The 144,179-nt window shown below is 36.9% G+C and overlaps 3 protein-coding genes and 1 long non-coding RNA gene across 4 annotated transcripts; 3 read left to right on the forward strand and 1 right to left on the reverse strand.

The window, feature by feature from the left end:
• Positions 1–13,286: 13,286 nt before the first annotated feature.
• On the forward strand, positions 13,287–13,899 carry LOC114278357 (uncharacterized). The gene is made up of 3 exons (XR_014345890.1): positions 13,287–13,452; positions 13,536–13,586; positions 13,841–13,899. It is a non-coding gene; the product is annotated as an uncharacterized LOC114278357 (long non-coding RNA).
• Positions 13,900–27,452: 13,553 nt separating this feature from the next.
• On the forward strand, positions 27,453–82,395 carry LOC114297921 (mannosyl-oligosaccharide glucosidase GCS1; the record flags this gene model as incomplete). Its single annotated transcript, XM_082897209.1, is given in 14 exon segments — positions 27,453–27,702; positions 27,705–27,730; positions 27,859–27,932; positions 28,622–28,873; positions 30,108–30,267; positions 30,414–30,500; positions 30,713–30,781; positions 30,889–30,985; positions 78,542–78,605; positions 78,703–78,816; positions 80,056–80,280; positions 80,401–80,491; positions 81,301–81,424; positions 82,080–82,395. Coding segments are annotated over 9 exon segments (1,065 nt in total), but the record flags the coding sequence as incomplete, so codon positions are not given.
• On the forward strand, positions 80,378–82,262 carry LOC114297923 (UNC93-like protein 3). The gene is made up of 4 exons (XM_082897210.1): positions 80,378–80,491; positions 81,048–81,202; positions 81,301–81,424; positions 82,080–82,262. Exons 1-4 carry the CDS (start codon positions 80,378–80,380, stop codon positions 82,260–82,262), a joined length of 576 nt encoding a protein of 191 aa, XP_082753336.1.
• A 48,720-nt stretch (positions 82,396–131,115) lies between the features above and the next one.
• LOC145803840 (increased DNA methylation 1-like) lies at positions 131,116–133,269 on the reverse strand. Its single transcript, XM_082897211.1, has 7 exons — positions 133,249–133,269; positions 133,021–133,077; positions 132,694–132,942; positions 132,249–132,310; positions 131,452–131,542; positions 131,195–131,335; positions 131,116–131,124 (listed from the first exon to the last, which is right to left on the reverse strand). Exons 1-7 carry the CDS (start codon positions 133,267–133,269, stop codon positions 131,116–131,118), a joined length of 630 nt encoding a protein of 209 aa, XP_082753337.1.
• Positions 133,270–144,179: the final 10,910 nt, after the last annotated feature.

The following is a 144,179-nucleotide window of genomic DNA, read 5'->3' on the forward strand; positions in this document are numbered from 1 at the left end:
GAACTAAGAAAGCTGCCCCTAGAAGCTCAACCGGGCTAACAAATCCTTGTGCAAACCAAGATAACAAATGCCTTTGAACATACCGAACTATTGAGTACCTTGCCTAAACCGGGATAACAAAGCACTTCGCACAAACCGAGCTAAGACACGTAGCGTTTCACATAGCCGGGCTAGGACTTGATGTATCTTGCCTTTATTTCTCTTTAGCACGGTCCAACGGTCTGTGCTTAACACTTTTGTTCTCTTTTTTTTTTTCACTTTTGCAGACTTAGGTTGCCCAGGAACTCCTTTGAGCGCTCAACCGAGCTACTCAGCACAAATCTTCGACCGATCTAACACTCGGCTTTAATTTATTTATAACTTAAGACATAAATGGGGAAGTATAGATTCTTAGTAGAGACATCTGGTGGTTTGGCCGAATTTCGAAGGGAGTACAACATCCCTGACGATGTCCACCTCACCTTAGCCAAGCAAGATATTACTCCATGGGGGAACCAAGGTTTTGTACCCTTCACTCTTCTGTCCATAGTCGAAACCGGACTAAGATTTCCTGTTCAACCCTTGCTTTGTGAATTCCTTAAGCAAACCAGAATTTGCCCAACCCAGCTTTCCACAAACTCATACCGTATAATAAATGGTATAGCCAAACTAAATCGACGTGCTGGCATTAACCTCGGTCTAGCCGAGATCTTCCATCAATACTCCATAGGCTTGAAAGAAGATGGCTGGGTTTATTATCTTAGAATACGTCACCGCCGAGAGAAAATAATAAGGGACACACCGGATAAAGACTTGAATGACGATGACTTCTTCTAGGTATCTGGGAATTTTGAAGATCACCAAGCCCAGATCCCTGGCCGTAGTATAAATTGGAAGAAAGGAACCCTCAGTATAATTACTTCGGTTTCTTTGACTGTTTCTCTTTTATTCCGGTTTCTTTGACTGCTTCTCTTTTATTTCGGTTTCCTATTTCTGAACCGAACTAACAGTTGTCTTCTTTATGCAGATTCAGCCCACCTTAAGTCATTATACAGTTACCCCAACCTAGACACACTTCGCGCCGCACTTCGATGCCCTGAGAGAAGTTGGGCCAAGCTTCTGGATTTTGAGCCGACATACCGATATAACAGCTGACGCAAAGCCAAAGTAATAGATTTTTTGCTAGAGGACGCCCCTGAACCGGACCCCACTTTGCCCCAGATCAATCTTGTCCGTTTGACTGCCGAACAAGGGATGGCCTAAAAGAACAGAGTAAAGGCCCTTCTTACAGAAACAAACCGAGCTGAGGTACCACCACTGAACCAAATTCAGGAAACCGTGGTGGCCCTCCCATCTCAACAACCCTTTTTATCACGCCCAAGCAAGGGCGCCCGGACTACCCAAACTGAGCAACGCCTTGCTGATGAAAATAAAGTCAGTCTTCCACTAAGCCCTCCACCAAGTCCGCAATCGGAGTGTGCCGACCGAGCTAGCTCCTCCAAATGGTCTCCAAGAATGACTTTCCAAAACCGTGCTATTTGTGATACTGACTCTGTGGTGGCTGACAAAGACCATATACTGGCTATCAACCTGGCTAAGAGCGCATGTCTGCCCCCTGACATGGAGCATCACAAGTAGTTGACCGAGCTCAAGGCCATCCGGTCGGCAACAAAATCAATGATCCTGGTCAGTAGCTCCTCTTGTCTCTCTAATTTTTCCAACTTCCTGTTCGGTTTTGTCATTAGTTTCTTTGTATTCTTTTTCAGGCCATGCAAAAGAGTCAAATTGCGCACAAGCGTGTGTTGGAGCTTCGTAAAACAGCAAGGCAAGCCATGGCCGAAGTTGAAGCAAAAACCACTGAACTAAAAGAATCTAAACAGAAGACAGCCGAGCTAGAGGCCGAGGTAGCTCGTCTGACCGGACTAGTTACCTTGGCTAATGCTGACAAACAGAAGGCACTGACCGTGATAAAGGACAAGTACCTTCGCGAGCTAATCAAGCTCGAAGGAAAGAAAAATGCAGAGATTGCCGAGCTAACTAAGAAGGTGAATGATGCAAATGCTGAAGGCTTCAAGGAGGGGGAGGCCCTCTACATGCAACAATGTGAGGCCGCTAAAGATCTTTTCTTTAAATGCAATTGGAGGGTAGCCGTGGTGCAGCTCGGTTGTGAACCTGAGACCGAGGTCTACAATCCTCCTCAGTACTTCATACCGAGCTCACTAGCAGAGTACGCTGCATCCGTTCAACAACAGTTTCTACAAGGTTCAGATGATGATGAAGACACCGAGACCAATAATACCCCGGTCGTCAATGATCAAGCCAACGATCAATCAGCTCGATTGGAGCCAACGGTTGAAGACCTGACGACTGAAACCGTGCTTCCAATAGACACCAAACTCCCAACCAAGACCGATCTACCGTCTGAAACCGGTCTTCGTGTTGACATTGATGCTGATCTTGATGATCTGTTCAACTGATTCTGTACTTTCTTTTCTTGTTGCTTTTTTTTTCTTCTTCTCTTTTGGTCTTGTAATCGGGCTGAGGCCCCTCCTTTGTATTTGCTTTGAATTTGATCAATGAAAATCATCTTTTGTATTCAACACTTATTCCGGTTTGATCTGTATGCTTGCACTTGTAATGAGTTTTTCAATGAATTCTTTTGCTCCAACTGTTATCTCGGTTTACTTTCCTGTTTGTGCTTGCTTTCTAACTGCAACTTGAATGAAACACAATATTTTTCGGCCGAGATATTTTATTCCGGTCTTAGCTAAGCAATCTGACTGAGCTTACTAGCCAACCACTCTTTAGCCGATATACTTACTTCGGCTGAAGAGTACCAAGAGTTGGTTTAATCCAGTCAACCACTCTTCTGCCTATACCCTTACTTCGACTGAAGAGTAATAAGGGTTTAATCCAGCCAACCTCTAAGTTGGTTTTTTCCAGCCAATCACTCTTTAGCCGATGTCCTTACTTTGGCTAAAGAGTACTAAGAGTTGGTTTAATCCAGCCAACCACTCTTTAGCCGATGTCCTTACTTTGGCTAAAGAGTATTAAGAGTTGGTTTAATCCAGCCAACCACTCTTTAGCCGATGTCCTTACTTTGGCTAAAGAGTATTAAGAGTTAGTTTAATCTAGCCAACCACTCTTTAGCCGATGTCCTTACTTTGGCTAAAGAGTATTAAGAGTTGGTTTAATCCAACCAACCACTCTTTAGCCGATGTCCTTACTTCGGCTAAAGAGTACTAAGAGTTGGTTTAATCCAGCCAACCACTCTTTAGCCGATGTCCTTACTTCGGCTAAAGAGTATTAAGAGTTGGTTTAATCCAGCCAACCACTCTTTAACCGATGTCCTTACTTCGGCTAAAGAGTACTAAGAGTTCGTTTAATCCAGCCAACCACTCTTTAGCCGATGTCCTTACTTTGGCTAAAGAGTATTAAAAGTTGGTTTAATCCAGCCAACCACTCTTTAGCCGATGTCCTTACTTTGGCTAAAGAGTATTAAGAGTTGGTTTAATCCAGCCAACCACTCTTTAGCTGATGTCCTTACTTCGGCTGAAGAGTACTAAGAGTTGGTTTAATCCAGCCAACCACTCTTTAGCCGATGTCCTTACTTCGGCTAAAGAGTATTAAGAGTTGGTTTAATTCAGCCAACCACTCTTTAGCAGATGTCCTTACTTTGGCTAAAGAGTATTAAGAGTTGGTTTAATCCAGCCAACCACTCTTTAGCCGATGTCCTTACTTCGGCTAAAGAGTACTAAGAGTTGGTTTAATCCAGCCAACCTCTAAATTGGTTATTCCTGCCAAGTTAGAATAAAATGTTTGGTTATTCCGACCAAACGTCCTATAGCCTGGATCCTTATCTTGGGCTTAGGAGGGGTGTTGGTTTTTCCAGCCAACCTATAGATTGGTTTTTCCAGCCAACCTAGAGTAAAATATTGGGTTATTCCGACCAAACGTCCTGCAGCCTGGATCCTTATCCTGGGCTTAGGAGGGGTGTTGGTTTTTTCCAGCCAACCTAGAGTAAAGTGTTTGGTTGTTCTGACCAAACGTCCTGCAGCCTAGATCCTTATCCTGGGCTTAGGAGGGGTGTTGGTTATTCCGGCCAACCTTACTTTTGATGTCCCTAACTTACTAATACAATCTCTTACAAAAAATAATTATGCTGAAAAGAATCGACTTTGTTTTATTGAGAAAAAGGAAAATTACACATACTCGTAAAAAAAAAAGCTAAAAATAAAATAGTTTGAGATTGGCAATATTCCATGGCCTAGGAATGACTTTGCCGTCCTCATCTTCCAGGTGGTATGCCCCTTTGCCAGCTAATCCGACCACTTTGTAAGGTCCTTCCCAATTAGGTCCTAACTTGCCATCTCCTGATACCAAGGTGTTTCCCATCACTTTGCGCAGCACCCAATCTCCGATCTTGAATTGGCTTGGATGCACTGTTTTGTTGTATTTCCTGGATAACTCTTGTTGGTATGAGGCAATGTGAACCAGTGCTCTTTCTCTTCTTTCTTCTGTGAGGTCGAGCTCCAATGCTATGGCTTCTCCATTCAAGTCTGGATCAAAATTTTCGCTTCTAATTGTGAGGAGGCCAACTTCCAGTGGGATTACTGCTTCTATGCCGTAGGCTAAGGAGAATGGTGTTTTTCTTGTTGATCGTCGATGTGTGGTGCTGTAAGCCCATAAAACATGAGGAAGTTCCTCCGCCCACTTGCCTTTTGCCTTCTCTAACCTTTTCTTTAGTCTATCCAAGATGACCTTGTTTGATGTTTCTGCCTGGCCGTTGGCTTGGGGATATGCCGGTGTAGAATTATAGAACTCTATTTTGTATTCTTCACAAAAGCCTCTAAAGATTCTGCCATCAAACTGGGTGTCGTTGTCTGATATTAGGGCTTTAGGTATGCCGAATCGAGTAATGATATTCTCCCAGACGAACTTCTTCACATCTTTTTCCTTGATTGATGCCAATGCTTCTGCTTCCACCCACTTTGTGAAGTAGTCTGTTGCTGCGAGAAAGAACTTCCTGTTTCTGGGCGCTGTTGGAAGTGGTCTTACTATGTCCAAGCCCCACATTGCAAAAGGCCATGGGCTAGACAATGGTAGGAGTTCTCTGGCCGGCTGATGTATTTGGTGTGCGAACTTCTGACATTTTTCGCACTTCTTCACATACTTCTCCGAGTCTGCCTGCATGTATGGCCACCAGTATCCTTGTGAAATGGCTCTGTCAGCTAACGATCTTCCTCTTTGGTGGCCTCCGCACACCCTTTCGTGTATTTCGAACAAGAATGCTTCTACTTTGATGGGGTGGGCACACTTTAGATAAGGTCCTAAGAATGACTTTTTATACAATGCCATAGATGGAGAGAGCCAAAATCGCTGCGACTTTGCTCTAATTTTGTTGGCTTCTTTCTTGTCTTCCGGTAGGACGCCGTCTTTTAAGAACAGTATGATGGGATCCATCCATAAGGGGCCTAATTCGGTGTAACACACCTCTTCTACATCGGGGTCCTCAATGCTTGGTCTCGGTAGGTAGTCAATTAGTAGTGGGTGAGGGATGGATGTATCTGCCAGTGATGCAAAGCCTGCTAGTTCGTCTGCTCTGCTGTTTTTCTCCCTGTCAATCTGTTCTATCCTTACTACTTCAAATTTCTTGATCTCTGTTCTGACCAATTCTTGGTATTTGGCCATCCTGTCATCCTTTGCTTCATAGTCGCCAGAAATTTGGTTTACCACCAGCTGTGAGTCGTTGTAGACTATTAATTCGGTGGCCTTCATGTAGAATGCTGATTTAAGTCCCGCAAGAAGTGCTTCATACTCTGCTTCGTTGTTTGATGCTGGGAAGCCAAGGTTGATTGCTTGCTCCACAACCAGGCCGTCTGGTGAGATGAGGACTATGCCAAGTCCTGCACCATGTCGGTTGGACGCTCCGTCCACGAAGAGCTTCCACATCTCTCTAACAAACAACTTCCAGCAAGTGGAGGGGTCAGATGATGTCGTGGGGTCAAGAATGTTGCTGGTGTTCTCTTCAAGGTCCATACTGGCTGTCTGTCCCTCGTTATCTGATTGAACCGAGTCTTTATTTGTTGGTGAGCCTTGGCTTGGTGTAGCATGGTTTACTTCTGCCTTACTCTCTTTATTCTGGTCTGCCTTGGGGTCTGACTGAATATCCTGCACCAGGGGTTGTGCTATTCCGGCGTCAACTCCCACTCCTAGTTTGGTTGTGTTAGTCAGGTCAATTGGGCAGATATGATGACTTCCCGGGGTAAATTCTGCGACAAAGTCTGCCAAAGCTTGGGCCTTCATCGCGGTTCTGGATTGGAACTTGATGTCGAATTGTCCCAACTCTACTGCACACTTCAAGATTCGCCTAGAAAAGTTCACCCTCTCAAACAAAGCTTTTAATGGGAAAGCTGTGAGGACGACTATGGTGTGGGCGTGAAAGTAGTGCGACAACTTCCTTGAGGCTATCATTAAGGCCAAGGCCAGTTTTTCCAGTGGCAAGTACCTTGTTTCGACGCCCAGCAATGTCTTGCTGACATAATAGATGGGCAAATGTTGGATTCCTTCCGCACGGACCAATACTGCGCTAATTGCGTGCTGAGAGACTGCCAGGTACAAGAAGAGTTCTTCTCAAGGTATTGGGGTGACAAGCAGTGGTGAAGAAGACATGTATTCTTTCAAGTTTTCCAGTGCACGGTCGCATTCTTCGTCCCACTCGAACTTGACTTTTAATGCTTGAAAAAATGGTCGTAGTCTGTCTGACGACCGGCTAATGAATCTGTTGAGTGCAGCTGCCATACCGGTGAGATGTTGTACCTCTTTTACTGAGTTAGGCCTCTTCAGATCCTGAATAGCTTTGATCTGGGAGAGGTCTGCCTCTATACCCTGGTTGGTTACCAGGAAGCCCAGAAATTTGCCAGATCCTACACCGAACGCGCACTTAGATGCATTAAGGCGCAACTTATGTTTCTTCAGAATCTGAAACATCTCACCTAGGTCCCTTAGATGGTCATTCTTGTCCTTGCTCTTGACCACCATGTCGTCGATGTAAGCTTCCATTGTTTTGCCTAACAATGGTTCAAACATCTTGGTGACCATCCGTTGGAATGTTGCCCCTGTATTCTTTAGGCCAAAAGGCATGACCTTGTAGCAACACAGTCCTCTTGGAGTTGTAAAGGATGTGACCTCCTTGTCTGGTTCGTACATGGCGATCTGATGGTAGCCTCTATATGCATCCAGAAAGCTAAGCCGGTTGTGCCCCGCCGTTAGGTCTACCAATTGATCTATCCATGGTAGGGGGAAGTTGTCCTTTGGGTATGCTTTGTTAACTGTCTTGTAGTCGACGCAGACGCGCCATTTGCCATTCTTTTTTGGTACCAGGACTGTGTTGGAAATCCATCTGGGGTAATGTACCTCTCTGATTGCTCCTGCCTCCAACAGGTTTCCCACTTCATCTGTCACTATTTCGGCGTGGTGGAGTGCCGATCTGCGAGTGCGCTGAATGATTGGTCTGGCGGATGGGTGGACATTGAGTTGGTGACAGATGAAGTTTGGATCGATGCTTGGCATGTCGTATGGTGTCTAGGTGAACACTTCGATGTTAGAGGTTAGGAATTCCAAGACCTCTAATCTCTCAGTGCTGGACAACGACGAACCGAGCAAAAAGAACTTATCCGGGTTCTTATCATCTATTCCTACCTTTACCAAGTCTTCCACCGCTTTTTGATCAGCTGCTTTGCCGACATCTGCAAACAGTTCATTGCTCTCAGGTTCTTCCACCGAATGAACATATCCCTTGGCAGCGCGGCTGCCATTAACTGTGACAAAGCATTACTTGGACATAATCTGGTCTCTAAAGACTTCTTCAATTACTCCGGCTCCGTTGGGAACCGCATTACTTAATGATAGGATGACGCTACTGATTTCATGGCATGGAGCCATGTTCTTCCCAAGATTATGTTGTAAGTGGAAGGAACCTTCAACACCCAAAATTTCACTTGTTTTGTCACGCTTCCTGCCCTGACTGGCAGGATAATTTTGCCGACTGGCCATTCTGGCATTGAGTTGAATCCGATCAGGGGGGATACAGCCGGTGCCAGGTCTTTGTCCTCAAATTTTAGTTGTTTGAAGGTGTCGTAGTACATTATCTCACACGAGCTACCTTGGTCTATCAAAATTCGCTTGACGTCGTAATCCTTGACGCGGAGGGTGACGACCAGTGCATCGTTGTGAGGGCAATATATTATTTCCAAGTCCTTGTCTGAAAAGGACATGACGTTCGTAGGGTCTGTTCTCTCCTTTTTGATGGTAGGTTGAGCGCTTAGTATTTCTCTTAAGTGCTTAGCCTTCTTGATCAATCCTCTGAGCTCGCATACACACTCAGGTTCGAATACTCCATGTATCACATTGATCACACCTTGAGGTGGGGCGTCAATTGGCATTCCATTGGGGTTATTGTGGTCCTGGGGGGCTGGTTGCGTCCCTCCTTCAATGTATTTATCCAGGTGACCGGCAGCCACCAACTCCTCCAGATACTATCTCAATGGCATGTAATTTTCAGTGCGGTGCCCCTTTTCTTTGTGGAAGGTGCATCGCGATCTTTCGTCGTAGTCTTTTTGTTCTTCTCCTAGCTTAGCTGGCCATCTGACGAAAGGTTCATCGCGTATTTCGTTCAGAATCTGGTAGATCGGTTTCTTGAATACCGTGGTTATGGCAGTGCGGACTCTCAACCATCTTTTGTCCTGGTCCTCTCCGTTGTCTCGCCTGCCTTGTCCGTTTTTGTTTGGACATTCTACCGCGTTGATCTTTGTTGTGGTCTTTTTATCTGGTACTGCAGTCGTGCCAGATGTTGTTTTGGCACGGGCGCCAATCTCTTCCATCTTGATGTGCTGATGCACTCTTTCCATCAAGGCCTCCATGGTGAGGGGCGGTGTCATGGTGATCGAGTCGCTTAGTCAGTTTCCGACTGGAAGGCCTCTTTTGTATTGTGCAATGGCGAGATTGGTGGGGCAGTCCCCAATCTGGTTGAATGTCTCCCAGTAGCAATTATTGTAGGATCTTAGTGACTCTTTTTCGCCCATGTCGATGGAGAGTAACAGGTCATTCTCTACCGGGGTTTTGGTGTTCGTTCTGAACCTCGTGACGAAGGCCTTCGCCAATTGTGCCCAGGAGGCTATGCTGCCTTCTGGAAGTTTTTCGAACCAAGTCAAGCCTAGGTCACCAAGGCTTGATGGGAAGAGGATGTATATCAAAGCCTCGTTTCGCCGATATACCGCCATAACCTGGCGAAAGTGGCTTAGATGTATGTAGGGGTCCGTCTTCCCCTTGTACGTGGTGAATTTGGGTTGAAGGAAACCTGAAGGAAGGGGCACGTTTTCAATTGCCGGAACGAACGGTGAGGTCTGCAGCCTTGCTAATGATTTGTCCGTTGGTTCGTAAGTAGGGCGTGGTAACGGCATTCTGACCTCGACGCTTCCATGCGTCCGAAGAGCCAATCGCTGAAGGGCAGATACCCTGTGAGGGTTGCGCGCCCTAGTATCCTCCTTCCATCGTGCCTTTTCTTCCAGCATGATCCGCAAATCGGATGATCTTGGCAACTCAGTCTGCTTGGATGATGTTTGGTGTGAGTGCGAGGGTCGATAGGTACTTCCTTCAGTGTAAGACCTCAATGATCTCGTTCTCTCAGACCTGGAGTAACGAGTTCTGGAGGTTCTGGACTGAGTATCGCCTGTCCTGAGGCTTTTACTCTCTGCTTGCGATGTCGTGGTATGCCTACTACGATCTTCTGAATGGCGAGGAGGCGCATTGCCTTTGCGCCCCTCTCCCGTCGCCACCCCTTTTCCCTTGATCTGGCGCTTCATAATCTCCATGTCCGCCGCCATCTTCCTTATTAATTCATCTTGCTCCTTCACACGGTCCTCCAGAACTTGAGGATCAATCCTCCGTCTTTGTCTGTCAGGACTTTGTGAACGAGAGTGATGGGGGCTGTTAGTCCGCCTCCTCCCCCTTGCATCCCTCCTGGGATTTTGTCGTTGTGGCTCCAAGTCTGCCGTGGGAGGGATAGAAGGTAGGCCTTTGCACCTTGCACCCCCCTCTGGTGTTTGTCCGTCGATGGTGGACTGCGGCAAATCTTCGTTGTGCGCCATTGCTTTTAAAGAAGAAAAGCTTGATCAGGAGGTTTGGTTCTAGTTTGACTTTTCCACAGACGGCGCCAATTGTACGGGAAAGAGATAAACTTTCTCGTATAATCCTGTTGATCAAGTCCGCGTTCCTCCAAACGTCGTCGCTTTACTCCCTGAAAACACAACCGTGAGCTAGCCGGCGGGTGTGTGCCGGAAACCCCTCCGATGCCTAAGTCGGCAAAATAGACAAGTAGACAAAAGCTCTGTGTATTCAGGAATCAAAGTTGTGTTACCTCTCCATAGGTGATGTTTGTGAGCTTTTATAGGTTCCGTGTGGCACAATCCAAGTAGGCCTCTTACTCCTCCATGTAGAGTCCTCCTAGGATTCATACTCCTGAAAGATAATGCCTATCCTCCAACACCTCCCTCACTGTTTAAACCAAATGAGATGGTTTTACCATGGTTGGACTCCAATGTAGCTGAGGTGCGCATGGCTGTGCTTAGCCGTAGAACAGACCAAACTATCCTTGGTTCGGTTCGTCCTTTTACTGCCCTTACCTCAGTTCCTCCTGTACAAACCGTGGTAAGTCTAAACCGAGCTAACTTTTAGCAAGGTTTAGATCGAGCTAACCATACTGCGCCATAACCGGTATAAGTTTTAGTATGGTGACCGAGCTAACCTCCTTGGGACCGGAGTAACTTTACACCTCACTTGGGCCGGAGTAACTTTACACCTCTCTTGGGCCGGAGTAACTTCATGGCCTTTTTACTCAGCCCTTCGCACTGTGGCCCATAACGGCCCATTACCCAGCTCAGCCCAATTTTCATATAAATTACCCTCTCAATTCAAATATGAAGTTGTAGGGTTCTAGTGACAACTTGATTGTGAGGGGCAGGAAAACATGTTACATATCAGAAACTATGTTTCATCATTTGGTCACAACTTAAGAGAGTGTTTCAATTATTCACTGTATGTGCTGCAACAATACTTTGTAACATAAATAAATAAAGAAGAGGGGAGGGGGCTTATGACTTGTGATCTTGAAGAATTTTCTCTCAAGTAAAAGGGTTATTTTCATTGTAATCATGTTGAAGATGATATATCCACATAAAACCAATAATTAACTATGCTTACATCTTCTCTGTACCTGGTCAGCGACATCTAACCCAATTGTAATTATGCATTATTTTGAGTATTGAAGTTTTGTAATATTTCATTCTTTCTCATTTAAGTTGAGCTATAGTCTATCTGTGTGTATTCTTGGTATGTTCATATATTTGCTAAGAATAATATGATATCATGATGTTCTTTAGCATCATCTTGGTGTTTTTTTCTAATAAAAAAATTCCTTATTCATCACAAAATATATATATATATATATATATATCATGATGTAGACATTTTTTAATCATGCTCAAAACTTCACTTTTTTCAGATTTAGTTTGTGGCATGAAAAGAAACAAGTTTACAGCCACCGAGAGGGATCGGATTTCTTTTGTCTTAGACCGGGCATTTGTTCACCTTGAAGCATGGTTTCAATGGTTTAATACTACGCAATCAGGTAAATCTAGAGTTTTATTTTTATTTTTATTTCTCTCTCATTGGGTGATTAATTTTTTAGAAATGTTAGGGATACTAACAGTGTTACCAACACACATGCAAGTTTATGCAGGTCCCACACCAAGTGATGGTAGATCCATTAAAGCTTATGAGTTGTGTTAGTAATAAGATTGTTAGTTGAATATCCCTAGCATTGTTAATTTTTTCCATTTGAAGATATCACTGGAAAACTCTACCACCACTCCTAGATTGGGCATTCCAATGGATGTTGCCCGTCTCCTCTAGACTTCTTGATGATAGGATAAACTTTTCACATTCCACATCATATTGATCTGTCAACAATGTGTCTGATGGACCCTGTTACCCCTTTAGTCAGACATTTTAAACCATGAATAGCAAAGAAGTGAGCAAAAGGACGAATGGTTATTCATGTAGCCAAGCAAAGTAAGATCCTTGCGGCTTTGTTGAGTCTGACTATATAGAGAACGCATTCACAATTTATTTTTTCTTTCATTTTGAACATTTTCTTTTTTTCTATTATTAATAGAATTTTGTTCTTTGTTGCTGATCAAAAAAACAAAAACAAAAAAAGGACATTCACAATTCCTGCAAAATATGTTTCAACTTGGATCATTGTTTCTGAGAAAGATAAGATATATGTTGATATGTTTCTTACTTCTGTGAGTATTTTCTTTTCTAAGTCAGTGCTTTGATTAATAGGCAAGGATATGAGTAGCTATTTTGGGCATGGAAGAGACAACGCAACCATGCGCGAATTAAATCCGAAGGTTCTACTTCACATGATTTAATGAAATTTCCTGAATAATTATATACAGCCCTACTAAGGACACCAACTTTTCCCCTGCCCTCTCATTGTGAGGGGGCAGTGATAAAGGCTGTGAAAAATGTGATTTTTGTAATCTTTCCCAATTAAATATGCTCGTTATTTCCTTTTACTTATGGGCTTTTAAACAGGGAATGATATTCAATATTGGGCATGATATGGAATATGAGTTCTCAAGCAGTATTTTTTGGTTCAAATATTGGGAGTTGTGTAGTCCTGTACACTACTAGGATCTCTATTTCTTTCTCTTTTTTCCTTTTTTTGAGAAGTAAATATTATTAAAAAAAATTAAAAAAAAAACACCTAAAGGGGCACAACCTCTGCACATGATGTATACAAGTCAACTAAAGCCAATCCATAAGGCTTAGCTGAATCAGATCAAAATTGATCCTAATCAATATGCTGTAGGAATCCCTTAATCAGTGCACCTGCTCGAACCTATCAAACTTATGGGTTCACTGTATATCTACTTAAGCCATTTTTGTTCTTCTTCCAACATTCTGTTCTTTTTCACTCATCCTCTAACTTAAAAACCTTACAAAAATTGTTTCTTCTAATCCAAGAGGAAACAAGAGTATTATAATCAACTCATTGAAGAACCTTTGAAACCACTAGCTGTGTAACTAGATGAAGTACATGAATCCTGGTGATTCTGGATCTCCAATCATAGTTTATTCCATCTATTTATCTAATTGTTCCCCTTTTAGTAACATTACCAATGTTTAAAACAGATCTATTCATCAAACACACCAATGGTTGTGTTACCAAATTAACATTGTCACTGGAATGTCCAGACACTGACCTCTGGGTTGGATGATTATCCACATGCGTCGCACCCAACTAAAGATGAACGTCATTTGGATCTTAGATGTTGGATGTTTCTTTAAGCAGATTGCATGCATTCAATCTCAAAGCTTCTTCCGAAAGAACATGAACTCGGGAAGGTATGACAATAGGAATAGACATTTGCATCTCGGGGTTCATGTCTTGCCATATTAAACCTCTAAATGGAAATAATGCAGGAAAGGAATATGATTCAACAGCTAAGCTGCTCTCGAATTTTGAAATCCTAAATCAGGTTTGTGCAAAGTTCATTATGTTATCTAGCATTATTTCTTGTTCTTCTAGAGCTTCTATAATCTTTTGTAATTGGTGATGCCTTTTTTTTTTTTTTTGGTAGTTCTATAATTAGGTAGAAAGTAAAAGAAAAGTTTATAATTATTTGGAAATCTTCTTTGCTGCAATACATTTGTATTCTATGAAAAAATTATTTCCAATTCAATATGAACTAATGTTTCAAGAAGTGAAATAAGGTGCTTAATGTTTTTGCAGATGCACTTTGATGATGCACATGGAACTTACTTGGATTTTGGAAATCACACGGAAAAGGTATGCTCCTTGCCCATTTATTATTCCTTTTAGATTATGGTACCACTATCCTATATTCAACTGAAAAAGTCTAGGATCACAGAACCGGATACAACTGATCGGTTTCTGTGTACGTAGAACTCGTATTCAACTTATACACAATAACTACAATTCACGAAATTATTATATGCAATTGAACCAGAATATAAAATGTTAAGAACTGTCTACATTGCCATAGTTTAAAATGATTAATCCTTCCAGGTTCGTTTGATTTGGTGAGAAGTAATGGGAAACAACCATTATGCAAGTCGAGAGCTCGTCCGGGAAGTTTTAGAATAGCCAAGATTGAGGTTTGTTCCTTATATTGGCTATGTCAGCCTTTTCCCATTTGTGGCGAAGATTATTCCACCTGTAAGTTGCATGAAGGATCTCATCACGAAGCAATGTTTTCTCAATCTATTTGTGCTTCTATTCAGTGTTTCTTACCTCTACACTATCGTAGTATAAAGCTCTAATTCAACAAAAAAAATCCCCTTTCCTTCCTTTGGGCTGTGTTTGGATCTTGGATTTAGGTGGAGATTTGTGTAGGGAAAGGAAATGAGAAGAGAAATGTGAATGGAATACAAGCTAATGTTATTTCACATTTCCATTCCTTTTCCCTCAGCAAATCACTGACCAAATCCATGATCTAAATACAGCCTTAAAGTTATTTTCAATTGGTGATTACATATCATTCGCATTTACAAATACACATACAGGACTCAACGATCCTAGAACAACAGCTGAATCTCATTTCAAACCGGAGCATTTTATGGACTGATTATGGACTCCGCTCTCTTTCCAAAACAAGGTGATGGAAGTTTCTGAAGTAGTGCATCATTTATGAGCTCCTTTATCCATACATCTATTTTATTATATAAAACACACGATCAACTTGGTGTGAGCGCCTATGTCACATATTTTCTCATGCCCAAATTCCACCTATGTAATTGCCAAGTTTCTTATTTCAATTTTTTTTCTCCTCCATCTACATTTAAATTTCTTTTTTCATAAGACGGTGACAACTGTCTTCTATTTCTGCACACGCATTCACTTGTGTGCTTAACTTCTAGTGTATGCTGTTATTTGCATGATATCATGTTTATTCTAGAACTACTAAAGAAATTAATTTGTGAAGCTCCTCTTGTATGCCAAAGCTCAATGTACATGAAATACAACACGGAGGATGATGCACCCTATTGGAGAGGCCCAATTTAGATGAACATCAACTACATGATTCTTTCCTCGCTTCACCATTACTCTAAAGGTACACAAATACAAACATAGATTTATCTATTGTAAATTAAAAATAAAAATAAAAAAACTCTGATTTTCAATAAAATCTGAACGCGTGGCATTGACACGTGTAAAAAATGGACCGTATAGAGACAAAGCCAAGATCATCTATAATGACTTGAGGAGCAATTTGATTATGTAAGTGGTATGACATTTTTAGTTCTTAATTAATGCCTCTGATCTAAACTCTTTAGTCAATTCTGATGAGTATTGTTTATTTCTGTTATGGCAGAAATGTTGTGAAGAATTACCAGCAGACAGGGTATTTCTAGGAACAGTTTGATCTAAAGAAAGGTAAGGGAAAGGTGCACACGTATTTACTGGCTGGACATCGCTCGTGTTGCTGATCATGGCAGAAGCTTATAGTGAATGTTAGGAACTTGGGACTCAATTTGGTAATTTTCTAAGAAAATTATAAAGTCATTAGAGGATAAAGAAGACCACAAACAAATCAACCTATTAGTTCTGTATAATCTCTCCAATTCAAGATATGCACTATACTTATTGTCGCAAGTTAATTTGAAAGGTAAGGTTTGAAGTTATTGGTTATGATATGTGGATGATGTTATTGAGAGTTTGTAATATCCTTCTCTCTAATGCTAGTTTTACATTGATCATGGATAAAACCGACTGATATGCTGACCAGAATGGACCCCATTAAAAATTATTGTTTAAGAATGACCCCAAAATCAAGCCAATATTTATGGCATTTATTTTTGCTTCTGAAACAATTTTCTTTTTGGATTTAACCATTTCCTGTTAGGCTCTACTGTTTCAGGGGAAAACGTTTTTAAATTTTTTCGTAAAAAATGCTTTCTTATGTTTAGTTACAATCTTGAAACTAATACGTTAGTGGTGGTGTTAGTGATGATGGTGAGGTGGTCACAAGATGGTAGGGTGGTGGAAATAATGCATTTATGGCAATGGTGGCCGCAGCGGCAAGGTGGTGGGGTGGTCAAATAGGTGGTGATGGTGATCATGGGATGGTAATAGTGTGGCTTAAAATTTGTCTAGAAAACATTTTTCACCATTCAAAAAGTTAAATATTTTTTACTCAAATAAGCTTAATTTTTCATTTTGTCATTCCAAACAACTACAAATGCGAAAAGAATGATTTCCAAAAACAATTTTCACCAAAACAAGGCCCTAGTATTAACAGGAAGTTTGGAGAGCTGAACCTCACGCTTGGATTTTGAGGATCGATTATGGATGGTCTCAGATGAAAATCAGATCCAATCAAGATTAGTCCAGTCTTTCTAACAGATGCATCATTTGTAATGAATTTAGCCATGTCCAGCAGGATTATACATGATCTCTCCCTCAACAATTAAAATGCAAACTAATGATCTCTAATCAATTGCAATTTGTGTAACATTTTTTTAAAATACTTCACTAGCAAGTCAAATGCAAGGTGTCTTAACGCCAAAATCATCATTAGAAAATTGCAAAAACTATTTCCATCATTCAAGATATTAGTCTTTAACTCCCATTTTCTGTCATCTCCTTATCATCAACCATTATGATCTCTGTGTCCCTGATATCCGGCTTCAACACATTACCTAGCCTCGCAATGGCTTCTGTCTACTGTTGTAAAACTTGCATCAGAAAATACTATCATTTATTAGAGCATCACACATTTAATGAACACAGATTACAATCATACGTTTCATTCTAAACATATCCACACTTATTAACTAACATTGCAGAAGGAAGAACGAAAAACTCATAATGGCCAGATCTACCTCTTCCAGCCTCAAGAATAGTATTTCAAATATTGGCTCACCTCCTACATATCAGCAAGACTCTGATCATGTATTTTGGTTGATCCCAGAAGATAAATGGAACCACCACCACCACCACCACCATTTTCCTGAACACGAGCCATAGTAAGTAGGTTTTGTACCCTCCTAGAAAGCTCTGCTCCAGATCCTTTCAATTGTATAGGTATGTGCTAATTAGGATGATGTTTTTTCACAGGGCAACAAGAATAGGATGTATGAAACAAGAAAGATGAGGAAGACCAACCTGCCTAGTTATTGCAGCCAACTTCTCAGCCAATTTAGCTTCACCTTTCATTAAAGGCACTCTGCAACCTTTACCCTCCAATGCCTCTACTATTCTCATGACCTTTTGACACCCCCACATACAAACAAACATATAAGAAAAACAAGTACACTGTGCTACATGCATTGATTTTTCACATGAATGATCAAGAACGCAAAGCAGACAAAGGTATGCGTTGCCTGGCAGATCTTGTAGAAATCAAGCATAGGTAGAGACTTGAACCCTTGCACCTTGTTAGGAGTTTTAGGGTTAAAGTCTTGCCACTGGCAAGATTGCCTTCTCCAAAAAGTTATGGTCTCCAATGTACCGGAGAAAGAGAGCAAATTAGACAAAATCGTTCAAGCAGACTGCCAAAATGATTCACAACCATGTTGCTTAACCACTTGGAGTACAGAAGACAACGACAATTGACTCGGCCATGCAGGCACGCCCTTACTACTTGTACAACGAATTTTCGAACATTCATCTCCGTTCTCAAAGTAAAATAAATAATAAAGCCAAAAGAGGTCCTACCCTTAAGAGGCGCCTTTGAAGACCTTGTTCTTTCTGTCTCATTCTTTCTATCCAAGGAAAAGTATCAGCTTAAAAGTGCCTTTGAAGCTGCAATCACATATATGAAATTGAATATTATAAATCCATGATATGCACCCAAAATGCGGGCAAACTGAGGGTGCGTACACAGAAAAAAAGAGAGTACCAGTTTCACATTGCTTTGAGTCATTCGCAATCTCTCAGCATCAGAGAGTATAACTTCATCTTGAAGCTGCATTAACCAAAACACTATAATGTAAAACAATTGAAGTACAACAAAGCGGTAACAACAATACAATAGCCAAAAGAGCATCCACTTAGTGCTGAATGCATTAAACAGATAAGCATCCCCAAAACTAAAACTACATCATGATAAAAACACATATCATTATGAATATCACATCCTCACATCATCTATATCATTATTCAACTTTAAAGAAGAAACAGAATCCTGTAGTAGAACGACGATCAGTGAAGACCATTATTCACTCAGAAAATGCATGTAATTGTAGGAAAGAGTGAGAGGAGTAGTGAAGACCATGAAACATAGTGCCTTTGAGATATCGTAAAATGCAAACCAGAGCATCATAGTGCGGAGAGGGAGGAGTAGCCATGAACTGACTAACAATATGAACAGCATAAGCAATGTCTGGACGAGTAACTGTGAGATAGACAAGACTGCCAACTAGTTGACGATATAAAGTAGCATTAGACAACAGGTGACTATCAAGAAGTGTGAGACGAGTCTGAAGATCCATGGGAGTAGAGGCAGTCTTGAAATCGGTAAGACCAGCACGAGCCAAGAGATCAGAAGTATACTTGGCTTGGGAGAGAAAGTAACTAGACGGATCGTGAGAGATTTCCAAGCTGAGAAAATAGTTGAGAAGACCCAAATCCTTCATCTCAAACTGGCGACTGAGAAACTGTTTGAGACTATAGATACCCACTGTGTCATCGCCAGTGATGATCATATCATCCACATAGAGAAGAAGAAGAATAGTACCACGCTCTGTCTTACGAATAAAAATGGTAGAATCATAGACACTGGAGGAGAATCCAAAATCATGAATGGTGGAGCTAAACTTGGCGAACCTTAGCTCCACCAGGCACAAGGAGCTTGTTTATACAAAAGTGTACAGGGAAAGAAAGTTGAGTAGGTTGTACGGTTGGCCTGTTGGGGCAGCGTGTCTTACACAGCAAATTATTGCTTCCTTCGAGGCAAAGTGTTTGGACAGTGATGGTCGGTCCGTGGGGGCCACCATAGGTCCCATTTTAATAATCTGAACCATTCAATATGTACAACTCATCAAGTATTATATGCCTGTAAAAAATCACGTTGAATGGATATTAATAGCTATGTGATCGGATTAGTTATTTTTCAACAGTTAACTATCGCACCATCTGTTTTGTTTATACAAAGCTGATTTGATCATATAGTTAACGACATCCGATCAACGTGATTTTTTACAGACATATAGTACTTAATGATTTCTACATATTAACGCTTCGGATTATCAAAACGGAACCCTTAGTGGGCCCCCAAGGACCCAACATTACCATCAAACTTTGTGGCTTTATATATGTAAATTTTTTTTTTTGCCCAAAAAGTGTATGACCTGCCTTTCTGCTGGGACAATACGGCTGATAGTGTAATTCAAACTTTTGTATTACAAAAATGTATAAAATATTTTTTTAATATTTTTTATTTGTGAATAGTAATGACTTTTTTGCTTTTTGTGTAACTTTTTGCTTTTTTGATTTTTTGGGACTTGCCAAACCTGGCCGTAATTGTGACAATTAATCTTTTTATACTTGATAGTTGTGATGCCATTTTTCTATTTATCTACTGTTAATGAAGCTAACACAAATTTAAAATGGAGATATCAAAGTGAAATTTTGGTACATATGCAAGAAAATTTGATGAAAATATAAAGGTGCTAATACCTATAGCTCATATAATAAGTTTTGTCAACTTATTAAGGTCATATGTACAACGAAAATGTGACATTAATTGCAACTTGATTTAAACCATAAAAGATTAATTATTAAACTACAGAGGCAAAAGAAATTTTGGTAGAATGAGTGATAAGTGAAATTTAACTCAACACTTTTGCTTATATGGAAAAATAACAATAATATTTTTCTTTTTTCTTTCTTTCCTTATAAATTTTCAATGCCATGAAAAGTATCCTTTGGTAGAATTTTAATTACTAGTATGGCCGTTAAATAAATCAAGTTAAAAACTCATCATTTGAGATTAACTTATTATGTAAATAAGTCAAACATAAACATAATTTTAAACTTGTTAAGTTCTACTACTTGACTTTTGGGAAATAGGAAAAAAGCTAACAAAGTTATTTATTGGATTTTTTTAAAGAAAACGTACAAAAAAGTAGAGGTGATATAACCCCAATAAACAAATATGATGGCTTTTTTTCTATATTTCCACAATAAAGTTATTTAAACTCGACTTGTGTACAACTTGTTAAAAACTCATTCAAAATCAACTCATTAGATAAAAAAATCAAATTTAAATATAATTTTAAACTCGTTAAATTATCAAATCAAAATTAAACAATCTATTACTTGGTTCATTTTCGACCCTAATTACTAGTTTTAGAAATATTGATTATTGCTTGTCCTCCGGTTTTTTCCATGTTTGCCTGGGCCAGTTGGACAGCAAAGTTTGTCAAATTGGGCTTCAATTAAACAATGGGCCTCAAAGTGGGCCAATATTTGCTAATTGAGCGTCATTACTAATTGGGCTTAAACTTGGGCCAGACAAGGGTCCATACTCGCCCAGCCGAAGTCCACGGCACATTTCCATCTTCATCTTCTTCTCTCTCTCTCTCTACTCTTTCTCCTCAGTGCCATCTTTTTTTTTCTCTCTCTCTCTACTCTCTCTCCGGCCAATTTCCCTCTTTGTGCCGTTTTGAACATTTTAGTCCCATGTTAGGGTGTGTTTTTATCTTTATTCCCAAAGTAGGGTAAAACGGTTTTTCTATTGCCGTTTTTCAGAAAACGGTTTTCACAAAACCGTATTCATCGATTAAAATAATAATAAAATTTGAAAATAGAAACCGATTTTTCTAAAGCCATTTTTAATTAAGTTTTTAATTATTCTGAATTAATGAAAACCGGTTTTAGAAAAGCCGTTTTTCAACATGAATTTTTTTTAAAAATTATATTTTCAACATAAATATTTTTTGTTCAAATTTTTTTTTAATGAAAACCGGTTTTAGAAAAGCTGTTTTTCAACATTAATTTTTTTTAAAAATTATATTTTCAAGATAAATATTTTTTGTTCCAATTTTTTTTTAAATGAAAACCGGTTTTAAAAAAGCCGTTTTTCAACATTAATTTTTTTTTTATTTATATTTTCAACGTAAATATTTTTTGTTCAAAGTTTTTTTTTAATGAAAACCGGTTTTAGAAAAGCCGTTTTTCAACATTAATTTTTTTATTTATATTTTCCACATAAATATTTTTTGTTCAAAATTTTTTTTAATGAAAACCGGTTTTAGAAAAGCCGTTTTTCAACATTACTTTTTCTTTTTATTTATATTTTCAAGAGAAATATTTTTTGTTCAAAATTTTTTTTTAATAAAAACCGGTTTTAGAAAAGCCGTTTTTACATTAATTTTTTTTTAAAATATGTTATGACCAAAAATATTTTTTTATAAAAAAGGGTTTTAGAAAATTCGTTTTAGAAAAACCGGTTTCACATTAATTTTTAATTTTTTAAAATTTATATTTTCAACTTAAATATGAAAACTACCAAAATTTTTTTTAATAAAAAGTGGTTTTAAAATATAAAGTTTTTACATTAATTTTTTTAAATTTATATTTTCAACATAAATATTTTTTGACGACAATTATTTTTAATAAAAAATGGTTTTAGAAATTTTTTTTTTAATTATGTTTTTTCATGTGGAAAGGTTGGACTTGGGAATGAAAAGATGAGTAAGAGAGCAGCAATTTCAATGCATTCAAAGATGGGTTTCTTTAGAAAATTACAGCACAAATAAAAATAAAAATTAAAACGTAATGCTTGCTTTGAGTTTTCTAAAACATTTTTTAGAAAATTCTATTTTCTTATTTTTCATATTTTTTTGTTTTTGTTGAATTTTTTAATATTTTAAGTTTTTAAACATACCTAGCATAAATACACTAAATGCCAAAAATACAAACAAACAGAAAAAACGAATTTTTGTAGTTCAAATTTTTTGAAAAAAAATTCCAAAATCACTTTTAAAAATTTTTCAAAATTTCAAAGTGTTTACAAAACCCACCCTGGAGTGGGAATAAATATTTTATGTTTTAAATATTTATTTATTTTTTTAATGTGCAATATATTTCGGGGCTTTTCCCATATGAAGCCAAATTATCATCTTAATTTCCAAACTAGGCCTAGTTTGGACGGAATTTCCAAATTAGGCTAAAGCGCTATTACAAAACACGCTTTCACTGTTTGGGGCCGAAAATTTGATGAACATTGAAAGCTTAATACAAATAAAAGTGTATTTCTCCACAAATAAATTTTGTCAACATTTTTGTAATAAAACTTAATACATAATATAAGAAGTCACTAATTTACTAAATACTCATACATGCGTGAAAACAACATAACTGAAGTTGCAAATCTAACAGTTTTCAGTTACATAGGTAGTACAGACATAAGTCTCCCACAAAAATACATTCTAGACACCATGAACTGAACACACAATACATACATCCTAGACACCATGAACTAAACACACAATACATAAACATAATAGTTAGACAGACAAATATTAGGTAGACAATCTAACAAACTCATTAGGGAAACACTTAGTCTAACACAGACATTACATATTAATGCAAGTTGTTATATTGCCAAAGTGTAGACATTAACACCTAATTCGCGCTTAAATCTGCAGGTGGCTCAGAGTCTGAACAATCCGAAAGCTCAGCGTCAGAGACAAGTTCAGGATCCTCCATGATACCCTTGATAGCCGCAACATTTGGTTCTGTTCTGTTCTTCTGGGCATCCTTCTTAACTATGCGTAGCTGCATATCACGGGCTAACCTATGGCCCATTTGAGAAATCTCACGTTGTAGTCTTTCACATAGTCGATCAACATTATCAGGATCTTCCTTTTGGATCTCAACAGAACGTGCTTTTGGCACCTTCAGTCGGGAAAATTATCACATTTTAATAACAACATTTGATTTCTTTAACATCAATTTATAACCCAAGTTTGACATCACATAAGCACACCCATACAGTACCACCGAACAAAGTACTAGCCAAAATTAACAACAAACAAACAAAAAAAGAAAAAAAAAGCTTAGTGGGTTGGGCTAGGCTGTGGGCTCGATTTAGATCTGTTGTTATTGCATACGATGTAATGGGTTGGGCTAGGCTGTGGGCTCATACAAGAAAATTGTGGGCTTATTGTAGGGCTTGGTCCAAACGGGCCAGACTTCTATATCTAGAGGGTCTGAATTATAGAATTTTCCTTTCTTCAAAAAAGGTTTGATTCCCTTTGTAGACGTGGGCTTTTTCTTTTTATATGTGTTTTGAGGATCTTTCTTGTACATATTTATAATTTTCTTTTTATGTACTAACAAAAAAGTAATTAAAATACAAGGAAAAATATGTTAAGTTTGTTGTGAAGTTTTCTCAAACCTATTATACTATTATTATAAGGCATTTGTTATTCCCAAACTTGTAGAATTATGAATTTTTTTATCTTGTTTTTTCTTTTTTTTCTTGCCATTTCTATTGACAAATTTAAAATCCAAATGTAGAAATTAAAATTAAATCTTCTAAAATATGGCCCTCCATTCCTCGGTCATTTGGCATATTAATTCCATGTTGATCACTCAATAGGTAAAGTCTCAGAAAATTATGAAGTCCAAGTGTCCATCAATGGCCGTAGGGGGTTCGAGGACAACAATGTGATGTTCAATTACCAAAAACTCCAAGCAACTCATTGTTGTCCTTTGTTTTTAATCTTTCCTCAACCCACTTACAAAAAAATATATATTTTTTGATTGGTATCCGGCCGTAATGACTGACTAATATGATCTCAAAAATACATATATATATATATATATATTTGGATTGATATCCGGCCGTATTGACTAACTAATATGAGAGATCAATCCCAACGCAGGATTTATACAAAAAATTACTTAGTAGTTAACCTAACTCTGATACTATATTACAATATGTAAGAGAGAGAGAGAAAGAGAAATTTGTATCATATTAAATGTTGTAATAATGTATACAAGATTGCTTCATATAGAAGGAGATAAATCTAAGTATAGTAATGAATATAATATGGTATCTATAATAGATAAAATATATACTTACTATATTTAACAAGTAGAATATTGACGATGTTAACTTTGATAAGTAAATTACTCTATTGCCCTTCATGATGTAAAATGAATTACTTAACTACCCTTGCCCTGTCTTTCCCTTGACAGCAATACAGCCACCATAGGCCCCTTACGGTAATTGGTCTCAGAGGTATTGATGCGGGGAAGGTAATGAGATGAACATTCGAACACAAACAACAACAACAAATTTAATAAAAAGATATTCTCTTTGGTAATAATACTAATTCTCCAAAATAAATTGGTTTTTTTTTTTTTTCTAAAGTTTACAATAGTTATTTATAATAGAACGAGGTTCTAATTAAGCTAAGAGATAAATTGAAAAAACCAATATGTGCTCATCAATCTTAAATCAAAGGAATTATAAAAATTATCAAAAATGAAAATATTTGCGTTAAGCTCAAATCTAAAAATTACAATGAAAAATACATGTTATGAACAAAAAAAATCTAGTCCCAATTGGATTCGTTTAAATTGAGTTATATGTGAATCAATTATTTTCAAAACTAGCAAAATTACAAAATTGAAGACATAAACATTAAAAATTGTTCAAAATTCATCGTATGCCATGACGAAGCAATGAATATTGTTGGCCATGTCATTTTTCATATTTCGATCAAATTTCACATGATTCTAAAGACATGCCGTATTACGTCTATTAATGTTTTAACATTTATCTTGTTTTTCCTAAATTTCAAAAATTCTATAGCAAGCATGTATCCGATATGCATCAAATTCTCAAGTTAAGAATTGTATTTGCCGCGTATATCAATTGATGAGAGAGAGAGACGTGCGATATATGTAAGTTCTAGAGAAAGAGAGAGAGATTGGAGACATATTTGCATGGGGAGTGTTTCTTACCATATCCGGAAGTTGGGCAGAAACATAGAAGAAATATTTGTGTAATGATAGGGTAGGGATGCATGTGTGAATAGCTAAGAAACAAATAAAGAGTTGAATGAATCAATATAAAACGTGGCCGATAATACTCTTTTGACTATTTTGTATCTATCTATATCTCTATAGGTTTGTATGTGCACTTGTCCCTCTTTAACACCCCTACCTCTTTTCTACAAAAACCAATCTCTACCATCCATTTCTTTCTCTTCTTCTATCATCCTAATCCACCTCACTTTCCTTTCACATGGATTCTCTCTCTCTCTCTCTAATTATATGTTTGTATGTGCACTTGTCCCTCTTTGACACCCTAACATGACTTTTCAACTAGAGCAAATCATTACCAATCATTCCTTTCCATTCTATTTAAGCTAATCCACCACACTCTCATTGACAATCCCCAATTCAGCAATTCTCTCTCTCTCTCTCTCTCTCTCTCTCTCAAATTAGTTAGAAAAACTGTCATTTGTTGTTGATTATCTTGAGCTTTGTTCTAAAAGAGAGAGAGAACTGAAGAATCATCTTTGCACTTCTCTCTCCTATATTGGTTGTGAGCTTATCTTTGCTTCGCTTCTCACACCAATTTGTATCTGTGAGAGAGCTTTCTTTTTCTTTGGGTTTCTCTTTTGCAGCTCTTATTCTTGATGCATTTATATAACTACATTTGCACATGTAAGCTCTCTCTCTCTTTCTTTTCCTTGAATCTCTATTTCAATCACATTCTGTATGATAAATCTCAAGACATACTTCATTTTGAAGGTGGTTGTTAGGTCTTCAATAAGATATTGGCTTGTTATTAGGAAGAAATGGTTGGAATCATCATGCTATTCATCTAAATATAGGCATTTGATTGATTTATTCATCATTACAGCTCCTAATATTAACTAAGTTTTCGTCAATCTTACAAAATTCTTTAAAATATCATGGAAACTATTTTCATATATATGATCACAACCTATCAAATTAATTTGAAAAATTGTTCACAAACATCATTTTTATATCATGGAACTGACGAGAAAAGGGGTTTGCAACCAACACAGGATTTATACAAAAAATTCTGGCGTTGTTGAATGAAAAGTTTACAACCCTAATTTCGAAATTTAAAATCCCAAATCTGAATCCCTAATTTCAAAATTTAAAATCCCAAATCTGAATCCCTAATTTCAAAATTTAAAATCCCAAATCTAAAATGAAATCCCTCATTTATGCGATACAAACCTGAAAGTGGGTGTTTGATGAAGGTGTTCCGCCGGTGGTGTGCTTCCTCTTCGTCGTCGGTCTTCTTCGGCTGAGAGAGGGAGAAGAAGATGGGTTGGATCAAACACGGCCTCTTCGTCATCGGTCTTCTTCGGCTGAGAGAGGGAGAAGAAGATGGGTTGGATCAAACACGGCCTCTTCGTCGTCGGTCTTCTTCGGCTGAGAGAGGGAGAAGAAAATGGGTTGGATCAAACACGGCTTTCGTAAGGGAGAAGAAGGGAGCTGTTTCGTATATAATGAAATGGCTTTTCTAAAACCGGTTTTTATTAAAAATATTTTTGGTCAAAAAACGACTTTTGTAAAACCGTTTTTTAATTTTTTTTCTCTCAAAAACGACTTTTCTAAAACCGTTTTTTATTAAAAAAAAAATTTGGTCATAAAATATTTATTTAAAAAAAATTAATGCAAAAACGGCTTTTCTAAAACCGGTTTTTATAAAAAAAAAATTTTGAACAAAAAATATTTATGTTGAAAATATAAATAAAAAAAAAAATTAATGTTGAAAAACGGCTTTTCTAAAACCGGTTTTCATTAAAAAAAAATTTTGAACAAAAAATATTTATGTTGAAAATATAAATTAAAAAAAAAATTAATGAGAAAACGGTTTTAAGAAAATCGTTTTTAATTAATTCAGAATAATTAAAACTTAATTAAAAACGGCTTTAGAAAAGCTGATTTCTACTTTCAAATTTTATTATTATTTTAATCGATGAATACAGTTTTGTGAAAGTCGATTTCTAAAAAACGGCATTAGAAAAACCGTTTTACCCTAATTTGATACTTTGGGAATAAAGATAAAAATACACCCTAAACTTTGGGAATAAAGATAAAACAAAAATGATTGGTGGCCCTAAAAAATTTGCCCCTAATGCCCCTAATTTCTAATTTTGGAAACTGTTTTTTTTTTTCTTTCTTTTTTCCTTTTTTTTTTTTTTTTTTTTTTTACCTTAAACGGAATTTCGGGGCATTCGAGCCCCGAAACGTCGGGCCCTCAATCACTGCGCAAGATAAAAATACACCCCTAAAATGGGACTAAAATGTTCAAAACGGCGCAAAGAGGGAAATTGGCCCTCTCTCTCGTCAGTGCTCACTGATCTGAAATTGGCTGGAAGTGGGCGACGAAGTGCGAGAAGCAGAATCAAATATAGACGCCGACGAAGATCGAACCCCTCTCCGCAATCCCAAACTCCGAAAGCACAGAAGCAGAGACCACAGTCTCATTCGCCTCTTAAATGTTGATCTCAAAGTTCTTCTAGGGTTTGCTATCATCGCGTTCTTGATTGTCCTTTTCATGATTCATCGACTTATAATTGCCGTTGAACATCCTCAGAAACCCAGGGTCGTGACCCCATTCCCTGCCCAAAGATCATTGATCTTCCTCAGGTGAAACTTTCATCTACAATTTGAATGAACTCATATAATATATATATATATATGTGTGTGTGTGTGTGTGTGTGTGTGTGTATGATGTTGTGTGTGTTACTGAGATTTGGATGAATCAATTGTTGTAGTTTCAAGGTGATCACAAGGAGAGCTTGTATTGGGAAACTTATCGCCCTAACGTTGATCTTGGAATTCGTGCGAGGTATTCCACTGCCTTTTGTCAAATTTTATCTGCACTTTTTTTAGTTTATATATATATGTATGTATATGTATATTATAGAATCTATAAACTGTTGCTTTCATTGTTTCTAAAAAATGTAGTTTTTTCTTGTGGGAAAGTTGATTTTTTTAAGATTTTTTAGTTGCTTTTTTAGCCGAAAACAAATGGGCTTTAGCCCCCCCCCAAAAAAAACAGCTCATTTTGCCAAAGCCAAATGGGGACTAGCTAATCATCCTATCAAGTGGTGAGTTTAAGAACAAAGTTTATGATGTTTGCCTCCAGTTTAAGACTTATGTTTACTACAGCAATACAAAGAAGAGGCAGAGAGAGAGGGGAAAATAAAATTCCTTTTTTATGACTGTAAAATGATTTACGAACATAATTTTCATACAAAAATTAATTCAGAATTGTGTAGCAGGGTCGCTTTCAAAATTATGAGTCAAAATAATGGGTGTTTTGATTTGAAATAAAAGGAGCCGAGGATGACTGGTGTTATATTATATGTGATATTTATATATTGTGTTTGAGCATTGTTTCTTTGATCCCAAGAGGTTCCATAAATTCACTGTGAAGTTTGTTAACCCTTTCAATTTTATCCATTGTGGTAAAGATGGTTGTAATTAACAGTTATTTATCAAAAAATAAATAAAATTAACAGTTGTAGTTGTCAGGACTCCACAGTCTCTGGTTGCTGGATTGATGTGGCTTGGTTTAAAGGATGGAAGATATTTCATGCGACATGTCTGCCAAGATTCGGATGAATTGAAGACATACGGTTGGACGTGTCACAATGGACGGGATTATGGACGTCAAATGCTAGTTGACCAAGATATGACCTTGATGACAAGTTTTTTGAAATCCAAAGAAGATGGCAGTGGCTATGGAGGGGACTGGGCAGTTTGAATTGATGTGCAAAGTGAGAAGTAAATATCTTTCCCACCAATCTTACATTTGTCTTATCAAATACCTCTAATAAGCATGTTTTGTTTAGTGGATGTAGCCCCAAAACCGGAGATTTTCTACAATACAACCTATAAGAAAATAGCATGTGAATCTGAGGTGGAATTAATTGGTTTGCATAAAAAGAAATGTGTGTTAGCCTTGATTAACATCCATATACCCGTCATTGACCATTTTACGGCAATTGCACACATTTTTTCCTATGTTATGGTTTTTATTTGTTTGAAATTTTACACAGTGGGAATTATTGGTTTGCATTTTTAGCAGTTTAGGCATTAATTATGGGACCTTGTAAGAATACACTCATCAGTACTAACAATTGGGTTGTGTATTTGTGTTGCCAGTACATTTACCCATTGTTATAGTAGTAGTTTTATATTGTGGGTACTTTGTAACAGTACTTCTATATTGTCGAAAGCAAACTTGTACTGAATGAATACTTCTCATGGGTTAAATGTGTGTTTGGAATTTTATCAAATAAATGTATATTTTTGGGGGGAAATTTTAAAAGGTCTATATTTAGGAATTACACATCATGTCATCAGCTAACAATTGATTTTTGTAAGTTAAATAGAATTTTAGGACTAAAGACGAAAACAAAGGATCATAAAAAATGTTTAGTTCTGTTGAATTTTAATTGCAAACAATTTATTGAAACCCCCCAAAGAAATGAATGAATTAAATTTAATTAATGACAGCATTGATACAAAGAATGACAGGATGAAGATTAGAATGTGTTCTTATCTTAGAAGTCTTAATTTTGAGAAAAATATTTATTTGTTAATGAATTCAGCAATATATAAGGATGTGGCTATTCTTAAGTTCAAAACCTATGTGCTTGCCACGTGCTTCACACTTTGAAGTATAGCCTAGGAAGCTCTCTTTAGATCTGTGCCTTATGTCATGGTTTACAAATATGACTAAAGAAACTTGCTCGCTTCTTGGACTATGGCAGTGAGGTTCTCTTTTTTCTTTTTCTTTTTTTTTTTTTCAAATTCGACTTTGTATACTCTGTACGAATTGGTAAATTACATTTATGTTTTCTTACTTAGCATAATTTATAGTTTTCACGTTTTTGTTTGATATCATGAATTCTTGAATATTTTCTATTCTTAAATTGGGAGTTGCTAGAAGTAGGATGGTATTACTGCTTATGTTTCGTTCATTTGTTTTGATTTTTATCACATCCAAGCTTAGTGAGGAGATGCAAACTGTGCACCTTTTCTTCTATCTTGCGGATGAAGATGGGAACGCTTTGAGTTTGAGTAGGGAGACCCTGAACATTCGTGAGAATTCTCTCCTGGCTTTTGGATCACGAACAGATGTTGGCAGTTGAAATCTAAATATAGAATCAATGGTATGTTGTCAGATAGATGCACGGGAACCTTTATTGTGAAAGAGGAAATAATTACTCATGCATGCCTGTGCTCCTCCATGTTTATGTATTTTGTGGCCCCAACAATATTTTTAATTCAGCTTTAATCTCAAACCAATTTCTTGTAGGATGATTTGGAAGTCCATTATTCTGGCTTCAGGACATCTCACATTCACAATTTATCAGACCTTGTCCAGCAAAATCTTGGAGCCCAAGTAAGAATTAATGTTTTTCGTTGTCTGCTGTTTTTTCTGCATACATGTTGATTTCTGCTATTGGTAAAACATTCATTTGCTTCCATTTTACAGTGTTATAATCGTACTAGTGTTTCATGTTTCAGTTTTCAGCAGTGGTTCCTTCACTTATGCTGTGTGTGTGTGTGCGCGCTTGCTTGCTTGCTCAATCACACTCTTGTATGTGTTGTTAGGTGAGGAAGTTTGGTCGTTTGCAACTCTCAGACACTACTGATGATTCTTCAAACATTTTAGTATTTCAGGTAGGCAGTCAGGGAGGCAACAGATTACACGTGTCCACGGACTATGATTGACATTCTCAGGTTTCCATTTCTCTTCTACCCCATATGCTTTTCTGTTTTTTATGCAGATCTTGGGTAGGATTTCTTTCAGAACAGATGTAGCTTTTATATCTGGAACTGGCGTAAAAGATTCAAGACTTAAAGAACGTCTCAGCAGCCTTACAGGTATCTTCTGTCAAGTTCTGTGCATGTTTCCTTTATCTTGATTGTGAACATTGTGTTTATAAGATTACAAGTGTCTTATTCTTTATGAAACTTCCTTATAAGTAATACTGGTATAACTTATCAGAAGCACAAGGAAATAGGCTGCTTGTTGGTATTGCCAAACAAGAAAGACTGCAGAATTAGATTTGAGGTAAATAACCTCTTTTCAATTTGAAAAGAGGCAACAAAAAATATTTAGCAATATGCTAGGAAGTCATGAAATCTGGAGGACTGCATATAGGGTTACATGAAAACCCTCACTTACATTTTTTAATTAACTTGGTGGACAAGTTCAGTGAGGAAGGAAAAAGATCAACTTAATAGACAAAGGAGAGTAAACGGGCGGGCATGCTGATTAAGAGAGAGAGAGAGAGAGAGGGGGGGAGACAACTTTGGGAATGATTGTTGTCTAAAAGACCCAGAATAAAAACTTCAAAGAATTGTTATAGAGATGGGATTCAGGTCAATTCATAACGTTCATTAATTTGATTTAGCAAAGGAAATGAAGAGTGAAGTTGTTAACGCTGTTAAAAGAAGTGAGTGGTGTAGTGCAGTCATTCTCACGGGAGGGTGTGGAGATAAGATGGGTGCGCTGTGATCAAGATTTGAAGTCAATAGGCAATGTGATGATGTCAATGTCATTGACAAGAACTCAGCATAATGGTACCATTTTCCTGACCACGTATCCCAGTCCTCTGACGAAATTTCTCAGTCCTCCGACCAAATTTCCCTGTTTATTTTAAATTTAAATATTTTTTGAACTTTTCGCTCTTTGGGGAATTGAAATATCATCTGAATGTAGGATCATATTCCTTTTGCATAAACAAGTTGAACCCCCCCTCCCGAAATTATAGTTCTTTTTTTGGTGCGCAATATTACAATCCTTTTTGTATGGACACATTGACTTATTCCCCAATTTCTTGTAATTTTTTTGTTTACTTTCAATAGCACAAGCTATTTATTTCAGCTTTGTAAGTTGTGATAATTTTGCTTCATACTTTTGGGTACCTTACTGACTAGTCAACTAGATGAGAAGGAAAAAGAATTTGATGACAAATTCAAAAAATGCTTTAATTTGGCTGATGAGGTATCCATTCATATGAAATCCTTATATTTGTGTCATTTGTTTTTTGAAATCAGATAACTGTATGCAGAATTTTTAGGATCATGGCATGTGTTTGATAGTTTTGTTGCAAGTAACATGTCACTATAAGCCTAGTCACATTGGTGACTGCAGGAAAATTATACAATTCTTAAGATACAGTTTTTTTTATTATTATTGTTATTCTTATTATTATTATTTGGATGGTCTCATTGTGTTTAAACTTAAAATTATGAATATGTTGATAAAAGTTATTCAGCCAGTTCATAGGCTTAAGGAGACTTTTTCAGCTCTCAGTTTGAAAAGAACAATGCTTGTCTCCCTTTTTTTTCGAGGCTTAGGTAGAGCTTGACCAATTCTTAAATTTTGTGATCAAGATTAAGGAAAATTATACAATTCCTATGATCTCTTTTCTTGACCACCTCTTAAATTTTGTAGAGCTTTTTGATACACATGAAGATGTATAGGTTTTTTTTTTCTTCTCCTCTTTTGTATACGGATGGCATTCCCTTGATGCCTTTTTTAAATGAATCTTACTTAACTTATCAAAATAAGATGTCAAGCGGTTCAAATAATCCCGGTGGCCATTTCATTTTATGTTTAAGTTGTATTCAATTGTACAAAATCTATATTTTGCATAAAATGAACTGTTTTGATATTATGATATGTTGTTTTCAGCTTGATTCTGAGTCCATCTCCACTGGTAAGGCTGCAGTTGCGAGTTTGTTGGGTGGAATTGGCTACTTTTATGGCCAATCAAAAATCTCAGTCCCAAGTAACTCAAATGTAAGTTTTACAGATCTGTATGTGATCGTCTTAATCATATCAAATCAATTATCTCTTCATCAATTCCATTTGAAACACACTATCTCCATCTAATATGATTAACTGTGTTTTGAGGGAGAGAGAGGAAGAGAGGTGGTTTGAGTTTACAAAAGTTATTAGGATACATGGTCTGGGTTTACAGGTTAGCTGTAAAAGGTTTATTTGATTTAGCTTGATTGTCTGCATGATTTAATTAGGGGCCAAGTCATTGCTAATTAGAGTGGCCTGTAGGTTAAGTAACTTTAGGCCCAACAGACATCTGAATTTCTGCTGCAATAAAGTATTTGGAAGGCCTTTTTTGGAGAACAAAATTTTAGATATGATGTTGTCTTTTGACCGTTTTTTTTTATTTATTTCTAGGTCTTGTTTTATATCCCCACGGCTTACAAAGTCAAGCTTATGTTGATATAATAATAGTAATAATAATAATAATAATAATAATAATAATAATAATAATAATAATAATAATAATAATAATCTGATTTATAACAAAGATCAGATTTTACTAGATTTCAGGTTGATCCTAGTTTTTTTAGTATCCTTCTGAACCTCTAGCCACTGGATTCTTTTCCAGCCTACATCAAATCTCTATCTGGAATGTTTGTCATGTAAATAAGAAATTTGATGTAGAGCAGTTTGCAATTTGAAATTTGCAAATAATGTTATGGAAAGGGAAACATTGAAATTTTAAATAAAAAAAACGGTACTTTATTTTGAAAAAAAATAAAAGTTGAAATTTGATGACGCACTTTTGAAAATAAATTGGGACACATTTCGGGAAACAATAAGTAATGGAAGGACAATTGTTTAGATTGATCACTCTGGTAGGAATCCTTTAAATTTGTTAGAATTCCCTTGGTCGGGCAACTATCACCCAATGGGTGATGACGATGACTTCAAGATCCAATGGTAAGTGTTATACAAAATTGACTGGTTCCATTCACCTATCCTTGGGTTTGTTGCATAGTATCCCGGACACTATTCGTGGGTTATGTTATGTCAATAAGGCAAGCATGAGGCTATGCTACTAGTACTGTTTGATCATTCCCTTGTGGAAGGAGTGATATATTGATAGTAACAATAGATGTGCCCTTTTCTGACCAAACTTACCTCCTTTTGCATGGAGAGAGCATTGGCAGCTTTCAAACTAGGGCATGATACCCTCCTTTCCAGGATTGTATTATTGCCTCTTTGAATGATTTAGTGAATCCTAGGTCTAACTTCTAAATTAGGACAGGGCGACCCTAACCCCCAAATAGGCATGAATGCAAATTATGTGTTTATGTGATATTTTGGAAACGATTTGATTTGATTTGATTTGATTTGAATCCAGCGATCTAGCAACGCGAAAGACAGTGATTTCATTCCCAAACTCTGGGGAGTCTGACGTGGCAGTGATTTGATTCTGTGGCAATCCGAGTTATTTGGGGGCAATGATGCAGTCACAAAGATTTGGGGGTTCAATTTAGGCAGTGATTCATATTTTGATCATGATTTGAGTAATAAGTAGTAAATTAGGGGAGTGGTTTCCCAGTTTTAAAGAATTTGAGTTTGCATTTGGGTTCTTTCCTTAGTGATCAATGAAGAAGGGGAAAAAGAAAAGAATGATTGCCTTTTTAAAAATTAAATCCCCAAGAAAACATGTTGTTAAAGAATAACTTTAAAAAAAAAAAAGTAACTTTTCAACTTAAGTAGAGCCTCGGAGATTATGGAAGGTGTTTGATCGAATAAGAATCTTTAAGTCATTGACTTTAGGGAGAATTTCGACTTTTACGAAAAATGGTAGATAAGGAAGTGGTGGCCAAATCTTCAATTTTGAATAAAATTCGAAATCGCCTAGAAAGACATTTGACTAAGGAGACAATTGTTTGATTAGATACTTGGAATAAGATCGAGAGCTCCTTGGGAGAAAGAATTGTGAACGAAAACCCGTGTAGAATTTTAGAAATTATGGAGAGTTTTTGATCAGACAGAAATCCTTAGGTTTTTGACTTTAGAGGGAATTTGATTTTATGGAAAAGTGTTGATGAGGAGGTGATGACCGAGTCTTTCACTTTGAAGTGAAATTTTGAATTTCCTTAGAAGACATTTGACTATAAGGTGACTGTTTGATTGATTTCTTAGAATAAGATCTAAAATTCTTTGGAAATTTTTTTGAAAATAAAATTTGAACAGAGTTATGAAATTATGGAAAGTTCTTTTCATCCGGTAGAAACCTTTGGGCCGCTGACTTTGAGGGAAACTTAATTTTGTGGAGAAATGTTAGACAAGGAAGTAATGACCGAGTCTCTCATTTCGAATAAAATTTTGGTTCCTGTACAAGATATTTGGCTAAAGGACGATCGTTTGGTTGATTCCTTGGAATAAAATCCGAACTCTTTTAAACTTTCGAAAAAAAAAGCGGAAAGGAAAACATTGAAATTTTAAAGAAAAAATAAAAACGGCACTTTATTTTGAAAAAATATGTTTAAAAAAATAGAAGTTGAAATTTGATGACGCACTTTTGAAAATAAATTGGGGCACATTTCGGGAAACAATATGTAATGGAAAGACAAGTGTTTAGATTCATTACTCTGGTAGGAATCTTTTAAATTCGTCAGAATTCCGTTGGTCGGGCAAGTATCACCCACTGGGTGATTACAATGACTTCGGGATCTAATGGTAATTGTTAAACGAAATTGACTGGTTGCATTCACCTATCCTCGGGTTTGTTGCATAGTATCCCGGACACTATCCGTGGGTTTTGTTATGTCAATAAGGCAAGCAGGAGGCTATGCTACTAGTACTGTTTGATCATTCCCTTGTGGAAGGAGTGGTATATTGATTGTAACGACCGTTGTGCCCTTTCTTGACCAAACTTACCTCTCCTTCTGCATGGAGAGAGCATTAGCAGCTTCCAAACTAGGGCAGGATACCCTCATTTCCAGGATTGTATTATTGCCTCTTTGAATGATTTAGTGAATCCTAGGTCTGAGTTCTAAATTAGGACAGGGCAACCCTACCCCCCAAATAGGCATGAATGCAAATTATGTGTGATATTTTGAAAACGATTTGATTTAGTTTGACTTGATTCCAGCGATCTAACAACGAGAAAAACAGTGATTTCATTCCCAAACTCTGGGGAGTCTGACGTGGCAGTGATGTAATTCTGTGACAATCCGAGTTATTTGGGGGCAATGATGCAGTTACAAGGATGTGGGGGTTCAATTTAGGCAGTGATTCATATTTTGATCATGATTTGAGTAATCGGTAGTAATTAGGGTGGTGGTTTCTCAATTTTTAAGAATTTTAGTTTGAATTTGGGTTCTTACCTTAGTGATCAAAGAAGAAGAGGAAAAAAAAAAGAATGATTGCCTTTTTAAAATTTAAATCCCCGAGAAAACATGTTGTTAATAAATAACTTCTAAAAAAAAAAAGGAACTTTCCAATTTAAGTAGAGCCTCGGAGATTATGGAAGGTGTTTGATCGAATAAGAATCTTTAAGTCATTGGCTTTAGGGGGAATTTCGAGTTTTACGAAGAATGGTATATAAGGAAGTGGTGGCCAAATCTTCAATTTTGAATAAAATTCGAAATCCCCTTGAAAGACATTTGACTAAGGAGACAATTGTTTGATTAGATACTTGGAATAAGATCGAGAGCTCCTTGGGAGGAAAGAATTGTGAAGGAAAACCCGTGTAGAATTTTAGAAATTATGGAGAGTTTTTGATCAGACAGAAATCCTTAGGTTTTTGACTTTAGAGGGAATTTGATTTTATGGAAAAGTGTTGATGAGGAGGTGATGACCGAGTCTTTCACTTTGAAGTGAAATTTTGAATTTCCTTAGAAGACATTTGACTATAAGGTGACTGTTTGATTGATTTCTTGGAATAAGATCTAAAATTCTTTGGAAATTTTTTTGAAAATAAAATTTGAATAGAGTTATGAAATTATGTAAAGTTCTTTCATCCGGTAAAAACCTTTGGGCCGCTGACTTTGAGGGAAACTTAATTTTGTGGAGAAATGTTAGACAAGGAAGTAATGACCGAGTCTCTTATTTCGAATAAAATTTTGGTTCCTGTACAAGATATTTGGCTAAAGGACGATCGTTTGGTTGATTTCTTGGAATAAAATCCGAACTCTTTTAAACTTTCGAAAAAAAAAGAGGAAAGGAAAACATTGAAATTTTAAAGAAAAAATAAAAACGGCACTTTATTTTGAAAAAATATGTTTAAAAAAATAGAAGTTGAAATTTGATGACGCACTTTTGAAAATAAATTGGGGCACATGTCGGGAAACAATATGTAATGGAAAGACAAGTGTTTAGATTGATCACTCTGGTAGGAATCTTTTAAATTCGTCAGAATTCCGTTGGTCGGACAAGTATCACCCACTGGGTGATTACGATGACTGGGATCCAATGGTAATTGTTAAACGAAATTGGCTGGTTGCATTCACCTATTCTCGGGTTTGTTGCATAGTATCCCGGACACTATCCGTGGGTTATGTTATGTCAATAAGGCAAGCAGGAGGCTATGCTACTAGTACTGTTTGATCATTCCCTTGTAGGAGTGGTATATTGATTGTAACGACTGTTGTGCCCTTTCTTGACCAAACTTACCTCTCCTTCTGCATGGAGAGAGCATTAGCAGCTTCCAAACTAGGGCAGGATACCCTCATTTCCCGGATTGTATTATTGCCTCTTTGAATGATTTAGTGAATCCTAGGTCTGAGTTCTAAATTAGGACAGGACAACCCTACCCCCCAAATAGGCATGAATGCAAATTATGTGTGATATTTTGGAAACGATTTGATTTGATTTCATTTGATTCCAGCGATCTAACAACGAGAAAGACAGTGATTTCATTCCCAAAGTCTGGGGAGTCTGACGTGGCAGTGATTTGATTCTGTGGCAATCCAAGTTATTTGGGGGGAATGATGCAGTTACTAGGATGTGGGGGTTCAATTCAGGCAGTGATTCATATTTTGATCATGATTTGAGTAATCGGTAGTAATTAGGGTGGTGGTTTCCCAATTCTTAGGAATTTTAGTTTGAATTTGGGTTCTTACCTTAGTGATCAAAGAAGAAGAGGAAAAAGAAAAGAATGATTGCCTTTCTAAAATTTAAATCCCCGAGTAAACCTGTTGTTAAAGAATAACTTCTAAAAAGAAAATGGAACTTTCCAACTTAAGTAGAGCCTCGGAGATTATGGAAGGTGTTTGATCGAATAAGAATCTTTAAGTCATTGGCTTTAGGGCAAATTTCGAGTTTTACGAAAAATGGTAGATGAGGAAGTGTTGGCCAAATCTTCAATTTTGAATAAAATTCGAAATCCCCTAGAAAGACATTTGACTAAGGAGACAATTGTTTGATTAGATACTTGGAATAAGATCGAGAGCTCCTTGTTAGGAAAGAATTGTGAACGAAAAACCGTGTAGAATTTTAGAAATTATGGAAAGTTTTTTATCAGACAGAAATCCTTAGGTTTTTGACTTTAGAGGGAATTTGATTTTATGGAAAAGTGTTGATGAGGAGGTGATGACCGAGTCTTTCACTTTGAAGTGAAATTTTGAATTTCCTTAGAAGACATTTGACTATAAGGTGACTGTTTGATTGATTTCTTGGAATAAGATCTAAAATTCTTTGGAAATTTTTTGAAAATAAAATTTGAATAGAGTTATGAAATTATGTAAAGTTCTTTTCATCGGGTAAAAACCTTTGGGCCGCTGACTTTGGGGGAAACTTAATTTTGTGGAGAAATGTTAGACAAGGAAGTAATGACCGAGTCTCTCATTTCGAATAAAATTTTGGTTCCCGTACAAGATATTTGGCTAAAGGACGATCGTTTGGTTGATTCCTTGGAATAAAATCCGAACTCTTTTGTACTTTCGAAAAAAAGAAGAGGAAAGGAAAACATTGAAATTTTAAAGAAAAAATAAAAACGGCACTTTATTTTGAAAAAATATGTTTAAAAAAATAGAAGTTGAAATTTGATGATGCACTTTTGAAAATAAATTGGGGCACATTTCGGGAAACAAGATGTAATTGAAAGACAGGTGTTTAGATTGATCACTATGGTAGGAATCTTTTAAATTCGTCAGAATTCCGTTGGTCGGGCAAGTATCACCCACTGGGTGATTACGATGACTTCGGGGTCCAATGGTAATTGTTAAACGAAATTGACTGGTTGCATTCACCTATCCTCGGGTTTGTTGCATAGTATCCCGGACACTATCTGTGGGTTATGTTATGTCAATAAGGCAAGCAGGAGGCTATGCTACTAGTACTGTTTGATCATTCCCTTTTGGAAGCAGTGGTATATTGATTGTAATGACTGTTGTGCCCTTTCTTGGCCAAACTTACCTCTCCTTCTGCATGGATAGAGCATTAGCAGCTTCCAAACTAGGGCAGGATACCCTCATTTCCAGGATTGTATTATTGCCTCTTTGAATGATTTAGTGAATCCTAGGTCTGAGTTCTAAATTAGGACAGGGCAACCCTACCCCCCAAATAGGTATGAATGCAAATTGTGTTTATGTGATATTTTCGAAACGATTTGATTTGATTTGATTTGATTTTATTCTAGCTATCTAACAACGAGAAAGACAGTGATTTCAATACCAAAGTCTGGGGAGTCTGACGTGGCAGTGATTTGATTCCGTGGCAATCCGAGTTATTTGGGTGCAAAGATGCAGTTACAAGGATGTGGGTGTTCAATTTAGGCAGTGATTCATATTTTGATCATAATTTGAGGAATCGGTAGTAATTAGGGGGTTGGTTTCCCAATTTTTAAGAATTTTAGTTTGAATTTGGGTTCTTACCTTAGTGATCAAAGAAGAATAGGAAAAAAAGAAGAATGATTGCCTTTTTAAAATTTAAATCCCCGAGAAAACATGTTGTTAATGATCAACTTCTAAAAAAAAAAGGAACTTTCCAACTTAAGTAGAGCCTCGGAGATTATGGAAGGTGTTTAATTGAATAAGAATCTTTAAGTCATTGGCTTTAGGTGGAATTTTGAGTTTAATGGAAAATTGTAGATAAGGAAGTGGTGGCCAAATCTTCAATTTTGAATAAAATTCGAAATCCCCTAGAAAGGCATTTGACTAAGGAGACAATTGTTTGATTAGATACTTGGAATAAGATCGTGAGCTCCTTGTTAGGAAAGAATTGTGAACGAAAAACCGTGTTGAATTTTAGAAATTATGGAGAGTTTTTGATCAGACAGAAATCCTTAGGTTTTTGACTTTAGAGGGAATTTGATTTTATGAAAAAGTGTTGATGAGGAGGTGATGACCGAGTCTTTCACTTTGAAGTGAAATTTTGAATTTCCTTAGAAGACATTTGACTATAAGGTGACTGTTTGATTGATTTCTTGGAATAAGATCTAAAATTCTTTGGAAATTTTTTGAAAATAAAATTTGAATAGAGTTATGAAATTATGTAAAGTTCTTTTCATCCGGTAAAATCCTCTGCGCCACTGACTTTGAGGGAAACTTAATTTTGTGGAGAAATGTTAGACAAGGAAGTAATGACCGAGTCTCTCATTTCGAAAAAAATTTTGATTCCTGTACAAGATATTTGACTAAAGGACGATCGTTTGGTTGATTCCTTGGAATAAAATCCGAACACTTTTAAACTTTCAAAAAAGAAAGAGGAAAGGAAAACATTGAAATTTTAAAGAAAAAATAGAAACGACACTTTACTTTGAAAAAATATGTTTAAAAAAATAGAAGTTGAGATTTGATGATACACTTTTGAAAATAAATTGGGGCACATTTCGGGAAAGAATATGTGATGGATAGACAAGTGTTTAGATTGATCACTCTGGTAGGAATCTTTTAAATTCGTCAGAATTCCGTTTGTCGGGCAAGTATCCCCGCTGGGTGATTACGATGACTTCGGGATCTAATGGTAATTGTTAAACGAAATTGACTGGTTGCTTTCACCTATCCTCGGGTTTATTGCATAATATCCCGGACACTATCCGTGGGTTATGTTATGTCAATAAGGCAAGCAAGAGGCTATGCTACTAGTACTGTTTGATCATTCCCTTGTGGAAGGAGTGAGATATTGATTGTAACGACTGTTATGCCCTTTCTTGACCAAACTTACCTCTCCTTCTGCATGGAGAGAGCATTAGCAGCTTCCAAACTAGGGCAGGATACCCTCCTTTCCAGGATTGTATTATTGCCTCTTTGAATGATTTAGTGAATCCTAGGCTTGAGTTCGAAATTAGGACAGGGCAACCCTACCCCCCAAATAGGCTTGAATGCAAATTATGTGCTTGTGTGATATTTTGGAAACAATTTGATTTGATTTGATTCCACCTCTCTAACAACGAGAAAAACAGTGATTTCATTCCCATAGTCTGGGGAGTCTGACGTGGCAGTGATGTGATTTTGTGGCAATCCGAGTTATTTGGGGGCAATGATGCAGTAACAAAGATGTGGGGGTTCAATTCAGGGAGTGATTCATATTTTGATCATGATTTGAGTAATCGGTAGTAATTGGTTTCCCAATTTTTTAGAATTTTAGTTTGAATTTGGGTTCTTACTTTAGTGATCAAAGAAGAAGAGGAAAAAGAAAAGAATGATTGCCTTTTTAAAATTTAAATCCCCGAGAAAACATGTTAATGAATTACTTCTAAAAAAGAAAGGAAGTTTCCAACTTAAGTGGAGCCTCGGAGATTATGCAAGGTGTTTGATCGAATAAGAGTCTTTAAGTCATCGGCTTTAGGGGAGAATTTCGTGTTTTACGACAAATGGTAGATAAGGAACTGGTGGCCAAATCTTCAATTTTGAATAAAATTCGAAATCCCCTAGAAAGACATTTGACTAAGGAGACAATTGTTTGATTAGATACTTGGAATATGATCGAGAGCTCCTTGGGAGGAAAGAATTGTGAACGAAAACCCGTGTAGAATTTTAGAAATTATGGAGAGTTTTTGATCAGACAGAAATCCTTAGGTTTTTGACTTTTGAGGGAATTTGATTTTATGGAAAAGTGTTGATGAGGAGGTGATGACCGAGTCTTTCACTTTGAAGTGAAATTTTAAATTTCCTTAGAAGACATTTGACTATAAGGTGACTGTTTGATTGATTTCTTGGAATAAGATCTAAAATTCTTTGGAAATTTTTTGAAAATAAAATTTGAACAGATTTATGAAATTATGGAAAGTTCTTTTCATCCGGTAAAAACCTTTGGGCCGCTGACTTTGAGGGAAACTTAATTTTGTGGAGAAATGTTAGACAAGAAAGTAATGATCGAGTGTCTCATTTCGAATAAAATTTTGGTTCCTGTGCAAGATATTTGGCTAAAGGACGATCGTTTGGTTGATTCCTTGGAATAAAATCCGAACTCTTTTAAACTTTCGAAAAAAAAGCGGAAAGTAAATCATTGAAATTTTAAAGAAAAAATAAAAACGACACTTTATTTTGAAAAAATATGTTTAAAAAAATAGAAGTTGAAATTTGAAGACGCACTTTTGAAAATAAATTGGGGCACATTTTGGGAAACACTCTGTAATGGAAAGACTAAGTGTTTAGATTGATCACTCTGGTAGGAATCTTTTAAATTCGTCAGAATTCCGTTGGTCGGGCAAGTATCACCCACTGGGTGATTACGATGACTTCGGGATCCAGTGGTAATTGTTAAACGAAATTGACTGGTTGCATTCACCTATTCTCGGGTTTGTTGCATAGTATCCCGGACACTATTCGTGGTTATGTTATGTCAATAAGGGAAGCAGGAGGCTGTGCTACTAGTACTGTTTGATCATTCCATTGTGGAAGGAGTGGTATATTGATTGTAACGACTGTTGTGCCTTTTCTTGACGAAACTTACCTCTCCTTCTGCATGGAGAGAGCATTAGCAGCTTCCAAACTAGGGCAGGATACCCTCTTTTTCAGGATTGTATAATTGCCTCTTTGAATGATTTAGTGAATCCTAGGTTTGAGTTCTAAATTAGGACAAGGCAACCCTACCCCCCAAATAGGCAAGAATGCAAATTATGTGCTTATGTGATATTTTGGAAACGATTTTATATTTGATTTGATTCCTGCTATCTAACAACGGGAAAAACTGTGATTTCATTCCCAAAGTCTGGGGAGTCTGACGTGGCAGTGATTTGATTCTGTAGCAATCCGAGTTGTTTGGGGGCAATGATGCAGTTACAAGGAAGTGGGGGTTCCATTTAGGCAGTGATTCGTATTTTGATCATGATTTGAGTAATCGGTTGTAATTAGGGGGGTGGTTTCTCAATTTTTAAGAATTTGAGTTTGAATTTGGGTTCTTACCTTAGCGATCAAAGAAGAAGAGGAAAAAGAAAAAAATGATTGCCTTTTTAAAATTTAAATCCCCGAGAAAACATGTTGTTAACGAATAACTTCTAAAAAATAAAGGAACCTTCCAACTTAAGTAGAGCCTCGGTGATTATGGAAGGTGTTTGATCGAATAAGAATCTTTAAGTCATTGGCTTTAGGGGGAATTTCGAGTTTTACGAAAAATGGTAGATAAGGAAGTGGTGGCCAAATCTTCAATTTTGAATAAAATTCGATATCCCCTAGAAAGACATTTGACTAATGAGACAATTGTTTGATTAGATACTTGGAATAAGATCGAGAGCTCCTTGGGAGGAAAGAATTGTGAACGAAAAGTCGTGTCGAATTTTAGAAATTATGCAAAGTTTTTGATCAGACAGAAATCCTTAGGTTTTTGACTTTAGAGGGAATTTGATTTTTTGGAAAAGTGTTGATGAGGAGGTGATGACCGAGTCTTTCACTTTGAAGTGAAATTTTGAATTTCCTTAGAAGACATTTGACTATAAGGTGACTGTTTGATTGATTTCTTGGAATAAGATTTAAAATTCTTTGGAAATTTTTTGAAAACAATATTTGAAAAGAGTTTTGAAATTATGGAAAGTTCTTTTCATCCGGTAAAAACCTTTGGGCCGCTGACTTTGAGGGAAACTTAATTTTGTGGAGAAATGTTAGACAAGAAAGTAATGATCGAGTGTCTCATTTCGAATAAAATTTTGGTTCCTGTGCAAGATATTTGGCTAAAGGACGATCGTTTGGTTGATTCCTTGGAATAAAATCCGAACTCTTTTAAACTTTCGAAAAAAAAAGCGGAAAGTAAATCATTGAAATTTTAAAGAAAAAATAAAAACGACACTTTATTTTGAAAAAATATGTTTAAAAAAATAGAAGTCGAAATTTGAAGACGCACTTTTGAAAATAAATTGGGGCACATTTTGGGAAACAATCTGTAATGGAAAGACTAAGTGTTTAGATTGATCACTCTGGTAGGAATCTTTTAAATTCGTCAGAATTCCGTTGGTCGGGCAAGTATCACCCACTGGGTGATTACGATGACTTCGGGATCCAGTGGTAATTGTTAAACGAAATTGACTGGTTGCATTCACCTATCCTCGGGTTTGTTGCATAGTATCCCGGACACTATCCGTGGGTTATGTTATGTCAATAAGGCAAGCAGGAGGCTATGCTACTAGTACTGTTTGATCATTCCCTTGTGGAAGGAGTGGTATATTGATTGTAACGACTGTTGTGCCCTTTCTTGACCAAACTTACCTCTCCTTCTGCATGGAGAGAGCATTAGTAGCTTCCAAACTAGGGAAGGATACCCTCCTTTGCTGTCTTGTATTATTGCCTCTTTGAATGATTTAGTGAATCCTAGGTCTGAGTTCTAAATTAGGACAGGACAACCCTACCCCCCAAATAGGCATGAATGCAAATTATGTGCTTATGTGATAGTTTGAAAACGATTTTATATTTGATTTGATTCCAGCTATCTAACAACGAGAATGACAGTGATTTTATTCCCAAAGTCTGGGGAGTCTGACGTGGCAGTGATTTGATTCTGTGGCAATCCGAGTTATTTGGGGGCAATGATGCAGTTACAAGGATGTGGGGGTTCAATTCAGGGAGTGATTCATATTTTGATCATGATTTGAGTAATCGGTTGTAATTAGGGGGGTGGTTTCCCAATTTTTAAGAATTTTGGTTTGAATTTGGGTTCTTACCGTAGTGATCAAGGAAGAAGAGGAAAAAGAAAAGATTGATTGCCTTTTTTAAATTTAAATCCCCGAGAAAAGATGTTGTTAATGAATAACTTCTAAAAAAAATAGGAACTTTCCAACTTAAGTTGAGCCTCGGAGATTGTGGAAGGTGTTTGATCGAATAAGAATCTTTAAGTCATTGGCTTTAGGGGGAATTTTGAGTTTTACGAAAAATGGTAGATAAGGAAGTGGTGGCCAAATCTTCACTTTTGAATGAAACTCGAAATCCCCTAGAAAGACATTTGACTAAGGAGATAATTGTTTGATTAGATACTTGGAATAAGATCGAGAGCTCCTTGGGAGGATAGATTTGTGAATGAAAACCCGTGGAGAATTTCAGAAATTATGGAGAGTTTTTGATCAGACAGAAATCCTTAGGTTTTTTACTTTAGAGGGAATTTGATTTTATGGAAAAGTGTTGATGAGGAGGTGATGACCGAGTCTTTCAGTTTGAAGTGAAATTTTGAATTTCCTTAGAAGACATTTGAATATAATGTGACTGTTTGATTGATTTCTTGGAATAAGATCTAAAATTCTTTTGAAATTTTTTGAAAATAAAATTTGAATAGAGTTATGAAATTATGGAAAGTTTTTTTCATCCGGTAAAAACCTTTGGGCCGCTGACTTTGAGGGAAACTTAATTTTGTGGTGAAATGTTAGACAAGGAAGTAATGACCGAGTCTGTCATTTTGAATAAAATTTTGGTTCCTGTACAAGATATTTGGCTAAAGGACGATCGTTTGGTTGATTCCTTGGAATAAAATCCGAACTCTTTTAAACTTTCGAAAAAAAAGAGGAATGAAAAACATTGAAATTTTAAAGAAAAAATAAAAACGACACTTTATTTTGAAAAAACATGTTTAAAAAAATAGAAGTTGAAATTTGATGACGCACTTTTGAAAATAAATTGGAGCATATTTCGGGAAACAATATGTAATGGAAAGACAAGGTTTTAGATTGATCACTCTGGTAGGAATCTTTTAAATTCGTCAGAATTCTGTTTGTCTGGCAACTATCACCCACTGGGTGATTACGATGACTTCGGGATCCAATGGTAATTGTTAAACGAAATTGACTGGTTGCATTCACCTATCCTCGGGTTTGTTGCATAGTATCCCGGACACTATCCGTTGGTTATGTTGTGTCAATAAGGCGAGCAGGATGCTATGCTACTTGTACTGTTTGATCATTCCGTTGTGGAAGGAGTCGTATATTTATTGTAACAACTGTTGTGCCCTTTCTTGAGCAGACTTACCTCTCCTTCTGCATGGAGTGAGCATTAGCAGCTTCCAAACTAGGGCAGGATACCATCCTTTCCAGGATTGTATTATTGCCTCTTTGAATGATTTAATGAATCCTAGGTCTGACTTCTAAATTAGGACAGGGCAACCTTACCCCCCAAATAGGCATGAATGCAAATTATGTGCTTATGTGATATTTTGGAAACGATTTGATTTGATTTGATTCCAGCGATCTAACAACGAGAAAGACAGTTATTTCATTCCCAAAGTTTGGGGAGTCTGACGTGGCAGTGATTTGATTCTTTGGCAATCCGAGTTATTTGGCGGCAATGATGCAGTTACAAGGATGTGGGGGTTCAATTCAGGCAGTGATTCATATTTTGATCATGATTTGAGTAATCGGTAGTAATTAGGGGGGTGGTTTCCCAATTTTTAAGAATTTGAGTTTGAATTTGGGTTCTTGCCTTAGTGATCAAAGAAGAAGAGGATAAAGAAAAGAATGATTGCCTTTTTAAAATTTAAGTCCCCGAGAAAACATGTTAAAGAACAACTTCTAAAAAAAAAAGCAACATTCCAACTTATGTAGAGCGTCGGATATTATGGAATGTTTTTGATTGATTAAGAATCTTTAAGTCATTGACTTTAGGGGGAATTTCGACTTTTACGAAAAATGGTAGATAAGGAAGTGGTGACCAAATCTTCAATTTTGAATAAAATTCGAAATCCCCAAGAAAGACATTTGACTAAGGAGACAATTGTTTGATTAGATTTTTAAAATAGGATCGAGTGCTCCTTGGTAGGAAAGAATTGTGAAAGAAAACCCGAGTAGAATTTTAGAAATTATGGAAAGTTTTTATCGGACAGAAATCCTTAGGTTTTTGACTTTAGAGGGAATTTGATTTTATGGAAAAGTGTTGATGAGGAGGTGATGACCGAGTCTTTCACTTTGAAGTGAAATTTTGAAATTCCTTAGAAGACATTCGACTATAAGGTAACTGTTTGATTGATTTCTTGGAATAAGATCTAAAATTCTTTGGAAATTTTTTGAAAATAAAATTTGAATAGAGTTCCGAAATTATGGGAAGATCTTTTCATCAGGTACAAACCTTTGGGCCGCTGATTTTGTGCGAAAATTTTATGGAGAAATATTGGACATGGAAGTAATGACCTAGTCTCTCATTTCGAATAAAATTTTTGTTCCTGTACAAGATATTTGGCCAAGGGGCGATCGTTTGGTTGATTTCTTGGAATAAAATCCGAACTTCTCAAAACTTTCGACAAAAAAGAGGAATGGGAAACATTGAAATATTTTTTTAAAAAAAGCGCTACTTTATTTTGAAAAAGGATTTTGAAATAAGTAGAAGTTGAAATTTGATCATGCACTTTTGAAAATAACTTGGGGCACATTTCGGGAAACAATAAGTAATGGAAAAGAATATTTTAGATTGATCACTCTGGTAGGAATCCTTTAAATTCGTCAGAACTCCCTTGGTTGGGCAACTATCACCCAATGGGTGATGACGATGACTTCGAGATCCAATGGTAAGTGTTAAACAAAATTGATTGGTTCCATTCACCTATTCTCAGGTTTGTTGCATAGTATCCCGGAGACTATTCGTGGGTTATGTTATGTCAATAAGGCAAGCAGGAGGCTATGCTACTAGTACAGTTTGATCATTCCGTTGTGGAGGGAGTGGTATATTGATTGTAAAAACTGTTGTGCCCTTTCTTGACCAAACTTACCTCTCCTTTTGCATGGAGAAAGCATTAGCAGCTTCCAAACTAAGGCAGGATACCCTCCTTTCCAGCATTGTATTATTGCCTCTTTGAATGATTTAGTGAATCCTTGGTCTGACTTCTAAATTTGGACAAGGCAACCCTACACCCCAAATAGGCATGAATGGAAATTATGTGCTTATGTGATATTTTGGAAACGATTTGATTTGATTTGATTCCAGCGATCTAACAACGAGAAAGACAGTGATTTCATTTCCAAAGTCTGGGGAGTCTGACGTTGCAGTGATTTGATTCTGTGGCAATTCGAGTTATTTGGGGGCAATGATGCAGTTACAAAGATGTGGGGGTTCAATTTAGGCAGTGATTCATATTTTGATCATGATTTGAGTAATTGGTAGTAATTAGGGGAGTGGTTTCCCAATTTTTAAAAATTTTAGTTTGAATTTGAGTTCTTACCTTAGTGATCAAAGAAGAAGAGGAAAAAGAAAAGAATGATTGCCTTTTTGAAATTTAAATCCCCGTGAAAACATGTTGAATAACTTCTAAAAAAAAAAAAGAACTTTCCAACTTTAGTGCAGCCTCGGAAATTATGGATGGTGTTTGATCGAATAAGAATCTTTAAGTCATTGGCTTTAGGGGGAATTTCGCCTTTTACAAAAAATGGTAGATAAGGAAGTGCTTAGCAAATCTTCAATTTTGAATAAAATTCGAAATCCCCTAGAAAGACATTTGACTAAGGAGACAATTGTTTGATTAGATACTTGGAATAAGATCGAGAGCTCCTTGGGAGGAAAGAATTGTGAAAGAAAACTCGAGTAGAATTTTAGAAATTATGGAAAGTTTTTGATCGGACAGAAATCCTTAGGTTTTTTACTTTAGAGGGAATTTGATTTTATGGAAAAGTGTTGATGAGGAGGTGATGACCGAGCCTTTTACTTTGAAGTGATATTTTGAATTTCCTTTGAAGACATTTGACTATAAGGTGACTGTTCGGTTGATTTCTTGGAATAAGATCTAAACTTCATTGGAAATTTTTTGAAAATAAAATTTGAATAGAGTTCCAAGATTAAGGAAAGTTCATTTCATCAGGTAAAAACCTTTGGGCCACCGACTTTGAGGGAAACTTAATTTATGGAGAAATGTTAGACAAGGAAGTAATGACCGAGTCTCTCATTTCGAGTTAAATTTTTTTTCCTGTACGAGATATTTGCCTAACGGGCGATCGTTTGGTTGATTCCTTGGAATAAAATCCGAACTCCTCAAAACTTTCGAAAAAAAAAAGAGGAAAGCGAAACATTGAAATTTTAAAGGAAAAAAAAACGGCACTTTATTTTGAAAAAATATGTTTTAAAAAATAGAAGTTGAAATTTGATGACGCACTTTTGAAAATAAATTGGGGCACATTTTGGGAAACAATAAGTAATGGAAAGACAACTGTTTAGATTGATCACTCTGGTAGGAATGCTTTAAATTCCTCAGAATTCCCTTGGTCGGGCAACTGTCACCCAATGGCTGACGACGGTGACTTCGAGATCCAATGGTAATTGTCAACTAAATTGACTGGTTCCATTCACCTATCATCGGGTTTACTGCATAGTATCCTGGACACTGTTCGTGGGTTTTGTTGTGTCAATAAGGCAAGCATGAGGCTATGCTACTAGTACTGTTTGATCATTCCCTTGTTGAAGGAGTGGTATATTGATTGTAACAACTGATGTTCCCTTTTGTGACCAAACTTACCTCTCCTTCTGCATAGAGATAGCATTAGCCGCTTCCAAACTAGGGCAGGATACCCTCCTTTCCAGGAGTGTATTATTGCCTTTTTGAATGATTTAGTGAATCCTAGGTTTGACTTCTAAATTGGGACAGGGCAACCCTACCCCCCAAATATGCATGAATGCAAATTATGTGCTTATGTGATATTTTGGAAATGATTTGATTCCAGCGATCTAACGACGAGAAAGACAGTGATTTCATTCCCAAAGTCTGGGGAGTCTGATGTGGCAGTGATTTGATTCTGTGGCAATTCGAGTTATTCGGGGGCAATGATGCAGTTACAAAGATTTGGGGGGTTCAATTTAGGCAATGATTCATATTTTGATCATGATTTGAGTAATCGGTAGTAAATTAGGGGGGTGGTTTCCCAATTTTAAAGAATTTGAGTTTGAATTTTGGTTCTTACCTTAGTGATCAAAGAGGAAGAGGAAAAAGAAAAGAATGATTGCCTTTTTAAAATTTAAATCCCCGAGAAAACATGTTAAAGAATAACTTCTAAAAAAAAAGGAACTTTCCAACTTAAGTAGAGCCTCGAAGATTATGGAAGGTGTTTGATCGAATAAGAATCTTTAAGTCTTTGACTTTCTGGGCAATGTCGACTTTTACGAAAAATGGTAGATAAGGAAGTGGTGACCAAATCTTCAATTTTGAATAAAATTAAAAATCTCCTAGAAGGACATTTGACTAAGGAGATAATTGTTTGATTATATACTTGGAATAAGATCGAGAGCTCCTTGGGAGGAAATAATTGTGAAAAAAAACGCGAGTAGAATTTTAGAAATTATGAAAAGTTTTTGATCAGAAATAAATCCTTAGGTTTTTGACTTTACAGGGAATTTGATTTTATGGAAAAGTGTTGATGAGGAGGTGATTACCGAGCCTTTAACTTTGAAATGAAATTTTGAATTTCCTTAGAAGACATTTGACTATAAGGTGACTGTTTGATTGATTTCTTGGAATAAGAACTACAATTCTTTGGAAATTCTATAAAAATAAAATTTGAATAGATTTCTAAATTATGGAAAGTTCTTTTCATCAGGTAAAAACTTTTGTGCCGCTGACTTTGAGGGAAACTTAATTTTATAGAGAAATGTTAGACTAGGAAGTAATGACTGAGTCTCTTGTTTCGAATATAATTTTGGTTCCTGTACAAGATATTTGGCTAAAGGGCGATCGTTTGGTTGATTCCTTGGAATAAAATCCGAACTCCTCAAAACTTTCGACAAAAAAAAAAGAGAAACAGGAAACATTGAAATTTTAAAGAAAAAAAAAACGGCACTTTATTGTGAAAAAATATGTTTAAAAAAATAGAAGGTGAAATTTGATGACGCATTTTTGAAAATAAATTGGGGCACATTTCGGGAAACAATAAGTGATGAAAAAGAATATTTTAAATTAATCATTCTGGTAGGAATCCTTTAAATTCGTCCAAATTCCTTTGGTCGGGCAACTATCACCCAATGGGTGATGACGATAAGTTCAGGATCCAATGGTAATTGTTAAACAAAACTGACTAGTTCCATTCACCTATCCTCGGGTTTGTTGCATAGTATCCCGGACACTATTCGTGGGTTATGTTATGTCAATCAGGCAAGTCGGAGGCTATGCTACTAGTACTGTTTGATCATTCCCTTGTGGAAGGAGTGGTATATTGATTGTAACAACTGTTGTGCCCTTTCTTGACCAAACGTACCTCTCCTTCTACATGGAGAGCATTAGCAGCTTCCAAACTATAGCAGGATACCCTCCTTTTCAGGATTGTATTATTGCCTCTTTGAATGATTTAGTGCATCCTTGGTCTGACTTCTAAATTGGGACAGGGCAACCCTACCCCCTATATAGGCATGAATGAAAATTATGTGCTTATATGATATTTTGGAAATGATTTGATTTGATTTGATTTGATTTGATTCTAGCGATCTAACAACGAGAAAGATAGTGATTTCATTCCCAAAGTCTGGGGAGTCTGACCTGGCGGTGATTTGATTCTGTGGCAATTCGAGTTATTCGGGGGCAATGATGCAGTTACAAAGATTTGGGGGTTCAATTTAGGCAATGATTCATATTTTGATCATGATTTGAGTAATCGGTAGTAAATTATGGGTGTGGTTTCCCAATTTTAAAGAATTTGAGTTTGAATTTGGGTTCTTCCCTTAGTGATCAAAGAAGAAGAGGAAAAAGAAAAGAATGATTACCTTTTTAAAATTTAAATCTCCGAGAAAACATGTTAAAGAATAACTTCTAAAAAAAAAAAGAACTTTCCAACTTAAGTAGAGTCTCGAAGATTATGGAAGGTGTTTGATTGAATAAGAATCTTTAAGTCATTGACTTTTGGGGCAATTTCGACTTTTACGAAAAATGGTAGATAAGGAAGTGGTGACCAAATCTTCAATTTTGAATAAAATTCAAAATCTCCTAGAAAGACATTTGACGAAGGAGATAATTGTTTGATTATATACTTGGAATAAGATCGAGAGCTCCTTGGGAGGAAATAATTGTGAAAGAAAACGCGAGTAGAATTTTAGAAATTATGAAAAGTTTTTTATCAGAAATAAATCCTTAGGTTTTTGACTTTACAGGGAATTTGATTTTATGGAAAAGTGTTGATGAGGAGGTGATTACCGAGCCTTCAACTTTGAAGTGAAATTTTGAATTTCCTTAGAAGACATTTGACTATAAGGTGACTGTTTGATTGATTTCTTGGAATAAGAACTAAAATTCTTTGGAAATTTTTTGAAAATAAAATTTGAATTGAGTTCCGAAATTATTGAAAGTTCTTTTCATCAGGTAAAAGCCTTTGGGCCGTTGACTTTGAAGGAAACATAATTTTATGGAGAAATGTTACCATGGAAATATTGGCCGTGTATCTCATTTCGAATACAATTTTTGTTCCTGTACAAGTTATTTGGCTAAAGGGGGATCGTTTCGTTTATTCCTTGGAACAAAATCCGAACTCCTCCAAACTTTAGAAAAAAAAAGGTAAGGGAAACGTTGAAATTTTAAAGAAAAAAAAAAGGTACTTTATTTTGAAAAAGAATAGAAGTTGAAATTTGATCACGCACTTTTGAAAATAAATTGGGCCACATTTCGGGAAACAAAAAGTAAAGGAAAGACAATTGTTTAGATTGCTCACACTGGTAGCAATCCTTTAAATTCCGCAGAATTCCCTTGGTCGGGCAACTATCACCCAATGGGTGATGACGATGACTTCAAGATCCAATGCTAAGTGTTAAAAAAAATTGACTGGTTCCATTCACCTATCCTCGGATTTCTTGCATAGTATGCCGGACACTATTCGTGGGTGATGTTATGTCAATAAGGCAAGCATGAGGCTATGCTACTAGTACTGTTTGATCATTCCCTTGTGGAAGGAGTGGTATATTGATTGTAACGATTGTTGTGCCCTTTCTTGACCAAACTTACCTCTCCTTCTGCATGGAGAGAGCATTAGCAGCTTCCAAACTAGGGCAGGATACCCTCTTTTTCAGGATTGTATTATTGTCTCTTTGAATGATTTAGTGAACCTTGGTCTGACTTCTAAATTAGGACAGGGCAACCCTACCCCCAGATAGGCATGAATGCAAATGATGTGCTTATGTGATATTTTTGAAAAGATTTGATTTGATTCCAGTGATCTAACAATGAGAAAGACAGTGATTTCATTCCCAAAGTCTGGGGAGTCTAACGTGGCAGTGATTTGATTCTGAGGCAATCCGAGTTATTTGGGGGCAATGATGCTGTTACAAAGATTTGGGGGTTCAATTTATCAAGTGATTCATATTTTGATCATTATTTAAGTAATCAGTTGTAAATTACGGAGGTGGTTTCTCAATTTTAAAGAATTTGAGTTTGAATTTGGGTTCTTACCTTAGTGATCAAAGAAGAAGAGGAAAAAGAAAAGAATGATTGCCTTTTTAAAGCTTAAAAACCGAAGAAAACATGTTATTTAAGAATAACTTCTAAAAAAAAAAAGGAACTTTCCAACTTAAGTAGAGCCTCGGAGATTATGGAAGGTGTTTGATCGAATAAGAATCTATGTGTCATTGACTTTAGCGAGAGTTTCAACTTTTATGATAAATGGTAGATGAGGAAGTGGCGCCCAAATCTTCAATTTTGAATAAAATTCGAAATCCCCTAGAAAGACATTTGACTACGGAGACAATTGTTTGATTGGATACTTGGAATAAGATCGAGAGCTCCTTGGGAGGAAAGAATTGTGAAAGAAAACCTGAGTAGAATTGTAGAAATTATGGAAAGTTTTTGATCAGACAGAAATCCTTAGGTTTTTTATTTTAGAGGGAATTTAATTTTTTGGAAAAGTGTTGATGTGGTGGTGGTGATGACCGAGTCTCACTTTGAAGTGAAATTTTGAATTTCCTTGTAATACATTTGACTATAAGGTGACTGTTTGATTTATTTCTTGGAATAAGATCTAAAATTCTTTGGAAATCATTTGGAAATAAAATTTGAATAGAGTTCCGAAATTATGGAAAGTTCTTTTTATCCGGTAAAAACCTTTGGGCCGCGACTTTAAGGGAACCTTAATTTTATGGAGAAATGTTCGACAAGGAAGTAATGCCCGAGTCTCTTATTTTGAATAAAATTTTTGTTCCTGTACAAGATTTTTGACTAAAGGGCGATCATTTGGTTGATTCCTTGGAATAAAATCCGAACTCCTCAAAACTTTCGAAAAAAAAGAGTAAAGGGAAACAATGAAATTTCAAAGAAAAAAAAAAAACGGCACTTTATTTTGAAAAAGGATTTTGAAAAAAATAGAAGTTGCAAATTGATCACGGACTTTTGAAAATAAATTGCGGGCACATATCGGGAAAAATTAAGTAATGGAAAGACAATTGTTTAAGTTGATCACCCTTGTAGGAATCCTTTAAATTCCTCAGAATTCCCCTGGTCGGGTAACTATCACCCGGGTGATGACGGTGACTTCGAGATCCAATGGTGATTGTTAAACAAAATTGACTGGTTCCATTCACCTATCCCCGGGTTTCTTGCATAATATCCCGGACACTATTCATAGGTTACGTTATGTCAATAAGGCAAGCATGAGGCTATGCTACTAGTTCTGTGTGATCATTCCCTTGTAGAAGGAGTGGTATATTGATTGTAACAACTGATGTACCCTTTTGTGACCAAACTTACCTCCTTTAGCATTGAGAGAGCATTAGCAGTTTCCAAACTAGGGCAGGATAACCTCATTTCTAGGATTGTATTATTGCCTCTTTGAATGATTTAGTGAATCCTAGGTCTGACTTCTAAATTAGGACAGGGCAACCCTACCCCCCAAATAGGCATGAATGCAAATGATGTGCTTATGTGATATTTTGGAAACGATTTGATTTGATTCCAGCGATCTAACAACGAGAAATACTGTGATTTCATTCCCAAAGTGTGGGGAGTCTGACGTGGCAGTAATTTGATTCTATGGCAATCCAAGTTATTTGGTGGTTCAATTTAGGCAGTGATTCATATTTTGATCATGATTTGAGTAATCAGTAGTAAATTTGGGGGGTTATTTCCCAATTTTAAAGAATTGAGTTTGAATTTAGGTTCTTACATTAGTGATCAAAGAAGAAGAGAAAAAAGAAAAGAATGATTGCCTTTTTAAAATTTAAATCCCTAAGAAAACACGTTGTTAAAGAATAACTTCTAAAAAAAAAAGGAAGTTTCCAACTTAAGTAGAGCCTCGGAGATTATGCAAGATGCTTAATCGAATCAGAATCTTTAATTCATTGACTTTAGGGGAAATGTCGACTTTTACGAAAAATGGTAGATAAGGAAGTGGTGACCAAATCTTCAATTTTGAATAAAAGTCGAAATCCCCTAGAAAGACATTTGACTAAAGAGACAATTGTTTGATTAGATACTTGGAATAAGATCGAGAGCTCCTTTTGAGGAAAGCATTGTGAAAGAAAACCCGAGTAGAATTTTAGAAATTATGGAAGGTTTTTGATCAGACAGAAATCCTTAGGTTTTTTACTTTAGAGGGAATTTAATTTTATGGAAAAATGTTGATGAGGAGGTGATGACCGAGTCTTTCACTTTGAAGTGAAATTTTGAATTTCCTTAGAAGACATTTGACTATAAGGTGACTGTTTGTTTGATTTCTTGGAATAAGATCCAAAATTCTTTGGAAATTTTTTGAAAATAAAATTTGAATAGAGTTCTAAAATTATGGAAAGTTTTTTTCATCAGGTAAAAGCCTTTGGGCCGCTAACTTTGGGCGAAACTTAATTTTATGGAGAAATGTTAGACAAGGAAGTAATGACGGAGTCTCTCATTTCGAATAAAATTTTGGTTCCTGTACAAGATATTTGGCTAAAGGGTGATCGTTTGGTTGATTCCTTGGAATAAAATCCGAACTCCTCAAAACTTTCGAAAATAAAGAGGAAAGGGAAACATTGAAATTTTCAATAAAAATAAAACGACACTTTATTTTGAAAAATGATTTTAAAAAAAATAGAAGTTGAAATTTGATCACGAACTTTTGAAAATAAATTGGGGCACATTTCGGGAAACAATAAGTAATGGAAAGACAATTTTTTAGAATGATCACTTTGGTTGAAATCCTTTAAATTCGTCAGAATTCCCTTTTGTCGGGCAAATATCACCCAATGACGATGGCTTCGAGATCCAATGGTAAGTGTTAAACAAAATTGACTGGTTCCATAAACCTATCCGCGGGTTTGTTGCAAATTATCCCGGACACTATTCGTGGGTTATGTTATGTCAATAAGGCAAACATGGGGCTATGCTACTTGTACTGTGTGATCATTCCCTTGTGGAAGGAGTGGTATATTGATAGTAACAACTGATGTGCCCTTTTGTGACCATACTTACCTCCTTTTGCGTGGAGAGAGCATTAGCAGCTTCCAAACTAGGGCAAGATACCCTCCTTTCCAGGATTGTCTTATTGCCTCCTTGAATGATTTAGTGAATCCTAGGTCTGACTTCTAAATCAGGACAGGGCAACCCTACCCCCCAAATAAGCATGAATGAAAATTATGTGCTTATGTGATATTTTTGAAACGATTTGATTTGATTCCAGCGATCGAACAACGAGAAAGACAGTGATTTCATTCCCAAAGTCTGGGGAGTCTGACGTGCCAGAGATTTGATTCTATGCCAATCCGAGTTATTTGGGGGCAATGATGCAGTTACTAAGATTTGGGGGTTCAATTTAGGCAGTGATTCATATTTTGATCATGATTTGAGTAATCAGTAGTAAATTTGGGGGGTTATTTCCCAATTTTAAAGAATTTGAGTTTGAATTTGGGTTCTTACGTTAGTGATCAAAGAAGAAGAGGAAAAAGAAAAGAATGATTGCCTTTTTAAAATTTAAATCCCCGAGAAAACATGTTGTTAATGAATAACTTCTAAAAAAAAGGAACTTTCCAACTTAAGTAGAGCCACGGAGATTATGGAAGGTGTTTGATCGAATAAGAATCTTTAAGTCATTGGCTTTAGGGGGAATTTCGAGTTTTACAAAAAATGGTAGATAAGGAAGTGGTGGCCAAATCTTCAATTTTGAATAAAATTCGAAATCCCCTAGAAAGACATTTGACTAAGGAGACAATTGTTTGATTAGATACTTGGAATAAGATCGAGAGCTCCTTGGGAGGAAAGAATTGTGAACGAAAACCCGTGTAGAATTTTAGAAATTATGGAGAGTTTTTGATCAAACAGAAATCCTTAGGTTTTTGAATTTAGAGGGAATTTGATTTTATGGAAAAGTGTTGATGAGGAGGTGATGACCGAGTCTTTCACTTTGAAGTGAAATTTTAAATTTCCTTAGAAGACATTTGACTATAAGGTGACTGTTTGATTGATTTCTTGGAATAAGATCTAAAATTCTTTGGAAATTTTTTGAAAATAAAATTTGAATAGAGTTCTGAAAGTATGGAAAGTTCTTATCATCGGGTAAAAACCTTTGGGCCGCTGACTATGAGGGAACCTTAATTTTATGGAGAAATGTTGGACAAGGAAGTAATGACCAAGTTTCTCATTTCGAATAAAATTTTGGTTCCACTACAAGATACTTGGCTAAAGGGTGATCGTTTGGTTGATTCCTTTGAATGAATCCGAACTCAGAACTTTTAAAAAAAAAAAAGAGGAAAGGGAAGCAGTGAAATTTTAAATAAATAAAAAAAAAACGGCACTTTATTTTAGTAAAGGATTTTGAAAAAAATAGAAGGTGAAATTTGATCACGCACTTTTGAAAATAAATTGGGGCACATTTCGGGTAACAATAAGTAATGGACAGAGAATTGTTTAGATTGATCACTCTGGTAGGAATCCTTTAAATTCCTCAGAATTCCCTTGGTCGAGCAACTATCACCCAATGGGTGATCACGATGACTTCGAGATCATTTGGCAAGTGTTAAACAAAATTGACTGGGTCCATTCACCTATCCTCGGGTTTGTTGCATGGTATCTCGGACGCTATTCGTGGGTTATGTTATGTCAATAAGGCAGGCATGAGACTATGCTACTAGTACTGTCTGATCATTCCCTTGTGGAAGGAGTGGTATATTGATAGTAACAACTAATGTGGCCTTTTCTGACCAAACTTACCTCCTTTTGCATGGAGAGAGCATTAGCAGCTTCCAAACTAGGGCAGGTTACCCTCCTTTCCAGGATTGTATTATTGCCTCTTTGAATGATTTAGTGAATCCTAGGTCTGACTTCTAAATTAGGACAGGGCTACCCTACCCCCCAAATAGGCATGAATGCAAATTATGTGCTTATGTGATATTTTGGAAACAATTTGATTTGATTCTAGCGATCTAACAATGAGAAGGACAGTGATTTGGTTCCGAAAGTGTGGGGAGTCTGACGTGGCAGTGATTTGATTCTGTGGCAATCCGAGTTATTTGGGGGCAATGATGCAGTTACTAAGATTTGGGGGTTCAATTTAGGAAGTGATTCATATTTTGATCTTGATTTGAGTATTCATTAGTAAATTAGGGGTGTGGTTTCCCAATTTTAAAGAATTTGATTTTGAATTTGGGTTCTTACCTTAGTGATCAAAGAAGAAGAGGAAAAGGAAAAGAATGATTGGCTTTTTAAAATTTAAATCCCCCAGAAAACATATTATTAAAGAATAACTTCTAAAAAAATAGGAACTTTGCAACTTAAGTACAGCCTCGGAGATTATGGAAGGTGGATGATCGAATAAGTATCTTTAAGTCATTGAGTTTAGGGGGAATTTCGACTTTTATGAAAAATGGTAGATAAGGAAGTGGTGACCAAATCTTCAATTTTGAATAAAATTCGAAATGCTCCAGAAAGACAGTTGATTAAGGAGACAATTGTTTGATTGGATACTTGGAATAAGATTGAGAGTTCCTTGGAAGGAAAGATTTTTGAAAGGAAACCCGAGTAGAATTTTAGAAATTATTGAATGTTTTTAAACAGACAGAAATCCTTAGGTTTTTGACTTTAGGGGGATTTTGATTTTATGGAAAAGTGTTGATGAGGAGGTGATGACCGAGTCTTTCACTTTGAAGTGAAATTTTAAATTTCCTTGGAAGACATTTGACTATAAGGTGACTGTTTGATTGATTTCTTGGAATAAGATCCAAAATTGTTTGGAAATTTTTTGAAAATAAAATTTGAAAGAGTTCCGAAATTATGGAAAGTTCTTTTCATCAGGTAAAAACCTTTGGGCCGCTGACTTTTAGGGAACCTTAATTTTATGGAGAAATGTAGTCAAGGAAGTAATGACCGAGTCTCTCATTTCGAATAAAATTTTGGTTTCTATACAGGATACTTGGCTAAAGGGTGATCGTTTGGTTGATTCCTTTCAATGAAATCCGAACTCCTCAAAACTTTCAAAAAAAAAAAGAGGAAAGGGAAGCATTGAAATTTAAAAAAAAAAAAACGGCACTTTATTTTGAAAAAGTATTTTGATAAAAATAGAAGTTGAAATTTGATCACGCACTTTTGAAAATAAATTGGGGCACATTTCGGGAAACAATAAGTAATGGAACAACAATTGTTTTGCTTGATCACTCTTGTAGGAATTCTTTAAATTGCTCAGAATTCCCTTGGTTGGGCAACTATCACCCAATGGGTGATGACGATGACTTTGAGATCCAGTGGTAAGCGTTAAACAAAATTGAGTGGTTCCATTCACCTATCCTCGGGTTTGTCGCATAGTATCCCGGACATTATTTGTGGGTTATGTTATGTCAATAAGGCAAGCATGAGACTATGCTTCTAGTGCTGTTTGATCATTTCATCGTGGAAGGAGTGGTACTTTATAGTAACAATTGATGTGCCCTTTTGTGACCAAACTTACCTCCTTTTGCATGCAGAGAGCATTAGCAGCTTCCAAACTAGGGCAGGATACCCTCCTTTCCAGGATTGTATTATTGCCTCTTTGAATGATTTAGTGAATCGTAGGTCTGACTTCTAAATCAGGACAGGGTAACCCTACCTCCCAAATAGGCATGAATGCAAATTATGTGCTTATGTGATATTTTGGAAATGATTTGATTTGATTTGATTCTAGCGATCTAACAACAAGAAAGACCGTGATTTCATTCCAAAAGTCTAGGGAGTCTGGCGTGGCAGTGATTTGATTATGTGGCAATCCGAGTTATTTTGGGGCAATGATGCAGTTGCGAAGATTTAGGGGTTCAGTTTAGGCAGTGATTCATATTTTGATTATGATTTGAGTAATCAATAGTAAATTATGGCGGTGGTTTCCCAATTTTGAAGAATTTGAGTTTGAATTTGGGTTCTTACCTTAGTGATCAAAGAAGAAGAGGAAAAAGAAAAGAATCATTGCCTTTTTAAAATTTAAATCCCCAAGAAAACATGTTATTAAAGAATAACTTCTAAAAGAAAAAGGAACTTTCCAACTTAAGTAGAGCCTCGGAGATTATGGAAGGTGTTTGATCGAATAAGAATCTTTAAGTCATTGACTTTAGGGGGAATTTCGACTTTTATGAAAAATGGTAGATAAGGAAGTGGTGACCAAATCATCAATTTTGAATAAAATTCGAAATCCCCTCGAAAGACATTTGACTAAGGAGACAATTGTTTGATTAGATACTTGGAATAAGATCGAGAGCTCCTTGGAAGGAAAGAATTGTGAAAGAAAACCCGAGTAGAATTTTAGAAATTCTGCAAAGTTTTTGATCAGACAGAAATCCTTAATTTATTGTCTTTAGAGGGAATTTGATTTTATGGAAAAGTGTTGATGAGGAGGTGATGACCGTGTCTTTCACTTTGAAGTGATATTTTGAATTTCCATAGAAGACATTTGACTATAAGGTGACTGTTTGATTGATTTCTTGGAATAAGATCTAAAATTCTATGGAAATTTTTTGAAAGTAAAATTTGAATAGAGTTTCGAAATTGTGGAAAGTTCTTTTCATCAGGTAAAAACCTTTGGGCCGCTGACTTTGTGGGAACCTTTATTTTATGGAGAAATGTTAGACAAGGAAGTAATGATCGAGTCTCTCATTTCGAATAAAATTTTGGTTTTTGTACAAGATACTTGGCTAAAGGGTGATCGTTTGGTTGATTCCTTTGAATGAAATCCAAACTCCTCAAAACATTCGAAAAAAAAGAGGAAAGGGAAACATTGAAATTTTAAAGAAAAAAAAAACGGCACTTTATTTTGAAAAAGGATTTTGATAAAAATAGAAGTTGAAATTTGATCACGCACTTTTGAAAATAAATTGGGGCACATTTCGGGAAACAATAAGTAATGGAAAGACAATTGTTTAGATTGATCACTCTGGTAGGAATCCTTTAAATTCCTCAGAGTTCCCTTGGTCGGGCAACTATCACCCAATGGGTGATGACGATGATTTCGAGATCCAATGGCAAATGTTAAACAAAATTGACTGGTTCCATTCACCTATCGTCGGGTTGATTGTATAGTATCCCGGACACTATTCGTTGGTTATGTTTTGTCAATAAGGCAAGCATGAGGCTATGCTACTGGAATTGTTTAATCATTCCCTTGTGGAAGGAGTGGTATATTGATAGTAAGAACTGATGTGCCCTTTTGTGACCAAACTTACCTCCTTTTGCATGGAGAGAGCACTAGCAGCTTCTAAACTAGGGCAGGACACTCTCCTTTCCATGATTGTATTATTGCCTCTTCGAATGATTTAGTGAATCCTAGGTCTGACTTCTAAATTAGGACAAGGCAACCGTACCCCCAAATAGGCATGAATGCAAATTATGTGCTTATGTGATATTTCAGAAATGATTTGATTTGATTCCAGCGATCTAACAACGAGAAAGACAGTGATTTCATTCCTAAAGTGTGGGGAGTCTGACGTGGCAGTGATTTGATTCTGTTGCCGTCTGAGTTATTTGGGGGCAATGATGCAGTTACAAAGATTTGGGGGTTTAATTTAAGCAGTGATTCATATTTTGATCATGACTTGAGTAATCAGTAGTAAATTGGGGGGGTTGTTTCCCAATTTTAAAGAATTTGAGTTTGAATTTGGGTTCTTACCTTAGTGATCAAAGAAGAAGAGGAAAAAGAAAATAATGATTGCCTTTTTAAAATATAAATCCCCAAGAAAACATGTTATTAAAGAATAACTTCAAAAAAAAAAAACGGAACTTTCCAACTTAAGTAGAGCCTCGGAGATTATGGAAGGTGTTTGATCGAATAAGAATATTTAAGTCATTGACTTTAGGGGGAATTTCGACTTTTATGAAAAATGGTAGATGAGGAAGTGGTGACCAAATCTTCAATTTTGAATAAAATTTGAAATCCCCTAGAAAGACATTTGACTAAGGAGACAATTGTTTGCTTAGATTACTTGGAATAAGATCGAGAGCTCCTTGGGAGGAAAGAATTGTGAAAGAAAACCCGAGTAGAATTTTAGAAATTATGGAAAGATTTTGATCAGACAGAAATCCTTAAGTTTTTGACTTTAGAAGGAATTTGATTTTACGGAAGTGTTGATGAGGAGGTGATGACCGTCTTTCACTTGGAAGTGAAATTTTGAATTTTCTTAGATGACATTTGAATATAAGTTGACTGTTTGATTGATTTCTTTGAATAAGATCTAAAATTCTTTGGAAATTTTTGAAAATAAAATTTGAATAGAGTTTCGAAATTGTGGAAAGTTCTTTTCATCAGGTAAAAACCTTTGGGCCGTTGACTTTGATTGAACCTTAATTTTATTTAGAAATGCTAGACAAGGAAGTAATGACCGAGTCTCTCATTTCGAATAAAATTTTGGTTCCTGTACAAGATATTTGGTTAATGGGCGATCGTTTGGTTGATTTCTTGGAATAAAATCCGAACTCCTCAAAACATTCGAAAAAAAAGTGGAAAGGGAAACATTGAAATTTTAAAGAAAAAAAAACAGCACTTTATTTTGAAAAACGATTTTGAAAAAAATAGAAGGTAAAATTTGATCACGCACTTTTGAAAATAAATTGGGGCACATTTCGGGAAACAATAAGTAATGGAAAGACCATTGTTTAGATTGATCACTCTGGTAGGAATCCTTTAAATTCCTCAGAATTCCCTTGGTCGGGCAACTATCACCCAATGGGTGATGACGATGATTTCAAGATCCAATGGTAAGTGTTAAACAAAATTGACTGGTTCGATTCACCTATCCCCGGGTTTGTTGCATAGTATCCCGGACAGTATTCGTGGGTTATGTTATGTTAATCAGGCAAGCATGAGGCTATGCTACTAGTACTGTTTGATCATTCCCTTGTGGAAGGAGTGGTATATTGATAGTAACAACTGATGTGCCCTTTTGTGACCAAACTTGCCTCCTTTTGCATGGAGAGAGCATTAGTAGCTTCCAAACTAGGGCAGGATACCCTTCTTTCAAGGATTGTATTATTGCCTCTTTGAATGATTTAGTGAATCCCAGGTTTGACTTCTAAATTAGGACAGGGCAACCCTACCACCCAAATAGGCATGAATGAAAATTATGTGCTTATGTGATATTTTGGAAACGATTTGATTTGATTCCAGCGATCTAACAACGAGAAAGACAGTGATTTCATTCCCAAAGTCTGGGGAGTCTTACGTGGTAGTGATTTGATTCTGAGGCAATCCGAGTTATTTGGGGGCAATGATGCTGTTACAAAGATTTGGGGGTTCAATTTATGAAGTGATTCATATTTTGATCATTATTTAAGTAATCAGTTGTAAATTAGGGGGATGGTTTCCGAATTTTAAAACATTTGAGTTTCAATTTGGGTTCTTACGTTAGTGATCAAAGAAGAAGAGGAAAAAGAAAAGAATGATTGCCTTTTTAAAATCTAAATCCTTGAGAAAACATGCTGTTAATGAATAACTTCTTAAAAAAAATAGGAACTTTCCAACATAAGTAGAGCCTCGGAGATTATGAAAGGTGTTTGATTGAATAAGAATCTTTAAGTCATTGACTTTAGGGGGAATTTAGACTTTTACGAAAAATGGTAGATAAGGAAGTGGTGACCAAATCTTCAATTTTGAATAAAATTCGAAATCCCCTAGAAAGACATTTGACTAAGGAGACAATTGTTTGATTAGATACTTGGAATAAGACTGAGAGCTCCTTGGGAGGAAAGAATTGTGAAAGAAAACCCGAGTAGAATTTTAGAAATTATGGAAAGTTTTTGATCTGGCAGAAATCCTTAGGTTTTTGACTTTAGAAGGAATTTGATTTTATGGAAAAGTTTTGAGGAGGAGGTGATGACCGAGTCTTTCACTTTGAAGTGAAATTTTGAATTTCCTTAGAAGACATTTGACTATAAGGTAACTGTTTGATTGATTTCTTGGTATAAGATTTAAAATTCTTTGAAAATTTTTTGAAAATAAAATTTGAATACAGTTTCGAAATTGTGGAAAGTTCTTTTCATCAGGTAAAAGCCTTTGGGCCTCTAACTTTGAGGGAACTTTAATTTTATGGAGAAATGTTAGACAAGGAAGTAATGACGGAGTCTCTCATTTCGAATAAAATTTTGGTTTTTGTACAAGATACTTGGCTAATGTGTGATCGTTTGGTTGATTCCTTTGAATGAAATCCGAACTCCTCAAAACTTTTGAAAAAAAAGAGGAACGGGAAGCATTGAAATTTTAAATAAAATAAAAAAAAAACGTTACTTTATATTGAAAAAGGATTTTGAGAAAAATAGAAGTTGAAATTTGATTACGCACTTTTGAAAATAAATTGGAGCACATTTCGGGAAACAATAATTACTGGAAAGACAATTGTTTAGATTGATTTAAATTCCTCCGAATCCCCTTGGTCGGGCAACCCAATGGGTGATGACGATGACTTCGAGATCCAATGGTAAGTGTTAAACAAAATTGACTGGTTCATTCACCTATCCTCGGGTTTATTGCATAGTATCCCGGACACTATTTGTGGGTTATGTTATTTCAATAAGGCAAGCATGAGGCTATGCTACTGGTACTGTTTGATCATTCCCTTGTGGAAGGAGTGGTATATTAATAGTAACAACTGATGTGCGTTTTTGTGACCAAACTTATCTCCTTTTGCATGGAGAGAGCATTAGCAGCTTCCAAACTAGGGCAGGATACCCTCTGTTAAATTTGATGTATAGAGAAATAGAGAGAATGAATTATGTATTATTGATTGATATTATGTTATATATATTACAATGATTCATGATTCCTATATATAGAAGAGGGTGAGTGTGTAGTAGGTAAGGAGTAGGTGAAGTGGAGGCGGTAGTGGTGTAGTGGGTTAGGTTTAGTGGAGTAGGTGAGGTGGTAGTGGTGTAGTGGGTTAGGTTTAGTGGAGTAGGTTTAAGCGGGTGAAGTAGGTGATAGGTTTTAACAGCCCCCCGCAAACTCAAGGGGGATAGGAACTAGCCAACTTGAGTTTGGAGAGAGTAACAAAACAAGAAAATAGACGAATACATAAAAGAAAAGAGGATAGGAGACACTGTATGGTCGTGTCAGACCGATGGTGAAGACACTGGATGGTGGTGTCATAACGTTGTAGAGGACACTGGATGGCGGTGTCAGACCGATGTAGAAGACAGTTTATGGGGTCATGTCGGACCGTTGTAGCAGACAATGTTGTGACAGTTGTTGTGACAGTTTACAGAGTCTTGTCGGACCCATAAAGGAGCTAACCAGAATCAATGTCGGGACAGTTTACAGAGTCTTGTCGGACCCGTGTAGAAACTAACCGGAATCAATGTCGGGACAGTTTACAGAGTCTTGTCGGACCCATGAAGGAGCTAACCGGAATCAATGTCGGGACAGTTTACAGAGTCTTGTCGGACCTTTGTAGAAACTAACCGGAATCAATGTCGGGACAGTTTACAGAGTCTTGTCGGACCCTTGTAGAAACTAACCGGAATCAATGTCGGGACAGTTTACAGAGTCTTGTCGGACCCTTGTAGAAACTAACCGGAATCAATGTCGGGACAGTTTACAGAGTCTTGTCGGACCCATAAAAAGTCGCACCCTCAAAAGGTGTGCCCAATCTTTCAAAAAGGCGTGCCATCAAAAGGCGTGCCCATTCCATAAAAAGGTGTGCCGGACATGATGGCGAGACGCGTGACCACATTGGCTGGCGCGCCCGTTTTGTCGTCTGGCGTCAAGTGGCGCGCGATGCGCGTGACTGCCTTGGCTATTTAACCTAGGCTGAGGCAGAGGTTGAGACAAAAAAACCTGCTAAAATCCTCTGAAAAAAACTCTTCCTTTTCTGAGAGAGATACGCTGTAACACTCTGTTGCCCAGTCCTTCTCTGAAAGTACCAGTCGGAAATCGCTGCTTCGCTGAAACACTCAGCAACCCAAAAAACATGGCCTCTTCTTCCCGTCCAGCTACCCAGAACATGGCATCCTCTTCCCGTGGTCTGCTCACGCTCTTTCCAGACCTGAACGAGTCCACAAGAGAAATAACTGGTGCGGTGGCACTGGAAACTCAACCAAGCGCTCCCGAGTTTGCTCCGTTGAACTTTCCTATGCGGTCTGTGGAGCAAAGAATGGCAGTGCAGTCGGATGTGGAGGCCAATCAGTATACATTGAAGTCATGTGTGGAAACCATGACTGCGGTTACAAATTTGTCGAACCGGCTGCAGAGTAGGACAAATGAGGTGCAGCAGTTAAACGCCCAACTGGCTCTGCTCCAACGCATGTATAAGGATGCGCGAGCAGAGATAAGTGTGCTAAAGGCGGAAAACAAGGAGCTGAAACGGAAGGCCACCGTGATGTTCCGATTTGGAGGGCCGCCATATGCTGCAGTGGAGGAGCAGGGAGTAGTGATCATGCCCAGTGGAGTGGGAAACACGGAGGCAACACCGGCAAGGGCCGCCCAGGACGGAGGCAAGAAGAAAAGACCGGCGGCAGAGTAGAGAAGAAAAAATCCCACCTGTGAATGTGGTTGTTTGTTTGTTTGTTTGTTTGTTTGTTTGTTTGTTTGTTTGTTTGTTTGTTTGTTTTTTTTTTTTTTTTTTTTTTTTTTTTTTTATGTTGGTGTAAAATGGTGATCGGGGTTGATCCCATGATATGAATAAAACAAATGAGTTGTGCAAACCCGAATGATAGGAAGAACATGCAGAAAAAAAGGGGTGAGAATTTTGTTTTTTTTTTTTTTTTTTTGGTTGATAATAATAATAATAATAACAATAATATATGAAGGAGGAAAGCATGTGGGTGGGGAACATGAGTGTGTGGAAAGAAGGAAAAGAAAAAGTATGGGTTGTATGCAAAAGTTGACAGAGTGGGAGTAGGATATTAAAAGAAACATATACATATATATATATATATATATTAAAATAAAAGAAAGTGGAAGAGAGGGGGAACACGAGATAGTTCTACTTTTGTCTGTAGAGAGAGGGTTTTTTTTTTTTTTTTTTTTAAAGTAAAGGGAATCATGGATATGATTAAAGTGGGTCTAGTGGAGAGAAAGGGACGAGAGAGAGAGAGAGAGAGCTCGTGTGTGTCTCCATGGTGTGTTTGGTAGCAAATTGAATCAAGGGGTTGATCTCTCTGCATTCCGAAATATCCTCGAAATCGACAGAGAGAGAATAATCTGCCCCAGGTTTGAGAATAAGATGTGGAACACAACAACCTGAAAGAAAGAGAGAAGGGTAAAAGGGTTTGGTGGTGAGATCTCTCAGGCGACGCCAACTAACCCCTTTTACAGCCATATGCAAGGCAGTCTGCCCTTTCTTGTTGCAGCAGTGGGAAGGACGTGATTTCATGGAGAAGGTCTTGGCGGTGGCGGTGGAGTCGGAGGAGTTGACTGTGGAGGAGCGCAACCTCTCCTGACCGTGCTTGCAATCTTGCCAAACAGGCTTTTGATGAAGCAATTGCTGAATTGGATACCTTGGGAGAGGAGTCTTACAAGGATAGCACATTGATTATGCAACTTCTTAGGGATAACCGCACGCTGTGGACCTCAGATATGCAGGATGATGGAGCAGATGAGATTAAAGAAGCTCCCAAGCAAGATGAAGAACAGAAGTGAAACACCAATGGCGGAGTAGAGTTGGCGTCGGTAGCTGTCGGAGCTGCGACAGTGGGCAGCGTGCGAATGGCGGTGCTCCTCGATGATTGCAAAGCTCTGATATACTGGTGGTGAAGAAGAGTGAAGGTATGTGTAGAAAATTCTAGTGGGCTAGGTTGAGGTCCGACGGGCGGCCAAGGCGAGATTGCCGCCCGCCGGTGAAGCGAAAATATTAGGTTCTAAACCTGCTCTAATACCATGTTAAATTTGATGTATAGAGAAATAGAGAGAATGAATTATGTATTATTGATTGATATTATGTTATATATATTACAATGATTCATGATTCCTATATATAGAAGAGGGTGAGTGTGTAGTAGGTAAGGAGTAGGTGAAGTGGAGGTGGTAGTGGTGTAGTGGGTTAGGTTTAGTGGAGTAGGTGAGGTGGTAGTGGTGTAGTGGGTTAGGTTTAGTGGAGTAGGTTTAAGTGGGTGAAGTAGGTGATAGGTTTTAACACCCTCCTTTGTAGGATTGTATTATTGCCTCTTTGAATGATTTAGTGAATCCTAGGTCTGACTTCTAAATTAGGACAGGGCAACCCTACCCCCCAAATAGGCATGAATGCAAATTATGTGCTTATGTGATATTTTGAAAATGATTTGATTTGATTCCAGCGATCTAACAACGAGAAAGACAGCGATTTTATTCCCAAAGTGTAGGGAGTCTGACTTGGTAGTGATTTGATTCTATGGCAATCCGAGTTATTTGGGGGCAATGATGCAGTTACAAAGATTTGGGGGTTCAATTTAGGCAGTGATTCATATTTTGATCATGACTTGAGTAATCAGTAGTAAATTGGGGGGGGTTGTTACCCAATTTTAAAGAATTTGAGTTTGAATTTGGGTTCTTACCTTAGTGATCAAAGAATATAGAAAATTTAATGTATAAAGAGAAATAGAGAATTGTATTATTGATTGATATTTATGTTATGGTTACAATGATTCCTATATATAGGAGAGGGTGAGTGTGTAGTAGGTGAGGAGTAGGTGAAGTGGAGGTGGTAGTGGTGTAGTGGGTTAGGTTTAGTGGAGTAGGTGAGGTGGTAGTGGTGTAGTGGGTTAGGTTTAGTGGAGTAGGTTTAAGTGGGTGAAGTAGGTGGAGAGTAGGTGGATTTTAACAGCCCCCCGCAAACTCAAGGGGGATAGGAACTAACCAACTTGAGTTTGGAGAGAGTAACAAAACAAGAAAATACATAAAAAGAAAAGAGGATAAGAGACACTGTATGGTCGTGTCAGACCATTGGTGAAGACACTGGATGGTAGTGTCATAACGTTGTAGAGGACACTGTATGGAGGTGTCATAACCATGTAGAGGATACTGGATGGTGGTGTCATAACGGTGTAGAGGACACTGGATGGCGGTGTCAGACCGATGTAGAAGACAGTTTATGGGGTCATGTCGGACCGTTGTAGCAGACACTCTTGTGACAGTTGTTGTGACAGTTTACGGAGTCTTGCTGGACCCTTGTAGAAACTAACCGGAATCAATGTCGGGACAGTTTACAGAGTCTTGTCGGACCCATAAAGGAGCTAACCGGAATCAATGTCGGGACAGTTTACAGAGTCTTGTCGGACCCCTAAAAAAGTCGCACCCTCAAAAGGTGTGCCCAATCTTTCAAAAAGCGTGCCATCAAAAGGCGTGCCCAATCCATAAAAAGGCATGCCATCAAAAGGCGTGCCCATGTTTTCAAAAGGCGTGCCATCAAAAGGCGTGCCCAATCCATAAAAAGGCGTGCCATCAAAAGGTGCGCCAGACACGCGGCGATGCACGTGATCGACAGAACGCGTGTCGGCCTCTTTGTCATGGTCTTTATAAACCGAAGCGGAGGCTGAGGCTTGGAAGCAGAGACAAAAACCTGTTAGAAAAACTCTGAAAAACTCTTCGTTTTCTGAGAGAGATTTCTGAGAGAGATACTCTGTAACACTCTGTTTTCTGAGAGAGATTTCTGAGAGAGATACTCTGTAACACTCTGTTTTCTGAGAGAGATTTCTGAGAGAGATACTCTGTAACACTCTGTTGTCTGAGAGAGATTTCTGAGAGAGATACTCTGTAACACTCTGTTGTCTGAGAGAGATACTCTGTAACACTCTGTTTTTCAGAAAATGGCTTCGTCTTCCCGTGGTCTGCTCACTCTCTTTCCAGACCTTAACGAGTCAACAAGAGAGATAACTGGTGCGGGGGCCAGTGAACCTCAACCAAGCGCCCCAGGGTTTGCTCCGTTGAACTTTCCTATGCGGTCTGTGGAGCAAAAAATGGCAGTGCAAACTGACATTGAAGCCAATCAGTATACTTTGAAGTCTTGTGTGGAGACGATGACGGCAGTCACAAACTTGTCGCACCGGCTGCAGAGTAGGACAAATGAGGTGCAGCATTTAAACGGCCAATTGGCTCTGCTCCAGCGCATGTATAAGGATGCGCGAGCAGAGATAAGTGTGCTGAAGGCGGAAAACAAGGAGCTGAAGCGGAAGGCTACCTTGATGTTCCGATTTGGAGGTCCACCATATGCTGTAGTGGAGGAGCAGGGTGGAGTGAACGTGCTCGGTGGAGTGGGTAGTATGGAGGCAGCGCCGGTAAGGGACACCCAAGAGAAAAGCAAGAAGAAGAGACCTGCAGCAGAGTAGAGAAGAAAAATCCCACTGTGGGTGCGGGTGTGTTGTGGTGGTTTGTTTGTTTGTTTGTTTGTTGGTTTTTTTTTTTTTTTTTTTTTTTTGTGTGTGTAAAATTGTGATCGGGGTTGATCCCTAAGATGAATAAAATATGATTTGGTGTGCAAAGCTATATGGTATGAAGGGAATTGGAAAAAGATTAAAAAGAATGTGAAAGAAAAATAAAGAAAAAATAATAAAAATATATTTGAAATCAAAAAATGAAAGATGGAGGAAATAAGGAAAGTGGTTTGGAGAAAATAAATAAAAATAAAAATAATGGAGTTGGAAATCAAACGGAGGAGAGATGAAGATTTTTTTTTTTTTTTAATATAATATAATAAAAAGAGATATATATATATATATATATATATATATAATAAAGAAAGTGGGGAACAAGAGTGTAAAGAAAAGAAAAAGTATAGGTTGCATCGTGGGTCACATGGGTGAGTAAAAGAAAACAATAAAGAAATGAGTGGGTGCCCCCCATGTGCAAGGATAGTGCTGGCACTTCAATAGGTGGTACAGCCTGCTGAGCATCAGCTTTGACAGGAGCTGCCTTTGGACCTTTTCTCTAATAAATGCGTCAAACTGTTGTTGTTGGTGTTATCAAGAATGTGGAGAAGAGGAGGCTTGTCTGATGGCCTCTTGGGCTGTGTAATCATATCGAGGTTCGTGGACCTCTCAATCATGTTGTCACCCTTAAAACCAGAGATGGGGACAAAAGGAATTTTGTCAGGGTTGTAACCAACCTTCTTCAGATAGGAAGAGACTTCCTGCACAATTTCATCATACCTTGCTTTTGAGTACTTAGGAGTGGTGAAGTAGGTGAGGTGGTGTGGCAGTCAAGAACTGGAGCATACCCATTACCAATCTGACCCGGGTGATTCATAATAATAACCTGGGAGGTGAAATTTGCAGCTTCCTTGGCTGGATCATCCTTTGAGTTGGATGCAACAAAACCACGTTTGAGATCCTTCACTGCAACATTGTAGATGAAGACGATCGAGACGGTGGTGTATGGGAGGACAACAGTGAGAGGAGAGGCAATGGTGGTGGACTCGAAGAAATTTCAAGGTATGTGTAGAAAATTTTAGCAGATTAGGTTGAGGTCCGGCGGGCGGCCAAGGCGAGGTTGCCGCCCGCCGGTGAAGCGAAAAATACTAAGTGCTTAACCTTGCTCTGATACCATGTAGAAAATTTAATGTATAAAGAGAAATAGAGAATTGTATTATTGATTGATATTTATGTTATGGTTACAATGATTCCTATATATAGGAGAGGGTGAGTGTGTAGTAGGTGAGGAGTAGGTGAAGTGGAGGTGGTAGTGGTGTAGTGGGTTAGGTTTAGTGGAGTAGGTGAGGTGGTAGTGGTGTAGTGGGTTAGGTTTAGTGGAGTAGGTTTAAGTGGGTGAAGTAGGTGGAGAGTAGGTGGATTTTAACAAAGAAGAAGAGGAAAAAGAAAAGAATGATTGCGTTTTTAAAATTTAAATCCCCAAGAAAACATGTTATTAAAGAATAACTTCAAAAAAAAAAAAAGGAACATTCCAACTTAAGTAGAGCCTCGGAAATTAAGGAAGGTGTTTGATCGAATAAGAATCTTTAAGTCATTGACTTTAGGGGGAATTTCGGCTTTTATGAAAAATGGTAGATGAGGAAGTGGTGACCAAATCTTCAATTTTGAATAAAATTCGAAATCCCATAGAAAGACTTTTGACTAAGGAGACAATTGTTGGATTAGATGCTTGGAATAAGATCGAGAGCTTCTTGGGAGGAAAGAACTGTGAAAGAAAACCCAAGTAGAATTTTAGAAATTATAGAAAGTTTTTAATCAGGCAGAAATCCTTAGGTTTTTTACTTTAGAGGGAATTTGATTTTATGGAAAAGTGTTGATGAGGAGGTGATGACCGAGTCTTTCACTTTGAAGTGAAATTTTTAATTTCCTTAGAAGACATTTGAATATAAGGTGACTGTTGGATTGATTTCTTCGAATAAGATCTAAAATTCTTTGAATATTTTTTGAAAATAAAATTTGAATAGAGTTTCAAAATTATGGAAAGTTCTTTTCATCAGGTAAAAACCTTTGGGCCGCTGACTATGAGGGAACCTTAATTTTATGGAGAAATGTTAGACAAGGAAGTAATGACCGAGTCTCTCATTTCGAATAAAATTTTGGTTCCCGTACAAGATATTTGGCTAATGGGCGATCGTTTGGTTGATTTCTTGGAATAAAATCCGAACTCCTCAAAACATTCGAAAAACAAGAGGAAAGGGAAACATTGAAATTTTAAAGAAAAAAAAAACGGCACTTTATTTTAGTAAAGGATTTTGAAAAAAATAGAAGGTGAAATTTGATCACGCACTTTTGAAAATAAATTGGGGCACATTTCGGGAAACAATAAGTAATGGAAAGATACTTGTTTAGATTGATCACTCTGGCAGGAATCCTTTAAATTCCTCAGAATTCCTTTGGTCGGGCAACTATCACCCAATGGGTGATGACGATGACTTCGAGATCCAATGGTAAGTGTTAAACAAAATTGACTGGTTCCATTCACCTATCCTCGGGTTTGTTGCATAGTATCCCGGACACGATTTGTGGGTTATGTTATGTCAATAAGGCAAGCATGAGCCTATGCTTCTAGTACTGTTTGATCATTCCCTTGTGGAAGGAGTGCTACATTGATAGAAGCAGCTGATGTGCCTTTTTGTGACCAAACTTACCTTCTTTTGCATGGGGAGAGCATTAGCGACTTCCAAACTAGGCAGGATACCCTTCTTTCAAGGATTGTATTATTGCCTCTTTGAATGATATAGTGAATCCTAGGTTTGACTTCTAAATTAGGACAGGGCAACCCTACCACCCAAATAGGCATGAATGCAAATTATGTGCTTATGTGATATTTTAGAAATGATTTGATTTGATTCCAGCGATCTAACAACGAGAAAAACAGTGATTTCATTCCCAAAGTGTGGGGAGTCTGACGTGGTAGTGATTTAATTCTGTGGCAATCCGAGTTATTTGGGGGCAATGATGCAGTTACAAAGATTTGGTGGTTCAATTTATGCAGTGATTCATATTTTGATCATGATTTGAGTAATCAGTAGTAAATTAGGGGGGTGGTTTCCCAATTTTAAAGAATTTGAGTTTGAATTTGGGTTCTTACCTTAGCGATCAAAGAAGAAGAGGAAAAAGAAAAGAATGATTTCCTTTTTAAAATTTAAATCCCCGAGAAAACATGCTGTTAAAGAATAACTTCTAAAAAAAAAAGGAACTTTCCAACTTAAGTAGAGCCTCGGAGATTATGGAAGGTGTTTGATTGGATAAGAATCTTTAAGTCATTGACTTTAGGGGGAATTTAGACTTTTACAAAAAATGGTAGATAAGGAAGTGGTGACCAAATCTTCAATTTTGAATAAAATTGGAAATCCCCTAGAAAGACATTTGACTAAGGAGACAATTGTTTGATTAGATACTTGGAATAAGACCGAGAGCTCCTTGGGTGGAAAGAATTGTGAAAGAAAAGCAGAGTAGAATTTTAGAAATTATGGAAAGTTTTTGATCTGGCAGAAATCCTTAGGTTTTTGACTTTAGAAGGAATTTGATTTTATGGAAAAGTGTTGAGGAGGAGGTGATGACCGAGTCTTTCACTTTGAAGTGAAATTTTGAATTTCCTTAGAAGACATTTGACTATAAGGTGACTGTTTGATTGATTTCTTGGAATAAGATCTAAAATTCTTTGAAAATTTTTTGAAAATAAAATTTGAATACAGTGCCGAAATTGTGGAAAATTCTTTTCATCAGGTAAGAACCTTTGGGCCGCTGATTTTGAGGGAACCTTAATTTTATGGAGAAATGTTAGACAAGGAAGTAATAACCGAGTCTCTCATTGCGAATAAAATTTTGGTTCCTGTACAAGATACTTGGCTAAAGGGTGATCGTGTTTTTGATTTCTTTGAATGAAATCCGAACTCCTTAAAACTTTCGAAAAAAAAGAGGAAAGGGAAGCATTGAAACTTTAAATAAAATAAAATAAAAAAAAACGACACTTTATTTTGAAAAAAGATTTTTGAAAAAAATAGAAGTTGAAATTTGATCACATACTTTTGAAAATAAATTGGGGCACATTTCGGGAAACAATAAGCAATGGAAAGACAATTGCTTGGATTGATCACTCTGGTTGGAATCCTTTAAATTCCTCAGAATTCCCTTGGTCGGGCAACTATCACCAAATGGGTGATGGCGATGACTTCGAGATCCAATGGTAAGTGTTAAACAAAATTGACTGGTTCCATTCACCTATCCTCGCGTTTGTTGCATAGTATCCCGAACACTATTCATGGGTTATGTTATGTCAAGAAGGCAAGCATGAGGCTATGCTACTAGTACTGTTTGATCATTCCCTTGTGGAAGGAGTGGTATATTGATAGTAATAACTAATGTGCCCTTTTGTGACCAAACTTACCTCTCCTTCTGCATGGAGAGAGCATTAGTAGCTTCCAATCTAGGGCTGGATATCCTCCTTTCCAGGATTGTATTATTGCCTCTTTGAATGATTTAGTGAATCCTAGGTCTGACTTTTAAATTAGGACAGGGCAACCCTACCCTCCAAATAGGCATGAATGCAAATTATGTGCTTATGTGATATTTTGGAAATGATTTGATTTATTCTAGCGATCTAACAACGAGAAAGACCGTGATTTCATTCCCAAAGTCTGGGGAGTCTGACGTGGCAGCGATTTGATTCTATGGCAATCCGAGTTATTTGGGGCCAATGATGTAGTTACAAAGATTTGAGGGTTCAATTTAGGCAGTGATTCATATTTTGATCATGATTTGAGTAATCAGTAGTAAATTAGGGGGGTGATTTCCCATTTTCAAAGAATTTGAGTTTGAATTTGGGTTCTTCCCTTAGTGATCAAAGAAGAAGAGGAAAAAGAAAAGAATAATTGCCTTTTTAAAATTTAAATCCCCAAGAAAACATGTTATTAAAGAATAACTTCTAAAAAAGTATAGCCTCGTGGATTATCGAAGGTGTTTGATCGAATAGGGATGTTTAAGTCATTTACTTTAGGGTGAATTTCGACTTCTATGAAAAATTGTAGATAAGGAAGTGGTGATCAAATCTTCAATTTTGAATAAAATTCGAAATCCCCTAGAAAGACATTTGACTAAGGAGACAATTGTTTGATTAGATACTTGGAATAAGATCGAGAGCTCCTTGGGAGGAAAGAATTGTGAAAGAAAACCCGAGTAGAATTTTAGAAATTATGGAAAGTTTTTGATCAGATAGAAATCTTTTGGTTTTTTACTTTAGAGGGAATTTGATTTTATGGAAAAGTGTTGATGAGGAGGTGATGACCAAGTCTTTCACTTTGAAGTGAAATTTTGAATTTCCTTAGAAGACGTTTGACTATAAGGTGACTGTTTGATTGATTTCTTGGAATAAGATCTAAAATTCTTTGGAAATTTTTTGAAAATAAAATTTGAATAGAGTTTCGAAATTATGGAAAGTTCTTTTCATTAGGTATAAACCTTTGGGCCGCTGACTTTGAGGGAACCTTAATTTTATGGAGAAATGTTAGACAAGGAAGTAATGACCGAGTCTCTCATTTCGAATAAAATTTTGGTTCCCGTACAAGATATTTGGCTAATGGGCGATTGTTTGGTTGATTCCTTGGAATAAAATCCGAACTCCTCAAAACATTCGAAAAAAAAGAGGAAAGGGAAACATTGAAATTTTAAAGAAAAAAAAAATGGCACTTTATTTTGAAAAACAATTTTGAAAAAAATAGAAGTTGAAATTTGATCACACACTTTTGAAAATAAATTGGGGCACATTTCGGGAAACAATAAGTAATGGAAAGACAATTGTTTAGATTGATCACTCTGGTAGGAATCTTTTAAATTTCTCAGAATTCCCTTGGTCGGGCAACTATCACCCAATGGGTGATGACGATGACTTTGAGATCCAATGGTAAGTGTTAAACAAAATTGACTAGTTCCATTCACCTATCCTCGGGTTTGGTGCATAGTATCCCGGACACTATTCGTGGGTTATGTTATGTCAATAAGGCAAGCATGAGACTATGCTACTAGTACTGTTTGATCATTCCCTTGTGGAAGGAGTGGTATATTGATAGTAATAACTGATGTACCCTTTTGTTGCCAAACTTACCTTCTTTTGCATGGAGAGAGCATTAGCAGCTTCCAAACTATGGCTGGATATCCTCCTTTCTAAGATTGTATTATTGCCTCTTTGAATGATTTAATGAATCCTAGGTCTGACTTCTAAATTAGGACAGGGCAACCCTACCCCTCAAATGGGCATGAATGCAAATTATGTGCTTATGTGATATTTTGGAAATGATTTGATTTGTTCCAGCGATCTAACAACGAGAAAGACCGTGATTTCATTCCCAAAGTCTGGGGAGTCTGATGTGGCAGTGATTTAATTCTATGGCAATCCGAGTTATTTGGGAGCAATGATGCAGTTACAAAGATTTGGGGGTTCAATTTAGGCAGTGATTCATATTTTGATCATGATTTGAGTAATCAGTAGTAAATTAGGGGGGTGGTTTCCCAATTTTGAAGAATTTGAGTTTGAATTTGGGTTCTTACCTTAGTGTTCAAAGAAGAAGAGGAAAAGGAAAAGAATGATTGGCTTTTTAAAATTTAAATCCCCAAGAAAACATGTTATTAAAGAATAACTTCTAAAAAAATAGGAACTTTGCAACTTAAGTACAGCCTCGGAGATTGTGGAAGGTGGATGATCGAATAAGTATCTTTAAGTCATTGAGTTTAGGGGGAATTTCGACTTTTATGAAAAATGGTAGATAAGGAAGTGGTGAGCAAATCTTCAATTTTGAATAAAATTCGAAATCCCCTCGAAAGACATTTGACTAAGGAGGCAATTGTTTGAATAGATACTTGGAATAAAATCGGAAGCTCGTTGGGAGGAAATAATTGTGAAAGAAAACCCGAGTAGAATTTTAGAAATTATGAAATGTTTTTGATCAGACAGAAATCTTTAGGAATGACAATTGTTTAAATTGGGCACCGCCCACTGCCTATGCCTTGTTGTTGTTGTTGTTGTTTTTTTTTTTTTTTTGTGACACCTATTATTTTTAAGTTTTCTGTGACTGTGCCTTTGCACTGATAGGTGATGAAAATAGCCAAAATTGTTAGGGTGTAGGCTCCCCTCAAGACTACATCTTCTCCATACTCCCTCAAGACTCTATTTTGTAGGCTCCATAGTTTTGTGATTTGAACCATTCATCTTGTAGTTCAAAGAGAAGAATATATTTATAAAAATTTAGCTTGATCGAACATCGATCGATACACTTACTAATCGTGTTTCATTTTATGAAAAGTCTTGAGCAGAGCTGCTCCCAAAATGTTTGAGTGAATTTCATGAGACTAAAAGTCCATGTGGTTTGGGACTTGGGAGGTTAAGACTAGATGTAGACCTTGTCTTTCCACTATTTGCAGAAAGTGGTTGCTCTCTGACTCGAGAAAACATTCTTATGCTTGTCAGTGTTGTACTAAATAATGATGTGGACGCATATTTGACAGAGCCCTATTATGTTCATCAAATTGTTGAAGTTGTATATACTTAAAAATGAATGTTCTTGTGGTAGGTACACGATGGTTCCAGCTTCCTTGTACCTGGGATTTTCTGCTTCAATAATATGGGTTGCGGAGGTACAAGTCCATCTTTTAGATTTGGTTCGTCACTTTGTTGTGTTTGATGATGTAATAAGTACATTACTTTTTCCCTAACGATATTATAGTCCATCAGGGTACATATCTTACTTCTACAGCACGCAGTCATGCACATGATTTAAACTTAGAAGAAGGAAACGTGATTGGTAACTTCAATGGAGAATTTTGGGGAATGTTTGCAGGTCACCAGGTGCTGCATTTTAGTTTTTTATGACAATTTTAATGATCTTTGGTTTTAATAATAATATATTCAATTTGTTTTGTGTGGATGTTGTTCATCTGGAATAATCTTCATTTTTTTTATTGAATTTTGCTGTTCGTTGGAAACCTCATGTCTCTTTTTCTATTGAAAGGTGGAATGGTATGTGCATGCTTGTGATTCCAAGCTGAATTCCATGTCCTATATTTTTCTATGTTGTTTGTTGTATTACCAGTACCAATTCATTATCATAGTTTTAGTTATTAATACTTGCATTACACTCGAGAAACTCTGACCTTCATTGTACGAAAAAAATTATTTAATGTTAAATTTCTCTTTTGCATCTCTAATGCAATTTTAGCTATAAGCTAGCACTGAAAAATAAAGATGGCAGAAAGATGAGGAGAGTCCTATTTATTATGAAGTGAATGATTTCTATTTCCTTTTTTTCCCCCTCTTTGGCTAAGGGAGGCTTTCCCTTTTTCTTTTGTTTCTTTATTAATTTCTTTGGTGGACGTTTTAATGATAGTTTGTTTTTTTAATTTAAAAAAAGGGATAAAATCAAGGGTCCCAAACCTTTTTCGATAGTCTCGAAATCAATCAATGAAGGGAGTTTCAAGAGGAATGACTTCCCTTAGTTGGTTTGAGTGGCATAGCCCATTGGAGTAGTTGTCTAACCGTGGGAAACAATTGTATAGCCATGTTGACAATTAGAGCTATAGAGTTTTCGACATGGTTGACTCCCATTTTTGGCTTTCCTTTTGTTAGAAAATTTTGTCAAGTCGACAAACTTGACCGTTCCATTCTGCGAATCCTTCACACCTCTACCCAAGTATCTGAAGGGTATCAAGGTCTAAAAAAAAAAAGTTGATACAGTATCCAACACGTCAAAAAGTGTCCAATGAGTGCTAGTGCCAGACATGCATCGAACACGGATACGCACCTTTTTAGTTGTGTCAAGAAGTGTGTGTGTTTCTTGGGTTGTTCAATATATATATTTTTAAGATAGCAAATAAAATATTAAAATATACATAAATTACTTGTATTAAAATAAATAAATAAGGATATTCAATGGCACACCTTTAATCCTATGTAGTGCTGTCCTTGACAGCAATATACCACTATCTTTCATTTGGTTGTGGAAACCTCAGTGTCAGAATCTATGATTTTTTTGTTCTTTTAAAACACTCGCATCTTTAATTTGTTATTCTTTCTTTCACATCACTGCAGGGGGGAACTACCAGTGGCAGTGGCACAACTTTACTACATATTGTGTTTGTTTGTAGTATGACCTTAGGTACCATGCTCATGTGCTTCTTACAAAAGAGGGATGCTAAAGGAGAGGAGACTTTACCAGATTCTTCTGTCAGTTTCTACTCTTCCATTGTTTGACTTACGAATGCTATTAAGCATCCCCCTTATTGCATATTCAGGCTTACAACAAGCATTTGTATGGTAATTGTTGATGAACTTATGACATTTTACTTTTTTATTGTCCTTTGACCATTCAATTTGTGCACTATATACATTGTAACATTTTCTTCAATTAAGCATGGAAAGCGTTTACAATTTTAGGGCTGAATGCACCAAGTACATTGCGAAACCTGCACTTGGTGAGTCTGGTGTAGGTGGTGCTATGGCAGTGTATGGAGCTTTTGATGCAATTGTAAGTATGACACTGCAGAAATGAGTAGCTTTATGGAATGGTTTACATGAATTAGCTCACTTGGTGAGTCTGTTTCTGTTTTACATACATTAATTTTGACAAGGCATGTTCTTCGTCTCTTTCTTGTTGGGTTGGAGAAATAAAAATGAATTGAGTGAACAACTTTAAATTTCATTTACCCTTTCCTTTTGTAAGCAACAAGAATAACAAATAATATATATCGTTTTCCATATTTATTCTCTATGAGTTGTGTTGTGTGTTTGCAACAATATACAAAATTTCATTTATTGCCCTGGTGGTACTTCACATGGATAATATGGATGGATAATCATATCCTGTGTTCTGTTCCATAATCTTGTTTTTCCCACGGTATGTGCATTCAAGTTATTACTCACAATCTCTGCTATGATCTCTAGCCTCTTATGTTTTATAGGAAATTATTCAATAATAATGTGGCATAGGATGTAAATACTATTACACCTCAAGTGCGCTAAAAGTTAAAAACCCAGGAAAACCATCTTTGTTTTATAATTTGTCATTTGTTTGATTCATTAAGTTTTTTAGACTCAGTTTATATCTGGAATATGTGTTAGTGTTCGCTGGCTATGGGTTGACTCACCTCTGGTCTCAAGTCAATCACTCTAATAGTTTGTGCTGGAGCTTTCATTTAGTTAATTGTACTGCTTTGGCTTCTACTGAAGTACATGTTAGGTTTCTTGTCGATTCCTATTAAAGTTTTTAATTATATATATATCTGATTTAAAACTGCTATGAATTTATTAGTTCTTGTTAACTGTGCCATTGTGCAGCGTAACTAGTGGAGTACTCGGCATTTTATACCCCCTTCTCATGGCAGCTGCATTGGGAATTGGGGATGGAATATTCAACACACAGCTTAATGCTTTGCTTGGGATGCTCTTTAAGCATGATATGGTAGTGATTTATTTTGTTTGTTTTACTAAGCCTTTTTTAGTTTGATTTATACTCTTTTTCACGTAAGTGTTGACACGAGAAGTGCATGCCTTGAGTTGAGCGTATGAATAAGTGATGGACGTGTGTCCAAAGCGTGTCTAGATCTAAAAAAATAAAAAATAATAATAAAATTAATGACACATTTGGACATGTATTCGACACATTATCTTCTTAGAGGTGTTCGTGCTTGGATCTAATTGAGAGGCAGGTGGGATGAAACTATGTATTTTTTTATTTATAAAATAAATAAATAAATCAGTGGATGTGATTGTGAAAACGTATGTTTTATGGTTGAAGACAAGGTATATTGAGATTCTTGAGACGTAAATTTCATATATTGAAGGAAATTAGGAGAACTTATTCCTTTAGGAAAGTTAAAGATATGGGTTCCACAAGTGTTCTCCTAATTGAACAATTAAACAAATAGGAGAAAATTGACTTTTGTGTGTTGTGCTCTCCTTTATAATGTTAGTTATCTTAATGATTTTCATACTCATGTCTAATTTATTTCTCATTCAAGTATATTAAAGATATTTGGCCCTCACGTTTTCTTGGTCATTTCTTTGTGCAAATGCACTTGCATTTAATTCTCAAATGTTACTTTTGGGGTGTACAGGAAGGAGCACTTGCACAGCTCAAGGTTTGGCAATGTGTTTCGATCGCAATTGCGTTTTTTGTGAGCCCTTACATTTCTTTGCATGCTGTGTTAGTGGTTATGCTTGTTGCAGTCTGCATCTATGTTGGCGGGTTTCTATTCCTCACTCTTATGGTCGAGAAAGCATTCTCTTGTGCTGATTGATTTTTTGCAACCGGATACGTAATAAATATTTATTGCCAAAACATGTATTATTCACGTCTTACACATTGATTGCCTCAGAAAGTTGTATCTGCTTGTGAAATCTATTAAATAAGAAAATATGTTCACCTGTTAATGTTTCTTCAAAAGAAAAGTATTGAAAGGCTAATTTGAATGTAATTATCATTATCATTCTTTTCTATTTGAGAATAGTCTATGAGAAAGTTGGCAATTAGTGCAAGTACTATTTTGTGGAATATAGACATCTTTTGTGTGCTAGGCCTGCCTAAATTGGAACCTAGATTACCTCTTTTAGATTTTTATTGATTTATGAAAGAGATTGTTTTTGCTTACATGAACAACTACATAAATTAAAGGGTAAATTACATTTTGCCCCTTAAAGTTTCACTCATTTTCCACTTTGACCTTTTAAGTTTAATTTTTCTTACTTTGGCTCTTCATGTTTGTAATATTTCTCACTTTGACCTTTTAAGTTTAATTTTTTTCACTTTGGCTTTTTATATTTGCAATCAATTTTACTTTGGCTCTTTATATTCGCAATCTTTTTTACTTTATCCCAATACTAACTTCCATCCAAAAAACTAATAGAACCTGCCACATCACTAACACATCAACTCCATGTGTGATGTAAAAAACTCACTAAAGATGTAAAAAATAAAAAATAAAAAACAAAAAACAAAAAAATTGGATTTTTTTTTTTAATCTTTGGTGAACTTTATTTTTCAAATTTATTCATAAACATTATTACATTATAGATGCATTTAGATTAGATGCAGTTAAAAAAATTAAAATGAATTTAACTAAATTTATTCATAAACATTATTACATTATAGATGTATCAAGAGTAGATGCAATTAAAAAAATTTAAACAAATTTAACTGAAAAAAGAAAAAAATTTACTGACTCGAATCCCTGTATTGTCAGTTCTGAAATGAAAAATTTACTATCATTTTTTTTTTCGTCTTTAGAGATTTTTTTTTAGAAGTTAAATTTGTTTTTATTTTTTTAGTTGTATCTAATCTAGATTAATTTATAATATAATAATGTTTATGAATACATTTGGAAAAAAAGTTCACGAAAGATTAAAAAAAAAAATTAATTTTTTTATTTTTTGCATTTTTAGTGAATTTTTTACATCATATATGGAGCTGATGTAATAAATTCTGTTACTTTTTTGGATGAAAGGTAGTCTGGGAGTAAAATGGGAAGGATTACAAATATGAAGGGCTAAAGTGGGAATGATTATAAATATGAAGGGTTAAAGTGAGAAAAATCGAACTTAAAGGGCCAAAGTGGGAATGATTGCAAACATGAAGGACCAAAGTGGAAAGGATTGTAAAAAATAAAGCGTGAAATTGAAAAAAAAAAAAATCAAACTTAAATGGTCAAAATGAGAAATGGGTAAAACTTTAAGGAGGCAAATAGTCAAGAATTACAAAAATATGTTAGGTTGGTTCATATCTTGTCTTTAAGACCATTTTCAATGGTTCATCAAATTTAAATTTGATGAAAAAACTCCCTTTTTGTTGTTTCAAACCTTCACCAAAATTTTCATAAAATTCAGGATTTTTCAAATCTTTCATTAAATTGAAGATAGATGTGCCTTTTATCAAATCACTGTTTGTAACGCCCTCAAAATAATAACATTAAACCCATCAGATAAGACATGCATTTACATATAAACTAACCACATTTCTTTATCTCATTGAGTTTCATTACATAAGTATTACATGTTAACATCAAAACAAAATGCCCTACGGGCTTACAGCTTTCCAAGTTAACACTTGGTTACAACAAAAGAGTACTAACTCGTTTACACATTAAGCCCTTGGCTTGAAGTTACATGTAATACATCAAAAGTAAAACAACTACGCTATGTCCGCCTCTAGCCTCCCAAGCTATGTTCTTGGAGGTGGCATGCTTCCTGTACCTGAAAATGATATTCCCATATAGGGTGAGCCACAGCCCAGTAGAAATACACTAAACCAACCATGGACAATGACTAAAACATTAGCAATTGATAGTTGGTCAACACTGATACAATCACATAAATTACATATTTATGTCAACGACTTACAAGTCCCAATTACTTTTCATTTTCCCTTTTTCAACAGATAAGCATGCTAGCTTTATCATCATTTCCACAGATATGTATAAAAACTATATCTCACATTCAGATAAGCATACAAGCTGTATCCACATTCTACAACAGATATGTATATCAACAATATCCACAGATAAGCATACAAGCTGTATCCACACTTCACAAAGATAAGCATATGAGCTCTATCTTCACTTCTCTAGACAAGCATATGAGCTCTGTCTACGGAGTTCATCCCCTATCTCCTCCCAATACCTATCCGGTTTAGAGGTACATCCCCTATCTTCCCCTAAACCGCGGAGTACATCCCCTATCTCCTCCTCTACACATAACGTATATAAACACATTGGTTCTATATACAATCACACAATACACACAATTAATGTATTCTATCAACCGTCAAGTTCCATGACACATTCCATTGATTAGTTTCCGTTTACCTAATCATCATGCATTGTCTACAACAATCTCGACTATCCTCCACCGATAGCCCAAAGCAGTTATTTCTAAAACAGAAAATAAATGCACAAATGGATATTCAATCAACATTTCATTTCCTCATTTCTCACCAATTAATTATCCCAATTAATTAAACAATGTAATTAGGCCATTTTCAATAATTACTATTTCAACCCTTAGGTTCCATTTTCATCAATGATTCAACAATCATTCCATTTTTCTATGCCAAACATGCATCTAGGTTTATTATGAATAAAACCCCAACTTTTGTAAAATTACACAAAAGCCCCAAACTTTCACAAAATTACCAAACCAAGCCCAACATCTCAAAATACCAAAATTTAAAGACAAAACCCATAGAGAGGAGTAGGATATCCCTACCTTGAAGTTTAAGCCAAAAAGGAGATGAAGACTCCAAGATCAACTTGCTCCAAATCCAAACTTTTTCAGATTAAATCGAAGCTCTCAACGCCCTCTATCTTTTTAACAAAGGCCCTAGGCTAGATTCACACCTTAGGGAGATCAAATCTTAGAGAGAGTGCAAGTTTAGAGAGAGAGGGTGTCGGATTTAGGGTTTAATCAAAGAAAAGGACTGAAAAAGTGATGTTTTAGACGCTGCTGTCCGCTGATATAAAACACGCTCGCTCGAGCGAAGGATTGGTCGCTCGAGCGACCAGACACAGAAAACTCTCGCTCAAGCCAAGAAGTTCTCGATCGAGCGAAGAAAAACCCAGACCGCTCGAGCCACGAAAATCTCGCTCGAGCCAGGAAATGCAACTCTCAGGTCCAGAACCAGACGCAACACCACTCTCGCTCGAGCGACAAACTCCTCGCTCGAGCGAAGGACCAAAAATCTGGGCAGCAACACTAGGCTCCCAAACACAACCAACCTGTAACAAACCTGCCCAACACATCCCATAACTCACTATACAAGGTACAAAGGATGCAAACATGATAATAAACAACAACCAACATCCACGGACACATGTCCGGATCACTGTACAACAAGGGTAAACCTGAGATCGCTATACTGTTCATATCTGTTAGATTTTTACCACCGGATGTCCCCTCAGATGACCACCTCAAGATAAAAAATTTTGAAAAAATTACACTGGCCGGTCGATCAGCTAGACATCTGCCTGGTTGTTCACCAGGTTGATCAGTGTTTCGATGAAGTCTTAAAAATCTCCGTTGCAGCACTTGATATCAAATTGAACTTTTATTCAAATTTGATGAAAAATAGATGAACTGTTGGAAATGTTCTAACTACTTAACAAATGTGAATTAACATTATTTCATTCGTAAAATTTTTTGTTACATTATAAGTTGCGAGTATCATGTGAATAACTTTTTATATAAAGATACTCTTTTCATGCAAAATTTTTCACAAAAATAATATGATAATGTCATTTTTATAAATAAATTTAAATTTATGAATTATACCTGTTTTGTTTTAAAATGCAACATCTATATATCAAACCACATTATAATAAACTTTTTATTCATAAATCATTATTTCTTATACCATATATCAAACCACATTATAATAAACACACACATACACACACATAATTTAAAAACTCTTTAGTGTATTTTTTTTTTACCAAATGTAACACATAAAAATTCCTTATTGTATTTTTTCAAATGTAACACTCTAATATAACACTCCAATGTAACACCGAAAAATCACACTAACAGAAATGTAGATTTCCATGTTCAACACCAACACTTCAGCCACCAATTCCTTCAAAAAGAATCTTTTACACCTCACATTTCCATTCTCATTCCAAAAATGTATTGGAAAATTAGAAAAATAAATCATAAAAAGGCATTTACTTAAACTCAAATGATATCAAATCATATGAATACAAATTTTCAAAACAAAAATGACTAATTGGTTCGTAAGAAAACTCTTAGAATTAAATGGGTCAACATTCCCCCGTATGAGATTTGTGAGTAAATTTTTCTTTATTTTTAAAATCTCAAAAGAAATAATTTAATTTATCAATATAAAAAAAGTAATTAATTAGATCCCAAACCATGATAAAAGCCAATCACTTCCACCTCACAAAATGCCTCTTCACTAACACAAAAATTCCTCCATTGATGATGTTCACCGTAATTTTTTGGTATTATACTAATGAACACAACTATTCTCTTTCAAAACTCAACACTGTATCACAAGTCCATTAGGGTTCAACACGGCCTTTTCATGGGGTCCACTCCAACTAACTTTAAAGATTTGAAGCCAATTATTCATGTTAAAATTAATCTAGAGGACATGGCCAATGCTGGGTAATTCTAGTGACACTATGCGGAAATCTTTGGATCGAATTTTAAGCTTGTTTGTGACATATGGTTGAATTTCACTGGAGTTAGGTGGTGAGTCCCTTCCTTTAAGTTAAGTTAAATCAGGCTTGCAACTAGTTACCATGGGACTTGAGTCCACCGATGCAATGATGACACATTAGAGTATCCCTTTTTCTTTTTCTTTTTTTACGTTTACAATATAAAAAATAAAAAAAAACATGGCTAATCATATAATTAAATTCTATTTGTAAGTATCCAGTACGGATACAACATGTTTGTCAAATTTTCTATGCTTTATAGTCTCAAAATAATTCAAAATGAGAATTTTTATTTTTTTAATTTTTTTTTGCAAAGTATATATTATTTAGGGCAAATTACAAACACCCCCCTCAAGGTTTGGTGAAAATACAGATTTCCCCCTGAGGTTTGAGAAATTACATCCCGCCCCCTGAGGTTTTTATTTTCATACAGATTCCCTCCTAATTTCTCCTAATTTGTTATGAAAATTTGACCCTCAGGGGGCAATTTGTAATTTCTCAAACCTCGGGGGAGAATCTGTATTTTTACCAAACCTCGAGGGGGGTGTTTGTAATTTGCCCTATTATTTAAGATTTAATTTTTTTTATTATTGAGATAAAAAATTATTTATTAAATATTTAAATTTAATTTGTTTATATTTGGGGAGCAAATTGATTTTTAAGGCACAGTTTGGGGGGTAAGATGAAATTCCAAATGAACTTGGTATCATGTCAGTACATTCCGTCCAATTGTAGACGGAACGTGATGATAGGGGTTAAATTGATCAATTTGTTGAAAGTTTATGTACTAAATTGAAATAAATCGAAGTATGGGAGTCAAATTGAAAAACACGTGGTAGTTTGAGAGCAAAATGATATTTCTTGTATAATGTATCTTGTAGTTTGCCTATTGTGGATCAATCTTAGTAATTTGAATTATTTATCTTACAAGGCTTGTTGAGTAGATAATTTATACAAAAAATTAAGTTAATCGAATATTGTTTGCCACGTGATCGGAACCAAAAAAAAAAAAAATGAAAAAATGTATGGCATGCATCATTTCAAGAATTGGCAGTTTATTTATTTATTTTTTTAAAATGTAATTCTATCGTGTGGATATTGATATCTGATTAACTTGATTTTTGGTATAGATGATTTACTTGAAGGGTCTTACAAGATGAACGATTTGAATTATCGAAATAAACTCACAATAGGCAAATTTCACCGTGCAGGCTATACCCTTTCAAAATAATTTTTGTTGTTTACTTTAGGGTAAATTACAAATACACCTCTTGAGGTTTGCTTAAAATACGAATTGCCCCCTGTAGTTTGGAAAATTACAAATACCTAGCTGTCAGAATTTTTTATTTAACAAAATTAATTGAAAAAGTGAAATTTCTAACTATTAATCTATGCAATAATAAAATTATCTAAATTATTAATTGAAATAAAATTTTAACATTATTAAAAACTGTTAATTAACTTAATGATTTATTAATAAAAGGACCTATTTTTTATGAAATTAAAAACCTTAGGGGCCATAATGTAATTTATAGAACTATAGGGAGTAATTTATAATTTAAGTAAATCTCAAGGGTATGTTTGTAATTTATCCTTTACTTTATTTATTAACTAGTGTTAAGCTCGTGATCTGCATGGCTAATGTATATATATTTTTGACATATTCATTTTATCTTAATAAAATACAATAAAAATCACTGTATAGTACATAATGAACACAAAAGATTAAAAATTATGTGAAACTTGATAATGTAAGGATAAATTGTAAATCAGTTAAACAAATTAAATTATTTCAAAATTAAATGCAAATCAATCCAAATAATAATGCAACTAATATACACTAATTTTTCATCCATTTAAACCAAAAGTAATAATAAAAATTGTTTGATGATGAAATATCATTACATATATTTCATACGTTCAAAGTTTTTTGCAATAGTTGCCGAATATAACAGGCCACTAAACAACAGGGGGAAAAAAATTAAAAATAGGTTAAATTATGAGTAAGAAATTAACAAAACAGAAACAAATTATATTAGTAGTCCCTACATTTTATCTGTTATATCATTTCGCTCTCTACACTTTTAATTTAATCAATTTTGACTCTTAATTTTAAATTTTGTGACTCTTAATTACTCCTACTATTTCCAAATTTATGTAGACATAAAGTTACAAAAATTCCACGTCTCTTTCATTTTATAATTTTTTTTCCAATCTAAAGAAATGTACCCCATTAATTGGTCTTCCCTTAAAAAAATATTTAAACTAAAAAAAAAAATATACACATACATACTTTGATTTTCAAATAGCCACATGATCGGTAAAAATTCTAAGTAAATTCTCTTATATTGATAGTAAAAACTCTTTTCGATTCCTCTTACATTGTAGTGAAAATTCCTTAGGATTCCCTCACGTCATTATAAGAAGGATGTCAAACCCAAGATTATCATCACTTTTGTTTTATCTTTAGGAGGGAGCTTGGTGCTCTTGTTGTGCTAGAGCTAGATTTCGCCGGCTATAAAAATAATATTTTTGTATTTTGCATTTTTTTCATTTATACAAAAATAAGTATAAAAAAACTTTATTAAAAAAAAAAAAGATATATACAAAGAAATTGGCTAAAATAACCCAACAACAACTCATATTAAATAGAGAACATGAATATCCATGCGTCATTTAAAATATGTGGATCATATTCATAATTTAATTTGCACAATTCGCTTGTTTTGCAAACTAAAATCTCTGAATAATTTTTTTTGTATTTCTATTTTTTTCCCCATATACTTAAAGAATTATGTTGTGATTGTGTTTTAAAAAGGAAAAAAAGAAAAGAAAATTGAGGACCTAATATGCCGCTCTCTTCCCATTGTTTTATTTGCGAAACTTTTTAAATATAATTATAGAAGTCTTTGAAGTTTGGTATGTACAATCATGTAGATTATGATTCCAATTAGAATAAGGTAATTCTAGGAATAATAATCTCAAAATTTAAGGAAGCAATACTTATAAATTTTGGTAATGATTTAGAGGATTTAAAAATTACCTTAATTTATATAAATTATATTTTGAGCTAATCATAGAATGACATGTGTATTTTAAGTGTTATAAAATTCAGAAAAATTGAAAAAATTGGGGTGAGACTCTCAACTTCAAAGAGGCTACAACACTTTTACTTAAATTATATAATAATAATATGATTTTATCATCTACCAATACTCTATTAATTTAATCGTTTACACGAATGATTTGTTCGATAAATTTTACAAAATAAATTATTTACATATAGAGATAACATGAATTGCATTGTGATGGAACTAGCATATCACCCGTGCTATGCACGGGATAAAATAATATATAATTTATTAAAAATACGATAATTATATTTAAATTTTTTATATTTTGTCTCTCGTAAATGAAATTTTATATATAAGTTTAAGTGTTTTGTTTCAAATATTCCTTTACTATAACATATAGTATAAATAAATTAAAATTGTTGTATTAACAATTAATAATTAAAATTATGCTTTGTTATAAAAAAAAAATGACATAGTTCTAATATTTTACTATTTTAGAATAAAAATATATGAATTTTAAAAATTGGTCATATTGATTTTTGAAAGGGAAATAATTAAATAAATTTTAAAAACTTAATGAGTAAGAAATAATCATTGTAAAAAATAAAATTTCTAAATGCTCTACCATTTAATAATAAAATTGGTTGAATTATTTATTGAAATATAATGTTGACATCAATAATAGCTGTGACTAGGTTTATTGGTAAAATGACCATTTGTTATGAAATAGAAAACTTCAAGGGACATGATATAATTTTTAAAATCACGTGAAATAATTCATATTTTAAATAAATCTCGTATGTATATTCATAATTTATTCATTTATTTAACTACCTAAAAAAAAATAACTCAACATGTTTTATCTATAACTTTTTTTTTTTTTTTTGTACATATAATTAACACATACATGACAAAATTAGAAATGAGTATATTTGGGAATGGATAGGAGTAGCACCGGTAGAAGATAAGTTGAGAGAAAATCAATTGAGATGATTTGGTCATATTCAACGGAGACCAACAAAGGCAGTAGCAAAGAGATGCGATGCTGTAACGGTAGATGGAAGTGTTAGGGGACGGGGTAGGCCTAGATTAACGTTGGTTAGCGTTGTAAATAGAGATATGGATCTATTTAATTTGACTAACGAAATGGCCTTTGATAGGGCCGCGTGGAGAAGAATGATTCATGTAGCCGACCCCATTTGATGGGACTTAAGGCTTGGTTTGGTTTGGTTTATAATTAACACATAAGCCATGTCACGGTATTAGAAAGGATTTGGCTTTTTTTTAAGTTGTTATTTAATTTGAGAGAGCGTTTGGATTTAGTAGGTCTATTTTAGAATCGATTCCGATGATTTGAACTGTTCATTTTTTAAAACTCTTCAATTAAAATATTCATATAAAAAATTAAGATAATTCAATATCAGTAGCTATATATTTAAAGCATATTTGTTTCAAAAAAAAAATAGACGACAAATATAATTTTAAAAATAATTATCTATTTTTTATAATATAAATTTAATTTAAATATATAACAATTAATGTCTAACCATCTTAATTTTTTATATAAATATTTTACCTAATAATTCTTAAAATAAAAATAATTGAAATTATGTAAATTAGGCGTGGATCAGTCCTTCCTCCATATTGAAATTATGGAAATCATATTTTACCTAAGCAAGCTAATTCATATTTTACCTAATAATTCTTAAAATAACAATTAATTCTCTTTCAAAACACACAGCTTTTGCCTTTCCACTCTCTATCTCTCTCTCTCTCTCTCTCTCTCTCTCTCTCTGTGTGTGTCAAACATGGCCGTATAGAATTCCAAGTTCAATCGTTTCTCTGGCATCCTCCGCTGCCTACTCTGCATCGACAGCCTCCCATCCGACCCCACCACTGACATCCCAACCACCACCACCACCACCACCACCACCACCGACATCCCAACCACCACCACCACCACCACCCAAGGCAAGACCCCAGGAGTAGTCGCAAGACTCATAGGTCTAGACTCACTCCCAGACCCCAAGAAGGTTTTCGGGAGAAAGAAAGGTCAGAAGGGAAAAGGTGGAGTTTCTGTGTTTTTGTGTTTTAATTTGTTTCTGTGTTTACATAGCTAATTGTAGTTTCTGTGTTTTAATTTGTTTTTAGTTTGGTAGTTTCTATTTGAGTCTACAGAATTCGGGGATGGTGCTGTCATAGCATCATGCTGTGACAACAAACAACACCGTTTGCTTGATTACCTTTTTTTCTCGACTTTGTGCAATGTGATTTCAATTTCACTTTCTTTTTAATTCATTTTCAAACAAAGATATGAGCCTGCAACGCCCTCAAAATAACACATTAAACCCATCAATATAGACATGCATTGGTAATAAAGATAAACATTCTTCTATTCATCAGAGTAGTTCTTTACAAAATTATTACATGTTAATCAACAAAAGCAAATGCCCTACGGGCTTACAGCTTTCCAAGTTAACACTTGGTTACAACAAAAGAGTGCTAACTCATTTACACATTAAGCCCTTGGCTTGAATATACATGTAATACATCAAGAAATAAAACAACAAAAGTCCGTCTGCCTCTAGCCTCCCAAGCTACGTCCTTGGAGGTGGCATGCTACCTGTACCTGAAAATGATATTCCCATATAGGGTGAGCCACAGCCCAGTAGAAATATACTAAACCAAATATGAACAATGACTAAAAGATTAGCAGTTGATAGATGGCCAACACTAATACTTTCCTTTATCACACTTTACATTTTCATGACATACAAGTCCATATTACCATTCATTTTCCAATTCCTTTCAAATTCTCAATTTATAGCCATGGCTCAGAACCTGGCCAAACAACTCATATGAGACAGTAACTCATATCAAGCACCTCCCATTACATAACAGATAAGCATACTAACTATATCGCATACTAACAGATAAGCATACAAGCTATATCATCACTTCCACAGATATGCATATGAGCACTATCACACTTCCAATGACAAGCATATGAGCTCTGTCAACACATTACTAGATAAGCATATGAGCTCTATCTACGGAGTCCATCCCCTATCTCCTCCCAACAACATCCGGTTTAGAGGTCCATCCCCTATCTTCCCCTAAACCGCGGAGTACATCCCCTATCTCCTCGAACACAACACAATGCATATAAACAATAATTATACACATCATCAACCAATACATAACATTTAATGTATTCATTCAACCATCATACTCAATGACACATTCCGGTGATTAGTTTTAGTTTGCCTAATCATCATGCATTGTCTACAACAACCAAGACTATCCTCCACCGATAGCCCAAAGCAGTTATTTCTATACAGAAAATAAATGCAACAAATGGATATAAAATCGACATTTCCAACTAGGTGAGTGACATAAAATCCAACTACACCCTTTAATCCCATGTATTCCCAATCTCAACATTTCCAATTCAATTCCTCATTTCTCACAATTAATTTTACAAATTAATTAACCAATGTAATTAGGGCATTTTTCATAATTAACATTTCAACCCTTAGGTTCCATTTTCATTAATGTTTTAACATTAATTCCACTTTTCCATGCCAAACATGCATCTAGGCTTTTATATAGTTAAAATCCCAACTTTGTAAATTTGCACAAAAGTCTCAAACTTTCACAAAATTACCAAACTAACTCCAACATCTCAAACTACTAAAATTTAAAGACAAAACTCATAGTAAGGAGTAGGTTATCCCTACCTCCAAAGATAACTCCCAACCAAGAAGACGAAGAAAACGGAAGTGCTCCAAACCACAAACTTTTCGGATCAAAAGGTAGCCCTCGACGATCAACAACTCTTTTGTAAAGGCCAAAGGTGAGCAAATCACTCCTACTAGATCAATACCTAGAGAGAAGGTAGAGTCCTAGAGTGAGAAGCTCAACAATGGGGTTTTTGGAAAAGTAAGAGAGAGAAGAGAAATGGAAAAAGTGATTTGAAAAGTCAAAACACGGAGCTTTAACCTAGTCGCCTCGCTCGAGCGTCCAACGCCCCGCTCGAGCGTCACTCACAGACTCCCGTTCGAGCGTCAACAATCCCGCTCGAGCGGCGAATACACACTTCTAGAACTTTTACAGAACCAGGTCTCTGCTCGAGCGTCAACCCTCCCGCTCGAGCGTCACACACAACAACCCGCTCGAGCGTCAAAACTCCCGCTCGAGAGTACAACTTTGCAGAGGAGATACTGGAAGATAGAAAACTACGCTCGTGCGTCGAAAACCCCGCTCGAGCGGACAGACAACAACGAAGGGCCCGCTCGAGCGTCAAAATCCCCGTTCGAGCGTGAGGGCTAAAATCTGGGCAACTACTCTTGGTTTCTAAGTTCAACCAACCTGTTTCAAACTCACCCAACACAACTCAAGGCTCGAATGCAAGGAGTAAAGGATGTAAACAAGACATATACAACAACCAACTCCACGGAACCTAAGTCCGGGTACAACAGTTAAAGAAAAGGGGAAACCGGGATCGCTATAGAGCCTCTCCGCAAAAGTTAAATAAATAAATAAAGTAATTCACATCTACTTAAAAATTGACAAATAAATTATGAATACATTCCCTGAAATTTTGTTAAAATACATATTGTCTCCTGTAATTTTAACCATTGATAGAGGGAGGACATTGGGTTAAGGAAAACTCATCTAATGATGATGCAGGTTTTTTGAGGCCCAAGTCTAGCGAGCCCAAAGAAAAAGCTAAGGAGATTACTAGGAAAATGAGAGGAAGTTTACACGGTGAGCCGATGGATTTGCCCTCCATACTTAAGGGATATGCTGGGGATGAGAGCTCATATAATGTGTCTGGAAGTGAATCAGAATTGACAATATCGACTCTCAGAAAGTCCTTTCACTGGAGTAACCGACCTAGACCTTCATTATAGCGATCTCAGGTTTACCCTTGTTGTACAGTGATCCTGACATGTGTCCGTGGATGTTGGTAGTTGGTTATTATCGTGTTTACATTCCTTTTTCTTCATATTTGAGTTATAGGATGTGTTAGGCAGGTTTGTTGCAGGTTGGTTGTGTTCGGGAGCCTAGTGTTGCTGCCCAGAATTTTGGACCTTCGCTCGAGCGAGGAGTTGGTCGCTCGAGCGAGAGTGGGGTTCGTGTTTGGTGGGTCGAGCCAGAGTGGCTTGCTCGAGCGAGCGGTTGCACTTGGTTCTGGACCTGAGAGCTGTCTTTCTTGGCTCGAGCGAGCTTCCTTCGCTCGAGCGGTCTGGGTTTTTATTCGCTCGATCCAGAAATTCTTGGCTCGAGCGAGAGTTTTCTGTGTCTGGTCGCTCGAGCGACCAAGTCTTTGCTCGAGCGAGCGTGTTTTATATCAGCGGACAGTAGCGATTTTAAACATCACTTTTTCACTTCATTCTTCTTTCAAACCCTTGATCCGACACACTCTCTCTCTACACTTATATTCTCTCTAAGATTTGATCTCCCTAGAGTGTGAATCTAGCCTAGGGCCTTTGTTAAAAAGATAGAGGGTGTTGAGAGCTTCGATTTAATCTGAAAAAGTTTGGATTTGGAGCAAGTTGATCTTCGAGTCTTCATCTCCTTTTTGGCTAAAACTTCAAGGTAGGGATATCCTACTCCTCTCTATGGATTTTGTCTTTAAATTTTGGTATTTTGAGATGTTGGGCTTGGTTTGGTAATTTTGTGAAAGTTTGGGGCTTTTGTGTAATTTTACAAAAGTTGGGGTTTTATTCATAATAAACCTAGATGCATGTTTGGCATAGAGAAATAGAATTAATGTTGAATCATTGATGAAAATGGGACCTAAGGGTTGAAATGGTAATTATGGAAAATGGCCTAATTACATTGTTTAATTAATTGGGATAATTAATTGGGAGAAATGAGGAAATGAAATGTTGATTGAATATCCATTTGTGCATTTATTTTCTGTTTAGAAATAACTGCTTTGGGCTATCGGTGGAGGATAGTCGTGATTGTTGTAGACAATGCATGATGATTAGGCAAACTGAAACTAATCAATGAAATGTGTCATGGAACTTGACAGTTGATAGAATACATTAACTGTATGTATTGGGTGATTGTATATAGAACCATTGTGTTTGTATACGTTATGTGTAGAGGAGGAGATAGGGGATGTACTCCGCGGTTTAGGGGAAGATAGGGGATGTACCTCTAAACCGGATAGTGTTGGGAGAAGATAGGGGATGAACTCCGTAGATACAGCTCATATGCTTGTCTAAAGAAGTGAAGATAGAGCTTATATGCTTATCTTTGTGATATGTGGATATAGCTTTTATGCTTATCTGTGGATATTGTTGTTATACATATCTGTTGTAGAATGTGGATATAGCTTATTTGCTTATCTGAGAATGTGGATATTGTTGTTATACATATCTGTTGAGCATGTGGGTAGTGCTTATATGCCTATCTGTTGAAAAAGGGGAAATGAAAAGTAATTGGGACTTGTAAGTCGTTTGACATAAATATATGATTTATGTGATTGTATCAGTGTTGGCCATCTATCAATTGCTAATCTTTTAGTCATTGTTCATGGTTGGTTTAGTATATTTCTACTGGGCTGTGGCTCACCCTATATGGGAATATCATTTTCAGGTACTGGTAGCATGCCACCTCCAAGGACATAGCTGGGAGGCTAGAGGCGGGCATACGTTTGTTGCTTAACTTTTGATGTATTACATGTAACTTCAAGCCAAGGGCTTAATGTGTAAACGAGTTAGTACTCTTTTGTTGTAACCAAGTGTTAACTTGGAAAGCTGTAAGCCCGTAGGGCATTTTGTTATGATGTTAACATGTAATACTTATGTAATGGAACTCTAAGGAATAAAGGAATGTGGTTAGTTTATATGTAAATGCATGTCTTATCAGATGGGTTTAATGTTGTTATTTTGAGGGCGTTACAGCTTGGTATCAGAGCGTACCGGGTTCGAATACTTTGGGTACGTGGGAAGTGATTAGGATCACAATGGGTTTGTCTCGCTTGATAGAGACTTAAATGTAGTATCATATGCTATGTGCTTAAATGCTAACATGCTTATGTGACTATGTGGGTATGGGATTTAATTTCTAGGATGTTGATTGGATCCTTGAGTTCTGGGAGTCTTGTTGGAAAAGCACTTGATCAATGCTGTTTCTAACCGGAACTCTAGTAACGCCTCGGGACTATCATTATCCGGGAATGAAATTCGTAAGTGCTTATGTGTTTATGTGCTTATGTGGAGTGAATTACAGTTGTCCATGCATTAGGACGTGAGTGTTTAGTTTCGGCACATTTATGAATGTGCTAACGTTCTGTGTTGCCTTTATTAGGATGTCAGGACGAGGAAGAGGTGCTAGGCGTGGTAGACCTGCGAGGCAGGAAGCACCGTTACCGGGTGAGATTCCGGCAGTGCAGGAGGGAGTTGGTCAGGCCAATGTGGCCGAGCCAGTGGGTCAGCAGGCCATGGGTGCCTTGGCCAGAGAGATAGCATGAGCTTTGGGTATTCTTAGAGCTGGGAATCAGGTAGCTGAGACAGGGCCTTCTTTCTTGAAGAGGGAGTTTTTCCGGTCTAATCCGGATGAGTTTGTCGGGGATCCGAAGGAGCCACTGAAGGCTGATGAGTGGTTAGAGCAAATGAGTAAGACGTTCGAGATGCTTGGCATCGAGGACGGAGCACTGAAAGTGACCTTGGCATCCTTCCAGCTGAAGGGAGATGCGGGTCAATGGTGGAAGTACGAGAACGCTCGTGTTGGTGGTACTTGGGAGGCGTTTATAAATGCTTTTCAGGAGAGGTTTTTGTCTGCAGCAGCTAGGGAGAAGCTGAGGGATCAGTTTAGCCGGCTTAATCAGCAGGGCTTGTCAGTGGCCGAGTTTGAGGCTACTTTTACCAGTCTGTCCAGGTTTGCACCGGAACTGGTGGCGTCTGAGGAACGTCGTTGCTATGAGTTTGAGCGGAAGTTGAGGCGGGGCCTCAAGTTGAGAGTTGGTGGGTCTTACATTCGAGAGTATAGACACCTAGTGGACGCTGCAGCTCATATGGAGCTTATGATGCAGGAGGAGGATGAGGGGCAGAGAGGCTCCAAGAGGAGCCAGGATAGTCAGGGTGATGGCAGAAGGCAGAGGGGTTCTAACCCTCAGCAGTCGCAGGGTGGTGTTGCTAGATCGACCTTCCCAGTGCCGAGTGTAGGCTCCGGGAGAGGTGGTCAGGGGGAATTCACTTGTTACAAGTGTGGCCAGCTGGGTCACAAGGTTTCAGTTTGCCCGCAGAAGGGTGGGGGTCAGAAAGCTGCTTCTTCTTCAGCTAGACCGCAGAGTCAGAGTTTGGGCAGGGGGCAGCCCTTGACTTGTTATCAGTGTGGACAGCCTGGGCACCTGAAAAGGTTTTGCCCGCAGTTGAGTGCCACTTCGGGAGCGTCTGGTTCTAGGCAGACGCAGGGTTTTCAGCCAGCTCAGTCTGTGTAGGCCTCGAGGGCCAATCCGGGAGTTTCGTCATCCCAGTCTGTGCAGCAGTCTTTTGCTCCGAGAGGTGAGCAGGTAGACCAGGGGCCTACGGGGCGCGTGTATGCTGTTACCGCGCAGGATTTAGTACCGGCACCATCGGTAGTGAGAGGTACTTTTCTATTTTGCAACTCGGTTGCTAGTGTGTTGATAGACACGGGTGCATCTCATTCTTTTGTATCTGCTGCATTTGCATCTGTTTTGGAATTGGAGTTAGCACAGTTAGCATCTCCTATTTGTGTGGTATCGCCTTTGGGTGGTGAGCTGATCCTGAAACAGGGTGTTAGAGGATGCGATATAGAGGTCGCCGACTATAGGCTTCCTTTTCCGTTTGTTGTCATGCCCATGAAGGGTTTTGATGTTATTTTGGGTATGGACTGGTTATCGTCATACCGGACTGTTATCGATTGCTATCGCCAGAGGGTCACACTATGTACCTTGAACGGGGAGTGGTTCCATTTCTTGGGAGACCGGGTTGGTAGTGTTTTGCCACCGGGGTATGATTCGCGAGGGCGAAGTGAACTTAGTGGTCTACTTGCTAGCTTTGAGAGTGGTGAGAGTGGTGAGACCCAGCATGTATTGCCGAGGGTGGTTTGTGAGTATTCGGATGTCTTTCCCGAAGATCTTGTTAGTTTGCCACCTCACCGAGAGATAGAGTTCTCTATTGATTTAGTGCCTGGTACGACGCCGATTTCTATGGCACCTTACCGTTTTGCTCCAGCAGAGTTGGTTGAGTTGAAAGTTCACCTCCAGGAATTGCTAGATAAGGGCTTTGTTCGCCCTAGTGTTTCACCGTGGGGAGCACCGGCCCTCTTCGTTAAAAAGAAAGATGGTGCCTTGAGATTGTGTATTGACTACCGGAAGTTGAATCGGGCTACAGTTAAGAATAAGTATCCTATGCCCCGTATAGATGATTTGTTTGACCAGTTGAAGGGTTCCCGTTGTTTCTCAAAGATAGACTTGAGATCGGGTTACCACCAGTTGAGGGTCAGGGAAGAGGATATTCCGAAGACGGCATTCCGTACGCGGTATGGCCATTACGAGTTTCTGGTGATGCCATTTGGGCTTACCAATGCACCGACAGTCTTTATGGACTTGATGAACCGGGTTTTCCGGGAGTTCTTAGACCGATTTGTGGTCGTCTTTGTGGACGACGTCCTTATCTTTTCACCTTCAGAGGAGGAGCACGAGGAACACTTGAGAGTGGTGCTTGAGTTGCTTAGAGCCCATAAGCTGTATGCCAAGTTTGGGAAGTGTGAGTTCTGGCTGAGGGAAGTCAAATTCTTAGGCCACGTGGTATCCGGGGAAGGGGTGTCTGTTGATACATCCAAGGTTGAGGCAGTGCAAGATTGGGCACAGCCTAAGAGTGTGTTTGAGATCCGCAGTTTTCTGGGATTGGCTGGGTATTATCGTCGGTTTGTGAAAGATTTCTCCAGGTTAGCGTCACCGTTGACTAGACTGACTCGGAAGGGAGTCAAGTTTGTGTGGAGTGAGACTTGTGAAAAGTCATTCCAAGAGTTGAAAGTTAGATTGACCACCGCTCCGGTGTTGATTATTCCGGAGAGAGGGTTGGGTTATGCGGTTTATTGTGATGCCTCACGAGAGGGTTTGGGTTGTGTGTTAATGCAAGAAGGGAAAGTGGTAGCTTATGGCTCACGTCAGTTGAAAATACAAGAGAAGAATTACCCCACACACGACCTAGAATTAGCAGCTGTGATCTTTGCCTTGAAAATCTGGAGGCACTACCTTTATGGTGAGAAGTTCGAGGTGTTCTCGGATCACAAGAGTTTGAAGTATCTGTTTACACAGAGAGACTTGAATCTGAGGCAGAGGAGGTGGATGGAGTTCATCGAGGATTATGATTTTGAGTTGCACTATCATCCGGGAAAGGCCAATGTTGTGGCCGATGCCCTTAGTAGGAAATCCATTAGTGATGTAGCTAGTATAGCCATCCGGGAATGGGAGATGTTGGGAGCACTTGGCGAGTTTGATTTGCTACTGGGCGAATCTGTTGGGGCTGCGGCCTTGTTTTCTGTTGTTGCGCAGCCTACACTTGTGATTAGAGTGTTAGAGGCACAGAGAGGTGACCTTGAGGTAGAATCCCTCCGAGAGAAGATCTCCAGTGGGAAAGTTGAGAAGGGTTTGACGGTGTATCCCGACCTGAGTGTGAGATACCGAGACCGTTTGTTTGTACCGGAGTCTTGCCGAGAGGAAGTACTCCGAGAGTTTCATCATTTGCACCTTGCGGTGCATCCGGGAGGTACTAAGATGTATCAGGATTTGGGTCGCCAGTTTTGGTGGCGGGGTATGAAGAGAGATGTGGCTGTTTTCGTATCGAAGTGCCTTACTTGCCAGCAAGTGAAGGCCGAGCATCAGAGGCCAGCGGGTTTGTTGCAACCCTTGCCTATTGCCGAGTGGAAGTGGGAGCATGTCACTATGGACTTCGTTGTAGGTCTTCCGAGGACTCAGCGGGGTAGTGATGCTATTTGGGTGGTTGTAGACCGGTTGACTAAGTCGGCGCACTTTATTCCTATGCGCGTGAGAGATTCGGTAGATCATCTTGCCGACTTGTATGTTCGGGACGTAGTGAGATTGCACGGGGTCCCAGTGACGATCATCTCAGATAGAGATCCTCGTTTTACTGCTAGGTTGTGGCAGAGTTTGCAGAGTGCCCTGGGCACTAAGTTGACCTTTAGTACGGCCTATCATCCTCAGACTGACGGGCAGTCCGAGCGTACTATTCAGATCCTCGAGGATATGCTTCGGGGTTGTGTCCTGGACTTCAGTGGGACGTGGGAGAGGCACTTGCCATTGGTAGAGTTTGCCTACAACAACAGTTTTCAGTCTAGCATCGGTATGGCACCGTTTGAGGCCTTGTATGGCCGACCGTGTAGGTCTCCAGTTTGTTGGGCCGAGGTGGGTGATACACCTTTGTTGGGTCCGGAGTTGGTTAGGGAGACGACGGAGAAAGTTGAGCTTATCCGTAGGAGGCTTGTTACAGCCCAGAGTCGACAAAAGAGTTATGCCGACCGTAGAAGGAGGCCTTTGGCGTTTGAGGTAGGTGATCATGTCTTTCTGAAGATATCACCTAGGCGAGGTCTGATGAGGTTTGGGAAGAGTGGGAAGTTATCTCCTCGGTTTATTGGTCCTTTTGAGATTCTTGAGAGGATTGGTGAGGTTGCTTATCGGTTAGCCTTACCGCCGCAGTTGTCCGGAGTGCATGACGTGTTTCATGTGAGTATGCTTCGGAAGTATGAGCCAGATCCATCACATGTGCTGGATTGGACTGATTTAGAGGTAGATGAGGATGCCTCGTATGAGGAGAGACCGGTTCGGGTCTTGGATAGGCGGGATCAGGTCCTGCGTGGCAAGACCATTCCTTTGGTGAAAGTCTTGTGGAAACATCACGGAGTGGAGGAAGCCACTTGGGAACGTGAGTTGGGAGTCCGTGAGAAATATCCGGACTTGTTTATTGATATGTGATCTTGTATTTAAATTTTGCATTTTGTTGAACTTAAGAGCTTTTATATATGTCTTAAGTTGTGAAACATTGAAAATGTTTTGATTATTGGAAGTATGTTTTGGAACTTGCCTCATATGGAAGTTGAATGTAACATTGTATATGTTGAATATATTGTTGAAATTGGAAAGATAGTGCATAATGTTGATGCATGTTGAAAATACATATGTTGTTTACATATTGTGATATGTCTCTTGTTAAAGGGATGAGATGACCGGTAATGGGTCGAATTGTTGAATGTTAAAATGTAACATTGTCTAAAATGGAGGAAAACCTGTTTTTGAAAACTTGTGCTTAATTTCGGGGGCGAAATTCTTTAAGGGGGGGGAGGTTATAGCGATCCCGGGTTTACCCTTGTTGTACAGTGATCTGGACATGTGTCCGTGGATGTTGGTAGTTGGTTATTATCGTGTTTACATTCCTTTTTCTTCATATTTGAGTTATAGGATGTGTTAGGCAGGTTTGTTGCAGGTTGGTTGTGTTCGGGAGCCTAGTGTTGCTGCCCAGAATTTTGGACCTTCGCTCGAGCGAGGAGTTGGTCGCTCGAGCGAGAGTGGGGTTCGTGTTTGGTGGGTCGAGCCAGAGTGGCTTGCTCGAGCGAGCGGTTGCACTTGGTTCTGGACCTGAGAGCTGTCTTTCTTGGCTCGAGCGAGCTTCCTTCGCTCGAGCGGTCTGGGTTTTTATTCGCTCGATCGAGAAATTCTTGGCTCGAGCGAGAGTTTTCTGTGTCTGGTCGCTCGAGCGACCAAGTCTTCGCTCGAGCGAGCGTGTTTTATATCAGCGGACAGTAGCGATTTTAAACATCACTTTTTCACTTCATTCTTCTTTCAAACCCTTGATCCGACACACTCTCTCTCTACACTTATATTCTCTCTAAGATTTGATCTCCTTAGAGTGTGAATCTAGCCTAGGGCCTTTGTTAAAAAGATAGAGGGTGTTGAGAGCTTCGATTTAATCTGAAAAAGTTTGGATTTGGAGCAAGTTGATCTTCGAGTCTTCATCTCCTTTTTGGCTAAAACTTCAAGGTAGGGATATCCTACTCCTCTCTATGGATTTTGTCTTTAAATTTTGGTATTTTGAGATGTTGGGCTTGGTTTGGTAATTTTGTGAAAGTTTGGGGCTTTTGTGTAATTTTACAAAAGTTGGGGTTTTATTCATAATAAACCTAGATGCATGTTTGGCATAGAGTAATAGAATTAATGTTGAATCATTGATGAAAATGGGACCTAAGGGTTGAAATGGTAATTATGGAAAATGGCCTAATTACATTGTTTAATTAATTGGGATAATTAATTGGGAGAAATAAGGAAATGAAATGTTGATTGAATATCCATTTGTGCATTTATTTTCTGTTTAGAAATAACTGCTTTGGGCTATCGGTGGAGGATAGTCGTGATTGTTGTAGACAATGCATGATGATTAGGCAAACTGAAACTAATCAATGAAATGTGTCATGGAACTTGACAGTTGATAGAATACATTAACTGTATGTATTGGGTGATTGTATATAGAACCATTGTGTTTGTATACGTTATGTGTAGAGGAGGAGATAGGGGATGTACTCCGCGGTTTAGGGGAAGATAGGGGATGTACCTCTAAACCGGATAGTGTTGGGAGAAGATAGGGGATGAACTCCGTAGATACAGCTCATATGCTTGTCTAAAGAAGTGAAGATAGAGCTTATATGCTTATCTTTGTGATATGTGGATATAGCTTTTGTAACGCCCTCAAAATAATAACAATAAACCCATCAGATAAGACATGCATTTACATATAAACTAACCACATTCTTTCATTCATTAGAGTTCCATTACTTAAGTATTACATGTTAACCTCATAACAAAATGCCCTACGGGCTTACAGCTTTCCAAGTTAACACTTGGTTACAACAAAGAGTTCTAACTCGTTTACACATTAAGCCCTTGGCTTGAAATTACATGTAATACATCAAAAGTAAAACGACAAAACTATGCCCGCCACTAGCCTCCCAGCTATGTCCTTGGAGGTGGCATGCTTCCTGTACCTGAAAATGATATTCCCATATAGGGTGAGCCACAGCCCAGTAGAAATACACTAAACCAACCATGAACAATGACTAAAACATTAGCAATTGATAGTTGGTCAACACTGATTCAATCACATAAATTACATATTTATGTCAACGACTTACAAGTCCCAATTACTTTTCATTTTCCATTTTTCAACAGATAAGCATGCTAGCTCTATCATCATTTCCACAGATATGTATAAAAACTATATCTCACATTCAGATAAGCATAAAAGCTATATCCACATTCTCAACAGATATGTATATCAACAATATCCACAGATAAGCATACAAGCTGTATCCACACTCTACAACAGATATGTATATCAACAATATCCACAGATAAGCATACAAGCTGTATCCACACTTCACTTCACAAAGATAAGCATATGAGCTCTATCTTCACTTCTCTAGACAAGCATATGAGCTCTGTCTACGGAGTACATCCCCTATCTCCTCCAAATACCTATCCGGTTTAGAGGTCCATCCCCTATCTTCCCCTAAACCGCGGAGTACATCCCCTATCTCCTCCTCTACACATAACGTATATAAACACATTGGTTCTATATACAATCACACAATACAAACAATTAATGTATCCTAGCAACTGTCAAGTTCCATAACACATTCCATTGATTAGTTTCAGTTTGCCTAATCAACATACATTGTTTACATCAATCACGACTATCCTCCACCGATAGCCCCAAGCAGTTATTTCTAAAACAGAAAATAAATGCGCAAATGGATATTCAATCAACATTTCATTTCCTCATTTCTCACCAATTAATTATCCCAATTAATTAAACAATGTAATTAGGCCATTTTCCATAATTACCATTTCAACCCTTAGGTTCCATTTTCATCAATGATTCAACAATCATTCTATTTTTCTATGCCAAACCTGCATCTAGGTTTATGATGAGTAAAACCCCAACCTTTGTAAAATTACACAAAAGCCCCAAACTTTCACAAATTACCAAACCAAGCCCAACATCTCAAAATACCAAAATTTAAAGACAAAACTCATAGAGAGGAGTAGGTTATCCCTACCTCGAAGTTTTAGCCCAAAAGGAGATGAAGACTCCAAGATCAACTTGCTCCAAATCCAAACTTTTTCAGATTAAAATGAAGCCCTCGACGATCAACAACCTTTTTGTAAAGGCCAAAGGTGAGTAAATCACTCCTACTAGATCAAAACCTAGAGAGAAGGTAGAGTCTAGAGTGAGAGGCTCAACTATGGTGATTTTGGAAAAGTAAGAGAGAGAAGAGAAAGTGAAAAAGTGATTTGAAAAGTCACAATTTCGGAACTTTAACCCAGGTCTCCGCTCGAGCGTAAAACACCCCGCTCGAGCGGCCACTCACAGACTTACGCTCGAGCGGCCAACCTCCCGCTCGAGCGCAGAATGCACTCGCCCAGCACTTTTGCAGAACCAGGCCTCCGCTCGAGCTCCCAACCCTACGCTCGAGCTCACAACACTGCACAACAAGATACTGGATGGATGTAATCTACGCTCGAGCGCCAACACCTCCGCTCGAGCGTACAGGCCAAAAATCTGGGCAACTAGTTTTGGTTTCTAAACTCAACCAACCTGTAACAAACCCGCTCAACACATCCTATAACTCAAATACAAAGTAAAAAGGATGAAAACAAGATAATAAACAACTACCAACATCCACGGACACATGTCCGGATCACGTATAACAAGGGTAAACCCGGGATCGCTATAGCTTTTATGCTTATCTGTGGATATTGTTGTTATACATATCTGTTGTAGAATGTGGATATAGCTTATTTGCTTATCTGAGAATGTGGATATTGTTGTTATACATATCTGTTGAGCATGTGGGTAGTGCTTATATGCCTATCTGTTGAAAAAGGGGAAATGAAAAGTAATTGGGACTTGTAAGTCGTTTGACATAAATATATGATTTATGTGATTGTATCAGTGTTGGCCATCTATCAATTGCTAATCTTTTAGTCATTGTTCATGGTTGGTTTAGTATATTTCTACTGGGCTGTGGCTCACCCTATATGGGAATATCATTTTCAGGTACTGGTAGCATGCCACCTCCAAGGACATAGCTGGGAGGCTAGAGGCGGGCATACGTTTGTTGCTTAACTTTTGATGTATTACATGTAACTTCAAGCCAAGGGCTTAATGTGTAAACGAGTTAGTACTCTTTTGTTGTAACCAAGTGTTAACTTGGAAAGCTGTAAGCCCGTAGGGCATTTTGTTATGATGTTAACATGTAATACTTATGTAATGGAACTCTAAGGAATAAAGGAATGTGGTTAGTTTATATGTAAATGCATGTCTTATCAGATGGGTTTAATGTTGTTATTTTGAGGGCGTTACATTCATCATTGCTTTCGACTGAGTCATTTGTAAGTAGGGAGGCCAAGAAGAGACTCTCAGAGAGGTGGAAGATGTCCCAAAGGTATCAGAATGTTGGAGCAGTTGGTAAGGCCAGCAAGCCAGAGAATTTTTATCTAATGACTGGTTTGGATGGATCCAGTGACAGATTTGTTAACAATAATGAAATTGCAGAGTGGGATAGTCCTTTGGGTATTAGTCGTAGGGATGGTTAGAAGGATAGTATCAGAATTTCATCCAGATTGAGATCTTTTGCTACTTCATGTATTAGCTTTGGTGGCCCTAAAACAAACATGCAATGTGAAACTCTTGACCAAGACAGTTATTTGATCGCTGGAGATGCCATGAATCGGTGTAAAAATAAGGCAATCAGGAGAAATTTCAATAAGAAAGAAGATTGTTCATCCAGAAAAATAAGATCCAACAATAAGAAATCTCAATCCTCTCGCCGAACCTATCGTGATAGTACTGATTCCTTGGGGGAAGAGCAATTTAACCTATCTCAGGTGGAGATCAACCTTGGAAAGAAAGATCCTGCAGAACAGAAGTCTTTAGTTTCTCATATGCGGACTCATAACATCAACGGTAAAAGTTCAATTAGTGATGCTGAGGTGGATGGTGGACATGCGGATATGTATTCTGAATCTCTTGATGAAGAGTTGCCCTCAAAACCAGCATCTTGTTTGTTAGGAAATCCTACTTCTTCTACCCTTGGTCCAGAGGATTCAAAAGCACAGGTTTGATTTACTTGACTAATAATCTTTCAATACTTGTTGACACAACATAGATGCAGTATTAATAGCTGTGGTGGTCTTTTCCCCTTTCTATACCCATACCTTGTGAGGCAAAATAGTTCAATTTGCTTAACATTTATTTTATTGTCATTTGTAATATGGTTGTATTTGATGAACTTGTGCATTGCTTGCTTGTTGTCCTTAGTGTTTGTTGGATTTTTTTATTGTGTACAGAGCATCAATATCTCATGATAAATAATTACATTTTGTTATAGGTGCATTTTATTGTATCTTGTTATATGTTTAGATACATAACATGTATAATTTATGCACTATGTTGATTATTTATTTATTTTTATTTTTTAGAATGGTAAACTTTTCCTTTAAAAAGTTCATATGCTATTGCTTCAAACTTCAAATATACATTAATATTAAAGAGATTGATTAGAAACTTCTATTGCTCTTTGAGAATGGCAATAGGGTACGCTCTGGGTTGATCATCCCTCCCTCAATCTTATCATGGAATAGAGGTGATCATTGCAGGAAAATTGAATTTTAGCGGCGTTTTAAAAACGCCGCTATAAGCCAGAAAAATGCCGTCATAAGTTATAGCGACGTCTAATATTTTCGTCGCTAATACGGCCACCGTAATAACTACAACATTTTTAAAACGCTGCTAAAAACATTAGACGGCGTTTTAAAAAATGCCACAAAAAACTTTAACGCCACTGCCATTTCCGTCCCAAAATAACGTATGACATCATGATGATGTCATTTAGTGGCGTTTTTTTGAAAAACGCCGCTCTTTTTTTTTCCTTATTTTGAAATACAGCATCATAACACAGCCAAAAAAATTTAACTAAAATATAGCATAACACAGAGCTAAAGAATTTAATTAAAATATAGCATAACACACAGCTAAAGAATTTAACTAAGAAGAAAGCTTGAGAATTTAACTACATGTATACAAGAGCAGTAGTATGTACAATCTGTGATTTGGCAAAAACAATCATTAAAAATTCAATCTCAAACCACACTCTTGAAGCTGCTCTCACCAAAAATTAAAAGAACAAAGAAATCAAAGAAAATAACAAGGTATGAGGCTCTTGGAACAGTTCTTCAGCTCTTCCTCCAGTATGCTCATACCACAAAGAGATCCTACTGCAATTTGAGTGTCTTGTTGCCGATCCATGGATTGCTAGTTCACTTTTGCAGATCCTATCAACATGTATGTGATAAACATATATGATAAACATAATCAATTAGAATATCCAGGTGCACCATTGTTGCATGTTATAATCTATTATCAATTAGAATAAACCTTTAGATAATCTATTTTAATATGTTGTCCAAAATATGACATCAACTCAGATGTTTCAGTATTCTGATACCCTGAATTTCCTCAGACATTTACCATGATTTCACTGCTCAAAATTGGGCAATTTGTTGAACAAAAATCTGTAACAAAATTAACACTTCTTAGAAATCACCACAGCAGAGATGATGAATTACAACAATATTCCACTTCAACAACTTAAATTTTAAGAATAAAACTTACAACAAAAAAGGGGCCTCCTTTCATTGAGTTTGTCCAAACTACTTCTTCTTCTTTCCTTTCTTTGATATTTGAACTTGCATTTGACAAGAACAAATAACATGAATAAAACATAATTCCAAATTAGATGAAATTATTCGACAGTTTTTTTTTAACATTATGAGACATATTAACAGTTTTTTTTTTTTTTTTTTTGTAACATTCACCTATAAGATTTTTGTACCTGAAAAGGCTTCACCAATGTACCATATTGACAGCAAAATAATGTTAAAAGTTTTCAATTATTTGAGTTTTAAAAAGAAGTGCCCCTTAGAAGCACCAATCTAGTGATTTAAATTAAATTAGAATTTAAAACTAAGACCAACATAATTCCAAATGGTCAATACCAAAAAAAAAACAAAAAAACAAAAACAGCAACTCCAAATTCAATAGCAAGGATAAGCAGTAATCCCATAAGCAAACAACAGGCAATAATCCCATGTAAAAGTATCTCTAACAGCAGTAGCCACAAATTAAAATAGCAACATTAAATACACAACTTCATTACTAATTTTGAGATCATATTTTGTGCAATACTTCATTCAACTAGTAGATTTAACAATTACGTTGTCAAATTGTTCAAAATACACAGCCTCATAATAAATTTCCCCATATAACTGCTGCAAAGTAAAAGAAATCCAGAAGCCACAAAAAGAAACAAATCCAACGCAGCCTATAAATCACATTCGAAGATGATTAGAAAAGGGCAAATCATACCTGTCATTGTTATAATCCATTTGGGCAAAAAGTATCATTTAGAACACTTAAATTGATAAATGAAGGCAAACACATTTTCCTTCTATTTATATTGTAACTCTAACCCCCTCCACATCCTAAGACAGAAACTTTTGACAGAGATGACATATCAAAACTAGCAACAAGAAATGTGAAAGCAACGAAGATTGATGCGACCTACTGTTGCCATAATTCTCCTTGCAATATGCAAAATGATACAAGACTACACAAATAGAGAATATAATAATTTAAAAGGATATGTAGTCAATGCTCCAGAATACAAGAAGCACTATGAGTAAGTAAAAGCAAAATTATAGAACATATCACAGGCATGAACATGAGCTGGAAAAAAAATGCTATTTGTACCATGGAACTGAAGAATATGCAGCTGGCACTCTCTCCATAAAGTTACAGCCTAAACTCGACATTAAACTGAAATGTTACACCAAAACATGTCATGTGCTTTTTTGTCATATCCAACAAATAGAAATCAACACCAGTTTAAGACTGAATATACCACACTACTTAGAATTATAGCGGTTCTTTGGAAAATAGGATGTCTGTAACATGTAGGTGCTTGCAAATAAAGACATATTTTCAGATACAACACGAGTAAACATGCCTTGACAAAAATTTTAGGCCTACCTTAGCCATGGGACAATGACTGAGGTATCTAAACCACCACTATAGGCTTAAACCACTTTATTTAATTTTTTGCGTAAAACTCCCCCATTGCCAGCTGAAGAGGCTACCATCTTTTTGTCACTGCTCAAAACCGCTTGAATAGCTGCACTTTTTAAGGCCAAAACATTAAAGAAAATGAAAGAAAAAAGAATAAACGAAATATCAAACAGAATATTTCAAGAGCTTTAGAAAATGTACAAGAAATATACCACTAAGTAATTATCCAAGGTTGGAGTCTTTCCCAAATTTGGTTCCATTTTGATGTTATGTAATAAGATGAGAAAAATAACAAGCTGAAATTATAGTTATAATTTGACTGTACCTCAATATTTATGATTTATGAGAAAGAAGACTGATATTGTGGAAAAATGAAGGTGTGGTGAACAAAACCCAAAACAGAAAAGGTAGTACTTCGAAGGAAAGTACAATAACAATAAAAAGGCTTACATGATGCATTAAAAAAACTATTGCCACTAATATACTCTATAAAAATTTATTGTCACTAGTAAAGAAATCAACATGAGTTCCTTCACACAAATAACCCATCTATCATGTATGACACCCAAAAAAATATTAAAATTTAAATAAAAAATAATAACAAATCTCAATCGAGGGGAAATAAAAGACTATTACCTCTTGGAATGAAGGCAACTTCTTTGAACAACATACTTTATCAGGATGCAGGAATGGATCTGTAAATGAAACAAATTTTATTAAAATTAGAAGCTTAGCAAATACCCAGAAAAAATAAGTGAAATTAAATGTCTGTATTCACATAAATAGTTAATTGCTCACCATATCATCAATTTCTGGTCTGTGGTATGCTATGAAGCATATTGCAGGGAGAATCATTTTACATACAAGCTGTAACGCCCTCAAAATAATACATAAAACCCATCACTTTAGACATGCATTGATATAAAAGAAACCAACCATTTCTATTCATCAGAGTAATTCTTACAACTGTATTACATGTTAACAATAAAAGCAAATGCCCTAAGGGCTTACAGCTTTCCAAGTCAACACCTGGTTACACAAAAGAAGAGTACTAACTCTATACAAAATAAGCCCTTGGCTTGATATACATGTAATACAAACAAAATAAACAAAAAGAGTCTTCAACTCTCATCATCATCCAAGCTATGTCCTTGGAGGTGGCATACTACCTGTACCTGAAAATAATGTCCCATATAGGGTGAGCCAACGCCCAGTAGAAATATGCTAAACACAGTATGAGCAATAACTAAGACATTAGCAATTGATAAATGTTCAATTTCCATAAATCAATTCATAACCCATTTCCATTTCATGACCACTATGTTCATGTTTCATTTTAGTTTCCATTTCTTATCAATTTCACAATTTACATCAACGGCTCAGAACCTGGCCAACCACTTATATGAGACAGTGACTCATATTAAACGTTTCCCATTTTATAATAGATAAACATACTAGTTGTATCAACATCTCAACAAATAAGCATACAAGCTGTATCCACATTTCAACAGATATGCATATTAGCTATATCAACACTTCCAAAGATAAGCATATGAGCTGTATCAACACTTCCATAGATAAGCATATAAGCTATATCAACACGTTAACTGACAAGCATATGAGCTGTATCAGTGGAGTCCATCCCCTATCTCCTCCCAAACAACATCCGGTTTAGAGGTCCATCCCCTATCTTCCCTTAAACCGTGGAGTACATCCCCTATCTCCTCCCACACACACAACGTATATACATATAGGTCATATACACAATCAATCAATACATAACGTTAATGTATTCTATCAACCATCATTCTCTATGACATATCCAATTGATTAGTTTTAGTTTGCCTAATCATCATGCATTGACTACAACAATCAAAACTACCCTCCATGGGTAGCCCAAACAATTATTTCTAAACAGATAATAAAAGCTCCAACAGATAAAATATCAATGTTTTCAAAAGTGAGCGATTAATAAATCCAACTCCACTATTCTACTATATAATGAACCAATTTCATTATTTCCAACTCAATTCCATATAACCACAATTTTTCCAAACTAATCATACCAATTAATTTATACTACCAATTAGGGTTTTCTACCCCATTTCCCAATATTGACCCAATGGTCTATATATCAACAACCAACAACGATATCATTATTTTGAAACCTACAATACACATTTTAGAATCAAAATAACAAAACCCTCTTTTAACATTTTGAAACCCTAAGTCCCAAAATTACCCAACTTTAACACTTTATCAAAACAACTAAAAATCTATGTCAATGACCATAAGAGTGAGTAGGAATCCCTACCTCAAATTCGGAGCCCAGGAGAAGAGGATGAAGAAAACCAAAATGCTCCAAACTCCAAGATCCACGGATCAAAACGAAGCCGTCGACGATCAACACAACTTTTACAAAGGCCAAAGGGGAGGGAAGCACTCTAACTAGATCAAACCCTAGAGAGAAGGGAGTTTCTAGAGAGAGAAGCTCTCAAAAACGTTTTTGGGAAAGTAAGAGAGAGAGAGGAAGTGTAGAAAATGATTCAAAAATGCCCAGCTGCCCTCTGTTATACGACATTCCCGCTCGAGCGAAAAACACAACGCTCGAGCGTCAAGAACAAAAAACTAGGTCCGCTCGAGCGCAAGAAAGCCTGCTCGAGCGCCAAGACACAAGAATAAAGCACATCCGCTTGAGCGCGAAAACCAGTCCGCTTGAGCGTAGATTTCCCCCTCCCAGAACTTACACCAAAAAAGTACTACCCACTCGAGCTCCAGAGTACCCGCTCGAGCGTGACTGCTCGAGCGTAAAGAAACCCGCTCGAGCGTGGAAAACATGCTTGCAGAAGTTTCGCAGAGCACCAAAATACTGGGAGTGTACAATCTCCACTTGAACGGACCTTCTAAAAATTGGGCAACAAGGAATTGAAACCAAAGTCTAACCAACCTGTAACAACTCTGCCCAATACATCCTAAAACTCAATCAAGCGGAATTAAAGGATGACAACAAGGTATACAACCACCAACATCATGGAACCAAAGTCCGGAAAACAATAGATACAGAAAGGGAAAACCGGGATCGCTATACAAGCAACAGCTAGTAAAACATAAGCAACTACTTTTTTTAACGTAAATAAGATACACCACTTCCCAAAATTCACAGCAAAGCTTCACCTTATTATGAATACATCACTTCCCAAAACTTTTTCACATGTAAGACCTCAAAAACAAGTATTGAATTTAATAAAAACGTGAGTGAGACTATAGGATCTCACATAACCCATTACTAGCTAGCTGCCTTTGATTAAAGAAAATAAAAAATACAAATAAAATCAATCTGATATTGCTCAATGAGAAAATGAATCAAATTTTACAAGATCAATACAAAAAAAAGTTTCTATAATTTAAAATATGTGAATGAGATGCAACATATGACCCACAACCACAACACACCAGAATTAGTTTGCTCTATATCTTCATCTATTCATCATTTGCTTCTTTTTGGGAGGCTTGATTTTGGTAGGAATGGATTGATTTTCTGGAAACTTGTAGACAATTGATGGTGCATGATATGAATATTTATTTGGAGATTCTTAATTGTTCGATAGTTCTTTCTATTTTACATTATCATCGATAAATGCATTATACATACATTAAATGCTTGCAAAATGCTTCCTGTGAACATAATAAAATTAATGATGTTTCTTTTTTCATTTGAAGATATTCTTCTTATTCATTTATGATGTCCCAGGTTCCTCAAATTGGGCCACCTGAAGATGAGACAGTTCATCTACAGTGTCCAGTACTTGAACCACAATCTTCAGCAAGCTCAAAGGAGGCTGATTATCCGAGTTTGGTTTTAGTTTTGGAAGCCCCATTTGTGGAAGATGTAAACATAATATCACCTAGTTCAGAATGCTTTGAGAGAGTCAATGCTGATCTTCACGGTAACCCAAACAAAAACTTTTTATTCATTTACTAGTGTGTCGGAACTATTGGAATTGTGGTTATTGCATCTAATTTGTTCTGTAGGTTGTGTTGGCTAGGCCCATATACAAAAGCCATGATGTTAACAAATGATAACAAAATATTCATTGCAATATTGGGACATCATACAGTTATACACATGCCGTAGGTGCAATGGGTTAGCATTTATCTTATACAGTTAATGAATTGATACCCTTATGACTTTTAATGAGTAGTATAGTGTGAGCAACTTAGAATCTAGTCTAGAATGGTATGATTCACCATCTTTATGCCATTTATCTTGGATTAGGGTACATGAATCTTTGTAAGCTAAGTCAATTTTTGATCTCACATTTTTTTGGCCTTTAATAAGCATAGATCAAGTCCATTCCATATACTACATCGGTCATTGTACGATAAATTCCATATACTACATCAGTCATTGTATGATAAACTACAGTTTAACTACTATGCTTTAATTTTTCTTTATGCTCTTTGTTACTGGTAGGGCTTCCAATGCAGCTTAAGCTACTCAAGATGGAGTCTGGAGCAAATGCAGATGGACTAATGCTTACACCAAGTGACAAAGATGTTGGCCAAGGATTTGTCTCGGTCTCCGAGGACAATGAAGTATTTGATGATGAGAGTTGGGAATCTGTCTATCTAGCTTATGTGCTAATCGACTCTGGATATGATGATGCTAACCGCGACACTTTCGTGTCAACATAGTACTCTCTCGATTGCCCTCTGAACCCTTGTTTATTTGACAACGTCGAGGAGAAGTATTCCAATGAGACAACGTCATTGAGGTCTGAAAGGAAGCTCCTGTTTGACAGCATAAATTCTGGGCTCTTTGAAATGTTTCATCAGTTCGTGGACCCACTCCCGTGGGTGAAGCAGCGAACAGGGAAGGTGGGCCTTACAAGGCAGAAACATGGGATCGGTTACGAGCTGCATAAGTTGTTGGCAAGTGAAGAGAAGAGCATGCATGAGGACGTGACAAAGAGGGTGTTGGATAGGGAGATGTAGTGGCTCGATTCTGGAGATGGTGTGGACGCGATAGGTATGGAAATTGAGAAATTGTTGATGGATGACCTAACAGTGGAGTTGTTGGCAAGTGAAGAGAAGAGCATGCATGAGGACGTGACAGAGAGGGTGTTGGATAGGGAGATGGAATGGCTCGATTTTGGGGATGGCGCGGACGCAATAGGTATGGAAATTGAGAAATTGTTGATGGATGACCTAATAATGGAGGTTGCGAATATGTTAAGTATGGATTAGAACTCGATTTTAGGCAGAGCTAGAGACAAGCGAATGGAATTGAATGGAATGAAATAGTAGGTGGAGAAGATGGGGAATAAAAGATCGAGAAAAATACTCGATGTTCATACCATATATTAGCATATGTTTCTTTTTTACTATTAAGTTTAGTAGTTATAACATTTGAGTTTAGTAAATCTTTATGACTGAGGATGTTTTAGGATGAAAAACTGTGGATGAATATAGGGTCCTTGATCAAGTTTAGTTTTTTGTTTCAATAAATTCATAGATTCTAGTGGCAACCTTCATGCTTGAATAATTCTTAAATTTTTATTTTTGAAAAAAAGGGAAGAGAGACATGGCACACCCTATCTACTTTGTTTTTTATGCAATGACATGTCAAACTGAATAATTTTGGGTTGAAAATCTACCATTGCTTTTAAAAATATTTTCTAAGTGATTCACCAATTTTATATAATTCACTCTAAAATGGATTTAGTTGGTTGAAAATCTACCACGGCTTTGAAAAGTATTTTCTAAGTGATTTACCAATTTTATATAATTCACCCTATAATGGATTCAATAGTGAAGTCAATTGAAAATAACTTATGAATAAAATGAAACATTAGGTCTATGCTGGACTATTATGTCACATGATTGATTTATTACTAATTTGTGCCAACATTCAAATGAAAAGAAGAAGTTAATTATGCTTTTGATCCCTGTAGTTTGATTCAAATTTTATTTTGATTTTTTATACTTTAAATCTAATTTTAATTTGGTTATTGTGCTTAAATTGGAAATTGAAATTAATGATTTTGCATTTATCAATTGTACAAAACATTAACCAAATTTGAATAGAAGGATTAAATTGAAATTTGACTTAAAGTGTATGTTTTTTTGTTATTATTTGTCTAATTAATTGTTTATGCTTCTAGTGTTCACCTCGCTGTAAGCTAAAATTTTGATTGGAGTAATACTATAAAATAAATAAATAAGAATAAATTTTAATAGTTGTGGATAACCTTGTTGTTGTGTTTTTAAATAAAAAGGTTGCAATTGTAAAAAAAAAAAAAAGAAAACAAGGAGCACTGTTTCAGACGTTTGGGTGGATGACGAGCCAATATTTGGTATTGGTATATATAGATGGGTTGAGGACACTTGAGGGCATTATAAGCATTTTAGTGTTTAGCTTTGATGACATCAGCAGGTTCTGTGAAATGTGTAAACGACAGTCAAAAAATGGGAGAATCTTGACATTGTTAGATAAAGTAGGGGAGATAACTGTAATTATTGAAACTACATATAGCGATCCCGGTTTTCTCTCCTTTGGTTGTTGTATTCCGGACTTAGGTTCTGTGGTGTTGGTTGTTGTATATATCTTGTTTCCATCCTTCAATTCCATATATTTGGGTTTTAGGTTGTGTTGGGCAGGTTTGTAACAGGTTGGTTGTGATTGGGAGCAAATGGTTGCTGCCCAGATTTTGGTATCTTCGCTCGAGCGAGACTTTTGTCGCTCGAGCAAGCTCTGTGTTTTAGATCCTTCGCTCAAGCTAGGATTCCTTCGCTCGAGCGAGAGTTGAGTGTTGTGTCTGGTGGCTCGAGCGAGGAGTCTTGCGCTCGAGCTTGCGTCTGCGTCTGGTTCTAGACCTGAAAGTTGCATTTCTTGGCTCGAGCGAGCTTTCCTTCGCTCGAGCGAGCGAGCTGTATGTTTTGGGTTCCTTTGCTCGAGCAAGCTTTTCTTCGCTCGAGCGTGCTTCTGGCTTGCAGACCTGAAGCTTCGTATTGTTGGCTCGAGCGAGGCTTTCTACGCTCAAGCGAGGTTTCTTTGTGTTTGGTCGCTCGAGTGACCACTCCTTCGCTCGAGCGAGCCTCGAATATATCAGTTGGCAGCAGCGGGATTACACTTCACTTTTTCATCTCTTTGATCTTCAAACCCTAGATCCGGCTGCTTCCTCTCTCTCTACATACCTTCTCTCTACAAATCCATCTAGCTCTAGTGTGTTTCTACCCTAATCCCTTTGTAAGAAGTGTGGACCATGGTGTGGGCTTCGTTTCAATCTGAAAAAGTTGACGTTTAGAGCATCTCGAGTTTTCACCTTCATCTCCATTGAGTCTTTTCTCTTGAGGTAGGGATACCCTACTCTATCTTATGGGTTTTAACATAAGTTTTAGTCATTTTGATTAAATGGTGAGTTATGGTAATTTTGGGAAAGTTAGGGTTTGATTTGTAATTTATAAAAGAGGGGTTTTGTGTTTTAAAGCTCCATGTGTATATACGGCTTTGGGAATATGAGTTTGTGAGTCAAATTGGTGGAATTTGGTCTTAGGATCAATATTTGAAAAAAAGGATAATGTCCTAATTAGAGTGATAAATTAATTTGTATAATTAATTTGGGAAAAGTATGGAATTATGAAATTGAATTGAAGATCATGAAATTTGGGAAATGATGAGATGGAATGGTGTAGTTGGATAAATTAATCACTCACCTATGAAAATATTGATGTTATAACGGTTTGATGCATTTATTATCTGTTTAGAAATAATTGCTTTGAGCTATCGGTGGAGGATAGTCTTGATTGTTGTAGACACTGCATGCTGATTAGGAAAAATTGAAACTAATCACATTGAATATGTCATTGAATATGACGGTTGGAATAATACATCGAATGTGTGTATTGATTGATTATGGTATATGGTAAGTGTTTAAATACATTGTATATGTATGTTGTGTGGGAGGAGATAGGGGATGTACTCCATGGTTTGGGAGGAGGTAGGGGATGGACTCTCAAACCTATTTGGGAGGAGATAGGGGATGGAATCCGGTGATACAGCAAATCTGTGTATCACTTGAAATATGGAAGTGTTGTATGGAAGTGTTTTAATATGAGTTATATTCTCATATGAATTGTGAAGTATGGAAGTGTTTTAATATGAGTTGTAGTCTCATTTAATTATTTGGCCAGGTTCTGAGCCATGTTTATGAATTGAATTGGTTAAATAATGGAAAGTGAAATGAAACATGTATATATTTGTCATGGAACTGGATTGTGTTGTAAGCTGGTTTATAAGTGTTAGCCATTTATCAAATGCTAATGTTTTAGTTATTGCTCATATCTGGTTTAGTATATCTCTACTGGGCATTGACTCACCCTATATGGGACATCATTTTCAGGTTCAGGTGATATGCCACCTCCAAGGACGTAGCTTGGGAGGCTTAGAGGCTTGAAGATCTTTTTTGTTGTTTTCTTTTTGTATTACATGTTAATCAAGCCAAGGGCATATTTTGTATAAAGAGTTAGAACTGTTCTTTTGTTGAACCCAAGTATTGACTTGGAAAGTTGTAAGCCCATAGGGTATTTACTTTTGTTGTCAACATGTAATACTTTTGTGATAAATACTCTGATAAATAGATGTACATTTTATTCTCTTGAATATATTGTCAATTCCTTGTATCATGAATGTATGAATTATGGGTTTATTTTGAGGGCGTTACACCACAGGGGAGGTCTCTGTATTTGTCAGAAACCTCAGGGGAGGTAAGTGTAATATACCCAAATAAATTTTATATATATACTTAAGGGTTAATTTCATCATTTAACTAACTAATTTAGAAGTTGGCTAAGTCCTCTCATTTCTATCCCACACCTCCATGAGTTATCCCATATATTAGGGATTACTAGTTTGACCAGACTATTAGTTCAGCCTTCACTTTTTTAACCAAACATTGGACTATCCACTTTGTTAGACATGGAGTCTAATCCCATACATTAATCCACCAAACAAACACCCCCCCCCCGAGATTGTTTGGTATAGTTTATGAAATTGTTTATATATATATAATAATTTAAAAAAATTGTGTCAAAGTAATTAGTGCAACTTTTATAGTTTATGAGACAAAAATAAACTGGAATAATTTTTAAAAGAAGTTGATTATTAGAAAGTAGTTGAACTTGCTAGAAATTGTAACAAAGAGACTTATAGATAACATGGTGTAATGATAATAATTTGAGAGTATTGAGGTCTTTTAATCTACTAATCTGAACCTTTTTCAATCGGTTAATTTTGTATTACATCCCCTCATGAGACTCTATAGTCTTCTTAAATATATAGCATGCGAAAATTGTCAATTCAAAGACTCATTTTTATATTTGAAGTTGGAATTTAGAATTGACTCGACACAAGTCTATGTTGGAAAGTAAGTTAAAAATTAATTTTTTAATTTTTTTGACTTTTAAAAAAAAACGTATAAAAAAAATCAAAAAATCAAAAAACTAACTTCCAACCAACTTCCCAAAATAAGCCATAGTTTAATCGCATGATTTTATATCCCAAACTAAATACAACAAATAGCTAAGTCTTTTCCAATTGAAAACTATTACTAGTCTGTTTGGTGTAGTTTTTAACAAGTTGAATACTGAGAATCAGATAGTAGAATTTAAATAGATATTTTTTCGTACTTTTCAATATTCACATATATATATATATATATTAATTTATTTAAGCTATTTTTCCTTAACAAACCTATATTCATGAGACTCAATAATAAGAGTGGTGCTACATCCCCCAATATATCACCCCATGTTGGCCTCTAATTCGTGAGACTCAATAATAAGAGTGGTGCTACATCCCCTAATATATCATCTCCATATTGACCTCTAATGAGATAGAAGAGAGATAATAGAGAGAGACAGAGAGCGGAGGAATGAGGAGTGTGAGCCCCTCTTCATATGGTTATTCCATGTCATTGTGGGTGGATTAGGAATGCTCAATTAGAGCTTTCAAATATTTTTTTTTAACATACTTTAACTCTCATTAATAATAAATCATTATTCATAATATATTATATTATCTCTGATTTTGTATTAGTATACCCGTTTTTACAACTATAAAATTAACTTACCCTCGTTCCGTCCTAATTTGCCCCTCCCTGATTTGATACAATCTAGGTAGGAGTAGGATACTACAAACGCGCCCAAAATCCACGCTCCCTACCTATGCTTATGTGACTATGTGGGTATGGGATTTAATTTCTAGGATGTTGATTGGATCCTTGAGTTTCTGGGAGTCTTGTTGGAAAGGCACTTGATCAATGCTGTTTCTAACCGGAACTCTAGTAACGTCTCGGGACTATTATTATCCGGAAATGAAATTCGTAAGTGCTTATGTGTTTATGTGCTTATGTGGAGTGAATTACAGTTGTCCAGGCATTAGGACGTGAGTGTTTAGTTTCGGCACATTTATGAATGTGCTAACGTTCTGTGTTGCCTTTATTAGGATGTCAGGACGAGGAAGAGGTGCTAGGCGTGGTAGACCTGCGAGGCAGGAAGTACCGTTACAGGGTGAGATTCCGGTAGTGCAGGAGGGAGTTGGGCAGGCCAATGTGGCCGAGCCAGTAGGTCAGCAGGCTATGGGTGCCTTAGCCAGAGAGATAGCAGGAGCTTTGGGTATTCTTAGAGCTGGGAATCAGGCAGCTGAGACAGGACCTTCCTTCTTGAAGAGGGAGTTCTTCCGGTGTAATCCGGACGAGTTTATCGGGGATCCTAAAGAGCCGCTTAAGGCAGATGAATGGCTCGAACAGACAACGAAGACGTTTGAGATGCTTGGCATTGAGGACGGAGCACTGAAAGTGACCTTGGCATCCTTCCAACTGAAGGGAGATGCGGGTCAATGGTGGAAGTACGAGAAAGCTCGTGTTGGTGGTACTTGGGAGGCGTTTGTGAATGCTTTTCAGGAGAGGTTTTTATCAGCAGCAGCTAGGGAGAAGCTGAGGGATCAGTTTAGCCGGCTTAATCAGCAGGGCTTGTCAGTGGCCGAGTTTGAGGCTACTTTTACCAGTCTGTCTAGGTTTGCACCTGAACTGGTGGCGTCTGAGGAACGCCGTTGCTATGAGTTTGAGCGGAAGTTGAGGCGGGGCCTCAAGTTGAGAATTGGTGGGTCTTATATTCGAGAGTATAGACACCTAGTGGACGCTGCAGCTCATATGGAGCTTATGATGCAGGAGGAGGATGAGGGTCAGAGAGGCTCCAAGAGGAGCCAGGATAGTCAGAGTGATGGCAGGAGACAGAAGGGTTATAACCCTCAGCAGTCTCAGGATGCAGTCTCTAGATCGACCTTTCCAGTGCCGAGTGTAGGCTCGGGGAGAGGCAGCCAGGGGGAATTCACTTGTTACAAGTGTGGCCAGCTGGGTCACAAGGTTTCTGTTTGCCCGCAGAAGGGTGGGAGTCAGAAAGCTGCTTCTTCTTCAGCTAGATCGCCGAGTCAGAGTTTGGGCAGGGGCCAGCTCTTGACTTGTTATCAGTGTGGACAACCTGGGCACATGAAGAGGTTTTGCCCACAGTTGAGTGCCACTTCGGGAGCGTCTGGTTCTAGGCAGACGCAGGGTTTTCAGCCAGCTCAGTCTGTGCAGGCCTCGAGGGCCAATCCGGGAGCTTCGTCATCCCAGTCTGTGCAGCAGTCTTTTGCTCCGAGAGGTGAGCAGGTAGACCAGGGGCCTACGGGGCGCGTGTATGCTGTTACCGCGCAGGATTTAGTACCGGCTCCATCAGTAGTGAGAGGTACTTTTCTGTTTTGCAACTCAGTTGCTAATGTGTTGATAGACACGGGTGCATCTCATTCTTTTGTATCTGCTGCATTTGCATCTGTTTTGGAATTGGAGTTAGCACAGTTAGCATCTCCTATTTGTGTGGTATCGCCTTTGGGTGGTGAGTTGATTCTGAAACAGGGTGTTAGAGGATGTGATATAGAGGTCGCCGACTATAGGCTTCCTTTTCCGTTTGTTGTCATGCCCATGAAGGGTTTTGATGTTATTTTGGGTATGGACTGGTTATCGTCATACCGGGCTGTTATTGATTGCTACCGCCAGAGGGTTACATTGTGTACCTTGAGCGGGGAGTGGTTCCATTTCTTGGGAGACCGGGTTGGTAGTGTTTTGCCACCGGGGTATGATTCGCGAGGGCGAAGTGAGCTTAGTAGTTTACTTGCTAGCTTTGAGAGTGGTGAGCGTGGTGAGACCCAGCATGTATTACCGAGGGTGGTTTGTGAGTATTCGGATGTCTTTCCCGAAGATCTTGTTAGTTTGCCACCTCACCGAGAGATAGAGTTCTCTATTGATTTAGTGCCTGGTACGGCGCCGATTTCTATGGCACCTTACCGTTTTGCTCCAGCAGAGTTGGTTGAGTTGAAAGTTCAGCTCCAGGAATTGCTAGATAAGGGCTTTGTTCGCCCTAGTGTTTCACCGTGGGGAGCACCGGCCCTCTTTGTTAAAAAGAAAGATGGTGCCTTGAGATTGTGTATAGACTACCGGAAGTTGAATCGGGCTACGGTTAAAAATAAGTACCCTATGCCCCGCATAGATGATTTGTTTGACCAGTTGAAGGGTTTCCGTTGTTTCTCAAAGATAGACTTGAGATCGGGTTACCATCAGTTGAGGGTCAGGGAGGAAGATATTCCTAAGACGGCATTCCGTACGCGGTATGGCCATTATGAGTTTCTGGTGATGCCATTTGGGCTTACCAATGCACCGGCAGTCTTTATGGACTTGATGAACCGGATTTTCCGGGAATTCTTAGACCGATTTGTGGTTGTTTTCGTGGACGATATCCTTATCTATTCGTCTTCTGAGGAGGAGCACGAGGCACACTTGAGCGTGGTGCTTGAGTTACTTAGAGCCCATAGGCTGTATGCCAAGTTTGGGAAGTGTGAGTTCTGGCTAGGGAAGTCAAATTCTTAGGCCACGTGATATCCGGGGAAGGGGTGTCTGTTGATACATCCAAGGTTGAGGCAGTGCAAGATTGGGCACAGCCTAAGAGTGTGTTTGAGATCCGCAGTTTTCTGGGATTAGCTGGGTATTACCGTCGGTTTGTGAAAGATTTCTCCAGGTTAGCGTCACCGTTGACTAGACTGACTCGGAAGGGAGTCAAGTTTGTGTGGAGTGAGACTTGTGAAAAGTCGTTCCAAGAGTTGAAAATTAGATTGACCACCGCTCCGGTGTTGATTATTCCGGAGAGAGGGTTGGGTTATGCGGTTTATTGTGATGCCTCACGAGAGGGTTTGGGTTGTGTGTTGATGCAAGAGGGGAAAGTGGTAGCTTATGGCTCACGCCAGTTGAAAATACACGAGAAGAATTACCCCACACACGACCTAGAGTTAGCAGCTGTGATCTTTGCCTTGAAAATCTGGAGGCACTACCTTTATGGTGAGAGGTTCGAGGTATTCTCGGATCATAAGAGTTTGAAGTATCTGTTTACACAGAGAGACTTGAATTTGAGGCAGAGGAGGTGGATGGAGTTCATCGAAGACTATGATTTTGAGTTACATTATCATCCGGGAAAGGCCAATGTTGTGGCCGATGCCCTTAGTAGGAAATCCATTAGTGATGTTGCTAGTATAGCCATCCGGGAATGGGTGATGTTGGGAGCACTTGGCGAGTTTGATTTGCTACTGGGCGAATCTGTTGAGGCTGCGGCCTTGTTTTCTGTTGTTGCGCAGCCTACACTTGTGATTAGAGTGTTAGAGGCACAGAGAGGTGACCTTGAGGTAGAATCCCTCCGAGAAAAGATCTCCAGTGGGAAAGTTGAGAAGGGTTTGACGGTGTATCCCGACCTGAGTGTGAGATACCGAGACCGTTTGTTTGTACCGGAGGCTTGCCGTGAGGAAGTACTCCGAGAGTTTCACCATTCGCGCCTTGCGGTGCATCCGGGAGGTACTAAGATGTATCAGGATTTGGGTCGCCAGTTTTGGTGGCGGGGTATGAAAAGAGATGTGGCTGTTTTCGTATCGAAGTGCCTTACTTGCCAGCAAGTGAAGGCCGAGCATCAGAGGCCAGCGGGTTTGTTGCAACCCTTGCCTATTGCCGAGTGGAAGTGGGAGCATGTCACTATGGACTTCGTTGTAGGTCTTCCGAAGACTCAGCGGGGTAGTGATGCTATTTGGGTGGTTGTAGACCGGTTGACTAAGTCGGCGCACTTTATTCCTATGCGCGTGAGAGATTCGGTAGATCATCTTGCCGATTTGTATATTCGGGACGTAGTGAGATTGCACGGGGTCCCAGTGACGATCGTCTCAGATAGAGATCCTCGTTTTACTGCTAGGTTGTGGCAGAGTTTGCAGAGTGCCTTGGGTACTAAGTTGACCTTTAGTACGGCTTATCATCCTCAGACTGACGGACAGTCCGAACGTACTATTCAGATCCTCGAGGATATGCTTCGGGGTTGTGTCCTGGACTTCAGTGGGACGTGGGAGAGGCACTTGCCATTGGTAGAGTTTGCCTACAACAACAGTTTTCAGTCTAGCATCGGTATGGCACCGTTTGAGGCCTTGTATGGCCGACCGTGTAGGTCTCCAGTTTGTTGGGCCGAGGTGGGTGATGCACCTTTGTTGGGTCCGGAGTTGGTTAGGGAGACGACGGAGAAAGTTGAGCTTATCCGTAAGAGGCTTGTTACAGCCCAGAGTCGACAAAAGAGTTATGCCGACCGTAGGAGGAGGCCTTTGGCGTTTGAGGTAGGTGATCATGTCTTTCTGAAGATATCACCTAGACGAGGCCTGATGAGGTTTGGGAAGAGTGGGAAGTTATCCCCTCGGTTTATAGGTCCTTTTGAGATCCTTGAGAGGATAGGTGAGGTTGCTTATCGGTTAGCCTTACCGCCGCAGTTGTCCGGAGTGCATGATGTGTTTCATGTGAGTATGCTTCGGAAGTATGAGCCAGATCCATCACATGTGTTGGATTGGACTGATTTAGAGGTAGATGAGGATGCCTCGTATGAGGAGAGACCGGTTCGGGTCTTGGATAGGCGGGATCAGGTCCTGCGTGGCAAGACCATTCCTTTGGTGAAAGTCTTGTGGAAACATCACGGAGTGGAGGAAGCCACTTGGGAACGTGAATTGGAAGTCCGAGAGAAATATCCGGGCTTGTTTGTTGTTATGTAATCTTATATTTAAATTTTACATTTTGTTGAACTTAAGAGCTTGGATATATGTCTTAAGTTGTGAAACATTGAAAATGTTTTGGTTATTGGAAGTATGTTTTGGAACTTGCCTCATATGGAAGTTGAAAGTGACATTATATGCGTTAAATATATTGTTGAAATTGGAAGGATAGTGCATAATGTTGATGCATGTTGAAAATACATATGTTGTTTACATATTGTGATATGTCTCTTGTTAAAGGGATGGGATGACCGGTAATGGGTCGAATTGTTGAATGTTAAAATGTAACATTGTTTAAAATGGAGGAAAACTTGTTTTTGAAAACTTGTGTTTAATTTCGGGGACGAAATTCTTTAAGGGGGGGAGGTTATAGCGATCCCAGGTTTACCCTTGTTGTATAGTGATCCGGACATGTGTCCGTGGATGTTGGTAGTTGTTTATTATCTTGTTTACATCCTTTCTTACTTTGTATGTGAGTTATAGGATGTGTTGAGCGGGTTTGTTACAGGTTGGTTGAGTTTAGAAACCAAAACTAGTTGCCCAGATTTTTGGCCTGTACGCTCGAGCGGAGGTGTTGGCGCTCGAGCGTAGATTACATCCATCCAGTATCTTGTTGTGCAGTGTTGTGAGCTCGAGCGTAGGGTTGGGAGCTCGAGCGGAGGCCTGGTTCTGCAAAAGTGCTGGGCGAGTGCATTCTGCGCTCGAGCGGGAGGTTGGCCGCTCGAGCGGAAGTCTGTGAGTGGCCGCTCGAGCGGGGTGTTTTACGCTCGAGCGGAAGACTGGGTTTAAGTCCCGAAATTGTGACTTTTCAAATCACTTTTTCACTTTCTCTTCTCTCTCTTACTTTTCCAAAATCACCATTGTTGAGCCTCTCACTCTAGACTCTACCTTCTCTCTAGGTTTTGATCTAGTAGGAGTGATTTACTCACCTTTGGCCTTTACAAAAAAGTTGTTGATCGTCGAGGGCTTCATTTTAATCTGAAAATCTCGGGTTTTGGAACACGTTGGGTTTTGTCGTCTTCTCCTTTGGGACTCCGAATTTGAGGTAGGGATATCCTACTCCTCTCTATGGGTTTTGTCTTTAAATTTTGGTATTTTGAGATGTTGGGCTTGGTTTGGTAAATTTGTGAAAGTTTGGGGGCTTTTGTGTAATTTTACAAAAGTTGGGGTTTTATTCATAATAAACCTAGATGCATGTTTGGCATAGAAAAATAGAATGATTGTTAAATCATTGATGAAAATGGGACCTAAGGGTTGAAATGGTAATTATGGAAAATGGCCTAATTACATTGGTTAATTAATTGGGATAATTAATTGGTGAGAAATGAGGAAATGAAATGTTGATTGAATATCCATTTGTGCATTTATTTTCTGTTTTAGAAATAACTGCTTTGGGCTATCGGTGGAGGATAGTCGAGATTGTTGTAGACAATGCATGATGATTAGGTAAACGGAAACTAATCAATGGAACGTGTCATGGAACTTGACGGTTGATAGAATACATTAATTGTGTGTATTGTGTGATTGTATATAGAACCAATGTGTTTATATACGTTATGTGTAGAGGAGGAGATAGGGGATGTACTCCGCGGTTTAGGGGAAGATAGGGGATGTACCTCTAAACCGGATAGGTATTGGGAGGAGATAGGGGATGAACTCCGTAGACAGAGCTCATATGCTTGTCTAGAGAAGTGAAGATAGAGCTCATATGCTTATCTTTGTGAAGTGTGGATATAGCTTGTATGCTTATCTGTGGATATTGTTGATATACATATCTGTTGTAGAGTGTGGATACAGCTTGTATGCTTATCTGTGGATATTGTTGATATACATATCTGTTGAGAATGTGGGTATAGCTTTTATGCTTATCTGAATGTGAGATATAGTTTTTATACATATCTGTGGAAATGATGATAGAGCTAGCATGCTTATCTGTTGAAAAAGGGAAAATGAAAAGTAATTGGGACTTGTAAGTCGTTGACATAAATATGTAATTTATGTGATTGTATCAGTGTTGACCAACTATCAATTGCTAATGTTTTAGTCATTGTCCATGGTTGGTTTAGTGTATTTCTACTGGGCTGTGGCTCACCCTATAAGGGAATATCATTTTCAGGTACAGGAAGCATGCCACCTCCAAGGACATAGCTTGGAAGGCTAGAGGCGGACATAGTGTAGTTGTCTTACTTTTGATTGTATTACATGTAACTTCAAGCCAAGGGCTTAATGTGTAAACGAGTTAGAACTCTTTGTTGTAACCAAGTGTTAACTTGGAAAGCTGTAAGCCCGTAGGGCATTTTGTTATGAGGTTAACATGTAATACTTATGTAATGGAATTCTAATGAGTGAAAGGGATGCGGTTAGTTTAAATGTAAATGCATGTCTTATCTGATGGGTTTATTGTTATTATTTTGAGGGCGTTACAGAATTTATAGTAACATCTTCACTTGCATAAATATGTAGTTGTTTCAATCCTATCTCATGGCATACATGCAGTGGTGAAGCCAATAAATTAAATCAAAGAGGGCACTTATTAATTATAACATTGAAAATTTTTACAAAAATATTTCATATAAATTTTTATGATTGACTTCAAGAAAGATAAATAAATAAATATATATATATATATATATATATATATATTTTATTTGTAACTAGTATATCATGGACAATATAAAAAAAATCATGGATATAAGTTTTAAAATAAATTATATAATAATAAAGTAATTTTTTATAAAAAGTTTAGTAAAAATTCAATATAATAGTAATATCACGTCATCATTGACATATGATATTACCAATCAATAGTAAAGAAACATATAGAGGATGAACCCCAAATGTCAAATGTAACTAACAATTCAATAAATTTCATATCTTCATTGAGATTAATTATAATTGTTACGCCCTCAAAATAAACCCATAATAACCATAACATTAACATGCATTTATAAAAGAAAACGAATCATTTGAGTTATTCATCAGAGTATTCTTATTGAAAGACATCACATGTAACATCCTGCAACATCAAAATAAATGCCCTAAGGGCTTACATCTTTCCAAGCTAACACTTGGATACAAAAAGGATGAGTACTAACTCATTTACAAGTTAAGCCCTAGGCTTGAATGTTTACATGAAATCTCAAAAAAATAACAAAATAAAACATATAACTAAAGACAAGTCTTCAAAATCCCAAACATCAAATCCTCCCAGGCTAAGTCCATAGAGGTAGCTTATCACCTGAACCTGAAAATGATGTTCCCATAAAGGGTGAGCCACAGCCCAGTAGAAAAATACTAAACCAAATATAAGCATTGAATAAAGCTATAGCATTCAATAGATGGTTAACCAAGATAATCAATTTTATCATTAAACAGTCTCATGACACTAATGTCTAAGACACATTTCACTTTCCATTATTATCAACATGGGTCAGAACCTGGCCAAACTTACAACAGTGAATTATATATCATATTCACATTACTTCCAATATCAACAAAACAAATGAGACTCATGCTCATATCAAAACACTTCATACTTCCCATTTGATACACATTTTAGTGCTGTATCAATAATCATGTAAAAACACTTCAATATAATAAGCACACATAAAAATGGTGCTAATGGAGTCCATCCCCTATCTCCTCCCAAACAAAAATCCGGTTTAGAGGTCCATCCCCTATCTTCCCCTAAACCGTGGAGTACATCCCCTATCTCCTCCCAAACAATATGCATATGCAATGCTCAATCAATACATGTAATTTCTGTATTAATTCAATAGTCTAAATTTATGACTTAACAAATTGATTAGTTTCAATTTTCCCTAATCCGCATGCAATGTCTACAACAAGCACGACTATTCTCCACCGATAGCCCAAAACAGTTATTTCTAGACTCGAAAAATAAATATACCAACAATTCAATAGGCGAGTGATTTATATTATCCAACTACACCATTTAATCAATAAATTCCCCAATTTCATGGATTTAACCAAATTCCCCAATTTTCCTTAAATTAATTACTCAAATCAATTTAGCAATTCAACTAGGGTTTTTTTCCCAAAATTTTCAAAGTGTCCCCAACCTATCAAAATACCAAACTTAGAACAAAGCATATAAAATGGAGTAGGAAAATCCCTACCTCGAAGAAAATAACCCGTATGGAGAAGAAGAAGATGAAGACCAAGGACCAACGTGCTCCAAATCCCAAGTTTCTCAGATTAAAACGAAGCCCTCAACTCACTCTAACTTTTTAATAAAGGATCTAAGGTAGAAACTCACTCTAAGTAGATCAATCGAAAGAGAGAAGGTGTGTAGAGGGAGAGAGAGAGATAAAAACACTCCAGGGGCGGTTTTTAAAAAGTTATGAAGGAAAAGTAGGTCAAAAAGTGATCCAAAAAGTGAAATCACGGACTGATATAATCGACTCTACGCTCGAGCGTAGAAAGCCCTGCTCGAGCGTAAGACACAGAATCATGCTCGAGCGTGAAGAAAGCCGCTCAAGCGTCGATTGCACCCTTCCAGAAGTTTTGCAGGCGCTGGCACCCGCTCGAGCGTCAAACTCCCCGCTCGAGCGGAGGAGCAAAAACAAGGGATCACGCTCGAGCGGAAGAACTGCAGAGCAAAATACTGGGAGATGGAAAATCACGCTCGAGCATCAAAATTCCCGCTCGAGCGTTAAAACTTCCGCTCGAGCGTGAAGGCCAAAATCTGGGCATCACCTATTGGCATCTAAAATCAACCAACCTGTAACAGACCCGCCCAACACAACCTATACTTCAAATACAAAGAGATTAAAGGACAACAACAACCAATAAGTAATGACAGGATCCACGGAACCTAAGTCCGGATACAATAATTTAAAGAGAAAAGACCGGGGTCGCTATAATAATTGTATGTCAATAATGATAGACATCGCCATTGTATTGAAATTTTCATAGCTAATAATATGACTTATCATAATATCTTTATTTTCAATAAAAAAACAACCATTATTATTCTCATAATTTTAAAAATATCATTGATATTTCACTCTAAATAATATTTTATAATTTTTTTATTTAAAATATTTTTTTTATGTTTGCAAAAAAAAAAAAAAAAATTTATTCCAAAACCTAGGGGAGGAACGTGACCTCCCTAGACCCATTGTGGCTCTGCCACTGCATACATGTTACGTGCCTCCTTCCGAGGCATACAAAACTGTAGAGTTGCGCATTAACTCAAAATTGAAGCAAATGTATTTTAAGGTTGACACTGTAAAGAAAGAACCTCAAACAGTGCCCGATCGGAAAAGACAAGATTTGGTAATTAACAAAATGTGATTTATTGATCACTTTGATAACTAACCCATATCATCTAAAACCACAAAATCTATGTTCTTCCCTTACCCAATTATAAAATGGCAATGAAAAGTTCTAGCTACACATCTCTGGTCAATGCACTAACAAAAGTAACTAATATGCGGTGCCAAATACCGAGTGTAGCATAGAATGTATTCCTATTGCATTTTCCATGCAGACTAGAGATTCTATAAGTTTAAGGTAAAAACATGGGAGAAAAAAATTTGAGCCATTAATTAAGTTGTAGAAGAGCATTACCCTTTCATCACTCATCTTTTTGAAACCTAATTTTTTCGTCCAGATTGATTCAGCTTCCTCAGCAACAGGGAGTACCAGGTTTTCAATATTCAGGGAATACAATAGGCTCTCGATACATGAAAACAATGCTTGGAAATATCCCTACAGATAAAAAAAAAATCATCAACACAAACAAATAGGAAGGAATAACTCCGGCAGCACAGAAAGGGAAAAAATCAATAAATAAAGAAAATTAAAAAACAAAAAAAAAAACTTACTTTTCCTTGATTCTCTCCACTTGTAGCCACTAGAGGAAGCTCAGTAACCTTACATCCAAAAATCCTCAGAAGACCAACCGATACAACTGACCTGTGCACGACATTTTGGAATCCAATGATTAAAAAATAATAAGAACATAAAACTTATAACAACCATTAACAAAAATGAAAATGAAAATGTAAAGTAAAGTAATAAAACATGCAGAAACAACTTTAATGTGAAGCAGCTTACTTTACGATTAAAATGACACAGTACATTCCACCAAAATTCTTGCCCAGATATATTTCTCCTGCATTAAGTACAACAAAGGGCATTTTAAACAGGTTTGGTAGATTAACCAAAAACATAAAGATCAATAAGAAGTTAGGGAAATTTAACTAGTGAAGCAAACAATCTACTTACATAGTGCCCTTTTTCTCCTTATTTTTCTGTTCTCAAATTTCATTAAATAAAACCAATCCTTTTCTCCTAATTGAACCTTATGGTCAATCTTTGAAAAGCACATAATGTGAGTTGAACAATTCTAGGCCATAAAATAGAGGTTTGGTTGTAAGCAAAATTCATATTTTCCTCCTCCAAAATGCATTCTTTTTAATAATGTATACTTGATTAATCTAGTCACAAGTATTTGTTGACAACCTACAAAATAACTTCATTTCACACCAATTCATTAATAGAGGGAAATGATGAAATTTTCCTCACAAAGCACTTAAATTTCTTCCGTATGGCATAAGTTTTGGTAGATACACCCTTCAGATGAAGAGCTACTTAAGCAAAATGTACAATGATAACTTACCCACAGACCACAACAGGTATAAGATCACGACCAGAAGATGCAACAATAGGATCAAAACATTCCTGCCAAAGATGAGACATACAAATAGGTTTAACCCCCCAATAAAATTAAGTAATAAATGAAAGTATAACATAGCAAAAAGAAGTATCTTTATACAACTGCTGTCAGAAGGACTATACAACAAAAGAAAAAAGAAGTCAAAATCAAAACCATTTTTGGACAAAGATACATGTAAGATATAGCATAGAGAATTAATATTAACCAAATGCCCCGAAGAGGTCCTGGCCCCCAGATCTGTTTCTTCTAGCACATCACATTACATTATGTTGCTAAAGAGAAGTAACCGAAAAGTAGCACTAGAATAGATAAGAACAAAATTAGACAGGCTTTTAAAAATTTTAAAAATCACGTTTTGCTATTCTACATGGTATCAGCAAAAACTTACTCGAGAAATTGCAGCAGACCTAGATAGTACTGGCAAATGGTCTGGATAGTGACTTCTCCTGCTTAAAATCCGCCATTGAACATCATCATTTGAAACTCCATCGGTAAATCCTTTCTCGACATGTTTTCTGTGTATTGTATATGACACTGAAGCTGGAATCATCTCTGCACCAACTAAAACTAAATTTTGTAGTGCCACATGGATCCTATTGTAGTCATCACAACAAAACCACTTATCCCTGGGCAGTTCCTGCACCAAATGTGAGAAACTATACTGAGTCGCTGAATAAATACATGTCGAAAGCATTACAAAGATTCTGAAACTTACTTTTAAATCACAGAGGCCACTGTCACGCAAGCAGCCAACATGGTACTCCTTCTCACACTAAACAGCAATAAACAGTTAGATTTAGATAATTAAAAAGAACACACATGGTAAAATATATGAGGGAAAATGCAAGCCCTACTTGATCACAGAGCGTAATTGTTCGTTCATCAAAATTTTCAACACTAAAATTGTGAGCCCAGTAAAGATAACAAAGAAAATCAGTCTTACTAACAACAAAGAAGTGGACATGACTTAATGAAAGGGCATAGATGGACAGAATTGGGATAATTAATTTTCTGGAGGGAATAAATAAGCATATGGGTTAATGAAATAATAGCGAATAATTTTGTAAGTGACACAATTTGATGCTGTGTATAGCATGAAATTTCTATATTGGTATAAATTTTTTGAACTTTTACTGCTAAACTGCAAGTTAAAAGCAAAGGAGCTCCTGGCCTTCAAAACCTAAAATGGCCTTCTGAGTAAAGCCATGTTCAACCTTTGGGAAATTATCAGTCTAACCATCGTTGCTTGCTTGCTTTTATATAAATATTTTTCCTTAACATTGAGCAGGCGTTGGCATATACATATTTCCTTGGATATCATTGGACATTGGTTAGATTTGATGAATGTTGATGGATGGATTCCACGTGAACAGATTTTGGGTGATGAAGCTCGAAGGTGATTTGAGGCACTCGAGCAAGCGATGTAATGAGTTTGGGATTTCAAAAATTTTCATTGACAATTAACATATTTCTTTTTCTATCTTTTTTGCAGTAAGGTCCCTGAGGAATATATTATTTAGCATCCAACAAATGGAAATCTACCAACATTATTTCTGGTTTTGCGGGGTTAGTTTGTATCTCTCAATTGAATTTTTATAGCGATCCCGATATTCCCTGTTGTTATTGAACCGTAATCCGAACTCGGTTCCGTAGAATTGTTGTTGTCTTATCCTCTTTTCCGTCCCTTACTCTTTATCTTAGAGTTTTGGGTTGTGTTGGTCTTGTTGGGAATAAGTCGGTTGTGTTCTAAAGCCTAGAATCTTTGCCCAGTTTTTGACCTCTCCGCTCGAGCGGGGGTTTCGGTGCTCGAGTGGGAAAGTCACCTTCCCAGTATTTCCTCTGTAGTGTTGGACGCTCGAGCGTGAGGTTTGACGCTCGAGCGGGAGTTTGTGTGAGACGCTCGAGCGGGGAGTTGGACGCTCGAGCAGGGGCCTGTTCTGCAAAACTTCTCGATGGTTGTATCCGCCGCTCGAGCGGGGTTTTTGGCGCTCGAGCTGGAGTCTGTGAGTGACGCTCGAGCGGGGGTTTCCATGCTCGAGCGGGGAGACCTGTATAACACACCGAGAGTCAGCTTTTTGAATCACTTTTTGATTTCCTTTCTCTCTCTTGCTTTTCCGAAAAAGCCATTGGAGAGCACCTCACTCTAAAACCTAACTTCTCTCTTAGGATTGATCTAGCTAGAGTGTTTTCCTCACCTTGGGCCTTTGCAAGAAATGTGTTGATCGTCAAGGGCTTCGTTGTGATCCAAGAAATTTGGGATTTGGAGCACTTTGATTTCAGGTCATCTTCTCCATTTGAGTTCTCCATTTGAGGTAGGGATTTCCTTGTTCTTTTTCAATGCTTCGTCTATAGATAGACATGTGGTAGTTTTGTATTGCATGAAAACCATACCTATGTTGGGTTTGTTTGAAAATCATGAGGGAACCTAGAGTTGGTTGATTAAAAATGGATTTATTGTCTTTGGGTGTTCATTGGACTATTTGTGGCGTGAAATAGCATGTTGTTGTTGAAATATAAAAAAAAAAACCTTAACTTAATGATTATGATTTAATTTGCATAATTAGTTTGAAAGGTTATGGAAGGAATGGAATTGATTTTGGGAAAATGAGAAAAGTGTTTTTGGAATAAGTGGTGGAACATATTGATTTGGAAAATTATGAAAGTTGATTTTGAAAGTGAAGAATGAAACTTCAACTCTATGTGAGTCATAGAAAATAAATATGGGAATTGAATTGTCGTATATGCATTATACCATTGTTAATGGAACATCGTATGTGATGAATTGTTGAGATACATTAGATATGTATGCTTGCTTGGGAAGAAGTAGTTATGTGTTCATATACTTTAACACATTGTTTGTATCTGGATGGTTTATGTATATGTGTTATACATGTTAGCTGTGCCTTGTTGCATTTGGTTGGTGGTGTTATACCTTGCGCTAATAATCAGAGGTACCGTGACCTTCCAGCTAGCGCCTGGAGAACTGTCTGCGCTAATAATCGAAGGTACCATACCCCTCCAGCTAGCGCCTGGTAAACTGGCTTGTTGTTGTAAAAGGTGTATTGTTGGCTTACTACGCACATAGCTAGTAGAGCGAAGTTGGTTGTAGTTATTTCCGTATATTGTTGGCTTACTACGCACATAGCTAATAGAGTAAAGTGGGATTGTTGTTGTTTTGTTGTAACTAAAAATATCATGGATTTTGATTGGTTACAGTTCGGAGGACTGAGTTACTCCATTGGTTGATTGTATACATGTTGGTGGGTTGTAAATTTATATTTTTACAAAGATATGCATGTATAGTTATGATAGTAATAGAAACGAACCAAAATGTCTTTTTGTCTTTTGGAAAGTGTGGAGGAGAACATATGTTTTAAAGATAAACATGTTTGAAAAGGTACATCTGAGTATGTATAGGAAATGGAAGAGAGTATCGGGCTTAGTGAGATTACTTCCTAAGTATTTATTAATGTTATGAAAGATTGGGAATGAGGGTTAATGAAAGGAAAAAGGAAAGACAAACCACTTGTAGCGTTGAATGAAACGGTTGTTTGCGAGAAAAGTTCATATATATATATATATATATTTTGTATAAACTGTCACATTACTATTCTAGTATGAGAATGAGTGTTCATGATCATAGCTATCTGTATGTTGTTATTGTTGAGGGCCATGTTGAGATCCCTGCTAGACTATATGTTCATCCCACGTTGTTGAATCTTTTCAGGTATTAAGCAAGTTGAGCTGCAAGATTTGGATCTACTTATTTATTGGCCACGGGGCCTCGTTATGTTGGCAGAACGCCATTGTTGTGAAAGGGTTACACCCTTCTTCTTGTACCTTAAGTGATGTACGCCCAAGGGCAATTTATTAAGTATGTTCATGTAATATTTACTTTGCATACGAATGAGAGTATTGTTAATCACTTTTACGGAATGAATGTATGAGTTTTTTTCCACATGTTATCCTTGAAATTGAGTTAAGCTAATGAATTTGGTAATGACTTCGAGTAATAAAAAGTGGGGCGTGACAATTTTGATATTTCTTTGTGTGAGAATTTTCTTTTTCATCATGGCATTTTAGGGATTCAGCCCATTAGTTTCTTGTTAAGGAAAATCTTACCCTTGTGAGTTGATGGTGACACTTGAGTTAGTGCAAGTGTGTATATTCACGTAGCACTTATCCAATTTATCATTCAGATGATTGTTCATCACTGGAGCATTACAACTAAAACTTTAGCTTTGAAGTTCGTGTTTGTTTTCTTCACCAACCATTTATTTGTTGGAGCTATGGTTATATACTGAAAAATGGTATGCCAAACAATTCACCTTACAGAGCTGAGCAAATTATTGGAATTCTGGAAAGCTAGATGGATTGTATGGATAAATAAACAGGAGAATCAGGGAAGATATGCCAAATATTACCAAGTCTCACACACATTACACTTCTTTAAATACCAACATAACCCATAAACTACTGCACACACCGAGTTGTATTAACCAAACATTTTGAACAAGTTGCTCTAATAAGCCTCAATATACTCTGGCATGAGAATTTAAAACTCCTTTACCAGGCAACAATTAGAGTATGGAATCTGACAATTTTCCTGATGTTCTAACCATAAACCAAATGTAAAAATATTTTAACAAAAACAGGAAACAGTAACATTGTGGCATATCAGGTTCAATAACAATCAATCATACTAAAAATGTTCAAGTAGGAATGTCGCAAAACTAGAAATAGTAACACTCTTGCATATCTGGTTCAATAACAACAATAATACTAATAATGGTTCAAGAAGGAATGTCATACGGAAACCCTAAACCCTCTCCCTCTAACAATAACAAGAATGATAAGCATAGAAATCTGATTGCTTATACACCACAGCCTTCTCTCTCTCACTACAAGAAAATGCACAATTGGCGATCACTTTTGCCGACTAAAAATATTTTGGTTGCCAAAAGTTGTGGAATTGGCGACCAAAAATTATGTTAGTCGGTAAAAGTACAATATTTAGCTACTAAATTTTTTTGGTTGGGGTATATTAATTTTTGGCGACTAAAAAAAAATTTAGTCGCTAAAAATCTCACAATTGGCGACTAAAAAAAATTTAGTCGCTAAATTTGCCACAATTGGCGACTAAAAAAATATTTTTGTCGCTGTATATATAGTTTTGGCAACTAAAATAATTTAGTCGCTGAAAGAAAAATAAAAATTTACTTTTTATCTTTGGCAACCAAAAGTTTGGTCGGCAAAACTTTAATTTCAGTGACTAAAAAATATTTTGGTCGCTGTATATATAGTTTTGGCAACTAAAATAATTTAGTCGCTGAAAGAAAAATAAAAATTTATTTTTTATCTTTGGCAACCAAAAGTTTGGTCGGCAAAACATTAACTTCAGCGACTAAAAAAAATTTTGGTCGCTGTATATATAGTTTTGGCAACTAAAAAAATTTAGTCGCTGAAAGAAAAATAAAAATTTATTTTTTATCTTTCGTGACCAAAAGTTTGGTAGGCAAAACTTTAATTTCAGCGACTAAAATATATTTTGGTCGCTGTATGTATAGTTTTGGCAACTAAAATAATTTCGTCGCTAAAAGAAAAATAAAAATTTATTTTTTATCTTTCGCGACCAAAAGCTAGGTCGGCAAAAATTTAATTTCAGCGACTAAAAGACATTTTGGTCGCTGTATATATAGTTTTGGCAACTAAAAAAATTTAGTCGCTGAAAGAAAAATAAAAATTTATTTTTTATCTTTCGCGACCAAAAGTTTGGTCAGCAAAACTTTTATTTCAGCGATTAAAAGACATTTTGGTCGCTGTATGTATAGTTTTGGCAACTAAAATAATTTCGTCGTTGAAAGAAAAATAAAAATTTATCTTTTATCTTTCGCGACCAAAAGCTGGTCGGCAAAAATTTAATTTCAGCGACTAGAAGACATTTTGGTCGTTGTATGTATAGTTTTGGCAACTAAAATAATTTCGTCGCTGAAAGAAAAATAAAAATTTATTTTTTATCTTTCGTGACCAAAAGTTTGGTTGGCAAAACTTTAATTTCAGCGACTAAAAGACATTTTGGTCGCTGTATGTATAGTTTTGGCAATTAAAATAATTTCGTCGATGAAAGAAAAATAAAAAATTAATTTTTATCTTTCGCGACCAAAAGCTTGGTTGGCAAAAATTTAATTTCAGCGACTAAAAAATAGTTTGGTCGTTGTATGTATATTTTTGCCAACTAAAATAATTTCGTCGCTGAAAGAAAAATAAAAAAATATTTTTTATCTTTCGCGACCAAAATCTTGGTCGGCAAAAATTTAATTTCAGCGACTAAAAAATATTTTGGTCGCTGTATATATAGTTTTGGCAACTAAAATAATTTAGTCGCTGAAAAAAAAATAAAAATTCACTTTCTATCTTTGGCGACCAAAATTTTGGTCGGCAAAAATTTAATTTCAGCGACTAAAAAATATTTTAGTCGCTATATAGATAGTTTTGGCAACAAAAATAATTTAGTCGCTGAATGAAAAATAAAAATTCACTTTTTATCTTTGGCGACCAAAATTTTTGTCGTCACTGCATAGATAGTTTTGGCAACTAAAATAATTTAGTCGCTGAAAGAAAAATAAAAAATTACTTTCACTCATTACTCTTTCTCTCTCTTTCTATCTATCTGTCTCTCTTTTTCTCTCTGTGTCTCTACCTCTGTCTCTATTCTCTTTCTCTCTCTCTCACTCATCACTCATCACTCTTCTCTGTCTGTCTGTCTGTCTGTCTCTCTCCGTGTCTCTATTTTTGTCTCTGTCTCTCTTCTCTTTCTCTCTCTCACTCATCACTCTTCTGTCTGTCTGTCTCTCTCGCTTATCTCTCTTTTCTCTATCTCTCTCATCTCTCGTCTCTCTCTGTCTCTCTTCTCTTTATCTCTCTCGCTCATCTCTTCATGTATCTCTCTTGTTTATCTCTTTTCGTTCTTTTTTTTTCTCTCTCTCTGTCTGTCTCTTTTCACCCATTTTTTCATCTTCCTCTCTCTATTCTTTTTCTCTCTCTTACTCATCATTCTTCTCTGTTTGTCTATCTATCTGTCTCTCTCTGTCTATGTGTCTCTCACTCATCTATCTCTTCTCTCATCTCTTTTCTCTCTCTGTCTCTTTCGTTCATCTCTCTTGTCTCTATCTCTCTTGCTCATCTCTCTTCTCTCGCTCTCTCTCATCTCTTTTTTCTCTCTATCTCTATCGCTCATCTCTCTTATCTCTATCTCTCTCTCTGTCTCTCTCATTCATCTCTCTTCTCTCTATGTCTCTCTAGCTCATCTCTCTCTCTCTATCTATCTCCTTCATCTCTTCTTTCTCTGTATATTGTTTATGTTACTCTTTGATCTAGCTTTACAATTTCAAGTCACCAAATAGTCTTTGAACTGTTTGTTAAAATGTCTGACCCAGAAATGTTTATTTTGAAATGATAAAGAATTAAGATGAGAAGGAATGGCTAGGCTACCAATGAGAATTTTATTTATTATTTTGTGGTTGGAATTGGGATTTTTTTTTTCTCTGATGTTTAAAATTCAAAAATTTGAAATGGTCAAATAGCGTTCGACTACTATTATTCAAAAACCTGAAATTGTGGCATGTTTAAACCTTGAAAGCGTAGTGAATTTTTTAACCCCAATATGAACACTTGTGCATGTCAAGCTTTTGGAATGACTTAGATGCCTTTGTTTTCACCTTTTCAACAGTGTTGCCAATATTTATTGGTCCTCCTAACTGCCCAAAGAGCATCCTTTAATATTGCATCATAGCCCTTTAAGTTATGCTTCCCAAATTTCCTAATGGATAGTAGTGTAGTCGTTACTTCCAAGTTCCAATCTACTTAAGTTATGCCTCCATTCATTTAGGGCCCCTTCTGTTTGTGGGAGTAAAATATGAATGTAGTGATATCAAGGTTCAAAAAATATAGGGACTTTGCTGATGTTGATTATTGCAGGACAGTGGTAGTTAACTTTAGTAGTGATATTAACATTCTAGAAGTGGTGAAATTTAGTAGTTAATAGAATGGCATACAAAATGACTTTAATACATACAAAGCAGAAAGCATGTGTTGAAGTTTGAAATATTAATGATGACATATGTATGATACTTGTATTTTGATATCGACACGTAATCAATTCCATGATTTGTCAAGAGTTTTAATCTAGAGATTTCAAACATTTGGAATTGGCTTTTAGAAGATGAAATTAATGTAGTCCTAATATGTGGTTTTTCAATATATGTTTTTCCTTGTTGCAACTCATTGCTGTGATGGAAATATGAATAGGTTGAGCTTTGTTATAGCATTATTCAATTCAAGTTTTATTTGGTTGTGTTCTTTGTGCATGTTGGCAAAAGAAAATTTTACCATAATATTGTTATCTGCCTCAATCTGCAATATTTTGTTTGAAAACCTGTATAGTCATTTAATTGGCCTGTATGCATACGTGAATGTGAATCTGTCGGAGATTTTTTCTGATGTCCGAACTCATCAAATGAATTCAAGTACTCATACGATCGTTGATATTGAGGCTTGATATTGAGGCTTTAGTTGTTTGATCTTCATGAGTCAAAGATCCAAAAAAATGATAATAATAAACATTTTGTTCATATTTTTAAACATGTTTTTTAGTTTATATTTTAAATTCTTTTTAAACATTTTGTTCAAACCAAACGCGTTTGTAATATATGTTTTTTAAAAAATAAACAAAAACCAATTTATAAAATTTATGGAAAATATTTTTCATTAAAATATTACCCCTACTTCTACCAAAGTAAAAAAATAAGAATTATTTTTTATTCATTAAAATAAAAATGAAACAAATAAATTTTCAACTTTAATAACTAAAAAAAAAGAATAAAAAAAAAATCATTAACTATTAAAAAAAATTTATTTTAACAAAAAATAATTTTTTTTTTAAAAGAGCCATTTTGTTGTTTAAATATTACCAAAAAAACAAAAAAATATTCCCGCTCGATTTCCCACCCCCTTTTTTCCATTCCCGCTCGGCTTCCCCCCCCCTCCCCATCTCTTGAACTAAAATCCCCAATTGAAAAACCAAAAATCCCCTTCAACCAAAAATCCCTAATTCTTACGGCTCTGCGGAATTTGAGAAGATATGACTAAGAGGGTATCCAGGCTCCAATCTGTGGAGATCGAAGCCACGGCCGTTTGCCACTCATTTTCCACGATTGTACTAATGGTTGTAGCCACGACTACTGTAACGCCCTCAAAATTAACCCATTATATATATATATATATATCCATGACATGCATTATTTAAAGAAAACATTTCAATATTTCATTATAATATTCATCAGAGTCTTACTAAACAAAAACATTACATGTAACATCAAATTAAATGCCATAACGGCTTACATCTTTCCAAACCAACACTTGGACACAAAAGTATGAGTTCTAACTCAAATATTAAATAAGCCCTAGGCTTGACTGTTTACATGTACTAACAATAAAATAAAACAAATAACTAGAAACAGTCTTCAAAGTCCAAGTCCTTCCAAGCTAAGTCCTTGGAGGTAGCTTATCACCTGAACCTGAAAAATGATGTTCCCATAAAGGGTGAGCCACAGCCCAGTAGAAATATACTAAACCACCTATAAGCAATGAATAAAGCAATAGCATTCAACAGATGGTTAACCAGGATAATCAATTACTTCATTTTACAGCCTCATGACATTATTGTCTAAGATACGTTTTACTTTCCAACTTTATCAACATGGCTCAGAACCTGGCCAAACTTACAACAGTGAATTATATATATATCATATTCACATTCTTCCAATATCAACAAACAAATGAGACTCAAGCTCAAATCAAAACACTTCATACTTCCAGATTGATACACATTTTAGTGATGTATCAATAAAACACTTCTATATAAATAAGCACACATAAAAGTGATGCTAATGGAGTCCATCCCCTATCTCCTCCCAAACAAAATCCGGTTTAGAGGTCCATCCCCTATCTCCTCTCACACAAAACAATGTATGCAAATGCAATGCTCAATCATTATACATATTTTCTGTATCAATGCAACAGTCAAAATTAATGACTTAACCAATGTGATTAGTTTCAGTTATTCCTAATCCACATGCAATGTCTACAACAATCACGACTATCCTCCACCGATAGCCCAAAACAGTTATTTCTAGACTGGAAATAAATATATCAATAATTCAATAGACAAATGATTCAAATTATCCAACTACGCCATTTAATCAATGAATTTCCCAATTCCATGAATTTAACCATTTTTTTCCCAATTCCATGAATTAATTTTACAAATTAATTTAATAATACAACTAGTGTTTTTCCCCAAAATTACCAAAGTATCCCCAACATATCAAAATACCAAAACTTAGAACAAAACTTATAGAATGGAGTAGGAAATCCCTACCTCGAAGAAAACAACCCAAATGGAGAAAACAGAGATGATACCCAAATACCAAAGTGCTCCAAATCGCCAACTATTCAGATTAAATGGAAGCCCTCGACTCACTCTATCTTTTTGATGAAGGATCTAGGGTAGAAACACTCCCTAAGTGGATCAAATCTAAGAGAGAAGGTGAGTAGGGAGAGAGAGAAGTCGGACCTAGGGTTTGGAATCAAAAAGAAAATGAAAAGACTGATCAAAACCCGCTGCTATGTATATAAACTGGACAGGCTCGCTCGAGCGAAGCCTTTGTCGCTCGAGCGACCAGACACAGAAAATCTACGCTCGAGCCAAGGAAACCTTGCTCGAGCCAACAACCCAAAAGCTCGCTCGAGCGAAAGAGATCTTGCTCGAGCGAAGAACTCAATCCCACAGGTCTGTAACCAGACACATGCTCGAGCGAAGGAACTCTCGCTCGAGCGAAGAACGAACTAACTCGCTCGAGCGAAGAAAAGCTCGCTCGAGCCAAAAACCTCTGCTCTCAGGCCTGACTACAAAACGCAATCATCGCTCGAGCGAATAAACCCTGGCTCGAGCGACGGACCAAAACAAAGAGCTCGCTCGAGCAAAGAACTTCTCGCTCGAGCGAAGGGTCAAAATTCTGGGCAGCAACTCATTACTCCCAAGCTCAACCAACCTGCTACAACCTGCCCATTGCATCACCCAACTCAGAAATAAGAAATTAAAGGACGGTAACAATCATAATACAATGACAGGAGCTACGGAACCTAAGTCCGAATACAATAATCAAATGGGAAAAGACCGGGGTCGCTATAACCTCCCCCCCTTCAAAGAATTTCGTCCCCGAAATTAAGCATAAATTTTAGAAAACAGGTTTTTCTCAATTCCCAAAGATATTATAAAACAATAATAAACAACTTGACCCAATACTGGTCATTTCATCTCTTTATCAAGAGGCATCTCACAATATATATATAAAAACAACATATATCTCAACCTGCATCACTATTGTGCATTATTCCTTTCAATGTTAGCAATTCCCATATCAAATTCAATTCCAAGATATATCCAACACATTCAACAATGTAATCAACATCTGTAATGCTACACTAAACTTCTATAATGAAGCAAGTTTCAAGATACACCTATTTACTAAAACATACTCAACGTTTTACAACTTAAGACATAAGTAAGGCTCTTAAATTCAACAATAATACAAAATCTAAATACAAGATTACAAATCGATAAACATGTCCGGGTATTTTTCGCGGACTTCCAACTCACGTTCCCAAGTGGCTTCCTCCACTCCGTGATGTTTCCACAAAACTTTGACCAAAGGGATGGTTTTGCCTCGCAAGACTTGATTCCGCCTATCCAAGACTCGAATCGGTCTCTCCTCATATGAGACACCCTCATCAACCACTAAATCGGTCCAATCC

Source organism: Camellia sinensis, chromosome 12 (genome assembly GCF_055761805.1).
Source record: "Camellia sinensis isolate YWXY chromosome 12, ASM5576180v1, whole genome shotgun sequence".
In the NCBI taxonomy this organism is placed as follows: Eukaryota; Viridiplantae; Streptophyta; class Magnoliopsida; order Ericales; family Theaceae; genus Camellia; species Camellia sinensis.

Bases quoted from the DNA above. Each gene is read 5' to 3' on its own strand.
- LOC114297923 (XM_082897210.1), top strand. From the start codon at position 80,378: ATGGAAAGCGTTTACAATTTTAGGGCTGAATGCACCAAGTACATTGCG. The intron at 81,203-81,300 runs GTTTCTTGTCGA...GCCATTGTGCAG, and splicing joins TCTACTGAAGTACATGTTAG to CGTAACTAGTGGAGTACTCG. The intron at 81,425-82,079 runs GTAGTGATTTAT...TGGGGTGTACAG, and splicing joins TGCTCTTTAAGCATGATATG to GAAGGAGCACTTGCACAGCT.
- LOC145803840 (XM_082897211.1), bottom strand. From the start codon at position 133,269: ATGTCCACTTCTTTGTTGTTA. The intron at 131,543-132,248 runs GTAAGTTATCAT...TGTCGTGCACAG, and splicing joins ATACCTGTTGTGGTCTGTGG to GTCAGTTGTATCGGTTGGTC. The intron at 131,336-131,451 runs GTAAGTTTTTTT...TTTTATCTGTAG, and splicing joins GTGGAGAGAATCAAGGAAAA to GGATATTTCCAAGCATTGTT.